The sequence below is a fragment of the Acomys russatus genome, chromosome 6, assembly GCF_903995435.1.
Source record: "Acomys russatus chromosome 6, mAcoRus1.1, whole genome shotgun sequence".
In the NCBI taxonomy this organism is placed as follows: domain Eukaryota; kingdom Metazoa; phylum Chordata; class Mammalia; order Rodentia; family Muridae; genus Acomys; species Acomys russatus.
In genome coordinates this window covers 77,174,277-77,318,455 of record NC_067142.1, presented here as the reverse complement: position 1 = coordinate 77,318,455, position 144,179 = coordinate 77,174,277, and the positions used below count along the sequence as shown (strand labels likewise).

Here is a 144,179-nt window from a genome sequence, read left to right as displayed (position 1 = left end):
CATTGTAGGGAAGTGGCTTCCTTGCCTCCCCCAGTAAGAGCACTTCCCCCAGAAGCCAGCAAAGTCCCAAGAAACTGATTTGTGCTGTGGGCCCTCACCCAGGATGGATGAAGTTTTCTCAAAGTCTTTGTTTTTTATCTAGAGAGGGGTGTGCAACCACACAGCCAGTCTTGGGGGGGGGCTCTGATGGCTCAATGGACCAGAAAAGACTCCCCATCCACCCTGCCTCTGATTGATGGTGGGGTGGCTGGGAGCCGCCAGCCAGGGGAGGAGGCTGGAGGAGAGGGTAAGGTGGCTGGAGATACAGACAGGGCTTTATAAATAACCTGTTCTTCCCTCTGCCTTAGAGCCACAGAGCCGTGACTGGCTGCAAAATTAAACGAGGAGCAGGCAGCACCCCAGAGAAACTAATGTGTCAGGAGGCATGGGCCATGCGGGCAATAAGCTGGACACTCAGGCTTATGATAACCAGGTAAACAGACAGCCCCTGAGGGGAGTCCAGAGTCCTGAGGTTGAGGAGAGGGGGGAGAGACAGAGGCCCATGAATGGCCTATATATCTCACTCTCCCCCTGTTGTCTTACTAACCAAATTGGTATGCGTGTTCTCTCTCTCTCTCTCTCTCTCTCTCTCTCTCTCTCTCTCTCTCTCTCTCTGTGTGTGTAAAAATGTGCAAAGCCTCAAAATACTATCCATGCCAAGCCAGCTTCCTTTCATTTTCAAACAGCTACAAAGCTGTTTTGTGGGAAAGAGGTCAAAGGATGGATGGAGGATGGGAGGAAAACAAGCAGTGGCTACACCAGACCTGGAAGAACAGCATTCCCTCAGGAAAGCCTGGGGGCTTCTCAAAGAGCTACCTTGACAAGTCAAGATGAGCAAACCCACTCACCCAAATGCCCCTGAGTCGGCAAATGCTCCCTGGTGTTGTCCATGGTAAGCAGATTTCTTAGGGGGTGAGCATACCTTTCCAATCAGTCAAAGGGGTCTTGGGACGTGGCTCTGGCTTGCTGCACTAGCATGCGGACATGAATTCAACCCCTAGCACCTACATAAAAAGCTGGTTGCGTGCTTACCATCTCAGGGCTAGGGAGGCAGAGACGGGCTGATCCCTGGTGCTCACCAGGCAGCTGCCTCGCCTGATCCTAGGTCCCAGAGAGAGACCCTGATAGACAGTTCCTGAAGAAAAACACTTAAGGCTGACCTACGACCTCCATAAATATTTGCACACATATGCCATGCAAATGTGTGTGCATGTGCGCACGCATACATGTACCCAGAATGCACGCATGCGCAGGGTTGGGAAGGACTGGTTTCTTTATTAGCTTTATTATAGTCTGTTTCTTTCATTCTGTCTTTCTTTGGCGTCTTCCTCTCTTCTGGGCATTTTAGTTGCGTTTCTAGATTCTCATCCTCTGGCCTCTGTCTTTTCCACTCTACAGTAGTGTCCCCAGCTACAGGAACATTCCCGAGGAAATGCCAAGCCCTTTCGAGTCTCAGTAGCTGTAATGAAGCTCACCTGTGATCTAGCTACCAATGACAGCTGAATTCTGAGGCATGACTCCTGTCTTCAGAAGGCTTTGCCAGCTTGACAACATGAAAATGACCATGAGACACTGGGAGGTCCTTATGTACTGTCCCTCAAGGATACACATGCACTGAGTGTCTCTTACTGGAGGGAGTCTGAACATATCTGTGTATTCTGAGCATATTTGGTTGAAAAGCGTCAAGTATATGTATCCATCACCCGCACCCACACTTCTCTCTCAGTGGCTTTGCTACGTAGCCATAATAGGATGAAACAAAGACCTGCAGTCTGAGTGGACTTCTCTGAGGGGTCTCCACTGACCTTGGCAAAATGGTGTCGTGTGAGCTAACTGATGAAACAAAGCGCCTGTTCTTATCCGGTGGCCACTGCAACACACAGAGGGGACAATGCCCTGATGCCCAGGACATGTCTGTCGATCCGAATCAAATTGAAATCAGCCTTTTTCTTTGGATGAGTTTGAAGGTTAGACATGTTAGCGTCCCATGAAACACTATCTGGCGCGCCCAGCTTGTGAAAGGCTTACTTATTTGGGCTCACAGTTTCAGAGCTTTTAGCCCTCGCTCAGGTTGTTGAATTGATTTGGGATCTGGGGCAGCACAGTATGTTGTGGTGGGGATACATGGCCACTCATCTCATGGCTGAGAAGTGGAAGAGAACAAGGGTCTAGGGTCCTGATACCTGTTCAAAGACGTGACCCCAAAGGCCTCCCACTAAGCCCTACATAAAATTTCCACAGCTCCCAACAGCACCAAGCTGGGATCCTGCCTTTAACACAAGGGCCTCTGGGAAATGCTCCAGTCAAAACTATAGTAGAAAGTGTCTTCTTTCTGGGTCCTCTCTGTTGCTCATTTAAATATTTACCTCTTTTCCCCTCTACCATGAAAACGTTTTGTGACTTAAGGAGAATTCCTTAAGCAACGTGGTCTTTTATTGGTCCAGTCTAGAGATGGGAACTTCTTTCAAATTTCTGAGATCGCAGTTTGCGTCATCTCTTCCAGACCTCTTTGCAGAGAAAGGCAGGGTGCTAAGGTGGGCTTTTCCTTCAGGTCAGGAACTAGTTGTTACAGAATTATGGAAAGCTGCTCCGGAGGATGTGCTGCCCACTTTCGGAAACCTTCCTGAGCCACATGGGTTCAGCCAGAGTCCATTTATACAAGGCTAAATGAGAGCTCCCCACATACAGAGAGCTCTAACATTCCAGGCTAAACAGCTCTGCAAGAAGAAAATGCAAATTGTGGCTTAAAGTCAGCCCCTGTGCCTGTGCCACGAATACCAATGAGGCTTTACCCTGCAGCTAGGACAGGGGAGGGCTAGCTCTTCAAGCAGATCTCTGCCCTGCATAGATTTGTTTCCCAAGACAGTTAGGAAAACAAATAGACTATTAGCTACTTGCTTCAGGGGCTCTGCAGAGACAACAGGGTTAGATACTGATCTCAAGGCACGAGGTCCCCAACGTGACTGTAGCCTTCAGCACACAGCAGTGCCAAAGCAAGCCTGGAGCAGAGCACTGAGCAGTCCGTAGTGCCAGGCTGGGGCTGGAAGGCTTCACAGGCAAGGCTTTTGTGCTCCGTGCTTCTGTTAAGAGACGAATCCACACAGGTAAAGGTGTATCAGAATCAATCTGAACTTCAAAGACTGAAATGTGGGAGGCATGGAGCCCCAGCCTTGTCCTGCGCCGTCACATTGTGCTTGAACCTCTTGGGCTTCTTCTTTCTAACTACCCACCCCTGCCTGCAGTACTGGCTCTTTCCTGGAGAGATGGCTCAGAGGTTAAGAGCACTGACTGCTCTTCCAGAGGTCCTGAGTTCAATTCCCAGCAACCACATGGTGGCTCACAACCATCTATAATGTGATCTGAGGTGTACTGTATACATAATAAACAAATCTTAAAAAAAAAAATACTGGCCCCTTCCATCTCTCCCTTTGCCATCTCCAGATCTTTCTCCCTTTGCTGTTCCCCAGCTCTCTTATGCTCCTCCTTTGCCCGTTGTTGGCTGTTCCCTTGGACTAGAAACCCATTGTGTGGTTACCCTCTGCTGCTGAGCCTTTATCTGGTGACCCGTGGCCAGCCATGCATGACGTGGGAGGACAGACTACAGCTTGGCTCTGTGGTTCTTTCCATGAGAAGGTAGGAAATGACCCTGTTTTTGATTGTTATAAGTTGTCTAAGTAAACAGCACTGATTCAGGCCTCACTTTTACATTTCCGTAGCCAGCTCCCTAGACATCTGGTAGTTCTTACATGCATCTGAAGGCACATGTAGTTCTTTCTCTAAGTTGTGCGTTGCCATGAGTCAACAGAAACCCTTTAAATGGAAACAAAAACCTGGTTACTAAAAATCAACAACCAACATTTTACGAAACAGAAAAAAGCTGAAGTTACTTCTAATAATTCTAGAAAAAGACAGTTGTCACCACTGCTGATTAAGATAGCTCAGAAGAATTTAAATAATACAGTAAGACAGATAAATGAATTGATTGCAAAGATGATAAAAATATATATTTACAGGTGTCTGGACAACCTAAGAGACTTTTAATAAAGTAATATTAAAATTAGCATGAGAATTTAGTAACAGATAAATATATAAATACAGAATTTTGATCTATGGAAGCAATAAACCTTTGGGAAGGAAAGTAGAAATACAGCTCATTCATAATAGCATTAAACAGCATAAACTTTCAAAGGTTGTATTTAACAATAAAATGCATGCTATTTATACCAATAAAATGATAAAAATGTATTAGACGACATAAAAAAATCTTTCAACTAATGGAGATGTACAAGCCATATTTTAATGTGGAAAGACTTAATATCATAAAAATGACAGTCCTTCAAAAACTAATATATAAATTTAAGACATTAGAATAAAATTTTAATGGCACTGTAGATTCCTGCTTTCAACGATGAGATAAAGTAATTTAAAGTTTAATATGGGATGAAATAATTGAAAATCCTAACTTTCCAAAGAAGTGTGGAGGAAAAAAAAAAAGCACAAATGGAGGAGAACTCCAGGAGACGTTAAAATCTGGACCAACCAGCCAGCCTTGCTGCTGGCAGTCAGGATCTAGGCTGGGGTTTCCAGGTTCTTGGTCTCTTATGCAAGGAACAGACAACAAGGCTCACACAGACTTGCAAAGACAATACAGAGTAGAGAGGGATGCATTGTCCAGATTGACAATGGCCTGTGAGTGAGAGTTTTGTTACTAATGGCATAGTGAAGGTGACTTTTTGTCATGTCTCTGACAGATGCACTTTCCTGTAAGAGGTGGTATAAGTAGTTAACTGCTCAAACATAATATAGATTATTCACTTAAGAAAACCACGTTGAGCCCTTTGCAGTGGGGCACACTTGGAATCTCAGCAGGAGGCAGAAGCAGGAAGTTCTCTGTGGGTTCGAGGCCAGACTGGTTTTCAAAGTGAATACAGGACATCCAAGGCTACACAGGGAAATCCTGTCTCCAAAAACTAAACCAACCCAAAGCAAAAAGGGAAAGAAAAACAAGCCTATGTGATACTACACACCTGTAACCCTAGCACTTTGGGTGAGGGGATCAGGAATTCAAGGTCACCCTCAATTACTTATTGAGTTTGAAACCAGCCTGGGGCATATATCAGATGTCCCAACACAATGCAACCAACAAGCAAAGGTCTATATTTACTTCTATTAACTCAAGGAGATAAAGGCTGTTGTTGGTCAACACTGCTTTGGAGGACTTAACTAATACAGTAAGATAAAAATATCTTCCAAAATAAATAAGGCAATTGTGCCTTAAACATGTGTGAAAGCAAATTCTAGTCTCACCAGATATTGTTGAAATAAAACCTTTACCCAGTAGAATAGGATTTAGGGACATAATTTTATGTAACCTTACCTTTCTGGTAAGACTATCAGAAACCACCAAGACAGGGTAGATGCAGGGTTGGGGGGGGGTAGAACACTCGGTGTTTACATAGCTCTGGGTTCATTCCCTGGCACTGAAAAAAAATAGTAACTATATTGACTAAGTGGAAACTAAACATTTCATATATCAGGAAAAAAAAATCTATCAGTGAAATTAATGGCCAAGCAATAGAGGCAGAAATAGATTTTCCAGTATATAATAAATAAGTGGGTGGATATTTCTTAGCACGTTGAGAGAGCTTTATAGATCAATGTATTTTTAAAAGGCAAATTTCAAACACAGTAAGAAAATGATGAAGGGACGTGGATTGGTAATATGCAGACAAGGTGTGCTACACACCTAATGACTGAGCTGCAGGGACAGAGCCCGACCTTCTTAGCTGTTGGAGAACACAGACAAGCCAGCTCGGTGTCAGCTAAGCTTAAGTTTTAGAGCTTTAGGTTTGAGAGAAAGAGGAGAACCCTGGACTGGGAACTTGACCTTTGAGTGGATTGGGTAGGAATTTACCAAATAAATAGTATCAAGTTAACCCCCAATAGTTTCATTTATTTGGTTGGTTTTATTTTATGTAATTCCATATATTTTGAGAAATAGACTCATGTGGTCCAGGCTGACTTTGAACTCGCTATGTAGTTGAGGATCACTTGAACTTCTGTTTTCCTGTCTCCACCTCCCAGGTGCCAAGATTACAGGCCATGTGCCTCCAAGCTCAGTTTATGCAATACTGGGGATCAAGCCCAGGCCTTCATGCACGCTAGGCAGACACTCAAACAACGGAGATGCATTCCAAGTCTCCATAGTAATTTTAAATAGAAAGAGACAGAATTATTCTTATTGATGACTTTGTGTTTTCTTACTTTAATGGACCAAGGGCTCTGAGTCAAGAAAGTAACACTTGTAGGCAGTAAAACATTGTGTGAAATACTAGTAATTTGTGCATAAAATCTGCGGAAGCCTCATGCACTACTGATGCTCAGCTTAGGCCTGCTTGTTCTGCTGAGTGTCCTGGCTTGACGCTGGGCCTCAAGTGCTGGTAACGGGGCCAGTCAAGTGCTTTTACTACGCCCTGTGGTGTTGCATGGACTAGAATGGACCTTGTGGGTAGGAAGCACAGGGGATGTAGGAAGCCCAGGACCACAGCATTGTGACACTCGGGGACATGCTCCTGTGTGGTCTCAGGCACTGTTTCTGAGCAGTACCTCTTCCCTCTTGTCTGTACCGTGAGAACCTACCCTGACTGGCATCAGGGTCCCCTGCTCTCTAGCCAAGACCTCTGGAAGGGATCAGCTCTCAGACACAATGAGGTGGCCCTATAAAATGTCCTATCCACAAACTCATATCTCGCCGCTTAGATTCTACAGCTGACATTTTACTACATTTACCTTGTTACTTTGTCACTCACCTACCCATCTATTTGCTCATCCCTCTAATCCATCCACTAATCCACCTGAGTTTTGAGTAAATTATAAACCAGTACACGCACAGCCCCTCATCTGAGCATGCAATCATTAACTAGGGTTCAATAGCAGAGTAGATTTTTATTTTGAGTGAAATGCATACTGTGTAATGCTCAGATCTTAAGTGAACATTTATTGAGTTTTGAAAAAGCAAACAGTTATGCAACCTAAAGTCCCATCTGGGAAGTTCCCTCATGTCCTTTCTCAGACAGTTCCTGCTCCTACCATCCAGAGGCAACCACTAGTGTCTGTGTTTGTGAGTGCGTGTGAGTGTGTGTGACTATATCAGTATCAGTGTATGAGTGTGAGTGTGTGTGTGTGTGTGTGAGTGTGTCAGTGTGAGTGTGTGTATGTCAGTGTGAGTGTGTGTGTATGTGTGTGGTGTGTTTCTACTCTAGGTTAGATTCACCTGTTTCAGAGCTTCACAGAGACAGTCAGAATGTGTCCTGCGGGTGAAGGCATCCTCTACTGAGTGTGACATCTCAAGGGCCGTCCATGTTGAAGGAAGGAATGCCATTGCCTGCACCAGCAGTTGGAGCCTTCTTACTTCTGCTCTTGCTGAGTGGGGCAGGCTTTCCTCGGTATCTGTATGGTCCCCTGTCTTCTTGCTGCTACAGAAAATCTTTAAAGTATATAGGGAAGGAAAGTGGGATCTGAATGTGAAATGTCTGGTAGGCTTACCTATTTGGACACATAGACCTCATCTGGTAGTGCTGTTTGGGAAAATTGTGGAACATTGGGGCCAGAATTTGATGTTTTACAGCCCAGCCTCACTTCCTGTTCACCTGATTTCTGAGAGGAGGTGCAAAGTGACCAGACAGCTGCCTGCTCTTGTTGTCATACCTGACCTGGACTCTGCCATGTCTTCTCCACCACAGTAAAGTATTCCCTCCAGAACTGTAATCCAGAATAAGACTTTTTCCCCCTTAAAACTCTCTGTCAGCATATCTTTTAATCACACCAATAGGATAAGAAACAAATACAAGAGGGGGTATTTTACCTCCATCATTATGGGATGGTAAGGGAGGCAAGACCCTGAGGCAGCTTGGTCCCATTGCATGTGCATTGAGGAAGCTGAAAGGGGTGACGTGACGGTTGGTGTTTCTATCCATTCTGCCTTTAAAAATATGAATATGGACCCCAGCTCTTGGAATGATCCCACCCATATTCAGAGTGAGTTGTCCCATCTCAATTAGCATATTCTACAAATCCCTCATAGACATACTCAGACAGTTGTTTCCATAGTGACTCTAAATCCCATAGGCTTGAAATACAGGATTCGGCATCACGGTATTCAAGGAGAATTGGCTCCTGGATCCTCTGCAGGCACAAAATCTGTAGATGCTCCATTCTTACTATAAACTTCTGTAGCATTACCAGAAGTACCTATGCAACCCTCTATCCTGTATTCTTCTCTTCCTCCCTGGATAACTGACAGTACCACTCTGGTATAAATGTACTGTAGAGAGTTTTCCCATTGTATTATTTGGGGAGAAATGACAAGAAGAAAAAGTCTGCGTGTCCGGTACATAGCAATTTTTTTTCTGATTATTTTCCGTCTGCAGCTAAATCCCTGAATGCAAAGCCCATGGCTATGGAAGGCAGACTGCATCTCCTTACATGGAAGGATGCATCATCCTCGTCTTGATAAGCTGCCAATGTTTGCCCACTGGGACTAACGTATCAGTTCTGCATTTTGCAAATGAGGAAACTGATGCTCACAGAGTTGAAGTGACCCACTGAAGGTCACACAGCCAGTGAGGGACAGATCAAAGTTTAAATCCAGTCAGATCTAGCTCATGCTAGAGTCTGTTTTAGTGCTCTGTGATGCCTTTGGCTATGCCTGGTATGGGTGGCTTGGGGGAGAATGAACAGGTTTGGGATGTGTGCTCTGTCTTCTTCTGAGCATTTTGTAGGACCGTTGGAAAGTCCATGGCTTTGCCATTCACTAACGAGGCACTTCTGCCTCTGCATTGTTGGCATTAAAATGGAGCAATAGTAAATATTTTTTTTTAATTATTTTTTTAATTTTTTGGAATTACAACATAAATATACCATTCCTTCATTCCTTATACCCCCTCCAAACCTTATATTTCTATCCTTGGTCTTTTTCAAATTCATGGCCTCTTTTTTCATCAAACAACCAAAGGAGCCCTTCATAGGGTTGTTGGGAGGATTGGCTAATTCCCATGACAGTACTGAGCATATGGTAAGATTATGTATTTGTCCTTACTAATGTGACAGTTGTCTATTGAGTATAACCTCTTGGCTGGATCCATGTGCTGGGTATAAAAGGTTGGTTGCCAAACTGTGTCAGGAGCCACTTGGATGGCCCAGCTTTTCTCTAGACAGGCACCACCGTCTGCCTACTTTCTCCCTATCACTGCATGCATCTCTCAAGGGGGTCTCCCTGGCACTCATGCATGGGCAGCCTAAATGACCAAGGATGCTATCAACCCCAGGATGACTCTTGACCAGTGGTGGGAACAGCAGCTAGCGAAGAGTACTACTCTCTGTCACTACAGTAAGGGATTTTGAAATTCTCAATCACGTTTTCTTAAACATCTGAGAGTCCAGGAGGCCTGAGTACCCAGGATCCCAGCAGTGACTAAAATCTGTGTGCTGCCTCCCTCCGTGCCCGCCCCCCCGCCGCCTGTCCCTCTCTCTGCTGGCCCTGCCTAAACTCCCACTTATTCCTACTTCTTGGTCTTTCCCCCAAGTTCAAAATGTCCTTGATTTAGGCGCTGCTGGTCAGAGAGAAGTGAGGTTTGGGAACTCACACTGTCACCAGGCTAGTGGAGGACACAAATGAGGACACCAGGTCTGCATAGTCAGAGCTGGCGTCTGTGAGCTGGCATCTGCTGAGAGGGTCTTGGGAAGTCTTAATACAACTAGTTAACAGCGCGTTCTGTGAGGCACAAAGTTAGCCTCACGTGACTCACCACAGTGGATGCCCAGGGCTGAAGGGCAGGCATTCTTCTGTCTTAGAGTCTGATTAGGAACTTCTAAGGACCAAGAGTTCCCTGTGAGGCCTTGCGCACTCAGTGCCACTACTGTCCCATGTCCTCTCCCAATCTGGACTGGAAACTGCTGGAAGGCAGTGGCAGGTTTTATTTTTTACCATGTTTGTACAAATGACTATATCCTTACATGCTTGTTTCATGTAGCTCAATGCTTTTCAGATTTAACTTGATATCACATTGAACTATACTGTAGCAAGCACCAGGCTCATCTTCCTTTTCAAGGCTACATAGTATTCCATTGCATGTATAGTTTGTCATTCATCCACTGACAAGTACCTGGAGGCTTCGTTTTGGAGCTATTTGAGTTGTACTGTTGTGAGTGTAGTTGTGCAAATGTCTCTGCAAGGTTCAGTTCCTCTGGGCTTGTGCCCAGTAGCAGGATTGCAGCTCCTATGCTGTTTGTTTTAGAGGGACCACAGCCCTCTTTTCCATCATGGCCATGTCATTTTAAACAGATACAAGAAAGCTACTTAATGATGCCTGAACTGAAAAGTGAAGACTGAATAGAGTACCCAAAGGAGAAAGATGGCCACAGGGTCCCAAGCTGCACAAGTGTAATATACAGGAGTTCTAGGGGCGGGGACATCTGAAGACCCCAGAGCTTGGGTAAGGTATGGAGTGCGGAGAAGAAGGAGAATGGGCCTGGTCAAGGAGGCTCCTGCTGTGTGAAGGAGATGGGCACATTGCTTTAAGGCTGAAGGTGACCAAGGCCCTGAGAGGAAAGGGTGGGTGCAGGTCAGTAAGGCTGTCTCTGTAGCCTGGTGGGAGATTTCACTCCTGAGGAGAAGCAGCCATGACAGACTGGTATGGACTGGTCAGGCAGCCTGAGCACTCAGTGTGAGTTAGTGGGCTCTTGTCCAGTTTTACCGGTTTTCAGTGCTGGCCTCTGTCCTGTCCAGTCTGTTTGCATTAGTTCCTCATCCAGAGGCCTCTGAGGCCAGTTAGATCTTGACCAGTCAGCTTGCAATGCTGTGGCCTCAGGCCACAGACAAACACAGTGTGGACTCTCCACTCTTTTCACCTCATACCTGGCCTCCCATTTAAGCTAAGAAGGAGCCTGGGTTTGCTGTGCCCCTGTGTAACCGTTTCTCAAAGTTTACGTCTCATGATGCTGCATGGTCTCCCTTTACCTTCCAGACCTCACAGACTGATCCGGTAACTTGGAGATCTCCCAGGGCTCCAAAAACCTCCTTTATTTCCCTGTATGGCGTCATCCCCTGGGGGATAGACTGAGCACTCTGCAGATACTTTTTAAAGGGACAGGAGAGAATGTGAGAGTCAGAGAGGACTTTAGGGGTTTTCTGTTCATTCTTTACCATGCGGATGGGGAAACTGAGGCTCAGAGAGCTGAGTCTGTGTGGGAGCCGTCCATCTTCATGACTTTCTGGGACATTCTCACCCATAGCTGCTTCTGAAGCAAGTGACCTCACAGGCCTGTGAGGTCAGAGAGAAGGACAATCAGGAAAGACTGGCTGGCTGGACTCTGTGTGACCTTCTCTGGGTACCCTCTGCGAAGGCTAGCTGCTCTTCCCAGCAGCCATCAGCATTCAGAGAAGCAGCTCTTACTTGTCAGTGAGGCAAGGAGAGGCCGAGGGACTTGGCAAGGAACCAAACTCCCTGCCCAGCCCATACATGCATGTGAGTCATACAGCTTAGAGCTTCTCTGTAGATCAGATGGGAATTAAGGGGAAAGGGTGACCAGAATGCAGAGCGAGGGAGGGCAGGGCTGTGCACATCTGTCCACTGAGCAGTCAGTCACTGCAGGCTGCTGGTGAGCCTAGGGTGGGGTGGGCAGGAGAGGTGGGGGTAAGGAGGGCTAGCTTCTGACAGCCCCACTCTCTGTCTCATGTGGCCACCTCTCCTCTGTTTTTCTTTCTCTACTTCCTTCTCCTTCCTCCTCCCCTCCCCAACTCCTGTGCCCTTCCCTAAGCTGAACCTCTGGGGCTTGTTGAATTTTTGCTGTTGTCAGTGGTTTTTCTGAAGAGGAACCCTGCAGGAGTGGCTTGCTCCATATCCTTGGGAGCAGAGCCTTAGCTTCCCTCTTTGCCTGCGGGAGATATTTAGGCATTCTGTGGAGACTGAGAAAGAAACAGAACTGGAAGACATTTGTCTTTCCATCATCTCACCACGAGGCTTCGGCAGGGTGATCTCAGAGCTTTGTGAGGGGATAGGGTGAGGGGTTGGGCAAGGGGGTGAGGATGGAGAGAGGAATTTAAGAAAAAGTATGCAAAATAAGTACAAAGTTAATACAAAAATTAATATTTATACAGGATGTGAAATCATAACAAATTACACATTTCAAAAAGCTCACCACACAGTCGTAAGACCCCAGCAAAACTGACAACACAGTTTTATAAATTATTACGGATCACTGGCTACCTCTCATCCGGAAACTGTATGCTTCTGACGTCTTTATAAGATGGCAATTTTGTGCCATCGTTAATTACAGAGAGGATTGAAAGATAACCCCATCTTTCTGGTATGCACAATGAGCTTCATGGTAACTTGAAAACATACTCCTTCTAGCTTCCCTGCTTGGCGTTGGCAATGCTGTGTCTGTGCCATCTTGTATTCCAGTGTTCACTCTCCTGGGCAGACAGGGTCTCCCTTGGAGTGGCTCACAGGCCAGACCCAAGCTTCTGCTTTGGCTTAGTCATACTTGCAAATACTGAATCAAAAGCAGAAAGTGAGCTGAGTGCCAACATTCCTCTCCTCTGCGACCTGATTATGGACACAGTGTGACTAGCCCCCCTCCTCTTATTATGCCTTCTTTCTCATCATGAACTGTGTCCCATCTTAAATCATGAGGCACACTAAACCCTTCATTAAGGGTATCTTGTCAGGCATTTTGTTATGGTGATAGAAAGAGTAATTAATACATGTGTTAATATACGTTTTGAGACACACAGACACAGAGACACACCATCATATGTGGGAAGTCCCAAATAACCATTACAATTGGATGGTCTGAGAAGTCTTTAGTACAGGAGCCGACACTGGCTTTGTGGACCCCTCCTAAAAATCTAACCTAGGACTCATCTTTCAACCTGCACTTGGAGAAAATGCGAGACAGAGACTTAGAGAAAAGTGAGGGTGTGGGAGGTCCAAGACCTGCAGAAGGGACCCCAAGGCTTGCGACTTCAGGGTTGGCTTCTATACCAGGAATTCAGCTCTGTCTGATCTTTGTCCTTTTCAGTAATGTTGTGTTCACCAGAGGTTAGGACCAGCTGTGCACATACTTGACACAAGCTTGGGTTGGGCTTGATTGCAGGTGACAATCTTGCTGTGTCCACACTGAGAGCTTGAGAACATATGGGTGGAGGGGAAGACGGAGTGTGAAGGTCAGAAGCCCTGTTCAGAGCTTGCTTCTGAAAACACAGAAGACTAAATTGCTCCAGACACAGGGCAATAAGATAGATAGCTTTTGGTTGTCTCAAGACGGTAGGGAAAACATGTTCTGATGGCTGAGAACTGGCCTTGCCTACAAGGAAGCTGTGCTGGTGCATGCAACACACTAGTATGAACCTTGTGGCTTTGGAGGCAAATGACCTCAAAATATTTTACGTGGATAGTTCTATGTGCATTAATTCATGAAAAGCCCCTTGGGAAGACAGGAGAAATGGCCAATGTGACAGACACAGGCCAGCCACTGTATGTCATTGTGGTGTCAACTACTCAGGGTCTTGCTGAAAACATTATTCACCTCTGACCATCCTTAAGGATGATGACAGTGGCCACTTTCTAACATGGCAATGCAACCACCTTGCATCAGGCATCTGGTATTTGCTTGTCTCATTTACCATGCACAACAAACTCACCAAATGGGGAGTAGTGTTTTCTGCATTTTGTGTATGAATACTTGGGCATTCAGAGAGATTGAGCAACAAATAAAAGTCCACATAAGCTACCGATGGTGGGTCTGAGATGTAAATCTGATTTTCGTCATTCCAAAAGAAGACCATGCTTTTTCACTTGACTACAGTTGATTGTCAGAGAGCAGACTGGGACAAGAACAGCTCATGTGACCCTGTAGAGTCTGCTCTGAATCCTGGCCTCACACTGCAGGGAGAGGGAGGAGAAAGGGAGCTACTGGGATGCGGATGGACACCTAGGAAGCGAGGGTTAAGAGCCAAGTGTTCAATCACCCAGAACTTGTGGCACCATCGACTCAGATGAGAGCCACTTGCATGCTGTCACCAACCTCTAGATGAATTTGGCATTTCCATTATTCACCATGTAGCTGTGCCATTGGCTTCAGTCATCAGAACAAACTACAAAAGCTTTTCTATCACAGGGCGGTGCTTGTAGATGGAACATTGCTTCTATGCTTGTCACTCACTGCCTTGCAGTTACGGTGGTTAGACTCACAACAGGCCCTGTCATTTAATATTACAGCAAGCACAATCATGCTATATATTAATTTTTGAAAGCACTGCCATAATAGGACTTCAATAGAGTTCATTGGCTTTGTTTTACCATTCGCATTTAAGAATATTGTTCTGAGCATGACTCTGTCAACCTCATCTGAGCATGACTCTGTCAACCTCACCAAAGAGCCTTAAATACAAAGTGGTCCAGATACCTGACTTAAAGCATGGGTTACAGAGCCAGGTCCCCTGAAATCGTTTCTGTTACAGGATGTGGAGTACGTTTCATGGCCACATGGGAATTCCTATCCATTCACCAGAGACTTTCACCCTTGACAGTACTGGCATGTGGGGTGCCTGCATCTTTGTTGGCATGTCACGATGGTAACAGTCACTGTCCTAGGCTCTGAAGAATGTGCAGCAGTGCTCTTGGTGGCTGCCCTCCAGTTAGCACCCCATCCTCAGCTGTCATGGCACATTCTGACAGGGAGCCCAGGACTCCCAGCCTTGTTGGATTGACACTGAGATGGGGATGTGAAGACCGAAGAAAACACCTGACCTGAAAGATGGGGACCAGGTCCCCAACTCTGGATGTTCAGAAGCTATGGAAAATAACCCAGCCTTAGAGGACCTTTGATTTCCCTAAAAGTCACAAGATCAAAGGCACCAGGGATACTTCTGCCCTGAAGGCTGAGGCCAGTCACCAGGGGACCGTATTTCTTGATTCCTTTAGGTACAAAGAAGAAATATGGCCATGTACTACGTAATGACGTATTAGTCAAGGCTGGATAGCATAGCTCACAGTGCCTCCAATAGAGTATGATAAAGCTGAAGGGTTCCTATTATCTACAGACACGGTGGCTGTTACACTGTCCTTGTGCCATGCAGCACTTATGTTGATGGTAATGTTGACGTCAACAGAGCTACTGGACAACCTATTGTGTAAACATATTACACACAGAGCTGTGTGCACTGCTTGTGCGCTATACTGACAATGCTAACGAACAGCTGTGTTTATGTATTGCCACACTATAGTTTTACTGTTGTTTTGAAGCCGAGTTCTTCTCCTTAGAAAGAGTTGAGTGTGAAATGGTCTGTCATGTTTTGGTCAGCAGCCTCACACATCTCCTGCCTACTCTCCACCACCATCTTATACTTTGAGATGAGATCTCTTACAGCCCAGGCTGGCCTCAAACTCTCTATGTAGCTAAGGATGACCTGGAACTTCTGCCCCTTCTGCCTCCACTTCCCCAGTCTTAGGACTATAGGCATGCACTGCCATGCTTTTTATTTTTCTTCTAATGCCATGATAGGGATAGAAGCCAGGACTCCATGCACGGTAGATGAGTTCTTTATTTACTTAGCTACAGACCCAGCCTTAGTCTCTCAGTGGCATCATGTCTACCTTGACCTAGACCTAGGTTTGTGTAATGGCACTCTGGGAGCGACACAAGGACAAGATTGCCTAACATTGTATTTTTAGCGCCACTCCATCTTTAAGGGACGCAAGGCTGCAACAGAGCTGAGAGCTGAGTGGTTTTGTGACACCAGAAATGACTGTAAGTAGTCTGTGTCATTATGGTTAATCCCTACAGCAAACTCAGGGTGGTGCCATTAGTATCCTCGATTCACAGGACAAAGATAAGAGGTTTAGATGTGAGTTATCATGCCTGACTGTGCTTGTATGAGTGACAGTGCAGAGGCTTAAAGCCAGGACTGATTCAGAACCTGTGAGTTTAACTAGAGGGCAGCCTTGCCCAGGTGCCCAGCCCCGAGCCCCCAGCCCCCAGCCCTAGCCCCCAGCCCCAGCCCTCAGGCCCCAGCCCCAAAGACAGCAGCACTGACTCACTGTTAGGAACTTGCATACTAATCCAATAAGGCGTTTGAGGGAAGTGAAGGAGGTGGATGCTGTGACCTGTGGGCTTGAGAATTCGGTGCTGATGCTAGACATGGCCTGGATCACTGACTAGCCTATGGCCGTGAGCCCCAAGATGTAGAAATGGCTGAAAGAAAGCACCTTAAGTGTGAAACAGGACACTGAATAAGCCAAAGTGGGCAGCTGTGTTCTTCCTGATATCCCCGGCTCTGCTGATGGCTCGAGGGCAGTGCTGGAGGGGAGTCTGGGATGACTTACCATAGATGATCTGTCCACATTTCCCATGATGTCCATCCACAAGTGTGAGGCTTGTGCTCCTTGCTGTCGGGCTAGGTTGCCTTTCTGTAGGTTGAAAACCGTGCCTCAGTAGGCATAATGAGCCACCAGAGGCTTGGAGGAGGTGTTGGTACAGACTGGAGATGTACCATGGCCATGGCCAAGCAGGACATGACCTTGTGAGTATTCAGAGGGCAAAACAAGTGCCACCCAGCAAGTGGATGCTAGCTATGTCTGAGAGCTAGGGGAGGTGCGCCATGTGCCAGACTTGTCTGAGTATAATTATAATAAAGATGATAGCCAACAGTCTTAAACACGAACCTGCGCCAAATGTGGTTCTAATCACGTTACATGAATCAGCTAATTGAGTTTCTCCCAGAGGCTATATGAAATAGGTCCTGTTATCTTTCCATATTTCACACTTGACGACACATTGAGTTGTATCCCTATGACAGTGTGATGGCTAACACATAGCTGACATGGATAGTCTCAACCAGTTCTGAGATTCTACCAGTAAGTATGAGAAGGCGGGGGTGTGGGGTGGGGCTAATGTAGCCATGGTGGTGGTGCACACCTGTAATCCTAGCATTAGAAGCAAAGGAAGGGTTATGAGTTCAAAGGTCAGCCTGGGTCCTGCAATGAGGCCCTGTTTTAAAAGTGTTAAGATGGAAAATGGCTAATGTGCATGCCCAAAGATGCTCTCTGTGTTGAATGGCTCAGGTGCCCCCTTCTTTGGACAGCTCCATGGTGGGAGAAGTGGCCTCTCCAACGTTCTCACAAGACGCCCAGTGCTTAGCACTGTTCCTGCTTCTTGTTGCTCATGCCTACATTTCTCCTGGGCTCGTCACATCCATCATGAAGCCGCAGCATCAAACACAGTGGCAAGGCATGCGTGGGCATTACATACATGCTGACAAGAGGGTTGGAAGGGATTTAGGAAAGTCTAAAGGACGAAGGGGAGAGAGGGCCTGAGGCTATGGAGGGGAGGGATGACAAACATGCATGGGAGCATGCACGAAGAGAGCTAATCAAAGAGCAAATGAGAAGAGGAGGTAAGAAACATGTGTCTTCCACCCAAGCCTGGCTTACTGAAGGACCTTGTGGAGTTTCCTTTCCTGGAACCCTTGGATGGCCTGGGGGAGTCATGTAAGACACCCAGGCTCCCATAATATCTCCAGATCCAAGAAGTCTGTAAGAACAGACTATGGAGTCTAAAAATTGGGCTGTTCTCCTCTTCCTGTGAAAGACACAGAAGAAACTCAAATGTACATGCCCAAGTGAAAGAAGCTAGGCTGGGAAGCTTAAGTACTGATTTTAACTGTATGACCTTATGGAAAGTGAAAAACTAGAGACATTAGAAAGGTAAGTGGCTTCCAAGAGGTGCCAGGGAGGGGACAAACAGGCTGAGCACCAAGGAGGCTTGGGACAGTGAAATGACTGTGTGTTATGATCCCAGTGGACATGTCATTACACATGTGAAAATCTGTAGACTGCAGAACACAAAAAGCCAGCGCCAATGTAAGCTATAGAGTTCAGCCAGCATAGTATCCAACGTGAACTGATTAACTAATGCCTGCACCCCACTAGTGCAGGCTGTTAATAGGGGAAGCCAGGGCCATGGAGCTCTATTTCGGGGGCAATTTTTAGAATAAGTCTAGGACTGTTATATATTTTTAAAAGTCTATTAAAAGCTGGGCATGGTGGTGTACACCTTTAATCCCAGCACTCGGGAGGCAGAGGCAGGCAGATCGCTGTGAGTTCAAGGCCAGCCTGGTCTACAAAGCGAGTCCAGGACAGCCAAGGCTACACAGAGAAACCCTGTCTTGAAAAACAAAAACAAAAACAAAAGTTTATTAAAAAGTTAGCCTTGTGGCTACAGGCTTGTAATCCCAGTGATTCTAGAGCCAAGGTTGGAGAATTTTAAGTTCAAAGACTGCCTGGACCACAGAGCAAGTTCAAGGTCAGCCTAGGAGGATGAGAAATTTAGCTTAGTAGTAGAGTTCTCATTTTGTATATGTGAGGCTTTTGGGTGGCTTCAGCTGCCTATACAACACACACACACACACACAGACACACACACACACATACACACCACACACACACACACACACACAAACACACACACACACACACACACGCACACAAACACACACACACACACACATACACACCACACACACACACACACACACAAACACACACAGACACACACACACACACACGCACACACACACACACACACACAAACACACACACACACACACACACGCACACAAACACACACACACACACACACACACACACACACACACACACACACACACGGAAAGCGGGATACAGGAGTAGAAGTCTTAGCCACACCTATGACATGAACATCAGCAGTCTAGGAACAGGGCTTCATGCACAAGTGCGGTTGTCTTACCCCTTGAGACAGACAGGAAGACAGGCTTGGAACAATGAACACACTCCCTATGGCCAGAAATGCCACACAATTATAAAGAATCTGTGGGCTCCGTCAGGCCAACAGATCTCTTTGGGATTTTATTGTTCCAAGTTCTCACACTAGAACGGACTCTGCAGAGTCACTGTCAGCATCTGCGCCTCTGGCCAGGGTGAACCGCAAAGGGGTCCTACAGAAGTGCCACGGGGAGGCCAGAACTTCAAAAGGCTGTTACTTCTTGACTCCCACCTTTGCCCAAAGGGAAGGCACCTGTTCTTAGACCCTTAGGATGGGTTGTCCTGAGCTGACGTGCTCCAGGCAGGAGCTAAACAGAGTGTCATTTGAAGTCAGTGTGGGGGTGGGGTGGGGTTGAGGACTAACAGGAGTGGGCAGTTACTGAAAGACATTGGAGAACAGAGTTGGGCAATACTTGGTTCTTGACCAGAAACAAAACAAACACACACACACAACAACAACAATAAAAACACCAAGAAGATTGCCACTCTGCTGGAGCTGAAAGATCTTTAAGCCATGCTGAGGTCTCACCATATAGCTGGGAGGCCTGGGGCTTAGAGGGCCTTCCATACCCTGACTCTGAGGCTTGCATTCTAGTAATCTGAATTTGCCTTCAAAATAGCCATCAGCCCAGCTCACTTTGCCCCAGCTCACCCTGGTAGTGCCCTGGCTCCAAAATGGCTTCCCCCTCCACCAAGGCTACCCACTAAGCTCCTTAGCACAGCTCCATGCCTTCATGGAGGGGCTCTCACCAAAAGCAGATGTCCTCAACTGCTAGATGGTGGCTGTTAGTTTCCTAGTCCTTATTGCCCACTGGGTGAGGAAGCCCAGGTGGCCTCTCATAGCAGGTCTATAAATATTTCTCCCAGCCTCCAGCCTCCGGCCTCTAGCCTCCAGCCTCCAGCCTCCAGGTAGATGTTAGTCTGTTCCTTTGGACTCCATTGCATGGCCCTTTCCAAACTTCACCTGCTAGATTTCTTTCTTCACTGGCCTCAGAGGACCATGGGCCAGATCCCTGGGGGCTATCTCAGAACCCAAGCACGAAGCTCTCAGTATGTTCGTGGCTTGCTTTCAGGTAGCCAGCCTACTCTCTCATCGCTCAGAATGATAGATGGCAGGCACTTGGGGACTGGTTTCTCACTCGGTGTGGGGCGGTACACTGCCCAATATGGTGGTTAACCACATGCACAATGACACACGCACTCTACATTAAGTTTTATGGTTTCAGGGCCACCATGCTCAGTGTTCGTCCTCCTTACAAGGGCCTAGCACTCTCTGGGGCCCTGTTTTGCTTGCTAGGCCAGGTGATTTTACCTGCAGACTTTCCCCTTCATCCCCTTGGAAATGTATGGGCATTAACTTTTATGCTTTAAATTCAAAATAGACAATAAAATTAAGGAAGCAGGTTAGTGATAATCTACAGGGCTGCCTGTGAAGATGAGTGAGTCCTCACAGTCTTTGTGGGGGCCAGGCAGGGGGTGTTCCTGAGGTTCTCCTGCCCTTTGTGAGCAGAGATGGGCTGGGCTTGGAACAAGCCCAACGGCCTAATGGCCCATGGGCTGAAACTTCCAACACGAAAGCTTAGTATGCAGGAGCAGGGGGTGGGCTCCTGGGAGGACAAGTCAAGGCACAGACGTGGCTTACTCGGCCTCTCTGCTTTGGATAGCCCCGATTAGCCTCATCTACAAACACCTTGGAGGGCAAAGGGACCAAGGCCGGGCAAAGGTATGTGGGAATGCCTGTGGAAGTCAGTCTGTACAACAGCCATCCCCCTTGCTCAGGATCTGCAGCTGCTGTGTCTCAAATGCCCCCTGTGCTTGATTGTTTGACCTACATCAGCTGCCACCCACAATGTAGCCATGAAAGGCAAGGAAAATCAAATTTCTGCACGAAACAAGGGCCCGGTGAGGCTAGCAACTGATCCAAGCTCACAGCCACATGGCCATGGAGGAGGCAGGTTATGAAGCCCACACTCTCCCATGATGCTCTGAAGGTAACAGCTACGGCCTGAGGCTACGGTCTGAATGGGAGAGGATTTGAATGTCTGTCATGCAGAGGGAGGATGGAATATGAGACGTCACTGGACCCAATAGGCTATGGACCAGAAGTCTCTGAATTTGCTAATCTTGGACCTGCTGGTGGCCAGGGACCATTTCTGTAGTAACAGAAGGCAGCCTTGTCCATGTGCCAGCTGCTAGGCTGGCTGTAATTAGGTAGGAAAGAGCCTGAAGCATCCACACAGGCAAACCACAACCTTGCAATTAAGAAAAGCTACATAGCAATGAAGTGTGAAGATGCCTGTGACTTGTGCTGTGCTCATAATGGGGAGCCAGTCGGCCAGTACTGGCCTGCTGTGTGGCAAGTGGGTGGCACTGAGGTGGGGGCTGCCCAGGCCTGAGGAGAGTACCATTGTTGGCCTGGCTCCCTCTTCCGCAACAAGGCTTGCTTCCACACTGAGGACATCTGTGGAAGGTGACTTGCCCCCTCACACCATAGGGATTTTGAGATATTGAAAAGAATTATGTTGGACCACATCATGCTTGGAATCTCACGAAGCTTCTCTCTTGTCAAAAGTAATGAGGGTAGGAAAATAAACCATAAATAAGATCTTTGGTGAAAAGAATTGACATGAACACAAAGTAGAGTGACAGCAGGCAGGGTGCAGGTGACTTGGTCAGTGTGACAAAGCTCCGTAGGAGATGTCTCCTGCTGTCTGTCTTCCTGGGGCCCAGGTGGCAACTTTGTCCTTGGTCTCCAGGTCAGATAGATGGCGGTCCTGTTGCCGTAGCATTTACTAGAAAGAGAGAGGGATGGCCTCTTCCTATCTGCCTCGTGAGACATGGGATGCTTACCTGGATGTCTCCGGGACATAACCTGCATGAGGAGGTGTGGAAGGGGGGACAGGTGAGTATGAAGGGCCAAGAGCTGGCTCCTGGTAGAGGCTGCCCATGGCGGGCCCAGTTCCTCAGGGCACACACTGATGACATGAGGCTGCACCAGGGACAGTGTGAGGTTGTCACTCATGCAATCTGCAATTACCCACAGCTTTAACCAAGGGCTCAGTGCCACTCTGTCACTGATGGTGGCTGAGCATAAGGCAGGGCAAAGCCCATCCTTTTTATATGGCGTCTCCTTTAGCTGTGTGTTCTTAATCCTATGCTTTATTTCTGTCACCCATGATCAATGTCACCCACTTCCCATCTGCCCCTCTCCACTCTACTATTAAAGTCACGCTTCAAGCTGTCATTTTCTTTTTAATTTTTAATCAGTCTGTGTTGAGAGAAAACAGGATTCGATCAAGCTTTCAGCCCTCACTGCTCTGTCAGCACGGTGATTTTATGGATGAGAGTTTTGTTTATATTTGTCTAAAACCCAGAGAAGGAATAGAATTGACGCCACAGACCAACGTGAATTTGAAGAGACACTTCTGGACTCAGGGTTCTTTAAAAATCAATCAATTTCTTAGGCACAATCCCCAGTGGGTGCCATGAGACTCTCATAGTTGGAATGGAGGACAACAGGCAGGCAGGGCCAAAGGCCTCCTGAAAGCAAGAGCACAGGGTGGCTTGGGGCTGGGAGGCCAGCCTTCAGACTCAGCAGGACGAAACAGAGAGCTGGGGGAGAGGGAAGGGGCACAAAAGATCCAACTTACACTTTCTCCTTTCTTCAGATGCAGAGTGTGTTTACAGAGGCTTTCCATTTTGGAAAATAAAAGAACGGTTAAGTTTTAGGGTGAGGGGCAGCGTGATACAATGACCCACATAGGAAGGTGTGAGCAGGTGATTGCGAGTGGAGTCCGTGGAATGCCGAGATCAAACCCGACCAGGTTACCTGGTCTACCACAGACACATCTGAACGTATTCTCACCATGTGTAAAGTCACAGGGTTTTCCCACACCATGGGTCCATGCCAGACCACCACTACAAACACTGATGCATGTCACCAGAGGTCAGCACAGAGCACAGGGTGGGGGGGCTTGGCACGAGGAAATTTCCAGCAAGCAGAGTCGGCTGCCATGTTTTTCCTTTCCGTTCTCAAACTGCCACCTCCTGCTTAGATCCATTGTCCAGGTGTAGGAGATGGTCCACGTGTTACACAAGAGCCTTTCCTTGGGAGCCTGTCCCTTACTAATAAGGGCAAAGAGAAGAATCCGCTCTTGGGTGGGCAAGTCAACACGGGATTTCTACAGAGGCTGACCTGTCCAATTGTAGAGTCCCAGACAGCTCAAGGCAGATTTAAAAAGCGAATTTACACAATGTGACATGCTTTTTGGAGGGGCAGGGGGTGCTGTTAACAGAAGCAACGGGATACGTGATTCGCCAGGATGTGTGTGGCACTGTCTCATGCTCTGTAGCAAGAGGCACTCAGTGCTGTCATGGGGTGATGCAGAGAGTCCCCTCTGCTCTTTGTTCCCTGCAGGTCGTGACAAACCCTTGTGTCTCATTTAAAAGCACTGCTACTGCTGTCGGTCAGACCCATAGTCCTGCTGGAGATGTGCGCTGTGAGTTGCTGTCCCCATGTAGATAGATTAGAAAATGCCCCCTTCTCCCCCAAGCTCTGTCCTCCTGTGGCCTCACTCCAAGGTTCAAGGCTCTTGTCCCCAAAAGGGACAGTGGAATTAGCAGGACATCACCAGGCTAAGGGTCCTCTTCCATGAGCGGGATCTCTGGAAAGCAAGAGTTACTGACTTAGTAAGGCTGGAAACTACACGGTTTGGAGTTATGCGCCTCATTAAAACAGCGCCGATCCCAGAAATCAGGGAAGAAAGGAAAACGTTAAGCTCCATGCCTCCATTAAAGGTCAAATAAAACAGCATCTCTTCCCACCCCGCCCCCCACCCTGTAAACCATCTATCCGCTAGAGAACAACTTGTGATTTTATATCCAGCTCATAAAAAAGGATAATGCTAAACTTTCACCAGCAGCCCTCATAGTCACTTAGACTAAAACGTTACAATTTCAAGCGCAGAGAGGCTGGGTGGAGCACAGGAAGGGAGCCCTTCCAGCCAGCAGGCCTGTTTGTGCCCTGCTTCTGCGGTGTCCTGGGCCACACTCTGGAACCAGTGTGTTATATTGCAGAGTTGCGCTGGGCTCCATTCTCCGGGGAGGTGGGGCACTGATTACAACGTTTCCATGTTTTCATGGAGTGTTTCATATTTCCATTTTCCCCATGGCAGGTGCACCTTTCACGGTACATTGGGTAAAGAGACTTCTACGTACACACCGTTTCTCTGGGGTCTTGTGGAGATGTGTCACCCCCACGTGTGAGGCTGGCAGCACTCCCCACTGCACTGGCCTTCCTCAGGGCCCACAAGGGGAAGGTAGGGAGGGCCCAGTGTACATGGCGGCATAGAAGAAGCATCCTCCTTTAAGTCGGTTTTGGCAGATGTGTCGGGCCTTGGTGCAAGTGCCTAGATTGTTCCTCTCTGCCTGTGTGTGATGCTGTTCCCAAGTGCCACCATCAGAAGTCCTATTCAATTAAAGGACAAGAAGGCATACGCCCTGTCTAATAGGTGGAATCAAAACAGAAGTGCTCTGTGCTCTCCAGTCTTTTAGGTCCACTGGTACCCTTTGAAGCCTCATGAAATTTCTACTCCTGGGCTCATTACTCACAAAATACTGTTCATTCTTTGCCACAATTGGTCTGTTGACAGCAGTCCTACGAGTAGACAGGATGAGAAGCAATGACAGCTAGCATCCCCGTGGCCCTGACCCTGTGCCGCAGAGCTAGCCATAAGCTTTGGAAATGCTTACCGTCTGCAATGTCGATGCCAGGGCTTGTGGATGCTGCCTCCCCTGCTGTACTGGAAATTGTGTCAGGGGTGTCTGGGGCAGGGCGGCTGCCCGCTTGGCACATGGGGGCTGAATATAGACTCTGGAGCAGCTCAGAGGAGCCCAAGGTGCTGTCACAGGTTTCTGACTCCCCAGGGCCTGTGTCCATGTCCCCGGAGCCAGGATATGCCGGAGGGCTCTGATCATCCACAGGTAAGGGACAGCCCTGGCCCACGGAGGCCAGGTACCCGGGGCCTAAGGCACTCGAGCCCCCATTCACAGCCTCGTCGTAGGTCGGGAGCATGACGGGCACTCCGTCCACCACCACAAAGTCGGGGTCACTGCTGGAACTCCTGGGAGGACCCCTGTGCAGAGGAAACAGTGGGGACATATCCAAGTCGACACCACTCCAGGAATGAGGCAGTATGGAGAAACAGCTTCTCCTCCCACGTCCCTGGCAGATGTGCTATACACCAGGCCAGGTTCTGCAGAGAGGTCTCCCTTTAATCACTCTCCATCCTGAGGAAGGGTGGACACTAAGTGCCTAGAGGGGACCGCCAGTCTATACTTAGGCTTCTTTGTAAAAATAAAACAGACAAAACTGCATTACTCATTTTTTTTTTAAAGAGAGATAGAGCAAGCACAATAGGAAATAAAAGGTAGGCTGTTAGCTGCCCCCGCCCTCACTATGCCATTCCTACTACCCAGGTTCATGGCCGCCTTAGACTCAATGCTGCACCATGGACCACGCCGAACCTGCACAGCTGCTGAGAGGGAAGCCAGGCTGCCATCCCTGCAAATGCTCCCTTCCTTCTTGTTCACAGGCACAGTTCCTGGCTGGCCTCTTGTGCCTGTCGTCACTGTGAGCGTGCAGTGGTGCTGGCTCTGACCCTAGGTGATGTGTGCCACCAACATCTGTACACACATGACCACCAGGCTCCACTCCTGGCCTCAGAAAAGCCCAGAGCAGTGAGTAAAACAGCTCACAGCTTCATTGCTGATTCCTTCTGTTGACTGAAAGTTGAGAGATGAGGGCAGAGGATGACGCGGCGGGAGGAGGAAGTTATCTGGTTGGGTATGGTGATGCGCTGAGCTCTGAGTGCTTTTGGGAGGGCACATGAAATACCTGGACATGGCACTTGTCAGGGAGGGGCAACATCAGCCTGTGCTGTTCACTAACGAGAGAGAGAGAGATAGGCGGGAGCCCATGGCTATTTGAAATGTCTTGCAAAAGCTTTGAGGCTATGCCCATTGTCTTTTTGCTCCACAGTCCTTAAAGGCTACCCAGAGAAGGCAAGAGACTGAGGCCCGCACCCCCTAGAAGGCAGGAAAGGTGGAAGACATGCTTCTGACCTGGAGCTGTTAGCACACTCGGAACCATTGGTGCTCACTCCCCTTGGCCACTCCATGTCTCCCATCAGCCTTTCTGGCTCACTCAGGACTTCTCCTTGCTCCTTGTTTTCATGTTGTCAGGCCAGAGCAGGCAGATGCCTCTGGTTCATTTCTTATCCTAACAGCCCATGCTTGGGTCACATTTCCCTCTGCACAGCTCAAACCATGGCATGTGACTTTCATAACCTAGATCTCAAAGACTTGGGACCTGGAGAGCACAAGCATCTGTCCTTGGCATGCTCTTGAATATTTTGTGTTCCATTTGGACAGATGACACCAATTTTCCCTAAACAACTAGAGGACAGTATAGAGCAGCATGTGAGTCTTGAGAAGATTTCAAAAACATCTTAGTAGTCCATATCTTAGAAAACTCTTCCAAGCATACACACACACACACACACACACACACACACACACACACACACACACACACACACACACACACACACACACACACACACACACACACACACACGCTTTGTGAGCTAGTTGAAGATCTGCTAATACACCATAAATCACAGCTGTGTAGTCTAGCTTTCTCTTGGTGATCCTTTGGCCTTTCTGAGAAACTGTAATTGCTTAGTGATAGAACATGGTCCCTTGATTAATAAATAATAATGTTGAAGACCCAGAGAGATGCTGGAAGGTTTGAGAAGAAAGAAAGAAAGGTTCTGGAGCCTCAGCAGAGGCTTGGTGATGCCACCAAAGAGGTGCTGACACACCTGTGGGCCTGGGGAGAATGTAAGCAAACCCTCACACCCAGCACACGCAGCTGGGGAGAGCGAGGCACCTGCTGAGTCTGACCTGTGGTGCTTCTGCTGCAAGGATCAGGGGTACTGCTGAGTGCAATGAAACTATCTGGGTGGATGGTTTGAGGAAGCTAGCCCTTCTCTCTCCCTTTCCACAAGGAGAGAGAGAGAGGGAAGAGACACAGAGAGATAGAGACAGAGAGAGGACGGGGAGAGAGGGAGAGAGACAGAGACAGAGAGAGGAGGAGGAGGGAGGGGGAGAGAGACAGAGAGAGGAGGGGGAGGGAGGGAGAGAGACACAGAGACAGAGAGAGAGACAGAGAGAGAGAGAGAGAGAGAGAGAGAGAGAGAGAGAGAGGAGAGAGAGAGAGGAGGTGAAGGAAGGCAGAAAAAAAGGGAGGGAGGGAAACAGGGAGGGAGAAAGAGACAGAGAGGAGGGAGAGGGAGGGAAAGAGAGAGACAGAGACAGAGACTGAGAGAGAGGAGGGCAAGGGAGGGAGGGAGAGAGAAGAGCAGAGAGGAGAAGAGAAGAGAAGAGAAGAGAAGAGAAGAGAAGAGAAGAGACTGTTGTGTTGGAAGCAATAGAGTAGTCAATGCCAGGCGCCTCCTTCTCACCCAAGCAATTGTCCTTTTTTCATGAACCTCAGACTCCTTGTTCTCATGATTAGGTGCCATGGTGAGGGCAGCGTAAGGATAAGGATGACTGACTTAGGGGTAAGCACAGCTGTGAGGTGACAAGGCTCAGGTGTAAGCACAGCTCTGGGATGAGGAGGACTCAGGAGTGAGGACACCAACCTGAGCTCTCTGGTGTAGCCAAGGAGGAAAGAGTCGCCCTCTGAAGACCCAGATCCCCTCTCAGGTCCTTTCTGGCTTCTCACTCAGAGGTCTGCTCTCCTTCCTGAAGCTTCCTACCCTATTGGCTGATCTCTGCTATCTCACATCCCTAATCTTGCCACTTCCCCAAGTATGTATAAGTCATCTTAGGGCCACAGCAGGTGGACCACAATGGGAGGTGCTCCTAATGGGGTGTGCACAGCGTGTATCCCTGGCCTGGTGCCTTCCTCCAGTCCCCGACAGTGCCTGCTTCAGAATGGTCTTCCCATGGAGGCAGCGATGGGGCCTGCCCACCATGGTGATCTCTTCCTGACAGTCTACATAGACTCTTAAGCTTTGCCTTCATCTGTGCTCTCTCTGATGCACTGACCTGGTGGGGAAGTGGGCCTTGAACTTGGTCTGGAACATTCTGGCCAGGATGACGAGCAGTAACACCAGCAGCACGCTGGTGGCCGTGAATGCCACAATCTTCCACGTGGTCAGGAGGGTCTCATGGGTGCTAGGCCACGTTTGCTCTGCCATGGGAGATAACAAAGCCAGGCATGAGGTGTCATGTTCCTTTGGTAGTCATCTGGTATATGAGGTACACATGATGTCCCTCCTGGGACTCAACAGACACACCACACCTCCAGGACAGCTGGTAAATCATGTTAGGACCCACACAATGCTAAAACCCATCTCCGGCATGGGTCCTTCTGGGTCGGAGACATATTGGCAGGTGATGGACTTGTAGACATGACTGAGACTCTAGACATGCATCCTCATGTTGCAGACTGAGCAGGAAAACCCAGCCCAGGGCAAGACAACACTGTAACTGCTTCTTAGGAAGAGACAGGAAGATGTCCTTCTGCCCTGAGGGGCCTCTTCTGACCTGTCACAAAGCATTGCTCTAGGGTGAAGGATGGAATGAAGCAAGGATGACGAAATCTAAGGCTACATGGGTACACTCCTTGGCCACCACTCCAGTCTCCGTGGTATCTGCAAGGTCACGGAAGCCACAGTAGACCCTTCCAGAACAGACTGTCATCCTGTTGCTCCCAGCATAGCCCATCCCATTATCCCACACAGTGGCTGTTCTCTTAGACTTGGTGCCTCTCCTCGGTTCACGTGACCTCTGAAGGCCTCCAGATACCCAGTATCACATCTGTGTCCAGAAGAGCAGCATCAACCATCACTGCTGCTTAGGGCAACAGCCATGGCTATGGTTTGGAAAATGCTGGAGACAAGCTGAAAGGACAGGGGAAGGATGTATGCTGGTACCAGGGTTCATCTATGGGGCCACTTCCTGGGTGTGCTGGGACCTGTGGCAAAGATGGCTTGCCATCACACATCGTTTACCAGGAGGCAATGGAGACGGTATACGGTCTCCACTTGTGTGAGATTAGTTCTTAGCCACAATATTATTCCTACTTGAAGGAAAGAGTGGGGTCATGCACTACTCAGGTTCCGAGGCCATGTATATAATTCTGGTAACAACCATGGGCCTGCATCCTTGCCAGTGGGTAGCACCAAGGCTGTGAAAAACTGCAGAAGCTGAATTTCTCCATGGGTGTCAGGGTTATGATTCATTTTATATTCCTGACCCCCTGAAAAAGTCCTGGAATCCCTTGGCAGGGTCCAACACAGCCACCTATATCCATTTCTACAGCCCAGCCCTGAGCTCATGATAGGATGGGAGTGGGTGTCATTGAAGACATAGCCTGGCCACAGACCAGAGTGCGGCCTTGGGTCTCACCTGATTTGATGCAGTAGACTTGGTAGGAAGGGAACCACTCTCCATACTGGCAGGTGATGTACTTATAGTCACTGGTGAGGCCGTAGCCGGGGTCACAGTAGAACTCCACCACAGTTCCATGGTTGTAGCGCTCGCAAGGCCTCGGGTGGCAGATGAAATCTCCGTGACTCACCATAGGAGGTAGCGGACAAACTTGGGCAGTTGGGGAGAATAAAAGTTTCAGAACCAGAGGCTCCTGAGAGGAGCTCTTCAGACATAATACAGGCGTGGCTTATGTGCTTATACGTGAAACACCACACTAAGGCATGGCAACAGAGACAGCCTACATTCCCATGGAAGGTCAGGGGAAGCCTGCTAGGGTATTCTGAGAACAAACGCTGTCGTGTGGTGTTGTAAAGTACACAGTAAAATAGAGGTTCACCTTACAACGTGACAAGTACTCCTATTTAATAGATAGTATTAAGCTACTCTATTAATAATGCATAGTATTATGTGCCAGACAACCCAGTAAATAAAATTAAAGATATTTACAGACAAAATCTTTACCCAATGGCACAGTGGTGACAAGTTTGCTTCTGTTACCAAAGCAATCATTTGAAACTCTCCAAATCGGGGGTGGGGGTTGGGGGTGGGGAGTAGGGGGTGGCAGGGGGAATGTAGCAACTCTCCTGCTTCTGTTTGCAGTCTTAGCCTGGACCCCTCACACACAGGTGTCACCAGGGCAATGTGAGCAAGAACTAGGAGCCTGAAGGCCTAGGCTTTCTCCTGTCAACACACTGTGAGACCTCCAACATGTCACTTAACCCTCTGTAAGCCCTGGTCTTCTTGCTCTGCTCCTGGTGGTGGTTAACGGTTTTCTGACCCATGTTGCAGGATGCAATGGAAGAAGGCTGTCTTCAGTCTCCTGCCGTGGGCTCACACCTGGGCTGCAGAGGTGGATCTGGCTACATCTCTGACACTGGTTTTTAGTGGAGTTTGCTGTTTAGTCATCCCATGCCACAAAGAGATCTATTATCTGTAGAAGGACTCAGAACTAAACATGGTGCCACTTAAACACTCCTCAGGAGGCAGTGAAACTGCAGTCTACCAACGCCTGCGTTCTAACGGCTGCACCTGGAAACACCACTAGCTTTCACTACAGGGAACCTCCATGGGGGTAGTTTAGGGTTCAGGATGTTCCTTCTGACTTGGAAGGAAACAACAAAAGTATTATTAATTATATACTTGCTGGGCTGGGGAGATGGCTCAGTTGGCAAAGTGCTTGTCATGCAAGCCTGAAAACCTGGATTTGGCACTTAGAATCCATTTTTTTTTTTTTTTTTTGTTCCAGGCCAGTGAGAGACCTGATCTCATAAATCAGGGTAAAATGCATCCTGAGGAATAAAATAACACCCCAGGTTGACTCTGGCACCTTCCCCCATGTGCTCGCACATGCACGTGCATGCACACACACCCACAAATATGCACAGACATACACAAATACACCCGAAAAGTTATAAATGTGAATCTTAGTTCAAAATCGTAATATAGGGCTCAAGGTACCCCCCACTGTCACCTAACACTGCCTCACCACTGCGCTCTTTGAACTCTGCCATTCATCTTCCCCCACAGCACCCCTAGGAGACAGACAGACTGATAGACACTCTCGCGCACACAGCACTCTCAGGCCCAGGGCAAACAGCCTACTTTCAGTGCCGTGTGTCAAGCATCCGCAGGGATCCGCGTGTCCCTGGAAACACCACGAGTCAGTGTACCATACTTTCACCACAACATCCTTCCAGGCCCTGACTCAGATCCCCTCGGCTACGAGCCCTCAGCAAACGCTGTGGGTGGCAGGAACAAAGAAAGACTCCACTGCAACTTTAGTTTTTAGAACATTTCTCCCGACTTTAGAGAAGTTCAGCAGCAGATGCTGCTTTTCGGAGGATCGCAGCTTACGTATCCGAGCGTTACAGGAAGAATCCAAGCAGAGCTCTGATGAGGCTCAGCCAGGAATGGATCTTAATTGCTGTCCTCAGGTGTCACTGCTCTGCTCCTTATATGCCATTTGTCCTGCCGTGGGTTAAGTCTCCTTGCAGAACAAAAGGGAAATCCTAGCTGCCAAATGGCTGCACAGTGGCTTTCTATGTCATGCACAGAAATCCACAGAGGTGGGCTAGGTGGGGCAGAGGAGAGGAGATAAGTGGCAGAGGCCAGGACCCACGGTCTGCTCTGTGCTGGATACCAATGGCCCGAGCTGGGGCTGCACAGGCAAGCTGAAGGCCTGCTATCAGACCTCAATGTAGAGACAATTTTGGAATTCGGGTTTCTTTTAAAAAATACAGAATTATTATAAGAATATGTTTTTGTTTTAATCCCAGGTGTGGGGATATAAGGCTGCTTTGGACTGTCTGCAGCAGCTGATTATGATTTGCCTCATAGCAGAGGCATGGTTTTGCCAGCTGCAGACAGTTTCTACAAATATGTGGCATTTGGGATTCTGGGAATTTTTCAGAGCTAGAGCCTTGATTGGTGGGGTGGATGTTTGTTGGTTGCTGTTGGCTGCAGCTGGTCACGATTTGTTGCAATTTGTTAAACAGTTGTGCGCAAAGAACAAACAAGAAGAAAAAAATAGAGACCCTGATGGCAAAGATCTAACTTGCCCCAAGGAACTCAAGGCCCTTAATCTAATCAGCAGGAAGTAGTCCAACAATAATGTTGCTCCTGACCCCGGACTTTGAGATCTCCTTTCTTTTTCTCTATCCTTTTTCCTCCTATCTAGTGTTGGGAGTTGAAAGGTAAGAAGAAAAGGGGTGAAGGGTGGAAGAAAAAAGAACCCACCAAGTAGCATATCTGGCTGCAGAGGACCATGTCTCTCCTCATCCTGCCTCTTGGGAATTTCTCAGGCACTTCCTTTCTCTGCTGCCAATGTCTGTCCCTGCTGCTGTGCAGCCCTGGCTCTCTCCACTGTCTGGATGGAATACAGCAAAAACACCCACAGCCTTCCTGGGCCCTCTGTGCACCCTGAATGACTATACACACGTTTCTCTACTTAGAACGGGGCTAAGTCCTGATAACCCATCAAAAGTCTGGCAAAAATCCTATTTGCTATAGTGATGCTTTTCTATGCATTGCTGGGTTCAATTTGCTAACATTTTGTTGTGGATTCCACGTAGCATCCCTGTATGGTTTGGGTGTTAGGGTCATGCTGTCTCCACAGAAGGCACTATTCCCTTTGTCTCTTTCCCCTTCCTAGTTTCCCACCTATCAAGAAAGAGAAAGGATACACACTGGAATTTCTGTGAGGACGGCATGGGCTGAGGGCTCTGAGCAAGGCGCTTGCCAATGACAAGTTGTCACTAGTGACTTGATTTTATAGTTAGCTTGGGGACCTGCAGCCTGGTGACAAGTGAAGCTGCTGGAATTTGGGGGCCAAGAAAGTACTCTGATGACAGTCTGGGATTTCTCCACCTCTGCTGCCCCTGCTCCCTGAGAGATGCCAGCAATGGCGGTCCCATCCCGAAACACTGGCTGAAGCAAGTTCCAACTAAGAGCAAGTTAGAGTGCTCCCCTGCAGCCCCACTGCATGCTCCACACAAAGGACACAGAAACAACAGGGACTCGCCATTGGCTCCATCTTGACCCACATTGGTTCAACGTTCACTCCTACAGAGGTATGAAGGCCCTTCCCTGGGGTGACAACTACCTCACTCTCAGGAGGCTGACACAGTTCATAAGCCTAACAGATTTGAGGAAGCAGGAAAGGGTTTCCTGGCAGTCTTGGTTAGCTCCTGGGAGGTAACTGGCCCTATTCTTTGGGATTTCCCATGACACACCCAGCCTTGCTATACCAGCACCTACAGTTTAAATCTCATGTGTCCCCTTCAGGCTTGTGTTTTGAGCATCCCATCCTCAGCATGGGATACTATTAAGGTTTGTGGTGCCTCTGGGAGATGGAAGCAGGGCATTGTGGGATAAGCTTCGGTGGTAATAGATGCTCCAAGTTCTGGTCTGCTCTCTGGCTTGTGGTCACACTCTGAACAGCCACTGCTGCCTGCCTCTCCCAATCCCCACCTCACCTTATCCCGCCCCCCATGCTTCCCCAGCACAATAGCCTGATACCTCTATGAACTAGGCCCTCCTCCCTTAAGTTGCTTCTCTCAGATGCTCAGGCCACACTGACGCATAAGGAACTAACACAGCCTCCCTTCCATCTCACCTCTGATTTCTTTCCACAGATGATTTCCTGCTTCCTTCAGAGTGTACACAGCTCGAGGGTCTCCTCAAGGCCAGGGAGCAAATGTCTATGCAGATTATTAGAAGCAGGAGCCTGTCGCTACTATCACTATAGGGTCCAAACAGTTCGTTAGGTTATAGGCAAATGAACCTAAGTCACTTTTCCCTTTGCCGTGCACACTAGGCTTACATCCCCATTGTCTAAGCCCAAGGAAAGTCAACTACTACATTAGACAAAGTGAGGTGGGAGAGAAAGCCAACGCATGATCTAAGCACAGGCTTCCATGTTAGCAGTGGGGTACCTATCCCGTTAGAGCTGTCAGTGGCCTGCTCTGGATTTGCTGGAGCCTTCACATATATTGACTATATTATTTAGCTTGTTTTTAAAAGTCAATTATTGAACACCTGCCCCTCCCCCACCCCGTCCCAGCAAGTTTAATGGTATCACATCCTGTATGCAGATGGTAAGTATGTAAGTGGATGGCAATTTCTGTGGCTAGGAAAGCCTGCTTATCTGTTCAAAGGAACTCCAGTACAGCATGTTCACATACTTGAAGGAGCCAGGATGGAGCTCCAGCCTGCATATCTCTCCAGGGAGCTTGGCAGGCATGACTGATAGGAACCAGAAGTTCTTTTCTGTGCAGTAAGATCTCCAGTGTATGTGGGAACTGGAGATGTAGTCAAGGACAGGAGGAACTGGCTCGGAGACTAAAGGTCAGGCATGGTGCCTCTTCTGTAATGGAAGTGGGATGTGTACATAGGGAAGTGGGGGACTCCGAGGATTCCCCAGAAGACAGGAGGAGGACAGGAAAGAAGAGGCAAAACTTCCAAAACAGCCAGCGGTTTGAATACGAATGACCCGCCTAGGCCCAGATGTTTGAATGCTTAGATATCAGGAGTGGCACTACTTGGGAGGGATTACGGGGTGTGGTCTTGTTGGGGGAAGTGTGTTACTGGGGGTGGGATTTAAGGTTTCAGAAGCCGAAGCCAGGCCTAATGACTTTCTCTCCTCCTACTGCCTGTGGATCTGGGTATAGAATTCTTGGCTCGTTCTCCAGTACCATGTCTGCCTTCATCCACCATGCTCCCCACCGTGACGACAATGAAGTAAACTTCTGAAACGGTAAGTGAGTCCCAATGAAATGTTTTCCATTTTAAGAGTTGCGTGGTCATGGTGTCTCTTCATAGGAATAGGGCATTGACCAAGACAGGAAATATGACTAGTTAAAGGACAGTGGAGCTTCTGTTCCCCTTCCCCACCTAACAGAAACATGGTTTTCCTGTCAGTGGAAGAAACTGCCCATGAGAGAAGCAGCAATGGATTGATCATGAGTTCTCTCCTGGGACATCTGGGAGGCAGTGGAGAGAGTCTAGCTATACCAGGGACCCCAAGGATCTGCTTGTATCTGCTATTCAGGGAAGAACTCAAAGGAGGTGGCCTTTAGGCTGAAATCCAAAACAGCTCTGTCCCTGGTAGGGGGATCTCAGACCAGAACCCGAACACCGGCTGTTTGCTAAGAGTCCACAAAAAAGAGGAAAATCAATTTGACCTTGTTGTAGAATCCACAGGCCATTTTCTCTTCTCTTTACTTGAATGTGATCTAATGTGGGACAGGAGAGAGCAGGATGCATAGCAACCAGTCAAGGAGGCAGATGAGACAGTGCGTGTGAGGTCCATAGCCCCATGGTAAGCTGTTGAGATTTTTGTCAGAAATGTGAAGGGGGTGCTGTGAAGACCAAGGACTGCAACAGCCTTTACAGCCAGACCTGGTTTCTGTGTGTATGGCTGGCAGCTGGGGTATAACACAGACCTGCAGAGTGATTAGGACATGGTTGTCATGACCTGGACAGATGTCGGCGTCATGGATCAGGCCAGCGATAGTCAACATGCTGGGAAGAAGAGTGGTGGAGCATCCTTCCATCAGTCTGGTTCTTTTTCTACAATAGGTTTTTGATAGATGGATTTGGGGGCCCCTGGGAGATGAGCCAAGGGCGATGGCTAGACTTTGGACCTGGGGTTGACAGTGGTGCCATTCCCCCACGACATTAGGAAGTTGCTTTGTCGGAAATAGTGGTGCTCAGTTCAGTTTTGTTCTGGGTAGGCTGGAGCTGCTGCCAGTGATTATGAATCAGGCATCTGGAGAGAGAGGTGTCCAGGATAAATTTAGAGCTCAGCAGTCATGAGCAGGAAGACAGTATTTCTGACCATCAGAATGCATGAACTCACATAGAAGGAAGTAGAGAAAGGGCCCTGAGTCCAAATGCAGAGACTCGGTTAGGACAAAGGGGCAAGCAGAGTGTGCTCTGTTGTTGCACAGATGCTGAGAGAAAAAGCACTGTGAGGAAGAGGAGGTGCTCCCTAGTGAGCTGAGAAGAGGAGAAGCGTGGCCATGGGCTAGGAAGAGAAGCGTGGCCGTGGGTTAGGAAGAGAAGCGTGGCCATGGGCTAGGAAGAGAAGCGTGGCCGTGGGTTAGGAAGAGAAGCGTGGCCGTGGGTTAGGAAGAGAAGCGTGGCCATGGGTTATGAAGAGAAGTGTGGCCATGAGTTAGGAAGAGAAGCGTGGCCATGGGTTAGGAAGAGAAGCGTGGCCATGAGTTAGGAAGAGAAGCGTGGCCATGGGTTAGGAAGAGAAGCGTGGCCATAGGTTAGGAAGAGAAGCATGGCCATGGGTTGGCTACATGGAAAGCACTGGTGACCTTGAGACCTGGTGGTGGATCTAAATCCATTTGTAGAGAGCAGAGTGAATGGGGTGGGAGGAAAAGTCTGCTGCAGGGAAGCAGTTAACAGGGTGGCCGAAGGGTCCCAGAGGACCCCATCGGAGTTCTGGACCTTGTTCATGGCTGGTGCACCTTGGGGGGAGTCTAGCGTGGTGGACACAAGTAGGGATGCAGGCAGAGGGACTGAAGGAGGGCAGCCTTGAAGGAGGCGAGAGGTGATGGGATCATACATGAGCGAGGAGCCTTGCTTTGGAGGAGGAGTTGGATCTGGGCACAGGTCCAAGTCGCTCCAAGGCCAGGGCGGTAGAGAGACTGGCAGACTGCTCTCTAGAGACGCCTATTTTCTCAGTGAACTATGAGGAGCCCACAGCTGAGAATTATGTATTATTTATCATCATCCTTAAACCATTTATATATTTCAATCCATGCAAAAGAGGAAAATGGACCTTAAAAACAGCCTAGCTTCTTGTGAATATTCACACAAATGGGCCAGGTGTAAATGCAGAACAATTGTACCCTATCCTCTCCAGCGGTTTAAAATTCTTCCAAGCCGTTAGCCTAGACGCATTCACAGGACATTTCATTCTCGCTTCTTCCAAAGGCTCCCACGGTCTACACACTTTTCATGAAAGAAAGACATGACCCCTTAGATTACGTATCCACATCCACCCCACACAGTTTGTGGCAAAGGCTGTTTGCTGCTCACACAAGCGAAGCTGAGCTCTCATTTCTGAGTGTTGCCCAGGATCCTGTGTCCATGTAGGTTCTTGTCAATGGACTGTAACTAGAAGCAACACACTGGTACCATGAGTTCAGGCTAGACCTACGAGACTCTTCCATATTTTCTAGACTAGAAGTGATTTTCCAAAGGGATCTTAAGCCACGGCTCAAGGCAGCAGAGCCTGTGGAGACATGGTGATGACAAGAGCCACTAACTGACCAACACGCACAGCACACTGTAACGTAAACATGAGCTTGTGCTTTGTTTGTTCCACTGTCCACCCCTTGGGAACTTTCTCACAGTCCTGGTTTACCTTACACTTGGCATAAGGAGTAAGTAATGGACATGAGTCTGCTATGTGACATAGCACACTGCGCGCTCCTGATGCGTTCACAGCCAGCATGCTCCCTCGATGCCATATTAAAGCTGGATTTGAACAACCTCTTAATGCTTTAAGCCATTGGTTCCTTAGCCCTGACGGCATTCATATTAGAATCATTTGGGTAACTCTGCCTAATTGGTTAGGGCTGGGTCTTGGTCTTGGCTAGCTCTTAAGAGCTCCCTGGGTCATTCTAATGGGCAATCCAAGTTAAGATGCCCTGCTCTGTGCAGTTGTGATAGACAGTTGGGGAAAACCAATCTCCCTCCACCCAGCAACTGCTGGATGTAGGATTACCACATTCAGCAGAGCTGGCATGTGAACCACACTGCCATAGTATCTGGTCTGGTCTTCACCTTTCACCAAGCTCTTACTATTATTGGGAATGGGAGCCCACAGATCACTAGCACTGGGTGAGCTAGGAGCACACTAGACGTGCATAGACTCCAGCCACACCCCAACCTACTTAGTCACAAACTTTGTGTTAGAGAAATGCCCTGGGGAGTCACACTCACCTGGAAGTTTGGAAAGCTCAGGAAACTCTGTGGATGAGCGTAGGGGTAGGAAGCAAAGAAGCTGGTACTCAAGCCATGATCTGGCCTTGAAGAGCAAGGCACAGTGGAGAAGATGCCCAGTTCTGTGTGTTGGCATTACCTCTAGCAGCCTACTATACAGTTCTGCAAGGGGCTATGGTTTCAGGTACAGACTCACCCAACCTCTGTCCCTCAGGAGAGCTGCAGCCCTGCAGTCCTCAAAGCTGTCACTGTGGCTGCTCCCCAATCTGACTCAAGTTTAGGTAATGAATCCAGGAAGCTGTATGGACCCCCCTGCATGCCAAAGTCATAGCTGTTTCCAAGACGACATCTGAAAACTTTGCTTTTAGCTCAGGGAAAAATCAATACATGGTTATACAGCACATTACATTTTCTACTTTTGTTGTAACAACCCAGAAAGCCAATAAATGTGTCCACCCAAGGAAGCAAATGATCACGCGGCTAGGCTCTGCTTGTTTCCAGGTTGGGTAGAGAACGGTGTTCACCTGCTCTGAGATATGCTGACAGATGAAGTTCACGATCAATATTACCCAGTCGCCCTGAGGGAGGGGCCATGATCTGCTCTCTGTCGCAGAGTCACTGCAGTGGGGGTATTCCTGAAGAAAGACAGCATGCACCTAGTGACAACTGTTAGACTTCAGTGTAAAAACAAAACTGAGGCTTCACATAAGCAATGTGCTATGTGCCTGGTGTCACAGGCCTGCAGAAGCCGTGGAAGAGTGCATGGGTGAGGCAGCTGGTGCAAACCTGGTTTACTGACAGTCTGTACAGCAGGGAAGGGTGGGCTGCATGTGTTTCTGTGGCCCAAGGATGCAACCACTCCCTGAAATGACAGGAGCCTCAGCTAAATTGAGAACCGTGTTGGCTACCACCAGGTGAAAATACATCTGTGGTGTCAGAGTGTTCTGAAGCCTGGGTACCCATAACCTGTTAGAGGTGGAACTCTGAATGGCAATCAAGACTTCTTTATTTTTATTTTTTTAAAAAGAGAAATCAGGGGCTCAAGATGAAAAGGAGGAGTGTGTGCCACAAGGTAGACCAGAAAGCTCACATGCAAGAAGAGTGTTTGCCACTTTGTCTTTTCTTCCTCTTTCTGAAGCTCACAAAAGGCTGAAGCACAAGAGACCATGCAAAGTTCAGGGTGGCTAGGGTATCCTGGACCCTAGTGATTGCCAAACTCTCTTTCCATAGGTTAGACCAAGGTGGTGTACAGATAAATCAGTGTGGGATTTTCTGAATCTCAAGATTTTTTTTTTGTTGTTGTTGTTTTTATGAGACAGACTCTCACTGTATAGCCCAGGCTTCCCCCAAGACACACACGCACTCTCCCTCCTTCTTCCTCTCCTCTCCGCCCCCCTCTCCTGTCTGGAGTTTCCTTAATTATAATAGAAATTTTGCTTAAAAGCACAGAATAGTGAACAATTTAATGGCTCAGTGTTACAAGACTACAGACAGGACCCCAATAGTTACATTGTTCCTCACCAGTTATTTCATATTAAGTGCAATTTCTTAAATTAAAAAAAAGAAAGAAAACAGAAACAGTGTTATGCTTGAGGGAAACACAAGACTAAGCATTACAATGTTATAACCAAACCAAATCTAGCATGTTTAAAATAAATACCAATAGCCCCTTCATAAGCATGAATGCATTGATGGGTGAGAGACATATTCTGCTAGTACAGTGCAATTAGCAGTATTTGAACACTAGACATTGAGTCTCCTAAACACACAGCAGCCTGCAGAGTGGACGTGTGTGTGTGTGTGTGTGTGTGTGTGTGTGTGTGTGTGCGCGCGCGCGCACGCGCACCTTGCATGTCTGTTTGTTTTTGAGTCAGGGTTTCTCTGTGTAGCCTTGGCTGTCTTGGAACTCTCTTTGTAGACCAGGCTGGCCTCGAACTCACAAAGATCCACCTGCCTCTGCCTCCCTGAATGCTGGAATTGCAGGCCTGTGCCACCACCTGCCCCAGCTAAGTGGGCATATATTTGATTGAGCCTTTTACACTCAGGGCTGAAGAGAGATCTGGCTAAATCTCTTAGGTTCCCACTCTGAGTCAGACAGAGTTCTTCTCTGTCCAGTGCCGTTTTCCAGCCCAGCCCAGCCCAGAGCATCAGAGGCCCAGGGAACACACGACTGTAGGCTTAGACTGCAACCCTGACTCTACAGCAGCTACCCACATACAGTGCCAGAGGCGGGTAAGAAATGGCTGCCTAGGTTCCCCCGCAGTGGACACTGGCATTGCAACCAGGGTAACCTAGGGCAACGCAGTATAGTGAAAATGTGTTTGTTTTATTTTCACATTTACTTATTTGTGCGTGGAGGGCAGAGCAGTCTGTGAGAGTCAGTTCTTTCCTTCAACCATGTGAGTTCCAGGAATTCAATTCAGATAATCAGGCTTGGCAGCACCTTTACCCACTGCGGCATCTGGTTGCACCGCCCCTCTGCTCCCATGTTCCTCTTAATACACGGTGGCAGAATGGCCAAAAGCAAGTATCTCTTTGTTAAGCATTTCCCTTACTGCTATTTCAAGTATAACATTAGTTCTCAGAGTGCTTCTATGGACACTTGCAGGGTCACTGGGTTTTCTTTTTTGTGAGTGCACCCATCTTTATAATGAACCTTGGAGCCTCGAGCCGTACTTTTAACAAGTACAGCCAAGCAGGCTCGACAGGTGGTAACTGACCTTAAGAAAACAATCACTGCACGCTCACAGTAGCCTTATTCGTGATAGCTAGAATCTGAAAACAACCTAGCTGTCCCTCAACCCAAGAATGGGTAAAGAAACTGTGGTACATTTATACAATGGAATACTACTCAGCTATTTTTAAAAACAAGGAAATCTTGAGATTTGCAGGCAAATGGATGGAACTGGAAATGACCATGCTGAGTGAGGTAACCCAGACCCAGAAAGACACACATGGTATATACTCACTTATAAGTGGATATTAGCCCAACATAAGTGTCCTCTGAGAGACTCCACCCAGTGGAGGATTGAGACAGATGCTGGGACTTGCTGCTGGACTCCAGGTGGAGTGCTGAGAGTGGTATGGAAGAACGGGGGGGGGGGGGGGGGGGGGGGGGGGGGGGGATGGAAGGACCTAGAGGCCTCAGGAGCCTCACAAGGAGACCATCGAGGCTGGTGGATTTGGACACAAGTAGGTCCGCACAAACTATTGCACCAAGCAAGGACAATGCATGCAGTAAACCTAGACCCCTCTTCAGATCTAGCCAATGGACAGCTCGTTCTCCACAGTTGGTGGGAGGAGCAGGGAGTGCCTTTGACATGAACTCTGGTCACCCCAATTTGATCACTTCCCCTTGGTGGGGAGGCTGGGCGGTACACAGAGGAAATAGTCAGTTGATAACAAGGGGCAGTCATGGGTCCTGTGTGAGTGTATGTACATGTGTGCTATTCTGTGAAGAGGACTATTGTGACATGTGACCAAATCTTGGGAAGCATTGAGGAATAGAGAAGAAGAACAGAAAAGTTCCCTGTCCACAAACAAACAAGCAAGCAAACAAACAAACAGAGGCTGGGCAGGAGAGATAGCCCCAGTGGAGTGCGCAGAGCCCACACATCTGAGGAGGTAGATTTTTAGGCTAGTCAGTGTAACCTTCTCTGTGACCTCTAGGCTGACAAAGGATACTGTTAAAAAGCAAGGGCGCAGGGACCATCACCCACCCACCACCTATCTGTAGTGGCTCTGGAAGAAAAGAAAGCAACTGTGGCAGTGGTTCCTGAAGGGCAGTGGGGCTGGGGGGTGGGGGGAGGTGGGGAGCAGGGGGTGAGGGAGCCAGGGGAGAGGGGGAAAAGAAAACAACAAGGAAGAATGACCCAAACCTCTCCGCCAGCCTGGCACGGCCCCAGAGTGATGGAGGGGATTTATTGCTTTCTGTGTTGTACCTGATTGCAGGAGCTTTTATTACTATGAAATACAAGTCATCCTACTTCCTAGAAAGGAAAGGAGGAAATAAATCCTGGCGGGGAGCAGGGCTGGGGGCAATCCTAGGGCTTATGGACAAACACAGGGAGTTTCTCATTTGTAGTGGCCATCTATATATCCCCGAGCACAATGGAGTCGCCCCTCTTGTGAGGGCTCAAAGCACGCGTCACAGCCCATGATTCTCTCTGTTTCTCCTAGGAAGCTGACACTCAAGCCTTGCAAACAAAGGGTTGCTCATCCGAGAAGTGGTGTGAACAATGGGCAGGACCCCAGGGCTATAGTGGGGATATAATTTGGTCAGGATCCTGAACGTGGTGAAGGGGGCATTTCCTGCATCTGGCCCAAACAGGTGCCTCAGGACAAACAGCCTGCCAGGTGAGTGGCAGGATGGGGCCAGCGTAGAATAGACTCTGTCTGGAAAGGGGTGACTTTCCATTGGAGTCCTCTCTGTGGAAGACGAATCTCCTGTCCTGTCCCTTCTTTGACCTCAAGTGAAAGTTTTCCCCTAAATGAAATTTAAAAGAAGAATTATTTCATTATCAGAGTCCAGGAGAGATGAATGCTGATGGTTACATGGAAATATAGGAGGCAAGTCAGGCCCCGATGATGGCCAAGTCCATGCAAAGAGCGGGAAGGAGAGTGTGGGTCTCTCTGTGAGGAGTACTGCTAATGGGAGATGAGCCTAGAAATGAACAGCAACAAAGCCTCAGGTCTACCTGAAAAACAGGAACACAATCTTCTGGGATTCTTCTTTGTTTTTGTTTTTGTTCCTGTGTGTGTGTGTGTGTGTGTGTGTGTGTGTGTGTGTGTGTGCGTGCGCACGTGTGCGCACACGCACACATGTATTTAAGAGAAACAGGTCAGTGTTTCTTAATTCAATATGGACAGAAAAATTAAAGGAAAAGGTGGAGGAGGAAGAGAAGGAGGGGAAGAGGAAGAGGTAGTAGTGGTGGTGATGGAGGAGAAGGAAGAGAAAGAGGAGGTGGTCAAGGAGGAGGGGAAGGAGACAGGGGAGGTGGTAATGGAAGACTGGGAGGAGGAAGGGGAGGGGAGGAAGGGGAGGGGAGGAAGGGGAGGGGAGGGAGAGGGAAAGAGGAGGTGGAAGAGAAGAAGGAGGAGAAAGAGGAGGAGAAACAGGTGACAGTGGTGGTGGGGGAGGCGTCAGAATAGTCAAGAGGCAGGGAAGACTGTTCTTGATGTCAGGACAAAGTTTCTTTGAGGCATAAGCATCTGTGACTTAGAAGGTGGAAGACATCACTGGCAATCACTCATCATAGAAAGAAAATATTAGGTGCAGCAATTGTGTAGAAATCCGGTTGTGTGGTGCAAGCAGCTATTTCCTCGTCATCACTCTGCTGTCGTGTAGAGCAGTACATGGAAACAGCATTAGGATAATGTACTATGGCTCATGAACAGTAAATTAACAGGATTGCCTGCTATTTTGCATTTCCTGCTAATACAATACCTCCTCAGGGTCACTGGCAAGGTGGCTGTCAGGCAGACATTACCAGCCACAGGCATTTCACTGTGAGGGCGCAAAGTAGCAAAAGGGGATGACACCACTAGTCTATGTGTCCAGACCAGCTCACCGCGTGTGCACTCACAAATGACTTCCGAGGATTTCAGACGAGACTTCAAGAGCTGATCCCTGCGGTGGAGCAAGCCCAGGATTTCCTCTCTCCCAGGCCCAGCAAACCCACACTTGTCTTCAAAGCAAGTGAAAATTCCTTTGTTTTTGAGGATAAGATCCCCAAGCCCCTTACAACCTTGACTGGCATAAGCCAGGCTCCTGCCTGGGGTTATAAATTAGCCATCCCTACAGCTGCAGGCTAAGAGTCTGAGAAGATGCCGGGGTTTTATGATCCCAGCAAATCATCCCTCCACTCTCAGAAAAGCACAACCAAGGGTGCCTTTTCCAGATATTTACGGCTAAGTGTAGTGGCACACAGCTGTGATCTCAGCACTTTGGAGGCAGAGGCAGGAAGGTTGCTGGGAGTTTGGGGCCAGCTTCAGCTACCTGAACAGCCTCTAGACTAATCAGGGCTACACAAAAGACAAAAACAAACAAACCAACACATAAGGAAACCCGACCCAAACCCATCTTTCAAAAAATCCTGACAAGGAACACACCATGTGAAAATGTCACACAGTGCCGGCTGGAAACAGGGGCAGCCTGGGACAAAGCTAAATGGGACTATCTTATGCTAAGGGGCTCTAATGGGTCTCAGAGCATGGGGGAGCAGTAATCTCAAATCACCTGACCATGCTTTACCTGACCCCTCTGTCAAGTAATGTGGTGGAGAAGGAGAGGGCTTGGAACAAACAGACAGATCAAGAGGCCTCAGTCCATTTCCTGTGAATAGAGAGGCCCCACTGCTATGTCGGGGAAAGAGGAGAGAAAAAAGGCATCCACTGCTCTTTTCTTCACTTTCTGCTGATTCTATTTTATATTGCATCCAGCTGCTGCAGGGACACCGGGTGAGTCTGCAGGGAGCCTCCAGGGCCAGCAGAGGCTAATGGAGAGTGTGCCCCGGGCCAGCTGGTCTACTCAGAGGGTGGGAAGCGCAGAGGGAGGGGCTGGGTGACCGATAGGTCACTTCTATTATCACTACAGCTGAGGTGAGCAGGACTTGAATTCTAATAAGTAGAGCCCCATGAATTCAACACAGCTCTGGCCGGTAGGTACCCGAGCTTTACCTGAGGAAAGAGGGAGGGAAGAAAGGAAAGTAAGTCCCATAGTGCCCTCCACTGTGTGCGGGAATGCAGGGCATCTTGGGGGCAATCATGTGCCACACCCTTCCCTCCCTACACACACACACACACACACACACACACACACACACACACAAGCACGCAAAAGTTCTTGCATACTACAACTCTACACTACAGTGAGCAGTGACGGTAAGGAAGGTGTCTGTGGGTGACAGAGCAGGTCATCCACTTGGCTGGGTAGTCCCTCCAAGGAGGACAACAGGAAGTTCAGAGAAAGAGCGCCATCTTGGGGCAGGGCTGCTTCTGAATCTGTCTTCCTTGTAGGTGGCAGCAGAAGCCAAGGGGAGTCACCCACCCCTGTTTCCTTTCTGTCAAAAAGACTTATTACTTGGAATTGGCTCAAGGATGAAGAAAGATGACAAAGGGTGTGTCTGTCTCACAGATGACACTCCACAAACACAGGATGGATAGCTACCCTTAGCAGGGCAAGGCCGACTGACTGTGCGACTTGTGAGTTGGTTGGCATCCCCAAGGGGAACCACATGCCCAGAATCAAAGACCCCACCCCCACCCCCAACACCTCTCAGAGCCAGCCCTCCTGAGGTAGCCTCCCTCAGCAGAGTAGGCTCTGGTAAAAACCTGGCAGAGAATGGGGCTGTCAGGAAGGAGCCTCTGGGTCCTAGAGGGCTCCAGGTGTGCTGCTGGAAGGCCTGGCTTCTGGAACGTGATTTGTCTTATGTCACTTTCTCTGTTCTACTTGAAGTCCAGACAGAGTGGTTTCCAGTGAACTTGGGGATCTGATCCAAGGCTTGGGGAAGGATGGGGGCCCTCTGCAGCTGGCATCACACCTGCTTCTGACAGTGACTAGGAAGTGATCATAGAATAAAGGCACCCTGAGTGGGTTGGAGGAAGCACCCAAAAATGGCAAGAGATCTAAGGCATATGGGGGTGTGAGGATACACCCAGAGCTAGGCTAGGAAGAGGGGGGCGGGCAACTAGCTTCCAGCAAGGAGATGCTCAAAGAACAGTGCTGTTAGGGACCTTAGGAATACTGCTTCCTCCTGCTCCAAAATACTGGTGCAGAAGGGAGAGGTGATGGAGGCCATGGGCCCAGCCCCTATGCAAAGCAGCTTGGTAGTGTCAGAGCCTGGGCTATGTACAGGGACCTCAGTGAGCACTGCACCTCCCGACTTCAAGACCATAGCCAAACCAGCTCCCAGGCTCCCATTCATCTCCATAGAGGAGGTGTTTGGGTGTGTCAGGGTAGGGTGGGTGAGCGATACAGTGGTCAGATCAACGGGCTTTGTCTTTTGTGACCTGTAATTCAAAACGAGCTATGGTGGTGCAGGCCTGTAAGCTAGCTCAGCCCTCCAAAGGTTGAAGGCTAGCAAGTTTAAAACCAGCCTGGGCTACCTGGAGAGACTCTGCCTTTAAAAACCAGGTGCCATGGATGTAGCTCAAAACCAGGGCACCTACAGGAAAAAAATAACTGTCAGATCCACGACAGTCCTGAGGTGATTGATTTTTCTCCTGCCGTTTCCTTGCTTTCAGAGCAGAATACTTCATAGAGAAGTAAGCTGCTTATCTAACCCAGGCCTTTCTCATTTGGACAACCAGGTAGGAAGGGGAGATTCCGAGTCTCTCAGAGTCCCCTGCCTCTGGCTTGAGGGAGTGACCTGATAACAGTGGATTTCGTCATGGGCCATGACTGGCAGCTACCTTCTTGGGAAGAGGGCTGGACACCTAGGCTCTCAGGTGAGGCAGCCTGTCTCCTGGAAGCTCTCTGCTGCAGGCAAGGAGGCCTCCTACCTGAGGATGCTCAGATTCCTGCAGCCTGTGCTTCTGAAGTCCCTAGGGGCTTCCTGGTGAAGGCAGGAATTCCAGAGGGAGAAATCATGACAGGCACCTCTCAGGCCACTTGCCTCTTGTACCTGAATGCGTTTGACTTGGGAACAAAGTATAACACACACACACACACACACACACACACACACACACACACACACACACACACACACACACACACCTTCTCCACATCCAAGTTGGCTTTGAGCTCTGATCTCAAATTTGGAACCTTTCAAGCTATTTCACATTTGGCCAAACAGGGTTCTTCTGTTTCTAACCTTTCCTCCATTTCTTATGAAAGAATGATGGTCTGAAAGGCCCCGGGCACTAGTGGGTTCTGAGGAAACCCACACCACGGCGGCCTGCTCTGAGACTGAAGCTACCATGGATTACACCCCATCTCACCCTGTGAGCTGGTCATGAACAGGCACTGGGGGGCTCCCCAGGCATTAGTGATTCTGAGGACCAGTTGGTTTTGTCTTGCTCCTGGCATGAACACCAGGCATGAGGCCGAGACAACCTTAACCACTGGGCAGCTACTGCCCAAATAATCACAGACAGAGCATCTAGAGGAGCAGTTCTCAACCTGTGGGGGTGACCCCTCCCCAAGACTGTCGGAAAACACATATAGTTACATCATGTGTCATCAAATCAGTAAAACTACAGTTATGAAGCAGCAATGAAAATAATGTTATGGCTGGGTGTCACCACAACACGAGGTGCTGCAGTAAAGGGATGCAGTGCTAGGAAGGTTGAGAGCCACTGCTCTAGAACTACAGGTTGCTTCTTGGGGAAAATCAAGTGGACAAGCACAGCAGACTCTCTGGAGATGGCCACCCAGCAGCGAACAGCTCACCAGCACTCCCCTCTCAACGCTCGAACCAGGAAGGCCTCACTTTAGAGGCCCTCTGTCTGGCCTCAGAGCAGGCAGCAGGCAGGCACCCTGGACAACTGGCAGGAAGGGTGTTCTGGGTTGGCCTCTACCTGCAGGCAGAGTGGGTCTCACCAGGAGCAGCGGGAGCTACTAGCTATGGGAGCCCTACAGGAGGCCCAGAGCAGCAGCCGTCTTCAGTAACTAACTGGTCTCTAGGTCTTGCAGACTCCTGAGCAGCTAAGCATAAAACCCTTTGCTGAATGGATACATGACTCTCACAGGCATTTAATTAAAATAGCCAACGGCACTGATCTGAGTGTCTTTCTCTTCAAAGTCTAATCTCACTGAATGTTTGGTCCTTTTTAGAAGGACTCACGCGTAGCAGTTAGGGACTGACTGCAGGTATAATGTGATCAGCCACTTCGCCCATTTGCCACCAGACTGCGGTGATATCCTCTTAAAATGTGCTCACAGCTAAGAGTGTTGAGTCTTAAAAGGGACTGAGGGCATTTGAACAGCGTTGGGACAGTTAAAGACTATGGCGACTTAAGTTAGATGATGTAGCTTGCACTAGGAGATAGCTACGAGCTTAGCGGGACCAGAGAAAGAAAACCGTAGTTTAGATGTAATTTCCCACACAGGCTGGTGTGTCTTAACCGCTGGTCTCCAGCCGGAGGTGCACGAAGCATCTCTAGTGAGGCGGGGAGGCTGCAGAACCTTAAGAAGTGGGTTACTGGGGGTGAGCCTTGTGGTCCCATAGCCTCACTTCCTGCCTCACCTCTGCTTCCCGAATGTGGACACAGTGTGACCAGCCACCTCACCTCCTGCCATCACGCTTCTCCCATCACAAAGCACTGTGTCCCCTCAAAGTGTAAGCCCAAACCAAACCCTTCCTCCCCCAAGAGAAAGAGAGGTGTGTATGGGGGGGCAGAATGAGTATCAATGGAGAATTTTCAGGTGCAGAGGGGACTGTAAACCACAACTGAGTTCCAAGGCTGTATTTTGGTCATCTGTTCTCTTGACTCTGGCTCTTACCTGGTATACACATGGGCTGATAAGCACTGCCATTCCTAACGCACCATTTGGGAACATGGTTGTCAGGAATTTCTCTTAACTAGACATGAGAAGCACACGTGCTACTTCCAGGCCATTTGAAAGCCTAGATGTTAAGAGAATGTTCTAGACACTTCTGAGGGTTCATCCTCCTGAAGAAAGGAAAGGGGCCCTTTTCTGCAACCACACATAGCCAGCATCTCACTACTAGTTAGAGGGAACTAACTATCTGCAGTTAACTATGAATAGTTAGTTTAACTACTACCTGGGTAGTTCACTGTCTCCCAACCTTGGGCCAGCATCCTCCATACACACTAAGGCATTCGCACAGCCTGATGACTCTGGAGCTTCAGAGGGGAACCCTTTCATAAAGGAAAGGCCCGCATTTCCTGAAACTTAAGAGCAGACAGAAAACACACCACTGCTCAAACGCCGGGGAGAATAAAGAGCCATAAATCTCTGGGTAGAAATTCCACTTTGCCATTGCGGTGTCTCCCACCCTTCCCAGAACGGACACTCTGATGTGCCCTTTGGTAAAAGTAGCTGCCTGTGGACATGTGGACAGCGGTTATGATGCGGGTCTCTAGATGATGAGGTCTGTCCTATTCTCCCCATTAGACCGTCAACTCTGCAAATAACCGAATTATGTTCTTTTTTTTCCCCTGGAGCCACAGAGATCAAAGGGCCTGAGAAGGGCAAGAATTAAGATGCATCCACAGGAGGACAAGCACACAGACCTACAAAAGACAGGCCAGTGTATAAGGACCATGGAGTACCTTCGATAGAGCAATCATTTGCTGTAGCAGCGTTTCAGGCTTTAGCAGCCTTCAGTGCTTGGAGTTCTTGATGGCAAGGAGAAGGCTGTTGAGGCCTCATACTATCCTGCTCATCTTACTGACAGTGGGAACATTCTGGAAGGTGCATGTGTTCCATGTTCACATCACGTAATAAGACTTCTGAGAGCGTAAAGCCATTAACTGCTGGCATAACTCTAGGGGAACAACTACTCCAGAAAGACAAATCCCTTCCTATGCAACAGTTATTTTATTTACTTCAAAAATGACTATGAAAGGATCGGATCATCTTCCTGTTAGACTGTAAGGCAATCCATACAAGTTAATTAGGCAGGACCAATGGCTTTAAAGTGACAGAGGCCCAGGCCTGAGTCCCAGCTCCATCATGTACTTCACTGCACCTGTCGCTGAGTCTTAGAAGCCTGTGCTTGCTCATCAGTAAGATGATGCTGAGAGCAGAGAGTGATGTGATGAGGACCATACGATTGGTGCTGAGAGCCTGGCACACAGCTTGTCAGCTCTCAAAACTAATTGATTACTATGGTTATTGTGTTGTTTGTTGTTTTCCGAGACAAGGTTTCTCTGTGTAGCCTTTGCTGTCCTGGAACTCACTCTGTAAATCAGGCTGGCCTCAAACTCATAGAGACTGAACTGCCTCTGCTCCTGAGTGCTGAACATTAAAGAGGTGTGCCCCCAACGCCCAGTTTTAAGTGATCATTGCCATCATGAGGTATTTCCAAATACAGTTAAGAACATGCAGATAGCAGAACTGCACCCGGCCAACAAGAGTCACAACACGACTCTTAAAGCCTGAGCATTTTATTCATAGTCGTACTTAATTTAGGGTGATATTAACCCTAAGTCTAAGAGTGACGGTGTAGCCTTGTCTAGCACTAGATGCCAGGCACATCCTTAAAAATATTAAATTTATTATCATACTGAACCTTTACAGTCTCATGAAGTGAATATGATCAAAACCACTTTCTATCCTATTCTATTATTTTAATTCTTTTAAAGTCTGTGTGTGTCTGTGTGTCTGTGTAGGTGTCTGTGTATGGCATGTGCACATAAGAGCAGGTAGGTAGAGGCCAGAGTTGAAGGATGGCCCTGGAGATGGAGTGACAGGTGGTTGTGAGCCACCCGACCTAAGTGTAGGAACCAAACTCAGTCAAGAGTAGTTAATATGTGATCGCAACCACCGAGCCAGCTCTCCAGTCCTATTTTTATTATTTTTGAGGTGTAGCTCATGTAGCCAAGGTGGTCCTTGACTCACCATATAGCTTAAGATGGCCTTGAACTCTCATTCTCTTGTTTTAACCTTCTGAGTGCTGGGTTGCAGGTGTAGGCCTCCATGCCTGGCTTATGCCTGAACCCACGGTGCTACAAGTGCTGAGAAGGTGACTGACTGATCAGGTTGAGTTTGGTGACAGCTGCAGTGACATGCATGAGTGACAGGTGGGAGTTTGGAGGTAAGAGTTATAGAGTGAACAGCACTCTCGTCCACACCTACTCGCTGCTGGGGTCAGAACGCTAATGGACCTTAAAAGCCTCCGAGAGTACAGGATACATAGCGTAGTTAGTAGTTGCACTGTAAAGTAAAATAAAATTATGTGAAGTGTGTGCTTCATAAGACAGGAAGAAGGGGAAATGTGGGTGACATGTGGAGGGGTACATTGTCAGGGAGTGCTGACCTATGTTGTTTGCCCTGCCATGATATGTCAACGATGCACCAATGTTTTAAAATGAAAGGAAGAAATGACAAAATTCCACTGTCACAGCCCCCCTCTCTCTAGGATTTTGTTTTCTTGTTCAGGTTGGTCTTGAACTTATCAAGCTATTCCCCTATTTCTGCATGCAGTGACTACGGTGTGTACCACCGCGTCCACTCATCGCTTACTTGAGCTTTTATGTGGTCCTGAGTACCAAGCAACCCTTTGGTTTACTCTGCCTGTGGGTTTAGACTTGTAGCTTTTATTCTCTTGGCCTCTGTTGCTTTGAAGGGGCTCACAGACTATTTCATTTGGGTAGCTGGAAGGGGTGTGTGTTAAAAAGAAAGATGCAAGTGTTATTTTTTTAATGGTGTGAATGGGGTGGGAGAAGGCACCGGGCGGCCTTCCTGGCATAGGCAGCTGTCAGCAGGCTCTCCAGATCACTCCTTGGCCAGAGCGGAGCCTGGCAACAGAGACTCGCATGTGTTCAGCAGCGAGGCCCACAGCTCCCTGTCTATAACCTCTGGCCATTGCCTCTTGAAGTTGGATCTTGTTTTATGTCTAACCATATTGCATTCTCCAGACTCCATAAAGAGCCGCTTCCCAAGCCCCCAAATGAAGCTTATAGAATCTGACCACTTGAAATGCAGTTAAGGCAATTTTGAAAAGATCCTACAGCAGGCATTTCAAATGGATGAAATCGTAACAATGATATCTTCAAACTACCCTTGATTTCTGGTTATGTGACTATGAAGAATCCTCCAGGGACTAGGAAAGTGGGCCCTTTGGTAACAGCCCACACTCACCATAGCCCAGCACAGACAATGGAGGGGTAGCTACACTGGGGATGGGGTGGGGGGGTTCTGGAGACTGGACTAGCCAGCTTTAGCAAAGAGTGGTTCAAAAGAGTCAATTCTATTTGAATTTCAGATAAAGAACACACACACACACACACACACACACACACACACACATTCTAACTTCTTACTGAGTGTTCCTATTGAAAACTTATTTGTTAAAAGCATTTCAAACGTACTAGGGTGTCTCAAGTGTAACGCTCTCTCTTGGCCTCTGTCCCCTATACCATCGGAGCTATGCGGGAGACAGGACGTATGTGTAGGGACTTTACGGGATAGGCTAGGACTGCAGCAAGGTGAATGGCATGGGGTGGCCAGCCCTCCCCCCACCGCCTTCTCCTCAATTCTTCTCTGAGGAGGCTCCATGCCAGTCCTTCCCTTCAGAAATAAAGGCCTTTCTTCTTTTTCTCACTGCTCTGAGAACCTTCTGCTGGGCTTCCTCTTCCCACAGTACACCGCCCACCCCGCTCCTCCTGGGGGAAGCAGGTAACCTATGCTGCTGTAAACCTGTGTGTGTGTGTGTGTGTGTGTGTGTGTGTGTGTGTGTGTGGTGTATGTGTAGGTGTGGTGTGTGTGTGTGGTGTGTGTGTGGTATGTGTGTGTGTGGTGTGTGTGTGTGGTGTGTGTGTATGGTGTGTGTGTGGTGTGTGTGTGTGGTGTGTGTGTGGTGTGTGTGTGTGGTGTGTGTGTGGTGTGTGTGTGTGGTGTGTGTGTGGTGTGTGTGTGTGGTGTGTGGTGTGGTGGTGTGTGGTGGTGTGTGTGTGTGTTTGTGGGTGTTGTGTGTTGTGTGGTGTGTGTGGTGTGTGTGGGTGTGTGTGTGTGGTGTGTTTTGTGGTGTGTGTGTGGTGTGTTGTGTGTGTGTGGTGGTGTGGGTGTGGTGGGTGTGTGTGGTATGTGTGTGTGTGGTGTGTTGTGTGTGGTGTGTGTGTGGTGGTGTGTGGGTGTGGTGGGTGGTGTGTGTGTGGTGTGTGTGTGTGTGTGTGTGTGTGGTTGTGGTGTGTGTGTGTGTGTGGTGTGTGTGTGGTGTGTGTGTGGTGTGTGTGTGGTGTGTGTGTGTGGTGTGTGTGGTGTGTGTGTGTGGTGTGTGTGGTGTGTGTGTGTGGTGTGTGTGTGTGGTGTGTGTGTGTGGTGTGTGTGTGTGGTGTGTGTGTGGTGTGTGTGTGGTGTGTGTGTGGTGTGTGTGTGGTGTGTGTGTGTGGTGTGTGTGTGTGTGGTATGTGTGTGTGGTGTGTGTGTGGTGTGTGTGTGGTGTGTGTGTGGTGTGTGTGTGGTGTGTGTGTGGTGTGTGTGTGTGTGTGTGTGTGTGTGTGTGTGTTGGGCGGGGGCTGATTTGATTTGGTATGTTATCGGTTTGGGAGGGTTGGATTTTGGACAGGTTTGGAGAGGGCTCCATTACGGATGTTTTCTCCCCTGCCATTTCTTCCCAGAGACCCCTCTTCCTCCCGTTTACTCAGATGTTAAGATGCACATAAGGTGAAACCAGGACTGAAGCTGGTGCTGGATTTCAGTGATGGAGGGTGTTAGGGACCATGGGACACTTCCCTGATTCTGCCACCCCCACTCCCAACCCCAGCCAGCACAGACCCCTGACTAGTGGTCTTTAGCAACACACATTTTATAAGCACACAGATTTCACAAAGACAGGGAAGGGCTGCTTTCAGGCTTCCAAGAGCGCCTTACAGCCAAACATTTATGGCTTAGCTGTAAACGCATGGGAAAATGAAGGAAACATTGACACAACAATGAGACGAGGGGTGAGACGGATGGTGCCACAATGCCATCTGTTATCGTTCGGTGCAGGGAAAATTAATTTTTGAAGGCATTTCATTTAACTTTGCAATATTTTGCAGCCTGACATTTGATTCTTTCAGCTTTTTTTCTTTTATTTGCCTTCTTCCTCTAAAATCCAAGAATGGTGGCAGGTGGGTGGGTGGGTGAGGAGGAACAGGGACAAGTTTAATGCAAGTATAACTCCATGTCAGGTGGGTGATATGGACCTAGGCAAGCGAAAGTCACTCTACTGGCCACAATGAGACACCTCCCACCAAAACAACCGTGTCCAAAAGACTTATATGTGTTACCTTCCAGAGCAAGGCACCGGGGTGGGCTGGATGACCAGATAAGGTTGTGCAAGCACTCGAGGTTCTCAGAACCCTCAAGCTTAAATCCAGGGAAGCAGCGATAGGCGATCACAGTTCCCACGGGGAAGGAGGTCTGGAACTCGGAGATGTTCACATAGCCGTTGGAAGAGGCTAGAGGCCTCAGGCAGCCTGTGATACGCGAAAGCAAAATGGACGGGCTTTACTGTCCTGCCTTTGCACACATGTATGGCCAATGTCTTTGGGATTGCCCCTTCGCAAGAAAAGGACACTGTAGACTTGAGTTACACATGGACAGATGTTTGGAATGGTACCACAAGGGGCAGAAAAGGAGTCAGGAGGGAAGAAGAGATGTAAGTGGGGCATGGATCAGTGCATCCCTAGCCAGGTGAATCTGTCCCAAATAGACCATTAGAATCACCTGAGGAGCTTTTTACAAACCAGTGGTGCCCAGGCCCCATGCCTAGGAGGAGAACCTGGGGTCACTATATGTTTATGAAGCTTCCCCATGTGATTTGAGGTGACATCGGGGCTGAGGACCACTGAGGCACCCTAGGAAGAAGCCGACATCCCAAATGGCTAGGGATTTTGTGACTTGGGCAGCTAAGGTTCCAAACTCAGTGACAGGACAGAATCTTGTCTGTGCTGTCCCTACTGGGTCCCTGGGAATCTGGTTTGAAGTCAAACAGGTTATGAGTCTTAAAATGTGCTGGTTTTCAAACTTGAGAATTCCCCAGAGGGCTTGGTGGGCACAGACTCCTGGCCAATTGCAGGGCTTCTGTCTCAACTGGTCTCAGTGGAGCCCATGGAAATGCTTTGCTAACAGCCAGGTGGAGGAGGACCCTCTGGAAAGCACAAACTTAAGTGGTTCTGTGCTTCATCAGAGAGCAAATGGGAAACCAGACCCTGGATCGCTATTTCTAAACCCCCGGCTGCCTTTGGTCTTGAAGCCTGTGCCACTCCAAATGTGACTGCCATCCCTAACGACACAGGCGTCTGCTCTGTGTGTGTGTGCCATTCCTGCTGCCGTGAAACTGTAGTGAATCTATCACGTCACTGGAGTGCACAAGGACATCACAGGGTGCTATTCTTCTAGGGAGCAAGCATGTGTGTGAAGCAAAGAGCGTGTAATGAAAATAGCTACTTTCCCTGCTAGTTGCCGAACACAGGGTTTATATTCTATACCCAATGGCAGATGACCAAGCCCTCCTCCAGAGCTGGCTTTGGTAGACAGTCTTGAGGGGCTCTCTCAGTGAGTTGGGGTAGGACCTGTGCATCAGAGTAAGGACACAAATGCTGCACCCAGGCTGCAGAACTCAGGGACTGTCAGTCACTCATACTTGTGGTCACCTACCACACTGCTGTGTCTTGGGCACCAAGGTCCACAATCTGAGCAGTCCCTGACTGAAAACCAGTCAGGATGTTTCTAGATGTCCCTAAAGGCAGGAGAACTCAGCATCTTTTCACTCCATCTGATTGTCTTAGACTGGTTTTCTTAATCCCTGCCCACTCGGGGCGGGTGTGTGTGTGCATGCACGCATGTGGGGAGTATAGTGTATGTCTGTGTTTGTTATGGTATGTACATGTGTGGAGGCCACAGATTAATGTCCAGTGTCTTCTTTTATTGTTCTCTCTCTTTTGTGAGACAGAATCTCCCACTGTATTAGGGGATCTCTGTCTTGGCTCAGCTGGCTGGCCTAGAGGTCACTCTGTCTCTGCACCCCAACCACTGTGATGCAGACGCGTGCCACCAGGCCATGTCCAGCTTTTGTGGCACTGGAGACCCCAACACAGATCCCCCCACACTTGCAAGTGCTTTACCAATTGGACCATCTCCTGAGTTCCCGCCCCTAGACGGCATTTAGTTTTCCAGAGCTAAAAACTAGCAACATTCACAGCAAAGGTGAAGCGTGAGGGGTCGGAGCAGGGAGTGGAAACTGGGAAGAAATGGAATCAGCAGTTGAGAAACAGCAGGTAAGTCCATTTACAGGGACAAAGGAAGGCACGGGATACTTACACAGACCAGGTGGCTGATGTGTGTGGCCAGACACTCCTTCCCATGACGGGGTGCCAGCTGTAAGCTACTTGTGTGGAGATGCTGGTCTTTCCCAAATCACAAATGATTCTGCCTTACAGCAAGCAGCGCATGCAGACACTCTCCCCAAAATCTAATGTTCCCGCCCACCCCCAGCCCCCCAAAATGGTCTCTGAGCAGCCTGTCCTCCAGTCCTCCTGAGGAGATGGCAGGAGCCATAATTCATGCAGTTAATCAGCGCTGAGAAGGAAAGATATGCTTGCTCTTGGTTGGAGGCAGCCCATCCTAAATATAACAGTGGGAAACAGGCTTCGACTCGATAGTTCAATGGGATTTCCATTTGCACTTCTAGATAATAGAGAAACGTCTACTGGAGCCTTAGCCCCTGGATCTATAGGTGCAAATAAAAGTTCTAGAATGAAATGTCACTCTAAGAGCCAATTACAATCCACCAGGGGGCTCGAGGAGGTGCCAGGCTGTCTGCAGCAACTCTGAACACTCCTCTCCTGTGTTGTGCCAGCTGGGCAGCCAGAAGAGAGCTGGTGGAGTGGTAGCCGGCAGCAATGAAGCCCAGGGTGGGCTGGGGCCACAACACAGGCAGGGCACCTACTCTTTGGTATAGGAGATTCTGAGGAGAAGTGACAGCGGGGGTAGGGTATGTGGCACTGTTTGGAGCGGCACATCTCTTAAGAGGAACCAGGTGCAGGCCTGGTGGTCTAGGCCGATAATCTCAGCTACTTGGGAGACTGAGGCAAAAGGGTCACAAGTTCAAGGCCTGTCTGGGCTATGGGGTGAGTTCAGGGCTAGCTTGGGCAATTTGGTGAGACCTTCTTTCAAAGGTCAGGAGTAAAAAGGGCAGCAAGAGTGTGACTCAGAAGCAGGGCACTGATGTGGCATGTGTGAAACCCTGGCTTCAAATCCCAAATAAAAATAAAAATAAAAATAAAAATAAGTATAAATAAAAGAACAGCCAGTCAGTCCTCTTGTTGCTGACCTAGACAAGCGTGTCTTAAACAGAATTTGAGAATGGGGGAGGGGCCCAGACCGGCCAGACAAAGCGACAACAAGACACGTATCTGAACTCTTTAAAATAACATCATCAGAGGTCACAGAGAGGAAAAAAAAATCCCTAAGGAAACTCACTGTATTTAAGCAGTAAAGGGGGAGCTAGCTAGAACAAGAGGCCACAGAGAGAAGATGTGGAGAAAACAGGATTTCAAGGCACGGCTGGTCTGAGGTGATTCTCTTCAGCCATGACTGTGGCCCTGGAGTGGATGGGTCCTGGAATAAGTCTGCGGCTCATGATGTTTATTTGCACGAGGAGCCCAACCCAGGTGCCAGTTGCTTGCCTTGTAGGCAGTCTCGGAACAGATAAATAAAAGCCCCGTGTATTTTAGGACAGGCTAGTGACAGGGCACAGGGTAGGGAGCGTGATGGCCAGGCTCCTCCATCCTCCCAATTCTGAAGACTTTGCTACTTCACAGGGGTGCAGCTCTTAAGCTCTCATGTAGGAAAACAATTTATTTTGATGGCGGGCACACAAAGCAACATCAGGGCCTGCCAGTTGTGATTTCCAAGTACAGAGTTAGCATTCATCTCAACTTGAACATGCCAGAGCTTTTGGAGGAAATTCGAATGCCTTCCTTCTCCCTCAAATTATGAATTATGCATTGGGTTTTTTTTTTTTTTTTGGTCCTTTAGACCAAACCACAAGTCAAAAATAAAATCATAATTAATGTGAACCCAGGGGCTTATTTTCAAAATCAGGTCCCTCTGTATATGGTGGCTGGGGCAGATTTTAAAAGTGTGAAAGGATAAGCATTCACTGTGCGGTTTAGAAGAATTTGAATGTGTTTGTTCTTCTGCTTTTCATGCATTACAAAAAGGATAACGTTATGAAGAGAAAATGGTCCCTGTAAGACGGCTTGCCACAGTCTCGCCACTACGGAGGTCTCACACCCTGCCATTTCCATGAAGTGTTTAAGGATTCGTCCCTACATGCACAGCCCAGTTACAAAGCCAAGCCTCCTGATTAATTTTAATTTATTATTATTAGCATATTCATGTGATATGTGTGTGGTGTGTGTATGTGTGTGTACGTGCATGCGTGTGTGTGTGTGTGTGTGCGCGCGCGCGTGCACGCGTGCATAGGCGTGGGTACACATATGCAAGCCAGAGTGCCTATGGTGGTCTGTTCTCTCCTACCAGTATTAGTGCGTCCTAGAGAGCAAACTCAGGCTGTGAGGCTTGCGAGCAAGCCCATTTCTCTGCTGGGCCCCTTCACTAGCCTACCTCTCCTAATTCTTAAACTACTTTTCTGATTTCCTAAGGTGCCTGACATACTATAGAGTAAGGTGTCCTCTGTCTATCCTGGGAAATGTGGGAGTACAGTGATGAGATTCTAAGAGAAGCCACAGGAAGACAGGGCAGGACCTAGGTAAGGTGCCTTTGTATTCCTCTACCATAATCTCTGTTGCTCGGTTACAGGATCATGCATGTTCACCTGCTACAGTGAAGTCACACATGCAGCCCACGACAGTGGCTCCCATCTCATACCTTGACAGATGGGCAGGTTATCCCACGTCCCATCATCACGGCATAACGAAACCATGTTGTACAGGTCAGGGTACCGGATCTTGAATCCCTCATGACAGGTGATGATTAACTTATCTCCGTGTCTATATGTCTTGTTATGAATCTCAGCATCTTCAATTTGGGGAATGCGGCAGTCTGGAATAAAAGATGAACGTTACTTTTGCAATTTAATACCTTGGGCTTTTGTTTTGTTTTGTTCTGCTGTTTTTCGAGACAGGGTTTCTCTGTGTAACAGCTCTGGCTGTCCTGGAACTTGCTCTGTAGTCCAGGCTGGCCCTGAACTCACAGAGACCCACCTGCCTCTGCCTCCCAAGTGCTGGGATTAAAGGTGTGAGCCACCACCACCCAGCTCTACTTTTGCAATTTAAAATGGTTAACAGTGTTACAAGGGAGCTCATATTTTCAGCCCTACTCTCAACCAACATAACAAACAGGTGACGTGGTACCTGACCTGTCACCGCACTAAGGTAACAGTGACAAGCTCACAGCATCCATCACAGAACAAACGGGAAGAGGGACCCAGTGTGCAGGGACCATATCACAAAAAAAAAAGAACTTTATTTTCTGCCTCTGACACTTTCCATCTGAAAGTTGATCCTTCTGAATAATTCTGGGAATAAATGAAGAGTTGGCTATATTTAGGAGTTAATATTGTTTAGCCTGGCTGGCTGGCCACTGTAGCCACCCGGCATGGCACAGGGCCTAGCCTCGGCTTGATGAGCAAACATGCTCTACAGAACAGTGTGGAGGCTGAACTGCCTCTGCCTGCTTTCCAAAGGAGACTAGACCAGCACACACTCTTGCCAGCCTCCTTGGGGTCGGGACAGCTGGTCATACTATGTCCTTACATAGAGTGGCTGACCCCAAGCAAAAGGGACAGTGAGGAGGAGAAACAGGAGACGGCTAGAGGGGCAGTAAGGATATAGAGCAAAATGAGAAACACACACCAGAGAATGCAAGATGAGCGTCTGCCTCTGCCATATCTACTTAGAGTTTACTGCAGAAACCACTGTGCTCCTCACTGCCAAATTGGGACTCTGTGCATCCTATAACGGATACCCTCTGGTTTAAGTCACATCAATGACTCTCAGTGTGTGTGTGTGTGTGTGTGTGTGTGTGTGTGTGTGTGTGTGTGTGTGTTTCATGCCTCATGGGCACATCTCTGTTAAATGATTATGGTTTTGTGCATTTCAGTTTAGTGCTCGGGATAGAACCAGGACACTGAGTCAGCCTGCTGGGAAAATGTTCTCTCTCTCTGGGCTTTACCACCAGCCTTGCTAAATGTTCCTGATTTTAGATGCACATAAGTTTCTAAATATGACCTAGAGAGGGCTTGTACCCCCAAAATTATGAATTCTTAACTTTTTGGAAACCAGACAAAAGTCTAAGGTTAGTGGGTTTTTTTTAAATCAGAACCTTTTCTCAGAATGTTCTCAATGTGATAAAGGCTCTTGGCCTTCTTAGCTACTCCACAGAGTCTACAATGTGGGTGGAACAGCATTACTAAGAGCCCTGTTCATCCAGATGTTTAAACTGGGAATGGTTGGCTCCGAGAAGGTGCCAAGCCCTGAAAGCCCTGATACAGGTAGAAAGAAAGGACTTAACAGTAGCTGGTGGCTGGTGGCTGGTGGTCGCTCTACAAAGGGCCCATCCAAGGGCACAATTGGGCTGGGGCTAGATTCTCTAGAAGAAACATGAGATGGGACACACAGCAGACTCCATAAATCAGGCCATGGACAATGAGAAAGACTCAGGCAAGAGGCCTCCTTGAAAGAGGAGGGACTGGAAGGGTGGGCTGAGGGGAGGGGCTTTTGCTGTAGGTCATTTGCAAGGCCAGCAGTGTTATTATCTTTGTCACCACTTGCTTGACAGCAAGACCTGTGTCACTTTGACACTTTGACGCAGGGGTTCCCCATGGCTTCCCCATTTCCAGCCCCACTCATGGCCCTGACAAAGAAGAGCTGCAGGAAGGGGGTGCTGCTTGAAGTTCCACCAGGAGCCCTGGGAGTGCAAAGCCCTCTGTGCTGGGCTGGATGGCTTTGAGCACAACCTGTGTGTCCCCATACAGGCTCAGCTGGAGGGGCAGTCCCCTCTCGTTCATTCTGTAGCAGGCTGCGGGAGGGAGTGTTCTAACTATTCCAGTTTAAGCAAATTAAAATAGCTGGATTTCAAAATCCACACCCCAGGATAGTCCTGAGTGGAGTCACAAGGTAACTGACAACTCTTTGCACACTGGAGCTGCCTTCTTCTTAATGGAAAATGTGAATTATGCTTTTCTCAATGGGACTCTGCAGAAATTATTCACAGCAAGTAAAAACACATTTATCAAGGAGTCTGTCTATAAAACCTTGGCATAAATAGCTGTTGAAGTGGTAATGTATGTGCCTAAGCAATCATTCCATGATAAATGCTAACTGCCTTCAAGAATTAACTAGCACAGTCAGGAGGTGTCCAGTTTGGGGGGTAAAGTCGATGGACATCACAGACAAGTTGACATTGGCTAGTGACGGGGAGAAGCTTCTGGGCTGTGGTTTTCCAACCTGTGGCTAAGATGAATATGTGATGCTTCACACAGGTTGGGTCTGCTTCAGGGTGTGTGTGTGTGTGTGTGTGTGTGTGTGTGTGTGTGTGTGTGTGTGTGTGTAGGGGGTGTACATAAACACTCTGGTCAGAAAGGAGTGTGATGGGCAGACACAGCACCGGTTCACTACATGGGAGAGCCACACAGGCAATGGACAGGAAGGCTTTGTAGTTCAAGTTCCTACAAAGTGGAGAAGACAAGCTGGGGTGTGGTTAGGACCAAGAGGAAAGCTAGCTGAGCCCAGCTCTAACAAACAAATTCTGAACTTCAACAGAAGAAAAAGCCATCCATATCCTTCTACTTTCATGTACACTGTGTGGCATCCACTTCTCCAGAAAGGACGTGTAAGGTCAGAATAACATAGTGTCTAGAATAAGCATCGGGCCCAATGGCCTTTTCCAGGAAAAGAATGGACCTTTAGCATCTGAAAATATATGTGTGATCTTCATTAATGCTGAAGCTAGTGTCACATAGAATATGGATGCTCCTTGGCTTACAAAAGGAGCCACACTCATGAAAAGCTCACTGCAGACTGAAAACATTAAAAGCTGAAAACAGTGATGGGGGATGACTTCATCAGCAAAATGCTTGCAAGCCTACGGACCTGTGTTCAATTCCTACAACCCAGAATAGAAAAGGCTAGGCTTGGTGGCACATACTCATAATCCTAGAGAGGCAGAGACAAGTGGATTCCTAGGGATGGATGGCCAGGCAGCCCAGCCTAATGGGTGAGCTCTAGACCAGTAAGAGGCTGTCTCAGAAAGCAAAGTGGATGATGACATGCGTAAAGATGACACCAAAGGTTGTGCTCTAACTCCACATGCCTGTGCACTCATGTGTATGTACATCCCTCCCCCAATCTGTGTGTGTGTGTGTGTGTGTGTGTGTGTGTGTGTGTGTGTGAGGGGGGGGAAGAGCTGAAAAAGTTTTCAATATACAACCTCTGAAGCTCCAAACTCAGCTACCCAGTACAGCGTAGAGTGCAGGTCACTTCCTTTCACTATCCTGCAGCTGATGAGAAGCTGCCATTGACCAGTACTGAAATGGAATTCCGTGCCACATGTCACTAACCCAGGAAAACACAGAACTCAAAATGTGAAGGTAGGTTTCTACTGAATGTGCGCTGCCTTTCACATTACGGTAAAGATGAAACATTATTAAGTTGAACCACTGTTAAGTCAGAGACTGTTTATAACACAGTTTCTTACATCATAGATTCATCCATTCAGAAAAAAAATATATAAAGGGCTTCAAATGAATCAATCAATAGCAAAGACCAGAAGCATCTGTCAATATTTGGTTCTGTCACACAGAATCTGGTAACAGTTAGAACTTAGGTTGGCAAGGGATAAATGGGCACTTCCAGGATGTAGCCCGATGGGTAGAAAAGGCTTCCATTCTGGAAAACCATCCTTCACTAGCCCACCACAGCCATGCCTGTACACTGAACCTATTAAAATGGAGAAACAGTGTAGTGAGGATGTAAAAGAAAGAGAGAAAGATCCTAAGGCAGCACTGAACAGTCACACCTGACTACAGACCGATTTCTGAGACCAGTCAGCAGAGAGTACAGTCTCCAGGGATGTGAAAAGAGCAGGAAGAGTTAAAAATTTTTTTTCAAGGTGCTGGTTATATGTAAAAATGCAAAACTGTTTCCAGGAACATGAATATATGATGTATAGATACATATGAGCCTTGTAATCCACATTATTATATTAAGGCTCTAAATGTCTTGCTGTAAAGAATTTGACTTAACTTTCGATGAAGCTGGCACTTGTAAGTCTTATTCACCGCCGTTTGCTCATCCATTCAGTTACTACTGAGCCCACACAGGAGGTTCAGCGTAGCCTAGGTGGGGGGCCAAGGGGGCAGAGAAGAAGTCACCATTTCCACTCTTACAGCACTCACATGGAGGAGGCGTCTAACGGCAAAATTAAGAGACAAATGAGCTGGAAAATGACGGGCAAATCTCACTACTGCGATGAGCTCATAATGTGGTGATAAGATAGGGAGTGACTTGGGGACTCATTTAATTTGAGCAGACAGGCACAGAGCCTCTGAGGAAATGACATTTATTAAGCTGAGACCCGAATGACAGCACGGATCCAATTACATGTGGATCTGGGAGATTTCAGGCAGAGTGGCTAGGCTAGCACAAAGGCCAGGAAAGAAACTCCGGGCCCTAAAACACACCGGGGAAGACCGGTGGGTTTGCAGGGGGGAAGGAAGGGCCAGACCACACGGGGCCTGATTCATTAGGACAAGGAGTGGGGTTTTTATTTAAGTGCATGGGGAGCTACTACAGCATAGATATGTAGAAGGGTCTGGGTTATAATCTCAAAAGGTTTGTCACATGTACAGTGAAGAATGAGCTTTGGCCAAAAGTGTGATCTTGGCCTCGGGTCCTCGCAGGTAACCTCTAAGCACTTGAGTTTCCTGCCTGAGATAAGTACCTTTGCTCACTTGATAGCTTTAGGCATGCTATATAGTCTGTATGGTTTGGGACACTAAATATGAGCTTAGCTTCTGGGGGCACTGGAGACCAATATCAGCCCACACTGGTCAACTGTGTTTGCATGAAAGAACCCTGATAAAACTTTGAACACTGATCAGTGTTGATGCCCTGCCATACACCTCTGCTTGAGGGACAGGTACTGTGTGCCCAGCTCCACTGAGTGCTTGTGCTGTGACTCCTAGACTCTGCCCTACACACCTCTTCCCTTGGGTGACTTTAAGCCCTGTGTCCTTACTGCAATACACTTATCCATGAGGATCACAGTTTTTCTAAGTTATGTGAGTCTGACTGAATTATTGAGCTTGAAAGTGGCCTTGGAGATCCCCAGATTTGCAGACAGTGTGAGAGTAAGGGTGGCTGGAGGGCCCTGAACTTTGTACCATTGGATGGTATTTTAGTTTGCTGTCTACTGGCATCTGCTATCATCACTCCTCAATTGCAGCACAACTCAGAGACTGTCCTGACCGCTGCTTTACTCAGTAACAGGTTGGTTATAATGTTGAATGGGATCATCCTAGGCAAATGATGTCATTATAGGCAATCAATGTGGAGCAAGGAAAAGGAGAGGTGACAACCATTGCTGTCCAGAAAGAAGCCAACAGAAGAAAGGGGGTGCTGTTAGAAAAAGAGGCGCCACTCTGAGTGACTGTACCTCACAAGCAGGGATGATTCTGGCTGTTTCTTTCCTTTTTCAAGGATGCTGACTTTGATGGAACCTGATGTAGCGTTTAAAAAAGCACACTTGATAACTTGTGGCTCTATGTGAATGCTACTGTGGAACTATTAGTTCCTTGCTTGACAGCACAGAGAAAAATATACACACATACACATGGACAGACACACACACATAAACACAGACACACACACAGAGAGAAAGGGAGAGAGGGGGAGAAAGGGACGGAGGGGTGGAGAGAGGGAGGAGGGAGGGAGGAGAGAGAGGGAGAGGAGAAGGAAGGGGGAAGTAGAGAGGGAGGGGGAAGTGTTGATTACAACTATGGTAAGCACACTTCTTTATGTCTTGCTACTTTAAAGTACCCTTTTTAAAAAGCCTTTCTTTTCTCTTTTTGAGATAGGGTCTTTCCGCATAGCCCAGGATAACGTATGCCACCATGCTGAGCTTAAAGTACTTATTTTTGTATTAGATAGTGAATTTCTGTGGCATTAGTTGTCCATTCTTCAGGGTGAGACTGTGACACGTTACATACAACACTGGAGATTACGTGCAACATTCACAAAGACGGACTGCACTTGAGAACTACAGTTTCAGTAAGTAGCAAATGGCTGGCACTATTGAGCATGTGTTTGAGCCTCAATGAAAATAAGACAGAAATGAATTGTGACAAGATTCCCATGTTAGAAACTGAGTGGTATCTTCCTAAATAAACCATGGGCCCAATAAGACAACAACATGAGAAATGAGAAAATGTTTTGGAAGCAGTAACAATGAAAATTTGCATATTATAATGTACACTATGCTGATAATCTATGGCTAGCCCCCCCCCCCTTTCTCTCTCTCTCTCTCTTTTTAGATAGGGTCTTTCTGTGTAGCCTTGGCTACCCTGGACTTGCTTTGTAGACCAGGCTGACCTTGAACTCAGAGATCTGTCTGCCTCTGCCTCCCAAGTGCTGGGATTAAAGACATGCACCGCCACTGCCTGGTATTTCTCTTTACATCCAAACACACACAGAAAGTCCAGCATTGTTGCTCGCACATGCCAGTAATCCCGGCACTCAGGAGGCAGAGGCAGGTTGGCCTGTGGGTTCCAGGCCAGCTATGGCTACACAGTAAAACCCTGCCCCAAGAAACAAACACCATATTTAAGTACACATAGATAAAGATAAACACTTGAAAAAGCCAAGAACACACATCTTAGTGTTGATTAAGTCAAATTTGCTGATCGATTGTTCAAGTTTTCTATGTCTTATGTCATTATGTTCTTACTGTGATGGTGGGTTTGTCCCCAAGTTCTACAGAATTTTGCTTTGTAAATATTGAGGTATGTTACTAGGTATATACAAATTCAGGGTTATCATTTATAACTGAAATGAAGAATTCTTTACTGGCCAGAAAACGGAAAGTATGGGGAAACAAACAATAAAGAGCAAATGATGAGAGAACTTTAATGAGGGAAGAAAAGACCAAGGTAAGAAGGACCAGCAAGACCAAGCAGTGGTTCTTTGAAGTAAAAAATCAATAACCTCTGACGGTTTCATCAAGCCCTTCAAAGTGCAGTGCACCTCACCATAGAAGCATAAAAAGATACAGTATGGCATAGCTTACATTAAAAAAATTTTTTAAAGACAGAAAAAAGGTTGAAGTCAAAAAATTGAAAACTTAGATAAAGTCAAATTATTCAAGCAAGGTGCAAAGTACCACCTTTTCCCAAAATTGCCAACTTACGCTTATACAAAAACATTAAGTAGATTTCATTAAAGTCATAAAGACTTCCCACAGAGCACACACTGGACCCACGACACAACACTTCCCCACCAATGCTGCTGGATATTTGCAGACAATGTAGCAACAATCTCTCACACACTCTGTTTGAGACGTTCCCTTCTGAAGCACACTAGCATGTTTATGGGGGCGGCCTCCCTTGATTATTACACGTGTGGAGAGAATACCACACAGAAGGGAGAAACACGCAGGCCGGCTCATCTCAGCAACACAGATGCAAACCTTAAAATGAGCACATTAGTGACTATCATTCAAATGCATTGCAAGTAAGCTGACGCTACACTTCACGATCAACCACTGTAACTTAAACATTTATAGAATAAAGGAGAGAATTACTGTCTTATTAGATGCGAAAAGGCATTTGATAAAATCCCACATCTATTCACATAGAAAAGAAAAAAACTCTTAATGAGCTAGTAATTAAATAAAATACTGCAACTTAATAAGGGTATTATTAGAAAACTATGTCATTGCAAAAATACAGAGAGATTGGGACCCTGACTGCAGTGCTCACTCTTTACACTTACGTCCAGCACTGACTGACGCAGGACCCAAACAAGAGGTAAGTGGAAGGAATCATCTAGAAAGAAAGAAAAGTTTTACTATTCAAACATGACATGACGATGCATATGGTTAAGTCCCAAAAGAATTTACAAAGATCAGGTCTAGAGAGCTGGCTCAGGAGTTAAAGGCACTTGCTGCGCTTGCAGAGTTCCCAGCATCAACATGGTGACTCACAGTCATCTGGAACTCCAGTTCTAGGGGATCTGATACCCTATTCTGATCTTCAAGGGCACCTAGCATGCACACGATACATGCAGATGCATGCTTGCAAACTCTCATACACAGAAAATAAAAGAAGTAAACATAAAAACTTTTTCAAGAATTCACAAATATAAATAGTAAAATTAATAATGAGTTGAATATGTACAAATTTCTAACAGACCAATTTAAACAAACTTAAAACTTTTATCAAACAAGCAAAAAATTGAATTGCTAAGAAAAAAAAAAAAAAAGACAAGACCTCCATACAGAAAACATTACTGAAAAGAATTGGTAAGTACCTTAAAAAGTAGGGAGAACCAAAATTGGCTAGGTCTTATTTTCCTTAGAATTTTAACTCTAGATCTGTCCTATTTTTCCTTTCTAGTTGCTGTGATCAAATATCCTGACAAAAACTTTGGGGAGAAAAGCCTTATTTTCACTCACAATATCAGTTTATAGTCATATAAAAGACTCACAGAGGGGGCTGGAGAGATGGCTCAGTGGTTAAGAGCACTGACTGTGCTTCCAGAGGTCCTGAGTTCAATTCCCAGCAACCACATGATGGCTCACAACCATCTATAATGTGATTTGATGCATACTGTATACATAATAAATAAATCTTAAAAAAAAAAAAAGACTCACAGAGATTACAAATCTGGCAGCTAGTCACATCTACAGTTGAGAGCAGATGAGAGTGAATGCATCCATGTTACTGCTCAGTTGCCTTGTCCGGGACCTAAGCCTAGGGAATTCTGCTGCCCACAGTGGACCGGGTCTTCCCAGACCATCATCCATAGACACAGCCACAGGCCAGCCTAACCTAGACAACTCCTCATTGAGAATCTCTTCCCAGGTGATTCTAGACTGTGTCAAGTTGACAAAACTAGACATCACAAAGCCCAACATAAGAAGGTTCAGAATTCAAATGGTTTTGACAGCTGCTATGCTTATTCTGAAATATATATGGAAACATGGAAGACTAAAAGGAGCCAAGACAGTTCTGAAGACACAGATAAATGGGGTGACACTGAGGTTACACTCATCTAAGAGTGATTATAGGGCTGCAGTAATGAAAACAGAATCACATCCAGCACACGACAGACAGACCAACAGAACAGAACAGAGGACTGAGCCTGGACTTCCTTCCCCCTGACAAAGATGGCCACAGGAAGCAGTGGGAACAGTCATTCCAATGAGCAGTGTGACGTGTGTTATTTACAAGCCCAAGAGGAATGGCTAGAGGGATAAATATGAAGGCAAGACAGCAAGGTTCTGAGATTACACAAGAAAATGCCTTTGCAACATCCTAATACAAAAACATTTTTATTTTCATTTTTAAAGTGTGTGTGTGTGTGTGTGTGTGTGTGTCTGTGTGTGTCTGTGTGTATGCCCATGTGAGTGCAGGTGCCTGTGAAGGCCAGAAGAGGATATCAGATTGCCCAGGAACTGGAGTTACAGGCAGTTGTGAGACATTCAACGTGGATGGTGGGAATCAAACTCTGGTCTTCTGGAAGAGCCATCTCTCCATTCCTGTGAAAACATTTTTTAACACAACAAAGAAAACCCCCCACAACTCACGCATAAAGAAAAAGATGGACAAACTTGACTACATTCAAGTTAAAATATTCTGTGCATCACACTGATAATAAGAGAATAAAACCTTAAGCCACAGAACAGCTTTGTAGCACCTACAACCAACAAATGACTCGAATGTAGTGTACATAAAATCCCCTAAAAATCAATATGGAAAAGACAACTAATCGATAACTGGTTAAGCGAATTAAGCAGGCACTTCACAGGAGAGAATCACAAGCTAGCCGATAAACACAGAAAGCCTCTCAACTTTATTATTCACCAGGGAAATGAGTATTAAAGGTGGAGGGGCTCAGGGGGTGGTGGCACATGCCTGTGAAAGAAGTGCTCAGGTGGCTGAGCCAGGTGTACCCTGCACAGTATGACACTGTCTCAAGACAAACCCAACCAACCAACCAAAATCAAAGAGACAAACTCCTGAACAATCAGCCCACCACAAACTCAGAGAGAACACTACATACCTGCTAGATGGCTGAAATATTGCAAACACTAAGGGGCATATTCTGTTTGTTGGAGTATAAAGTGGTACAACCACTGGAGAAAACTAGTAGTGCCTATTAACACTGGACGTGTGCCTAGCACACACCTTACAGTAGCTCTGCTCTCTGGTACAGCATCAATATAAATAGAGGTTATCATTCATCAATGGACACATTCAACCATGCTTACTGCAGCACTATTTACAGCAGAAGTCCATTGGAAACGCCTAAAAGGCGCCCCCAGAATGAAGACCCAAATGCTGGACCATCCGTATATCAGAACATCATGAAATAATGAGAATAATCAGACTGCAGCTGTGAGCACTATTACACATAGATTTCACATAAACATAAAATTATTCAGATCTATAGTAATTTTTACCCCATGAACGCATGTACCTAAACCCCAAAACATGGCAAAAGGAACTTAAACTTGAAATAGCATCACGTTTAGGATGCACAGGCTTTGAGGTTAGGGGAGACCATTGTGAGATGTGATTGGTACCTCTCAGAGGGAGGAGGAGGAGATGGAGGAGGAGGGGGAGGAGGAAGAGGAGAGTGGGAGTGAGTTTCTTGGGACAGCAGCGGTGTTCTATTTCTTCCCCAATGATGGTGATGTTGGTGTCACCTTGTGAGTGTTCCCTGGGCTGTTCCATTTCCTAAGCTTTCCTATATGCATTATATTTTGCAAACATAAACAAAGTCATGATGAGGACAGCAATATGATCCCAACATGGAGAACAAGGAGACTCACTGAGGATGCTGCCCACTTCCCACCTCACCCAGAGCTGCCAGGTCTGGGGGAGAAGCCACTTAGAATGTCCAGGGTTGAATGACTGTGTGGAGGGCAAAGCCCTGAAATTCCTCAAAGCATGATGCCTTAGTTATTTGACAGAAAATTTCAAGAAGGCAAAGCTGACCTCTTGATGTACAGAAGTTAGTACCGTTTCACCATACAGGTAAACCATGACTTTTTGCTGTGTGTGTGTGTGTGTGCGCGCGCGTGCAAGCGCATGCGCGTGCACATATATGTGAGTATGATTACACACATGCATGTGCATTGAGAATAGATATTAATTTAAAGTATTTCCTTCTATTGCTCTACTCATCGTTATCATCGTCATCATCAATTTTGAGACATAGTCTCCCATAGAACCTGAAGCTTATCGATTCATGACTGGCCAGCAAGCCTTAAGATCCTTTTGTCTCTATCTCCCTAGTGCTGGGATTGTAAGTACAAGCCACTGTGCCTGGTTTTTTTTTTACATGGTTTCTGGGAACCCCAACTCAGGTCTCCAAGCTTATGCAGCAGGCATTATGTCAACAGAGTCACCTCCCCAGCCCTTCCTGCTTTTCTTGATAAACAAGAGCTTAATTATTTTATCTTTAAAGAAACATTGAAGTCAACTCTCACTTTCTGGAAAAGTTGCCCTGATATGTGAAAAGGAAGAGAAGGGAAGTACCGTGCGGCCTGAAGTGAACCCAGAAGGAGCAGACAAACCGATTTCATGCCAGGCAGCTGCTCTGTTTTGGTGGTACTGGGTACCAAGCTCTCGGCCTTGCACATGCTAGGTGGGCAATTAGCCTCTTGAGTTATATATTTCCCAACCAAGAATGGGTTTCAAGGCAGTTCTTCCCAATGATGACTGCAGAGCCTCTGCCCTGCCCCCTATGCTTTATTTATAGACAGAAGACCCCCGGGGCAAGCCTCTCAAGAAGTACCTGAGGCCCAGCAGGAGAATCACCTATGTGTTTGATAAATTTAGATGCCAGCCTGAGGAAATGCTTGGGGCGTGATGCCTGGAAAAGTGCATTTTTCATGCCTCTGGGGCAATCAAAGGCGACAATGAACTATTTGAGATACCCAAGGCCAGTGTCGGTAACCAGGAGGATGGAGACATCGGTCAAAACAAACAAAAATGACGCCTGGGAATTTAATGATCCCGGTAGCTGTGTGAGCCGAGTGAGATTAGGCTCTAAAACAAACGGGTCTGTACTATGAGGCCTTTGCTCTGAGGACCCAGGAGGTGCTCCGAGGAGGCCTCTATTGGTACCAATAAGACCCAGAAAATGGGGCCTGGGGAGCCCAGCTTCAGAGCACTTTATATTGAAATGAGAGGACTTGGTAAACAGATGAGTTTGAAAGGACATCCCTGGGGGTGGGGTAAGCCCTACATTTCTCACAGGTAAACAACCAAACTCTGGCAACCAAAAGCTGCCTTCTGAGGATCCACAGTCAACTAGGGGTTCCAGGTCGCCACCTGTCATCATGTGGCCTTTCCACATGAGTGACCTGATAGGGACCCTGAACACCTGCTGATGTTGCCACTCTCAATTGAATTAATTATTCTATGATTTAAAACCAGCCGCCACTCCACCTCACCCCCCTCCACTTGCAGGGCTCTTGTTCAGACAGGGTGGGAATGCAGCACACACAGAGGAAAAAATACAGGAGTATGAGTGCAGCTGGTTCCAGAGCCATGCTGCGCTGATGGCGACTTCCGCTGGGCGCTTGCAGGGCTTGATAGTGAGACTAGTGAACTCCGCCTGTGGCTATCTGGCTGTCACCTTGCCACAGGGAAAAGTGGTTGTTTCCGCCACCCATCTTTACTGCATTGGCCTCAGCCTGACCTGACCTTATTTCTCTGGGTTTTCTTTTCTTTTCTTTCTTTCTTTTTCTTTTTTCAACTCATGTTCACATCTAAGACAAGAAATTCTTCAAGAATAAAAGCAAAGTCACAGGGACGCACCAAAGGGAGAGTGCATGAGCAAATAGTAACTCTGTCAACATCAGGGAAAGTGATATTGACAGTGGCCCTGGGGACAGGTAGGGGTGTCCTTCTGTGCTCCCCTACCTTAGATGATGGAAACACGGACGCATCTTAGGGGGAGATGTGGAAACGCTTACTCGTGTGGGCAGAGGCTGTCGCTTTTGATAATGCATGTCTAAAGCTACAAGGAAGAAATTTTAGGTGATAGAAAATGCACCTGAGAAGAAAAGAACGCTAAATAAAACATTTTTAGGGCTTCCATCTGTTTTCGGGTAAGCTCCGGAAGGTGGAAGACAGCTCAACTTAATATATGAGTAGCCATAAAAGGGAATAAGACTCCCCTGCTTTTGAAAAATGCCTGTGCCCCACACTTTCGATGAATAAAGGGGCTGGCTGCCAATTCTACTGCCAGCTTTAGCTTGTGCGTCAAGTTGGATCTTTTAATTAAAAATTTATAATGTAATAATAATACTTAAACTCACATCGCACCCTTCCCCCAGGAAGCTCAAAGAATATTCTTAATGTCACATTATTCATCTTTTATAGCAATCCTGGTCAGGCCTATGGGAGCCGAAATATTTTAACAAGTACCTAAAAACGTGCTTCATGAATGGATTATTATTTTTTCTATCTTTTTGGCATGCTGCAAGGAACTTGGACAAAGAAGGGTTAAATGTACAGGCAGAAAAAGCTGGGGTCATCCTGGGAAGGCTCTCCTGGGTTTATTTTAATCAACCTTAGGGCTATGAGCAGGCAGCTGGGTGGGTATCAGGAACCTAGAGATAGAAAGCAAGGATAGAAGGGACACCCGGGTGCACCCTGGACCTGCCTGGGGGGCTTTTAGAGATACCCCTGTGCTGAAGGAATACCTCCTTTAAATGAAAACACTCAAGTGAATGAAGCTTAAAGGGCTCAATTTTTTGTTTGTTTTGGTTTTTTTAACAGTCCCCAGGTAATCTGAGGGGCATTCTGGGGCTGCACAGTTCTATAGAGAGCGTGGGGCTGGAAGTCAGTGGGACACTGGCCCATCCACTCCCAGCTGGTTTGCTGGGCACAGTGTATAACTCACTTATGCTCACACAGGCCTCTGCCTGACAAACTGATGCTCTGATTCTAAGAATGGTCTCCAAGGAGCTATGCCAAACACTACAGGAAATGGGTTCTCTTCCCTCGCACAAAGCCGAAGGACACTACATCCCTGAGTAAGGGGTTCCCAAGGCTTCCCTAAAGGATAAAGTTACCTGGGAGGTTTCCGGGTTTCTTTTTAAAGAATGCAGTTTCCTTAGTCCTGTCCCTAGTGCTTTGGTGAGAGAGGTCTGAATAGGTATTTACACCAGGTTCTGAGGCAGGGGATCCTTGGCGACACTTTAAAAGTCAGTGCCCTGTAAGAACTGGTCCCTACCGAGGATGCTGACAGGATGAGACCTACCTAAGGGGATGTGGGCCTGGGGCTATTACCATGTACGTCACCTCCTTACCTCCCTCCAGTGGGAGGAAATGAGGCCTGGCCATGTGAGCTGAGTGAGCTGCCTGTCCTGGAAAGCACAGAGCTTGATCCCACGCCTGCCACTGCCCAGAGTTCCATCGAGGAGCGAGCCCCTCTAAGCCTCCGCTGTGTCATCCAGAAAACCAATGCCCAAACCATCATGTTGTACTCACTGGCAAACACACGCATCCAACTTAGCACCCAGCTACTGATAAACAAACTGTGCATCCAGCACCCATCGAAGAACACATTGCGTTCAGCACCCATGAAGGAGACACAGTGAATCAAGGACAACACCTGGCCACTCAAGAACATACTACGCATCTAAGACCACACCCAGTCCACAAAGCACACAGCGCCTCAGAACAGTGCAGTCTGCTAGCGGGGAAGGCGAATGGGGCTATTACCCAAGAGCAGGCCTGTGAGCCACAGATGGGCAGAGTACAGGAGTATGTGGGGATGCTGCTTGTGTCTAGTGACTTGGGGGTGGAGGTAGGTCCTGGAATCATGTCTGGCTGTCACTGTTTATCTTTGTCAACGTCCCCAAAGTGTATGATCAGAAACAGGCAACTCCTTTCACAGCCCTTACAGATAACTCAGACAGCACTCACATTGTTAATTGTGTCAAAGCAACAATAAGCTGAATACTAAGATAACCAGAAGCACAGAGGGAAGGCAGGCATGCTCGGTGTGAAAGGCTACAAGCAGCTGAAGCCACCTTGCACGTGAAAGGCAAACATTATTTTTAAAGGTCCAGACAAAGCCAGCACTCCTAAAAGAGCACTGTGTGACTATGGAAGCGATGCCTAGGGGGACAGCAATTACCCCTAGGCCACTGCAGAAGACCACTAGCCCAGTGTCTGTCAGAGCAGGGAGGAAGCGGGAGTTCCTGTGAACACTGGGTCCTCCTTTCGCGCCTCAAGGACAAGAGCTGCCAAGTCAGATATGCAGACAAGGAACGTACAGCAGGGTCTCCACACACCTGCGGGTGCAGCACCATGCCACCTGCAGTGGCATCTTCTATTGTGAAGGCGCTGAAACAGGAATAAGGTTGCTCTCTGGAGGAGCTCTTGCAAAGGACCCCATTCGCAGAACCCACACAGTGGCTCACAACCAATCATCTATAACTCAAGTTCCAGGTGTCAAGCCTGTCACCTTCTTCCTACCTCAGAGGGCACTGCACACACATGATGCACAGACATACATGTAGCCCAAACACCCGTACCCATACAGTAATTTTTAAAAGCTCCCCGGAGTCACACATTTCACTCCATGCTATGGCCCAAAGTGCAACCTTTAATTAAGCCTTGCTCTTGAGAGAGCATTGAAGGCTGTAGCTAAGGTTTGGGCCAGGGCGCTATGGTGATGCTGGAGGAAGAGGGTTCTGGGTAGGCAGTGCATTGGGGTTGCATTTCCTGTGTAGTTTAAACAATGTGGCTGTTGTTGTTGTTGTTTTGTTTTTGTTTTTGTTTTACTCCTCTTCAGCTGAGAGGAACAGACTGGCCAACTGGAGAGGAGTCACTGCCTGAAAAAGTTTTCCTCTCAGACAGTTTGTCTGAAACAAGGCATGCTCTGCGGAGGTGCTTGTAAGGTCTCTTAACAGCACTGTGCTGGGATTAGGATTGCCACTGACCTCATAACCCATCTGGGCACTTGCTGGGGAAAACATGCAGGAGCAAGCTGTCTGCTAGAGCCAGGGGGCCAGTGACACAGCATACTCCCCACCCCCCTTCATATGTATTTATCAGAAACTGACATGCAATGTCAAGGAGGCCAGCAGCTGTTCCCCAAGCTGCTCCAAGGAGGGCTGGCTGGGAGAACGTGGACAGCTCCCCTCCCCTCACCAAAGAGAACTTCCCATAGAGGCGCTCAAATATTAATTTCATAAAAACTTAAGTTTTCACTGCTCCAGGTCTCCACTTCTCCAGGCAGCCATTCCAGATGGGGACATTTAAAGGAGAAGAGAAAGCTGTGTGTCCCCTCACCTGTGTTGACTGCACCTAAAGACGCTCTGGGGCACCCTGAACCCACCGGGATGACCACATCCCTGCACCATAGATGTGACTTTAAAAGCTCCATAAACACCCTCCTGGTGGGGAGACTTCTAGTGAGGGACTTTGGTGCTGTGCAATGCTGGCTCAAGAGTCTAAAGGAGGCTCTTCCCAGTGCAGAAACGGGCTGAAATGGATTATTTGGTTCTCGGCTTAAAAAGCAAAAGCAAAATCTTCTGTCTAGCTGGTATAACCAACCCATAAGGGTGAAGAGTGTTCCACAGCCTAGAAGCAAAAGACACTTAGTTAAGGAAACGTTTCCAATAATACTGTCAATCAGCAGGCTTGGCAAGGCAGAGCTTAGCCCTGTCCACTTGTCCATTTGTTTACAACATAGGTAGGAACTGAAGTGATGTCTGTCTGTCTCTGTCTCTGTCTGTCTGTCCGTCTGTCTGTCTGTCTCTCCCTCCCTCTCTCTCTCTCTCTGAATGGGGCTTACCCCACATCTCAGTCTAGTCGAAACCTTCAATCCTCCTGCCTCAGCCTAAGGCATTCACAACTTGGGCAGGGCACAAGTTGGAAAGGTTCTCTTCTTCTTCTTCTTCTTCTTCTTCTTCTTCTTCTTCTTCTTCTTCTTCTTCTTCTTCTTCTTCTTCTTCTTCTTCTTCTTCTTCAAAGATGGGGTCTTATGTAGCCAAGGCTAGCCTCAGACTGGCTAGGAGGTAGGAATGACTTTTGAGTTTTTTTTATCTCTCTGTATCTCCCTCCTAAGTGCTGGGGCTGCAGGTATATGCCACTAGGACTGGATTATGTGGTACAAGGATCAAACCCCAGCACTTGTTTAGACAAGCACTCTATCCACTGGTCTCTCTTTCCCAGTGATGCTGTCTGAAGCCTTCACCTCTCTGCATGGGCATATGGACTGGCAGACCTAAAAGAAAATACAGATGCTGTCCCAGAAGTCCACACCCAGATGGAGTTTCAGGAAGAGAGCCCCCACAGAGCTGAGAGGTTCTCACTCCTGTCTCACTGTACCCTCCTGTGCCCCAGAAAAGCTTTCCACACCCCCAAGCCCTGGACCGTGTAGATGCTGCCTTTGTTGCTATCTACACTGGCCACTTCTGCCTTCTTGGCTTTTAGTGGAGCTGAGACAGGCCCTATGATTTCCATAACATTAGGATTACCTCATCTCACAGGGTAGTTGTAGTAAGTCTGACAAATCATCACCATCTCCATTACTAAGCCTTCTCATCCCTTGGCAAGGGCAGAAAATTAATTCAACAGCTCTTACAATCCACCCAGCATAAATTTGAAGCACTCAGCTAGGGTTATTTACAAAGTGGGGTGGGGAAGATCTGTGGTCCAATTATCTTCCTTATGAGCTGTACCAAATGAAGGACCAGGGACTCGGCAGTTAGAAAGCGCACCTAGCATGCCTGAGGCCCCTGGGTTCAATCCCCAAGACCAAACAAACAAACAAACAAACAAACAAACAAAACAACAACAACAAGAAACACCAAAGACATGAACAATGATGTTTTCCACTATGGAGGTGCAACAGCCACCTCTGCACACAAACTTCCCAAAGGCCAGTGGTACCACCACTAAGCTGTTGGTCTGCTCATCCAAGCTTTCCCAAACATCGCTTACCACTCAATCCCGTGACCAGAATGCAGACCTGGACCCTCATTTGGACAGTCACAGTCTGGTTTTGGGTGGCAGGATGGGAGTGCTGGAACTTGACACTGGGCTGGCACTATGGGCTGTGCCTTCTCCACGGGTTGCAGCACAGGAGAAGCCCCCAAACAAGGAGATTGCTAAATAACTGGGAATTACAACCGAAGCACACATAGCTAGAGGGAAGCTCATTTTAAAGAGGCTAAACTGCTTTTGTTTTCCCCCCAAGAAGATGCAATAAGAAAAGGCCTTCATTTCTGGGAGTCCTTGCTCTCCTTTTCTTTGTCACCTCATGCTCCTGAGAACGGGGCATCTCAGGCCACAGGCTTCGGTGGGGTGTGCAGACATGAGCCAAGTAAATTTCTAGTTTCGAATTTTGTAGAGAACGCAGCTCGAATGGGATCCATGCAAGAGGGAGTGCTGAATTTATTAGTGAGCACTTTACGCATAAGACGCCATTCCTGCTCATCCTTTGCCATTTTCATAGGAGAAAACATAATAAAAGTGCTTTTCAGGTTAAATCAGTTTAGAAGTGTCACAAAGCAGGGCTGTAGAGATGGCTCAGTGGGTAAGAGTAGATACTGCTCTTGCAGAGGACCTGAGTTCAGTTCCCAGCACCCACGTGGGCAGGTTGGTCTGTGACTCGGGCCCCAGGTTATCCCACATCTCTTTGCTCACATGCGCATAGCCGCTCACGGACACACATGCATACATGCGATTTTTGAAGTTTCATGGAGAAAGTACACATTATTAACACACAAGGGTCCTTTACATCTTATCATAAAGCCTTCCTTCCAAAATAACCTTCATGGCAAAGAGAAATGGAAGCAGACTCTCAGCATGCACCTCCTGAAGGTTAGGAGTTGAGCACATTCCTGACCCATGCCTTATTCCAACGTCAGCTCCGTTGATGCCATGAGACTCATAATCAATCTCTTAACATTCCAATTCATTAGGCAGTGCATGTCAAAACTCTAAACACCGTCTACAGAGTAAAAAAAATAAAGCAAAGTAAAGCAGAGCAAAAAGGCAGGTGAGATCGTTTCAGCCTGCAGCTTCAGGCTGGCTGCCAGGAGCCGGTGAGTATTCAGAGTCAGCAACAGACTCAGGGTCATGGCTAGAAAGGGCCACCTGCCGTGTCAGCCGGTGCACTCTCCCTGGCATGGTTTTCTCACATAAGTCACACCAAACGCTGGGCTGAAAAGTCCTAGTCGGTTTGATTCCAAGTCCCATCCCCCTTCTGCACAAAAATATTTACTACGCTCTCACTGAATAACAGGGGGGTGAGCACTGAACTGGAGGTCTGATAATAAACTGCCCTGTATAACCTGAATGCTCTCTTGAACCCGCCAAAATGGTGATAGATCAGGTGGTAATTAACTCAAAGCGGATGATTCAAACTCTTCGAGCAGCCCAGCCCTGCCCGACCCTGGGACTGACCCCTCCAGAGTGTCCACAGCCCTCATCCCTGAGAGCCAACTCACTGGCTTCCACAGAGGGGCCGACCTTTTACCTTCTTGTATGCAGACGGGTCTGTCGCTTGGGATCCAGCCCAGGGTCCCGTTAAGATGTTTCATACACAGTCTCTTTGTGGAGCCCTTCAGTTTGAATCCGTCCTGGCAGTGAAATCGGGTTACAGAGCTTTCGAAAAAAACTCCTCCGCTGGGGGTCCTGAAGCCATTCTCTGGGACGCCTGGGTCAGCGCACACGTTAAGGTCATCGAACCCTACATTGAGAAAGAGAAAGAGAGAGAGAAAGAGGGTACCTTGAATACTTCTCCAGCAACGATATTCCTGTGCCTTGGGCCACTCCAACTTATGGACAAAACTAAAAGCCTATCTGTGTCAGCTTGCATTCTATTATCTAGGAGAGGCCAAGGATGAGAAAGGCACAGCTTTCTAAAAGCACCCTCAAAGGCAAGGCGTGGAGACATCCAAGCCCTGCACAGACATCTGCTGTTTCCTATAAAGTAAGAATGGCAAACCCACAAATCCTCACTGAGCAGGAATCAGGAACCGCTAAGCACAGCTCCATACAGGTGGGGTTGGTGTGCCCATTTTCTATTGCCAGCACAGCCTGCAGGCACCAGCTCTGCTCTCAGATCCAGAAGGCACCGCACAGCACTGGGGCTTCTCGAAATTCACCGGCTTCTACCTGCTGTCTGGATGCTGGACTCGCGAGGTAACTACTCCTCTTTAACACCCTGGATTGCTAAAGGTCCTCAGTTGTCAGTGACCCCCCTCACCTCATACGCCTGTGAGAGACTCACACTCCCTCTCCGCTGGCCTTCAGGGTCACTGCTCTGAAAGCCTCTCAGCACGGGAGGCACAGCGGTGGCAGCGTGTCCAAACCTCACTGTCAGAGCTCCCTCTGTGTAGAGATGATGAGGGACGGTGGAGGGAGGGAAGAGCTAAAAAGCACGCCATGTGTAGGAGGACAGCACCTGCACTTCTACTCCTTAACTACGGGCAAGTCTGATATTACTTCAAAGCAACAAGGTGCCATCCAGGAAAGTTGTCACATGATCGCTTCAAGTTTCCAAGTTTAGGCAAAGACCCTTAGATCATTGGTGCTTCCCAGATAAAAGAGTCTCATGACTTCCTTCTGTCTGGAAGAATGCACATTCTCTCGGTGGGTCCGTAAGTCAGACGGAGCCAGTCTCTCTAATTTTATCAGAATGGGGTATATGCGTGTGTGTGTGGGGGGGGGTGGGGGGCCACAGAAGGGCAAGAGGAAGATACTAGCCCAGAAGGTTGGGAAGCCTCTGAAAGGCCTGCACTTGAGTCCTTAGGAGAGTGGACATACTGGCCAGAAAAGAAGATGGGCGTCGTGGGCACAGATCAAGGGCATCCGTGGCTGAAGACAGAGGACACTGGGACCACTGCCCAGATATCGGAAAGGACACAATAAAACTTGTCTGCTGATGTTTAAAGAACGTAGTGAGCATGGACTTTACTCTCGGGAGTCCAGTGTGAAGAGAACACGGGAGGTAGATACCCTTGAAAGAAAGAAGGTGAAGGCAGAGTTTTTACTGTTGTTGCATTAAAATGCTAAGAGAAAGCCAGTCTCAGTGGCTCATACCTGGGATGCCAGCACTCCAGAAGCTAAGGGGGGGGGGTTGGGGGGGTGTTATTGTAAGTTTGAGCCCAGCCTGAGTTACATGGGGGAATTCCAGGTCAGCCTGGGATACACAAGAAGAGGCTGACCTTCCTAAAATATTTTTTAAATGACAAAGATTTAAGAATATCATGCAGCAAGGGGAACACCTCGGGGTGCAGAGGGTAGTTATCTTCTGCTAACATGGAAGGGAGGTCTTGCCACACACTTGAATGAGGGAAGGATGCTTCATACAATGCAGGCCTCTCTAGAGTATACCCAAGAGGGCATCAGGGTAGTCTGGGCTCACCCCTCAGGGTTTTCCTCACTGTGAGCAGGAGTACCGGTTTACTTATCTGTATCCTTGACTGGCCTGTGAAAGCCTAAGCAGGAGACTTGGCTTTCCTCATCTCCTCAGCATCCAGCATTGTGCACTGTATGTGGTGACCATTTCCATAAGCACCATTAGTGAAAGATGATTGGCTGGGTGGAGGTATAGATGGATGGTTAGATGTGTGTGGGCAAATGGATGGGTGGGTACATGAATAAGTAGGTGGATGGGTAGATCAATAGATGGGTAGATAGGTTAATGTGTGCATGGGTGGACAGATGAATATATGTATGTATGTATGTATGTGTGTATGTATGTATTTGTGTATGTATGTATGTGTGTATGTATGTATGTGTGTATGTATGTATGTATGTGTGTATGTGTGTATGTATGTATGTATGTAGTGTGTGTGTATGTATGTATGTGTGTATGTATGTATGTGTGTGTGTATGTATGTGTGTATGTATGTATGTATGTGTGTATGTGTGTATGTGTGTATGTATGTATGTATGTATGTGTGTGTATGTGTGTATGTATGTGTGTATGTATGTATGTGTGTATGTATGTGTGTATGTATGTGTGTATGTATGTGTGTATGTGTGTATGTATGTATGTGTGTATGTATGTATGTAGTGTGTGTATGTGTGTATGTATGTGTGTATGTATGTATGTGTGTATGTATGTGTGTATGTATGTGTGTATGTGTGTGTATGTATGTATGTATGTGTGTATGTATGTATGTATGTGTGTATGTATGTATGTGTGTATGTATGCGTGTATGTGTGTATGTATGTATGTATGTGTGTGTGTATGTGTGTATGTGTGTATGTATGTATGAGTAGATGGAGAGTCAAGAAGATTTGTGAACAGAATGGCTGAAAGATAAGTGTGTAAATGGATAAACATGAGTAGATGGATAGATGGGTAGATGGATGAATGGATGGATGGGTAAAGGGGGAGTGGTGTGTGGTTATATTAATGGATGGATGGAACTGCTGCCAACTACTCTGCTAGATCCATTAGACAACCATCCCTTCCCACCACGGAGCAGTACTGCAGAGGCCAGAATCCGTACATGCCACAGACAAGGCGATGTGAGATGCTTTCTTTCCCTCAGCACTCTCACGTTCTCTCTTACATTCCTATGGACTATGAATCTTAACCTTCTTTATTCCTTTTTTTTTTCTTCATGTCTTCCCTTGTTTTTCTTTTTTAGAAACAAGGTCTCATCAGGTAGCCTTGGCTGGCCTTGAATTTGCTAAATAGACCAGGCTGACCGCAAATAGACCAGAGATTTGCCTGCCTCTGCCTCCTGAACCCTGGGATTAAAGGCATATGTTATCACACCTAGTCCTTTGATTTTCTACAACCCCTAAATGTCTTAGCCAGTCATTACAGGGCCTTGCCTTGGGCATCTGTGCTCCCATAGTGCATGGCTTTTAGCCACTCACCCGTCCTACCACACATTAGCACTGCTGCTGATTTGGGAGTCCCTCAGCTGGCCACACCCTGTCCTCGGCCACAAAGATGTTCTCTTTCAGAGAAAGAGAGACTATTTCCCATCAGGAAAAAAATGACCTAATCCATCAGGAAAATCACTGTCCTAATAAAAAAAATGATGAGAGCTTCATGAAAATTACAATGGGAAAGTGAGAAGTTCCTCAGATTTTTTCCTTCACTTTTTTCATGTCTGTAAAGCACAGGCCCCGCTAGCTAGCTCTCCACTTCCATTTGACCACAACTACCACGGCTGTGTTCCTTGTCCTGGTGAACGGCTGAAGATCTGCAACGCCGCTGGCACAGAAGAGACGAGCAGGGAAAAGAGCCATCAGAAGACGGGATGGTGCAAAGAGAAAATATTCTTTATTTGGACAACTAATCCCATTGAGGAAGACAGTAATTTTCCAGGCCCGCTAGATCTCGGAGTCTTTATTTCAAATTATCCCTTGGTGCCTCAATTCCCAGCCCAGGCCATTTTTCTGCAGAGCCCTCTCTTAGTGTCCTTCGGTAATGATGATGATCGGCCATGTCTGATGACAGACCCATTAAGGAGTGGGCTGATGTAGGTATTCAGAGGCGTGGGAAATAACTTGTGTGCGGCTCCACTCAAATCATCTCTCAAGAATCTGCTTTCTTAAAGCCCCAACATACTTCCTCCCCATCCTTCAAATTCTGCTTACACTTTGGAACTCAATGGTCACAGCCTGGAGGGCAGAATGATTCCTGACTTGTTTGCTGTTGGGAGGAGGATGAGGATGGGGAGGAGGATGAAGAGGAGAGAGTGCTTCATTTCAAACAATCCTCTGCATCCTCCCTGGCCAATCCTACTACAGCCACTCTAGAGTATAGGGTGTGTATGCAAGACACACTCAGGTGTGACCTAGACTGGGGTATAGGGTGAACCCAGATGTTAGTCCCATTGTACAGGGACTGTTGTGTCATTTCTTCTGGGTGGGATCAACCTGAGACTCTGGAGACCAAACAGAATGGCCTGTCTTCTCAGTGTAAGGTGGCCTCGTCCAGTGTTTACAGGCCTGGGGGGAGAGAGAGAGAGAGAGAGAGAGAGAGAGAGAGAGAGAGAGAGAGAGAGAGAGAGAGAGAGAGAGAGAGAGAGAGAGAGAGAAGAGGAATGGGAAAGTATTTGTTCTCCCTAGCTGTCAGTCTTCAAGCTGGAATATCAGTCCTCTGCTGTGGGATCAGGACCCAACTCAGGACATGCACCACCAGCTCTCCTGGATCTCTGGGAGATACAGATGATGGATGGGGCGGGGGACAGGTGGGTGAATAGATGTATAGATTGCTGCTTCCTATTAGTTCTGTTTTGCTGCAGAACCCAGACTCATACAGGGTTCTGTGTGCTTAGACATGCAACTTCCAACATGCAAATAACATGGACCATGCCTGCTTTGAAAGACCGCTTCCCTCAGTGTCCTTGGGATCACATATACAGTTGATTCACTGAATGGGGTTAATGCCTGAACCCTAGGGTCTGGATCACCCAGATGGACAGCCCCAGCCTGCAGTCTCCGCCAATGCCCACAGGAGTGGCTGTTCTGAGCGCCCCCTTTGGGTGTCAACATAATCTCTGGTGCTGGTTTTTCCTGTTGTCACCAGCTCGGATCAAGCCAAAGACACAGTTGTAATTTGGACTCTGGTTCCAATGGCTCCCAGAATTCTTTATTTTTCTTTTTCTCTGAACCCAAATCCACACGAGTAACAGGGATCAGGGGCCCCCTTATCTTTTCACACAAAGGAATGCATCAGGCCTTCTGTCTGATGATGAGGTCTTGACACTTCTGGCTTGGTTACTTCTGAGACTGCAGAAACCTAGTCGACATTTCTACTGTGAACAACATAAGAAGTCTTTGAAAAGGATCATAAAGATGAAAGAGGTATGAAAAGCAATCTTTTAGGCTATTATAGCTGAAAAGTCATATTCTAGAAAGGAAGAGTGTATCAAATGTAGCCAAATCAATTTAGAGCCAGGGCTGGGTTTCCATTTCTTTGTAAACTGCTGTATGGCTCTATAGGGGAAGAAACAGGATATAGACACAAAAATTGATTTTGTATGCATTTCTTTAGTGAGAGGGTATTGGGCAAGCAAGGAGGAGCCATCCCTGCAAAATTAAACAGATATCTTTGCAGGTATTGAATAAAACTAAGAGCAATATCCAAGCCTTACCCCCACTCGACTTACTGTAGACCCAGTTATCCTTCAAATCACCTGCAAGGTCACTGAGTGACTCTGTGGTTAAGAATGTGACGCTAAAGGATTGGTGCAGTCACCCTCGTGGCTAACAGCCAGACCCAAGCTTCTGACTCAGTCCAGTACTCCTGGCACTAATGGTGTTGTCTCTGCTTGTTTGTTTGTTTGTTTTCTCATCAAACTTTAGTTTGCAAATGACTCAAGGTGTTGTGACAACCTCAATTCTTAACCGCTTGGGAATCTTGCACATTAAAACAGGGCTGAGCCAACAATATTGCTGGGCTATTTGATGACTGTGTATCACACAATCTTCACGGTTTCCCCAAAGCTGATCCTTTATCACAGCATCTCAGTGGGAGGAGGCCAAGGAAGCTGGCTTGTCACCCAAGACATCTAAGACTTGAGAAAGTGTGCCATCGAACACATCCTGGCCACAGCAGGGGTCCATGGTCTACTTCTGATAATGAGGATGTCTTTAGGGAGAGCACAGCCTAATCCTGAATGGTCGCTGCCCAAGACGGACAAAGCCCCATAGGGTGACTACCATCACACATCAGAAAGCAAAGATCCCTGGGTTTGCAGGGATTTCCTGAGTACTCAGGTTCTCCCCGCCCCCCACATCTTCCCATAGGTGAAAGCTTGCCTTTTCCCCAGCACAATGGCTTTTGGCATCAGTACCAACACATGGACAAAGCTGCTTGAAAACAACCTGAACAGGAAACTGCCTCTGCACTTCAAGAAAGAACTGCACTGGGATGGTCACCCTGCGAACCACAGAGAAAAAAATCTTCAGAAGGCCTTCCGGTATTTTAAAGCTCTGCAAGCTTATTCATGCACTAAGATGACTCACAGTGTCCCGGGACCTGCACACGAGGGTGGCACACTCCTTCCTCCCCTGTTACCATCCTCACTTTCCCCTACCTCAAAGCTCCCGCATTCTCAGAACAACCTGGGCTTATTTCTCTAAATGAACACATGTATTGACATCCTGTCTTTTCCAGGATTAGATCAATGTCCGTAAACCACTCGAGCTGGTATATGTCTATGCCGCAGAATCCACAATGAGAGCAGAGAGGGAGGCAACATCAAAGAGATAACCCTGAGTTACAGCACATGAAGCTCAGTCTTTCCCACCAATATTAAAACAAAACAAAACAAAACAAATGCTCCTGGACATGGGCAGTCCACTAACACAGGAGCAGCTGGCATGACCAATTTCTAGCCACCTTGCAAGGGATGACACATTGAGGCTATCCCTGGCCTGCCCTCCCCACCGGCCCTTTACAGTTCCTGGCTGCACCTGAAGGCAGGAATGTACACACACACACACACACACACACACACACACACACACACACACACACACACACGAGTGTCGGAGGTTTTCCCTAAGTCAGACTCCAGAGAGGCTCTCCACAATCAGGAAGTCTGTCCTGAGCCAAGACCAGATTCTAACATCCAGGGGGACTAGCTTCCATAGCGTGAGGTTTTCCAACGAAAAGGAGCTGGGGCTAAACCAGTCTACCTGCAGAGACCTGGGGAGACCTCGCCAAGAAGAGGTGGCATCTCCAGGAGCAGCTCCTGAGAGACAGGGTGGGAGACAGAGGCGTGTGCTTAGATGCCAAAGGCAATCACTGGGAATATGTGACTTGTTTTATAAAACGTCTCTTGGACAAATTTCCATGATAAGATTATTAAGTGCTTCTTGGCCTCCCGTGTTCCGGGACAAACAATCTCCATGTCTGGCAGAATTTCAGCTTCGGTTTTAAAAAAAAAAAAAAAAAAAAAAAAAAGGGAGAAAAGTGTTTTTAAATAAGAGAGATAAGGAAGGAAAATTGTGTTCCGTTTATATTATTTATTCTGTCAACAAATGGTGCTTGGTGGAGGAGAGGTGGGTGCTGAGAGGCAGTCACTCAACCAACAGCAGGGAGCGAGACCTCTATCCACAAGCTCACTGAGTTTTGCTGTGGGTTGTCTCCCCTCCACCTCATCTCCCCCCTCCTGTTTTTGCTTTGTTTTTCTTCTTGTTCTTTTTGGGGGGCATGGGGGTCGACAGATCTACCTATAAAATGCTGCCAATCCTTACTAGGCAAGAGTTCTACATACCCCCAGTACCCCCCAGGCCTATTTTTAACTTTCATGTGAGACAAGATACCACTGGCTCATCCAGGTTGGCCGTAAACTCACTTTGCAGCCCAAGGAGGCCTTGAACATGAGATCCTCCTGCCTTGGCCTCCCCAGAGGGTTCAGAGACTTTCATCCCAGGCTTGGCTACAAGCAACACTCCTCAGAAATAAAGTGAAACAGACAATGAGAGGTCAGAGTTCTTCCTACGGGCAAGGAGAGCGGGTGGGGGTGTGTGTGAAGATGGCTCTATGTGGTTTTTTGTTGCTCTGTGCAATCGTGGCCTGCTTGCAGTCTATATTGCTTTCAGAGACCGCAACCAGAAAGGTTAGACAAACCGCGGCATTTGACACCACAGCCACAGCAGGAGAAGGCAGCATATTTACTTGAAGTGATGTAAGCTTGCGTGTAGGGCTAACGGTTATGGAGTGAGAGTACATGCTTTGAAGCCAGCTCTGTGGTTTTCTAGCTGTGTAAGTTTGGGTAAGTTTCTTAACCCTTCTGTGCCTTTAGTTTCTTCTCTATAATGGAAGGATTATAAGAAAGGTCTCTACTATTCCCACTCCCGTGAGATGTAAATGTATACAAAGTAGCGAGTGGTAGATGACAAGCTGCTACGTTGCTCATAGCCAACAAGTTTCTAAATTGAAGAACACTCCTCTTCCTCGAGCCACCTCAACACACTCAAGCCTATCCTCAACTCTGAACTGACCTCATGAACATGAGTGTTGCACTTGAACAGCGAAACTTACAGCATCCTTCCCTTGGCCAAAGTGCTGAGCTATGGCGATGTTCATAGCAACACACAGACCTGTGGGGAATTGAGCTCAAGGTTCTTTCAGAGCACAGCTGGGACAGGGACCACCAGGGGCAGCAGCATTCGGTGCACCGAGGGCCGTGGCCTATTTTGCAGAGACAGTAGCCACGTCCTGTGGAAGATGACCAGTGTGCCCCTCTCAGGGTGAGCAGTCACCTTCTGAAACAACTCCTGATTTGGGCACAAGGTGAACAGAATCCCAAACCAAACCAAGCACGTAAACACCAAGATCCCGGGACATACTAGGAAGAGCTTGGAGCGGAAGAAGAGAGGGGCTTGGGACAGTTTCCAGTGGGACATAACACAGCAACCAAACCTCAACGACAAAGAAACCCAAGCTATTTCAAAGGAAACATAAGGCTCCCACACTCCTTGTCCTGCCCGTGAACCTGGTTCAGTCACCCCCTACTTCAGCGTGCTCCTAGTTACATACTTAAAGAGTATCTGGGACAAAGGACAGCACCTGCTGCCATTTGTTGGTCTAAACAGATTTTTCTTTTCTTTTCTGAAAAATCAGTAGCCCTCGGGAGATACTGCAAAGGGACAGGAGAAACCTGGCTAGTTACTGTAGGGATATTTCTGCCACCCTGCAGCAGCAGCACGATTTGGCCATTTATTTTAGTGGACTCTCACTAAGGAGACACCACTTAAACTTGGTTTTCTCAAGGCAACCACCAGTGTTGGGATGGAGGATTCATCAGCAAGGGCTGAAAGCACAACATCTGGATTGCATTTCCCAGAAACTTCTTGCAACGCCCCACAAGTGAGCACGTGGGCAGAATATCTGGATGCTAAGCAAGTTAGGTAGCATCTCCCCGAGAAACAGTGGGGAGGTTTTAACGTTTCAAGAAACACCCAGAGATGAACAGAAAGTCTGCTATGTCTGAGCAAGTGTAAACATCGCAAAAATAAGTCTTAATGGCATAATTTAGACTTGATTAAAATGGATAAAGACCACAGATGTGGATGTCAGTGCTGTCCCCGTTTGATGCCAGAACTGATATTTTCCCCCTCTTGATTTAATTCGCTTTGATTACCCAATTATTCCTAAGTCCTTTCATTCAGTTTCGGATCCAATAAAACTGATCACAAAGCTAACTCATAATGTGATTTTCCGCTGCAGTCTCCTGATACTGCCCCGTGAGAGCTCAGCCAGCAACGCAACACAGTTGCGCCAGACTGTGCCATCCCAGCACGGAACAGAGCATCCACCCGCATCCAGGTGACACAAAGCGAGCACTGAACTCCGGCTAGCAGGAGAGGCACACTTTGTAGTTGACATCCACTGTAGAATCAGTTGTGCGAGCATCGGAGTGAGGGGTGATGGAATTTTAGAGAATGGGTTATATTACTGAGAATAATGCAGGTTGCATGTCTAGCTAACTCTTGACCTTGGATACATAACTTGGTAATTTCTAGTTTCAATATTGTTGAAAATGGTTTCTGGGGCCCATTCCATTTCTAAAAACCTCTTTCTTCCACTGTGAGGTAAAGTCTCATGTAGTCCAGATTGGCCTTAAGCCTCCTACAAAGCTCAGGGTGACCTTGACCTTCTGACCCTCTTGTCGCTGTATCCCAAGTGCTCGGATGATATGTCCACTACCAAAGCTGACTTGAGATGCCATGCGGGGGTGGGGGGATGGGGGGGCCGGCATGCTAAGCAAGCTCTCTACCAGAGAGGCCACAGCCTTCTAGTCTTCTTGGTAACTACAGGTAACAATCTCCCAGAATATAAGTGGTTGGACCAGTGTCTCAGGATCCCTTTTGGGGGGATCAAACCCGACCCTTTCATAGGGGTCACCTAAGACCACCAGAAAAAAACAAGATATTTATATTAAGATCATAAATGTAAGAAAGTTACAGTTAGAAAGTAGTATGGTTGAAGGTCACCACAACATGGGGACTATACTGAAGGGTCACAGCACTAGGATGGTTGAAAATCACCGGCTTGGAACGACACAGCCCAGAAGACAATTCATTAGAAGTACAGCAGGCAGGAGGGTGTGATGACAGCAGAAGTAATCTTAGGATGCCTGCGGTCATTTTATGTTGTTTGTAAAATTAAAATTTTCCTTCCTTCTTTTTTTTTTCTTTTTTTTTTTTTGCGAGCAACAGCTTTCAGACACTACCAAAACACATTTCCCACATGTACACAGCCTCACAGTTTACAGAGCATTTTACACACACGGTCTTGTTTCATCCCAAGGCATCCCCAGGAGATCTCTCCAACAGTTTGATACCATTAGCTCTCACAGTCACTGTAGAAAACCCAGCTGTTACCAGCAACAACTTTCAAGCCATCCTTAAAAAAAAAAAAAAAAAAAAAAAAAACAGGGCTGCACTCCTCTGGCCTCAATCGTCCATTCACAAAGTGCAGTGGAAGTCAGTATGTGAGCTTTTTAATCTCTCTACTCTCTCAAGTGCCCTTGGGTGGTGTGTATGTGTGTGTGTGTGTGTGTGTGTGTGTGTGTGTGTGTGTGTGTGTGTAAGGGGTCATTAGTAAGCTCACCCTTACTGTGATAAAATAGCTAAGATAATCAGATTATAAACAGGAATGGTTTATGTTTCCTTAAACTCTCAGAAGTTCCAGTCTGTGATTGGCAGGTCTTTATAGTGTGTGTGTATTGGGGGCTGCGAGGGGGCGGGACAGTGGAAAAGTTGGTCATCTCATGACAATGAGAATTGAAATGAGGTGTAGGGACCAGGAGCTCAATATCCCCTTCAAGGGCACAGTCCATTGACCTAACTGCATCCAGCCAGGTCCCACTTCTTCAAGATTCCAGTGTGTCATGCCAGTAGTGCCAAGAGCTGGACACTGAATACAGATGCCCTTGAGAGACAGCCAACATCCAAACTGCAGTAGCTTGTGAAAGATGGAGAAGTATGAGACACCCGTCCTCTCTAAGCCCAGGCCGCCCCCTGGCAGCGAACCTCATCACATGGTTCTCAAGTACGAGGAAGAGGAATCTGATGTTGTTTTTGAACTTTCTTTCCTTTTAAAATTTTATGTGCATGGGTATTCTGCCTGCCTGTGTATCTGTGTACTGTGTACATTCTGCCTGCATGTGTATCTGTGTACTGTGTGTATTCTGCCTGCCTGTGTATCTGTGTACTGTGTGTATTCTGCCTGCCTGTGTATCTGTGTACTGTGTGTATTCTGCCTGCCTGTGTATCTGTGTACTGTGTGTATTCTGCCTGCCTGTGTATCTGTGTACTGTGTGCATTCTGCCTGCCTGTGTATCTGTGTACTGTGTGCATTCTGCCTGCATGTGTATCTGTGTACCATGTGCACGCCTGGTCTCTAAGGAGACCAGAAGAGGGTGACTGTGTTATATCACCCAAAAGTCAAGTTACAGACAGACGTATGAGGCCACATTGGTGCTGGGTACTGGACCCAGGGCCACTAGGAGAGCAAAAAGTGCTCTTAACTGCTGAGCCATCTCTCCCCTTGCTTTGTTTTCTTTCAGGATGATAAGTCAAAACTCCCCATTACCACCTTCCCCTTTGATTTGGGGGTTGTTCTGCACTGAAGCAGCAACCATTACGTCATTGTTTCTTAACCAGCTACTGGGATGCATGGTGGCAGAGCTTTTATTGGAACATGGAGGGGTAGTTTATTTAAATAATGTACACTAAGTAACAGGTTTTTATCACCTACCTCCCTTTTAGGCGATTTAAGTCTTTACGAAAAGTATTCTGAAAATTACACAATAGGCATGCAGATATAGATAGAAATTATTCAGGAAGTCATCTTGGACCTCATCTTAAGGACTGTCCTTGTTAAACAAGACAACACACAAGCAAGACATATAGCTGGCCATGTAAGCTCGTACAGCTCCAAGGAACAAAGGACTACAACACGGGGGCAGATCCTGCATCCGCAACCCTTCTCCAGGGACAGCAGAGCAGGTCCCCACGAGACAGCAACACTGCCCGATGCAGCTGTGGGTGTCCTGACCTGAAGGCACCGCACCCGCAACCATTGCCAAATGTCCAGGAAGATAGCAGCCATGAACGAGAAACATGGGAATAAGAGAAAGGCAGAAGGATGTCCAAGTGAAGACAGCTAGAAGGATTCACTCGAAGACACTTGCTGAGAACGCAGCTCTCTTTTATGTGGCTATAAAAAAAAAAAAACAAAAAACAAAAAAAAAACTACGGAGAATACTATTATTCTGATGCATAAAAGGAATTGTGCGTCTTCCTCTTGTGAGGAATTATGCCAAAATACCACAAGGTAAAAACATTAAAAAATGAAATGAAGAGAAATGAAACAGACCTCGCTGCAGCCGACCAACAGGGGTTCAAGTAAAAAACCAACATAAAGAGAGACGCCACACACAGGCCATGCCCAGCCACTCTGAAGATGCCTGCACCACCCCTACGGCGCTTTGTCGGCAGAAGAAAGCTGGGTCTCGGGGAGCAGCAAGTGGCCACCACAGTGGCAGCTGGGGAAATTGGAGACACAGGGCTTGCGTGGGGTCAACTCAGGGGCTAGAAGCATGCTCAAAAACGGGGAAGGGAGTATAAATAAGGTGAGTAACATACGGATGGCCTGAAACCTCCCAAAAGAGCACTGTGCAACTTGCTGGCTGAATTATGTGAGAAATATAATAATATCAAGTTTTTCATGGTTTCTGCCTTAAGCCTCATTCTTGACATGGGTGTTCACTGTTAATAGGGAGAAGCAAATCCAGATTAACAAATCTAGAGTGCTTGGGGTCCGAATTGGAGGCTTTAAGGGGCTAGTCGTTTGGGACAAGCTTTCTCATATCCAGTGCAGAGCCTTATTCTGTCTTCCACAGGACTTGGGTAACCTGGTTCCTGGCATGTGACCTCTGAGGCTTACAAAGTACCACATGAACTGCTACATAAGAGCTCTGCCCCTGGGTCTGGCTCCTGGGATGGTTCTGGGGCATGCCTAGGTCTAGCAAGTATGCCTTACTTGTGACCTACAGGTGACCAACTGGAGGTCATTCTCCAGTGTCACCTACTTTATTTTTTCACCAAGTCCTGTGGCCTGCAAGGCCATACCATTTTTTTAGGCTAGACAGCCCTGGGCAGTGCTTTTAACCACACTGGCCGGTGAGCACAGATCCCGTGTAAGAGCCATGCCGGGAGCTGGTGCTCTACTCCTTACACAAGAACAGCCGTGGCATGGGACTGAGCTGTAGCCTAGAGTGGACTCCCTGCTTATTGTTTTCAGAACTGGAATTCCTTGTATAAAACAACCTTCTCACAGAAGTTCCCCAGGAGCACCTGTACAGGAAGCGCTGAGCTAAGGAGCTGTGCACAAAGCAGGGACACAAAGTCCTGAAACCATTAAAAATATGCTTTTGAAGAGCTTCTGGTTGCTAAATGTTACCTGGCTATGGGCAATTTTCCATATTTGTATTGACTACCCCAAACGATACATAGCAGGAGTTTTAAATTTTATGTTTGTTCATTATTTTATATGTATGGGCACACACGCGCGCCATGGCATGCAAGTGGAGGACGTGTAGGAGTCAGTTCTTTCCTTCCACCATGTGGGGCCTGAGGACTGAACTCAGCTTGACAGAAAGCCTTTACCCATCCAGCCATCTTGCGGGCCTAGGGTCTTTTTTTTTTAATATAGAAAAAAGATGCAGCATATATGAAAAATAAATTTAAGGCTCATTGGTGATTTTTCTATTTTTTTTAATACATCTCTGAGTTATTCACACTGTCTACAATAAACAGTTATAATCAAGAGGTAAATGCTATTTTTCAATGAACTCCACAGCACGAGACTGTTAAATTGGGGGGGGGGTTGGGTAAGAAATGTGGAAGTCTACAGACACACACAGTCCTCAGGACCCCAAACATGAAGAAGCAGCCAGTTTCTCCAGACGTGTACAGCAGAGGCCCAGCGCCACTCTGCAGGGTATTAAATTCTACAGAGGCTCCAGAAAATAACATAATGTCCCTTTAGTGGCTCCCCTAAATCATCTCCCCGCCTGAGAGAAGCACCGTCTCGCTCAGGATGCTGAAGGGCCGCAGCTATGGGAGAAGAGCTGCGGCATTTAGAAGGCAGCTGGGTGCTTTATGGCCCTCCTCCCCACAAGGGTCACCTGCATACTGAGGATAAACAGTGCTGGGTGGGGACCAGGAGACTCGGACAGGAACAGCACAGATGGATTTGAGGAAAGAGCAGCTGCCTGGTGGGGGGGGGACATTGATAATGAACCGCTACACGCTATCTGAAGCCACTTAATTTCCTAAACACTGTGTCATAAATATGCTGTCGGCGGAGTTTCCTAAGAATGGAGATAAATCAGAAATGGGGAGGTGAAATACCTCTAGTTCCCCCCCCCCCGCCCACCTCCCCTTCCCTTCCCCGAGCAAATAGCCTTTGCTGTGGTTTTAGCTGAAATAATACCTGGAGTTCTGATAATGGGAGAGGAGGCTACAAACAATGCCACATGCTCTTTGGGTAGCCTGTGCTGCCGAGAAGCAGCTTCTTCTCAAATATGTGAATAAAGAAACAAATAAGTAAAAGCCACTAAAGGGTACTGAAGCATCAGTCCTCTTTGCTTGCAAATTTTGGTCCAGATTCATGGTTGAAATGGTATGCGTTAGCTGTGATGGACGCATGGACGCAGAGTGCCTGAGAAGCCATATGCCAGAATAAATGAAGATGAACGCTAGGGGGGCACTGCAGGTTCTTGTTTGCTCAGAAATGTGCTCAACATTTTCTTCTGTTATGTTGTTCTTGCAAAATAGTAAGAGAGGAAAAAAAAAAATCTCCCAAACCTCTGACACAGAACCAGATAAGTCCTTTTTTTTTTTTTTTTTTTTTTTTTCCTGGTGTCAAAATGTAGGCTCTGCTAACGTTATAGGCCAGAAAAGGAAACAGAAGGGTGTGCAGGAAGAACGCGGGTGGAAAGAAGACGTGCAGTGGGTTTCTGTCTGTGCTATCCTCCTGCCTCACACCCTCACACTCAGCAGTACGCCAATTTGCTCGCAGAGTTCCATTCATTCCCTTATTTCATCTTGGATATTAGTCCTGGCACCTCTACCTGTGCAGAATTATTAATTAGCAGCCAACGGGATGATAAGCAATCACGCGCTCTACTTGCGCAGCTAATGGTTCAGTTCATGAATGGTCGCTCAAAACGTTTTAAGCCAGCCAATCTGAGAGAGCATACAGTTTTGGTTAAAGTGGAGGATCCCTGGACTCTGCAGGCCCCCACATCCATACCTTGAGCTGCTGTGCAAATGAGATTGCTGTAATTTCAAAGTTCGATAGGAAGAAAATGAAGCAGATGCTATTTAATTTTTTTATGGGGCCCAATTTTGTCTCATTAGCTGGCAGATAGGATAGACTGGGAGCTGAATGCAGGCCTCCATCCTTCAGGGCACACACAAAAGGTTGCACTGAACCACTCACTAGGGCTCTCTGGGGGATAAGGACTGGCTGGCTGGTGCTGCGGAAGGAGTGCCTGGCTTCTAATCCCAGCCTCTAGGCTGGTCCCATGCCCTTGGAGACACATCAACTTCAGCCAATTATAGAAGCTTTCAGAGATTTGTTATCTAATCTACACAGCCCGGAAACTTGGAATGGCTATTCCATGGGGCTAGAAGCATGGCAAGGGCCCCTAGAGCTGCTTAGAAAATTCAGAAAGGCCACTCAAATAAAACTGAAACCATGTTTGTCTGGGCTCAAAGACACAACCATGAGGCTGGCCGCCCTTGTTCAGAGCATCAAGGAAAATCACTCCATTTGCTCTGTCTCTACTTACAAAGTTATTCAGGAGCCAGTGAACTGACAGCTGAGAAAAGGAAGGAAAATAAATAAATTAATTAAAAAATTATTTCCAGATCGTTTTCACCTTAGGATCATGATAATGTCACCTGGTGACACAACACAGGACCTCCTAAAGTGAACAGACTACCTTATAGAGTAAGAGGAGCTGGGGAGGACCAAGGAGCAAATGCCTACACCCCTGGGCTGCATTGTATAGAGAGGCTGGAAGCCTGGAACCCCAGAGCTTTGCAGCTAGTGCCTCAAGTCTGGGGCCTTGGCCTGTAGAATCTGCATTCACTGTGGGGGTCACAACTGCACTGTAAGCCCTGGGGACCAACGTTGCCAGAAGAGGATGACAGATGGGACCAGTGATCCTGATCAGGATTTGGACGAGCACCCCAGCTTGGAGGCGGGCTCCACGATCACTCAGCTTTGCCACACCAAGCTATCAACTGAGCCTTTTCATATTTCCCTTAACCCAGTCTCCCAGCTGGCACAATGGAGAACACAGGGCAATGAGAATTGAATGAAATATTCTCAGTCCTAAACAATCTGGGTTAAAAATCTCGATGTTGGCAAAGCTGGAAGCTGGCGAATCTACCCCTTGCTTTAATCACCTGGAAGTGTCGACGTTGCTATGGTCCTCGGACCAGGGAGACAGGAGAACGGTAAATGATGTAGACAGATCTCAAAGGCAGATAGTTCACAGATGTTCCAGAAATCTCTCTGAACAGGGATTCTGGCAGGTTCTCTACCAGCTGAGGACTATCTCCCAGAACACAGGATGGTTCGTGTTCTCTATTCAAACGGAAAAGGAGATGAGGGAGTGGGGCCCTGGGACCACGTTATATATTTTATTTACTTTTTTTTTTTTTTTTTTGCAATTCCAGGTAAACATTCATTTGGCACTTTTATTTATTTATTTATTTATTTATTTATTTATTTATTTATTTTGGTGTGGCTATTAAAAACATCAACGAAAAGTCTTGAGGGAACAGATCTGACCACAAGGGAGGCTGAGCCGTAGGAAGAGAGGCTGAATTTTGAGAACTAGACACCAATTGAAAGTGACCCACCCCAGGCTTAGAAGTCCTGGCTGTGTAGGAATGGGGTGCAGGAGTCACACAGCCTGGCTTGAAAGCCTGCGTGTGTGTGATCCTTGGCAGGTTTTCCCAAAGGTCTCACGAAATGATGGGAACCATCTCAGGGAAGACTCTGCAGCAAGAAGAGGAGGTGGGGACTCAGAAGGGCTGAGAGGCTCCTTCTTACCCCGCAGCCTGGGTGAAGAGGCTCAAGGTGGTAGGTCCTGTGACCAAAGCCTGCACGGAAGGGCACCGAGGCGGGCGGGGACGGACATGATACAGTGACAGCATGGAAGAGCGAGACAAACCCAACATGCAAAATGCTTTGCGAGTATCTAAGCACCAAGAAACAGTAAGGGAGGCAGGAAAGGAGAGAGATTCTTCTTTGTATTTATAGCAGGATCCTGACACCAGCACAGGCTAGGTGCTTTGGAGAAAAAGGAGGAGTGGACAAGGCTCCTTCATGACGTTCTAGCTACTACCTTGAATATGGCTTAAAGGGTCTCTCTTCCTGTGCTAGTTTTATCATTGTTGTGGCAAAAAAAAAAAAAAAAAAAAAAAAAAAAAAAAAAAAAGTGCCTGCGAAAAGCAACTTTAAAAAGTAAGGGTTTATTTTGGCTCACAGCTCAAGGGTACAGACCACTACAGCTGTCTGTAAATCATGGTAGCCGGAACCCAGGCAGCTAGTCAGTCATACCAGGAAGCAGAGCTGAGAGGAAGGCTAGAGTTTGGTTCACTTCCTCCTTTTTATGCTGCCCAGCGCCACGCCTCTGACCCCCCTCCTGCCCCCCCCATCCCACCCCCCTCGGGCCGTTTTCAACAGTGGCATAAGGTTCCATGAACTCACTTCAGGTCACAGGGCCAGGATGGGAATGCTGGTCCTCCTGACAACACACCTCCATCTCTTAAGGTCTTAAAGCACAAAGAAGGGTGGGGGAGAAGTGTCTAAAAGACAGGGGCGCATCCAGGGGCAGGTGGGGGCTTGGTGAAGATAGAGGACCACCAGTAAGATCTTGTAGAAGGCGTCATTAGCCAGGCGTGGGAAGAGAGAGGAAGGCCTCCCAGTGAGCAGTGTGCTCTGCAAGTCTCAGACTTCAGCCCCAGTCTGGAGAAACCTTATTTTGAATTTTCACTTAGCTTTTCAGAAAGTTCCCGAGGAAGCCCTGAGAAGTGGCCTTCGCTAGTAGCTCCTATGGTCTCTATTCCCAGAAGGCTTTGGTGATTGCTGTTATTCTCACATCAGTGTTGCTCACAAAGGCTGGAAGGCTGAGTGGTCCAGATCAACACCGCTGTGGCTGCAGAGAGGTTCAAGTGTCACCAGACCTCTTTCCACCTGGCCTGGTGCACAGATCAGAGTGTGCGTCCTGACACCCCCATCAGGCTCGGGCAGCAGCCCCTCCACACACTCTCTGTAGCTCCTTGTGCACCCGTGCAGAGCACACTGACAATGCTGGCTGCCAGCATCGGCTGCCAGCAGAAACCCAAGAGTGCCCTTTCAACCAACCTCTTTCTAAGCTGCATTTTAACCCATCATTTTCTGTTTGTCAACAGAACAGGGAGTTTGATGCTGGCATTTCCAGCTTGCAAAGAAAACAAGGTTGCCACACGCTCAGAATCCTCAGACCTTTGTCTCTACTGAAGTGTTTCTGGGAGCGGGGACAGTGGGGGTAGGCAGGGACCTGAAGACAGCTGGGTCTGGGCTGGAATCCAGCCCTGCCACTTCTGAGCAATGAAGCTTTGGGCCGACATTTTCCTCTTATACCTGTTTTCACTTCAGCAAAGCCAGGTGAGGACAGACTCGCGGAGCCCGCCCCGGAGCTAGCGTGGCGCCTCTGTACGGCTGTCTCTCTTGGGCATCCAGCCTCCTGCTTCCCTTTGTCCCTCCTCAGCCAGGAGAGATTTTTCCTTTTATGATTTATTCTAGGAACTCCATTTCTTTTCCTAAATGTAATATCGCATGTCTAAAGGAGTCAGCGGGTCCCAGGTGGCATCTGCATTGTCCTTTTGCAATGTCATCATCAGAGGGGGGAAAGGTGGAAACTAGATGGCTTTTAAGCAGTCCGGTGCCTGCGAGCCAGACTGGGCTCTTCCCAGAATCAAGCCGGGATGTGAAAGATGCGCTTATTACCAATGCTGCGTCCTTTGCTTCCTGGGTCTGCACAGGCATCTGGCTGGACACAGGTAGTGGAGACATATGATCTCTTGTGGGCTGTGGAGATGGCTCTGTTAGGAAAGTGTTTGCCCGGAAAGCACCATGACCTGAGTTACACTCCCAGAACCCACATTAAAAATGCCAGGAGCAGCAGTATGTGACTGTAATCCAGTGCCTGGGGAGGCCAGGAGAAGCAAGTCCCCTGGGCTAACAAGACAGTCAGTCCGTCTGGCTACTTGGGAGAGTTCCAGGCAGAAAAGAGACCTTGTCTCAAAAGACAAAAGGTGGGGGGAATTATGCCCGAGAAACAACACCCAAAACCTTCCCCTGACCTCCACATGCACACACACACAGGGATACTGACACCTACACAGACACACATGCTTACACACACACAGACACACATGCATGTGCACTCGCTCATGCACACACACAATCTTCTGTGAGTCGTGTAAACCATTAGAACATGGCACACACGCAGGGAGAGTCTTAACAGACAAAAAAAGAAAGTTGATAAACCTGGCTGCTTGCTCCTTGCAGTTTGAGAGGGAAGAACTCTCCCGCTGTTTGTGGGGCTGGAGCACACCCTAGGCTTAGCAACAGCTGTCCTGGGGTGGGGCATCACCTCCACAGGTAACTGCCCTAAGCCCTGGACTTAGCTCCATAGAACAGCGATGTTCACAAATCCCTAGTCCTCTGAAACCATAAACAGAGGGGCTTCTGTGTACAGTAGGATTTTAAATGCCAATTTTAAGATTTTCCTAAACCCATTTCTTTCAGGTTTTCAAAAGGATGACTGTCACTCTCCATGCGACATGAGGCTGTGGACTGTACCTGCTGGAATTCCTGTACCCCAACTTTCTGGAAAAAAGGAACCTAATGTTCACAAGTACATTTTGGAAGCAGCCTCTACAGTCACAAGACAGTCACAGACAGTCACAGACACAAGCTCTGTCAGGTCCAGGTACCACCCAGCCCTGAGTGTCCTTTCCTACTTTGCCTCCATCCTTGGGGAGGCAGAGAAAAACAACCCCCACTATGTGCAATCCTGAGTCAGCCAGGGTCTATCTGCATGACTTTCAGCAGAACAATTTAGCTCTCCAGGCCTAAGGCTCCTCATGTGTAAGACCTGAGAGCTTACCTCCTGGGTCCAATGCTACCTCTTGAGGCTGGTAGGAGCTGCAAGAAGTCAAACTTAAAGCATTCAGATCCCTGGCAGGGACACAGGTGTCAGGACACACTGACTGTTGTCACTGTGGTTACTGAGGGCGCTGGATCTCTTCTGTAGAGGCCTGGTTGAGCTTAGTGGACATCAGATGCATTTGCCTCCCTAAAGTCCTGTTTCTATTACAAGGTCCAGGGCCTGAATCTTGCCACATTCATGGGATTGCTCAAGCATGGCCCTTTTCATCTGGCAAGAATGTTCTAGACCTTTTGGGTAATGGGTCCCTCTGGTAGTATGTGAACCCTCATGCAAAACAATGTCTTCCAGTGCACAGATAGCATTATAGCAGAGACTCCTCATGCTGAAATAGTTACCGAAATACTGAACCAAACCTGTGATGTGGGACACAAGTGTCTCTTTATTAACACATCAAGTAAGACCTACTGTCGCATCCAAGAATTCCCCTAACTGAAAAGCACTGATTAATAGAGCGATGTTTGGAATTACTGACAACTGCAGGACACAGGAAGGCAGCTTGCTTTCCATTGGTGGCAAGGCCACAGATACTGCTAAGATGACTTTAGTCAGCTCCCCCAAGTAAAGGGAATGCTGGATTTCATTAGAGATCCGCTGTCATAAAAAGGTGACTCTTCGTCTCGGCTCAGCTCGCAGACCTTCCTTCTGCTGGAGTGCAGCTGGAGAGTTCACAGGCAATTCATCCCAGGAACGCCAGGGTCGGGAAAGACTAAGCACCTTGGTGTGGTCTTGTTTTCAATTAATGGATTTAGAACCTTGGGCCCCATGCTACAAACTTGACGAGGCTCTTGTGTTCTAGAGGCTAACAATCTTTGTACAAGTAAGTGTGACACGAGACAGGGGCCACACATGCCATCACACAGGAGACTAGAAGACTAGGTGGCCCGAGAGCGTGACTGCATATGTAAGCATGCGCAGGCAGAGCCAGAAGTGGGGGACTGCAGTTCTGCATTTTTTGTGTCATTCGGGAAGTACTGGTCGTGAATCCATCTCCTTGACAAAAGGAAGTTTCTCATGGGCAGAGTCCATGTTTTATTTATGCTTATGTGACTGGAATGATATTTTGAGACTATTAAACCGACGCCCTCTCATCACGTCCCCTGCAGCCTTCACATCATTACAGCTGGGCCCTTCTCCTGGGAGAAGGGAGGCCACAGAGAGAGGAAGGGTGACAGAGGAAGGTTGTCATCTGTCCCTGAAGAGGCAGAGAAGGAACAGCCCGGTCACCCTCAGCTTTGGGAGCTGTGGGCAACATCTGTTCCTCCTCTCCTAGGGACCAATCCTCAAAATGAAGTGGGCAAGAAGGAAGGGAGGGAAGGAAGGAGGGGTGCAGGGTGAACAAAGGGAAGAGGAAAGAAGGGGGGAAGGGTGACGGGAGGGAGGAAGCGGGAGGAAAGAAAGCAGGAGAGAGGGAGGAAGGCACCTGGGAGATGGCTCAGTGTGGGGAAAGTGCTGGGTCAGGGATGCAAGGCTGACTGAGCCCTGTGCCTGGAAGCCGCTAAGAAGCCTGATGCAGTGGCATGTACTTGCAATGCCAGCCTTCCATTGAAGAGATGGGCAGCAGAGACAGGGGCGTCCACTGGGAGTTTGACGGCCAGCCAGCTTGAGTGTGCTGAGCAATAGCAGGAACGAGATACACAGCCTCATTCAAGGTGGAGGGTAGACCACATCCCAAAGACTTGTCCTCTGACTTGCAAACATGTGCTCTGGTACACACCCAAAATAAAATGAAAAAACAAAACAAAAAACCCCAAAGGTCTGAACCTGCAATTAATTCCCCAAATGTTTACTAGAAAAGCCGAGCTTAAGTGCATCCGTAGATTGACCCAAGTGTCACGCGAGGGTGACAGCTAACAGATGGTAAGGAAAACAGGATCAAAGGTGAGTCAATGTGTGGGCCAGGGCTGCTGGGCTGTCACCGGCTCCTAGGAGCACCGGAACAGTGACTGTTCACAGAAAAGACCCAAGTCAATAAGATTTTTCTAAAGAAAGCAGGAGTTGGGGCCGGGGAGGCAAAGTGCTTACTATGAAAGCATGAGACCAGAGTTTGGATTCCAGTAACCATATAAAAACCACATAGCCCCCACGACCCTAGCACTGGAGGGACAGAGACAGGGGGATCCCTGGAGCCCACTGGCCAGTCTGGCCAAAATGCTAAGTTCCAGGTTCAGTGAGAGATCCTGTCTTTTAAAAGGTACAATGGAGAGTGACAGAGAAGACGTCTGACGTTGACCTCTGACCTCTGCATGTATATGCACAAGGGTGTGCACCCTTTATAAAAGTGTACACATGGCACACACATGAGTACAGACAAGGGAGCAGAAGCTGCATGTGGCGGGACATGCCTCCAATCCCAGCACATGCAACTCTGAAGCAGGAGGTTCATGAGTCCAGGTTATAGCTGGTTACACGATGCGACCCCATCTTAAACCACAAAGCAAACAACCACACAAGAATCTACGGACAATAAAGAACGCCTTCAGCATACCCGAGTGCAGTGTGCCCTTCCATCCTTCCATGCCTGCCCTATGTCTGGGCGTGGAAGAAAGGGAGGCAGGGAAGAGAAATGCAGACTTTTAAAGGGCTCTCATCCAAAATGACTATTTTCAAAATGTACCTTTAAGATACATTAAAGCTCAGCTAATGATGAAGTGACTTCCAGGGAAGCTGTCACTTCTCCAGATCTGCAGGATCAATACGGCACAGCTGTAATTTGTCTTTCTCCAATGCAGGACCCGCCTATGTATAGATCTCCCTCGCCCCCTTTCTCTCCAAGGTCCACCTCAAATGACCTACTAGGACATCCGGCAAGGACTTCCTCTGCAGGGTCAAATGTCACCCGCACCAGCACTTTGATAAGAGGGCTGAGACCCCCATGGGACATCCAGCAGGTATGACCCCAGTGAGGTCCCTGATGGCAAACACTTCCTGCCACCAGTAGTCCAGAACTAATGCTTTGAGCTCCAATGTGGCACTTTTCCTGTGTGTCTGTGACACCTTCTCCACCATGCAGCTGGCACCAGCCAGTGGTTATTCAACCTTCAGCTAGCCAAGAGCAAAAGGAACCCAGGCATCCAAACTATGAATGACTTCTGCAGCCACGCAGGCCTAGAGCAGCCCTTATGTGACCTGGCTTTAGCATCCCTTTTTTCTTGTTTTCCCCTAAAGGGAAAAAAAAGAAAGAAAGAAAGAAAGAAAGAAAGAAAGAAAGAAAGAAAACCCTCTTATGTGTCAAGGTCTTTACTTAATTGAGTAAGTGAACAGATGAATTCAAAACAAAAGAATTCCCAAATAGCATTATCATTTAATTGAATTTTGTTATGAGGAAAAAAAGTTAGAAAAACCATGACTCTTGGGTTGGAGGTGTAGCTGGGGTGGGGGTAGAATGCTTTAGCATGTGCAGTATTTGGCTTCCATCCCCAGCACAGGGAGAGGGGGAGGGGAGGGGGAGGGGGAGAGGGAGAGGGGGAGAGGGAGAGAGAGAGAGAGAGAGAGAGAGAGAGAGAGAGAGAGAGAGAGAGAGAGAGAGAGAGAAAGAGAGAGAGAGAGAACATAATTCTACAACAAGGGTGAGTGATTACTTTTGAAGTTACGGTTAATCTACAAAGTTCTAGGGCAAGACCACTAAATCACAGCAGGCTTTGTTAACACGTCAACACATGCTTCCTCTAGACCAGAGTCCCCCAACCCACCCCAGGAGACCAAGAGAAAGTGACTTTGTGACCTCACCACTTGAGCCAAGGGGCTGTCGGAGCTTGTGGAGAGAGGCCCCAGATTCTTCTTTCCTATGGTACCCTACTCACGGTTCCGGTAACTCAGCCAGGGGACAAGGCCGCAGTGGACCCACTGCCAGCCCACAGACAGCCTTGTGCATTTGAAAACAGGTATGCCCATATCCAGCCAAGCATAAGAAGCAGAGTTTTCAGATGCCTGGTTGTCTTGGGTGGGGTTCCATCTGCATAGAGTCAGTAAGGTGCTGCATTCATATGTTAAGGTGCTGCTGTGCCCCTGTTAAAAGTCCTCATCGTTTGAAAAGCACCACTTGGATGAAATAGGTATCTTCATATTTTTAATTTCTGGAGATACTAGGAATTTCTAGAGAACCTAGATCCTCAAAGATAGTAGGCAAAGTCTCTTCCCTAAGCTATACCTCTAGCTTGTTTTTACTTTTTATTTTGTGATACAGTCTTACTAAAGTTGCCCAGGCTGACCTTGAACTCACTCTGTATCCCAGATAGGGCTTGAACTTGCTATCTTTCCATCTCGGCCTTCTGAGCAGCTAAGAGTGCAGGCCTGTGTCACCAGGGTTACCTAAACTAAACCTGCTTGAGGGGACTGTACTGCCTGTGGTGCCCAAGGACCCCTTGAATCTCTCTGGGTAGAAACAACAACAAAACCAACCAAACAGAAGCTAGTGCCTCTGTATTCACTGATCTTCCCTTAACCCTCACTATGTCCCAGGATTCTGACCTCAGGGACTTAGGGAGGGCTCAACGGCCACAAGCAGATGCAGCTGACTGCCAGGACCAGATGCTGGCAGCTGCACTTGGGCTGTTTCTCTCGCCCTGGCCATTGGCTAGCTGGCTCCTTGGGATCATCTGAGTGTCAACCATTCAGGGCCAGATTTGACTCTGTGATGGAGGCAAACCATGACTCTCGAGACAGCGCACTTACTGCTGCTGGTCCACACAAAGTAATTTTTGACTCTGGCGTTAGCTAACCCATCTTGTCCAGGGCAGCTTGGTGGCTAGAAAGCAGTCATCAAGCACTGTGTTCCATCTTGCCACCAACTCTCAGCCACCCAAAGTTTATTATCTTTTTTTTTTTTTTTCTGAGACAGGATTTCTCTGTGTAGACTTGCTTGGTAGACCGGGCTGGCCTCGAACTCACATCAATCCACCTGCCTCTGCCTCCCAGGGTACTGGGATTACAGGCTTACACCACTGCGCCTGGCTAGCTTATTATCCTTTGCTAGTGTACAGTATGCCTCCCTTTTCTAGTACTTTCCTTGGCATCCAGCCAACTGTTCTCCGAGGTGAACACCTTGATTCCACAGCCTTATCAGTGGATATACCAAAAAAGTGCTTGGTTATAACTCAGGCTAGCCTCGAACTCATAACCCTCCAGCTTCAGCCTCCCAGATGCTGCAGTTGCAGGTGTGTGTTACCGTGTCTGGCTCAGAAGGGGTGTCGCATTTCATCCAATTCCGTATTCAGACTCAGAGAGGAGGAGCTGGAAACTCACACACAGGCAAACACTTCAGAGTATCAGTGACCATCAATCATCCTTTACCCGTATGATCCTAGTCTAGATCAATAATGCAGAAGGATATAACCTTAAGCTGTTTGCTCTGACTTTTACACCTATGATCTCATTAAAAAAGAAGTAGCCCTGCCAGACACTGACTGCCCTGACTTTACCCACTCACACTCCAGGGCCAGGCTCGCCGTCCTCCGCCTTAAAGTTGTAAGTTTCTCTGGTCCTTCATCTATGTATTATTTTGTTTCTGCTGATCAGCCACCATGCTTTGTGCTCATCTTTACTTAGGACTCTGGAAGGGGACGACCGCTGATTTAGAGTCACGTCCCTAACGTCCTCACTGCCAAGCCTTTCACCTGGGCGAAGCTCTGAAATCTGATTTCCTGGACAGATGCATGCAAGCATGGAGAGATGGCTAGCTGGCTAGCTGGCAGGCAGGATAAATGAACAAAGGACCCAGAGGAGGGCACGGGAAGGGGCTCTCTTCCTTTGTGTGTGCTACTACAACTTCCTCTCGTTTCTTCCGGAACAGCCGCTCACATTCATCCTCATTATTACACGCATTTGATCCCTAAGCACGCGCTCGATGGGAGGCTTCACAATTTCTCTGATGCCACCACTACATTAAAAGCTCAGCGGCACCCAGCAGCAAGGGAGCGGCACGAAGGGCCACCACCTGAAGGGTTACAGCTCTGATGGAAGCACGGTCCACACATCACTGCTCTCACCTCATATTTAGGAGACAGAAGGTTTCTGTTGGGAAAAACCGGGTCCTGCCTCACTCTCACCTGCTGATGCACCTCCTACATGCCACAGAAACGCCTCTCATCTTCCCCGGGACCCTCCTTGCCTGTTCTTATCAAACTGTAATTCTTAACCGAGGAGGTTCAGAAAGCAACAGACGAGGAAATAAAGGCCACGCCAAGGAACATAAAACAGGTGAGGCGACAGCGAAAGGAGTACCTGCCAATAAGAGCACCATTTGTCCTAGTTACTGCTTTTAACTTCCTCGCTCTCCGGGCGTTAATAGAAATAAAACGGCTCGTCTCCAGCCTCATGCTGCTAATGCACAGTTAGCACCCCAGGCAACGGGAGCCACGGAGTTCAAGTACGGTGGAGACAAATTCAAGTAAACAGATTGTAGACACGACTGATTGCAGCACGCGGCCTCACGGAACCACTCACCACAGCTGTTGGCTTTCATGTAAAGACGGGGAGTCCTGCAATGGGATAGCCCCATGGAGCCATCAAGGCCCTGCTGTGTCACAGAAGTACCTCTCTGCCATATATAAAGGATGGGAATGAGAAACCTGCCCAGTGGGGGAGTAGGGATTGTTGTCCCCATACAGAGATGCTGGCTGCGAAGATCCCGGACCCTTTCCCGCCTCCTACCTGCTCCTGCCTGCTCCCTTTCCCAGCTCCTAGTGCCATGACTCTGCCAGAAGCGGTGGCAGCTGTCCCACCAGATGACTGACCGCCTTCCAGGGAGGAGGACAAGGACATTTCTCTACGCTGGCCTGTCTAAGCACTTTGATGAACCCACCCCAAGGTCACCTCACTTGTTTGTTTACACCTCCACAGCAGATTTGCAGTACTGCCCTTGGTGGTGTCAGAGCTGCTAACTGCTCAGAACAGTGACAAATGCCATTGATCCAAAGAGTCAAGAATAAGTGACTTCAGATCTGACCCAGTGGGCCCTGGAGTTCCACTTTCCGGCATCACGGAGACTGGCTCATCACCACATGATAACTTCCCTTTGCCACAGAGGTCTCCAACGCAAGCATTTCATTTTCTCTTTATTCTTTCTGTTCCAAGCCAACTGGAGGGCCTCGTGTGCCAACAAAGCTTCATCAATTCCAGCAAAAACTTAGATGAACCTGTGTCCTTGTGTGTTTGGAGCTGAGCACGGGTAAGGGCCTCTAAAAAGCAAGCATAAGCCTCACCTGGAGATGCCAGTCACGCCACGCTGCCTTTTCAACAGCCTTCCATCACTCGCAGTGCCCCCCCCCCCCGACTCTACCCTGTGACACCACGTGCCAAACGTGGTTCTTGGAGCCTGAGATTCAACCTGCAATTCTCCTGAGGAGCTTATATATTGAATGAGGCCTCACCTTGCCCAACAGCATGATCCTCTCTAAGCAGCCTGGAAAGTTTCTGCCTGACAAAGCCATCTGCTCCCACGAGAGGCTTTACGCTGAGGGGTCTCAGGAGCCTTGTGCCTCACCTAGCAGGGACCAACCCAGACGCTAAAGAAGTGGTGAGATTTTTTTATGTCTTACCCCTCCCCCCACCCAAGAAATAAATCACCCTGTTATGCACCGAAGGGCAGCAACAAAATGCCCAGGTCTGTTGAAGCCATACTGAGAAACACGAGACAACTGCTGAGCGGTGAGATTTCAAGCGAGGCTTTCTTTCGTTACTCTTAAAGGGTCATTTTGACTTTTTGACTTTTCTGCTTCCCAGCCCTGATCGCCTGACCTTCCTTCCACCTGTGTTCTGCTTCATGGAACTGCAACATGGCTGTTGATCAGGGCTTCCTGTGTGCAGACAGCTAAGTGGCAGGGGAAAGCAGTCACCAGGGCAGCACTGCTTACAAGACATCCCTTCCCCAATTCTGAAGCGTCTGCATTCTAGCCCTCTTGGGGAAATGCCAATTGGCAGTCAGGGTGGTGCGTCAGGAGCACTCTATATGGGCATAAAATACATAGATGTGGTTCATAAAATATTTGCAGGGTGCTATTAGGAAGCACGGCGAGGCCACCTCAAAGCAACTTGTTTTATATGTGCTTGTATACATACATATCTACAGAAAATATTACAATATATGTAAAAATGCTGTCTCTGTATTCAGGCATGGTACCTAAATTCCAACAAGCATCAATGTGATTAAATTACTTCGGTGAGCTCCCTTGCAAAATAAATAAATAAATAAATAAATAAATAATAAAAAAATCAGGCATTTATTGCTGCTGCTGGTGTCTGCAACAATTTCTAGGCATGAGCATTACCTAACACCAGCCTTGCTAGTTCATTGCCCAGACACAGATAAAGTCCTTAGCTCTGACGACTTAAACTCAAGGTCATTGGTTAGCTTTAACGCTGTAATTTGCATTCCAGCGTTTTAAAAACACACAGAGCCTGGTGACTGCACTTACTCTGCCATCCTCAGTGATAGAAATCAGTTAGGGAGGACAGGTGCCTCTACAGAAGCCCTTTCCCTCACAGTCGTAACAGAAAACTAGAACCCAAGATGAAAATGGGCCTCCTGAGCCTAGAGCCCATCTCCTGCTGTGAATGTTGACTGTCTCTCTCGGTATACAGGTGCTAGGGAGGACAGAACCATTGTAAGAGAGCCTCAGAGAGGCCATGAAACATTCTGACATGTTTCCAGGCCAATGTCCATCTGTGACCACGAGCCATCGGCACATGGGATGGACACTACCAACTGCCTACCATAGCTGTCTGGGGATAGACGTAACCTCATTATCACATACAAGACACTCAGCCAAATGGCTTTCCTTGGCCTCCCCTTCCACAGCCTTGCGTAGCCTTCATTCCCTGTCCCAGGCCCGCCCGCCCGCCCGTCCTCCCTCCCTCCCTCCCTCTCTCCCTCCTTTCCTCCTTGTCCTGGGTCATCCTTCCTAGGTCCTGACTATAACCTCAAATATTAGCTGGGCTTAGTGGTGAACACTTTTAATCCCAGCACTCAGGGAGGCAGAGGCAGACAGCTTGCTGTGAGTTCGAGACCAGCCTGGTCTACAGATGGAGTCCAGGACAGCCAAAGCTTCATAGAAAAAGCCTGTCTTTAAAAAAAAAAAAAAGCTCAAATGTTACAGTAAACACACTGGCTTGCACACACACAGGCACACAGGGCTCATCCCTGAAAGGCAAGGCTGCTTGAGATAAGGACTCAAGTTTAGACCAGTCCAGCTTCATCCTGGGCACTACCACACCATCCATTCTAAGTCAGTCAACCTCTCTCTGTCTGTTTTCACCTCCTGTAAACTGGGGGTGGGGGTGGGGCAGTGAACACTCCTTTCAAGGACCCAATCAGATCGGGCTCAGGCAGCACACAGAACAGTGTCTGAGATCCTAATCATGTTTTAAAAAAGCATTCCAAAAACACATTATAGTGGAATTAGCACTTCTGTTGAAGGTGATAAATTGAACATCTGATCATTTCTCCCTCCCCGAGACATTCCAGAAACAAGAAGAAACTCTGAAGAAATGTGAACAGAGGACCCAGCTGAACCGGAAAGGCGTAGTAAGGTCACAAGAATACCACAGAAGTCCCGGAGCAGGTTCTACAGAAGTGGGGAGGTGGAGAGTGGGGCTGGAAATTGTGTAAGGGACAATTAGTCCTCTGGCTGTGGCCGCCTGGTGACTCCTCTCCCCATTACGACATGGGAGGACAGCCTCAGAGAAAACATCTCTAGCTGTAGAAAGTCAGGGACTGTGCCTAACACCACCTACCCTGTGATATGTCTAAACTCCAGCTCAGCCCATTTCAGTGGTGAATAAGAACACACAAGCCTCCCTTCTTATCTCAGTCTTACCTATAGCCACGGAAGTTCCCAATTTGAAATTCAAAGTGTGAGGGCTCCATGGATAAAGCCCATGATGGCTCAAGCATGAGAACAAAAATTTGGGTACCCAGAACCCACATAAAAGCCAGATGGGCTCTGCCAGATGTCTATAATCCCAGACCCAGAGGAGAAGACAAAGATGCCTGGAAAGGCTGATTCGCTAGACTAGCAGAATTGGGGTGAGAGACCTTGCTTTAAGGTGGCTAAGGAAGATGCCCAGTGTCAACCATGGGTCTCCACACATGTGTGTGCACATGTGTATGTACACTTACTTACACATGTATGTCCATACACATACGCCCACTCACACAAATAAATAAATACATCAACAATGAGGAAGGAGACGGAGAACAGAGCCTGGATGAAGCAGCAAGCACAAGGCCTACGTGGGTCCGTGCCAGGTCCTCTGAGTATATATTATAGCTTTCAGTTTAGTATTTTTATGGGACTCCTGAATGTGTGAACGAGTGGGTGTCTGATTCATGTGCCTTCTCTTGGTTTGCCTTGTATAATTTCAATGTGTTTGTTTTGTTTTATTTTATTTTATTCTGTTTTGCTATATTTTGTTGTTATCTCTTAGATGCCTGTTCTTTTTTAATGAGAGACAGAAAGGGCGTGGATCTAGATGGGAGGGGAAGGGAGGTGGGGAAGAGGTGAGGGGGTTAGCGAGAGTAGAAATTATTATCAGGATATATTGAATGAGAAAAGAAACTATTTGTAATAAAAGAGGAAAAAAGAAAGCAAGAAATATGAGACAATCCAGAAAGAAAATACTACAACAAACTCGGAGACATATAAGAAAATATTGCACCCATCACTGTCACTTTAAAAAGAGGCAGAGAAAGTATCCTGTGTAATAGCTGGAAAAGGCCAACAAAAAGCCTGGAGGAAAAGTTTTAGGAATCTCTCTGATTGGAGAATAATAAAGATATTCAGACAAACAAAATGGAGAGAAAAAATAAGAGCATCTAAAGATCAACCTAGGAGTTTTAGTACCTAGGTTGAAAAACAATTAAAGAAGCAATACAAGAAAATCTCCATGAAATCAAAGGCATGGGCTTTCAAACTGACAAGGTCACAGTTATAGAAATGAACCTCTTGTGTACTGTATGGATGTAACACCTGTCTATTAAAAAAACCTATGGCCTATGGCTGAGTCAGGAAATAGGTAGCAAGTAGAAGGGATTCTGGCACGGAGCCAGGCATGTGAGACTCCAGCCAGCAAGAGGTGAGGTGAACGGACACATGGTACCTGAGCTCAAGTAACCAGCCACAAAGCAGAATTTAAATTAGTATAAATGGGTTGTTTTAAGTTGTGAGCTAATCAGAGAAGAGCCTAGCTATATGGCCAATGGATTTGTAAATAATAATTGAGTCTGACAAGTCATTTATTGTGGGAGCTTGGGGACAGGAGGGCCCCACCCACCTACCCTGGCCCTCAGCAACACAAGATAAATGAATAGTCCTCCTCAATGCACACAATAGTGGGACAATTCAGAGAACTAGAATATAGAAAAGATTTTGAGCTCTGTAGAGAGGTAGAGGAAGGAATAATGACGGGGTGTAGGTAAGACTGCAAATCACATATAATAACAGAAATCAGAATGGCATTACACTTAAGAGAGATACTAGAACTAAGAAGATTCTAGACTGATATCTTCAAAATTCTGAGGGCAATTAATTTTAACTTACACTTTACCAGGTGAATGTGAAGATGGAGAGGAAACTATATTTGGACAGTCAATTCTCAGATTATTCACCCCTTTGCTCACAAGACTGTTTAAAAAAAAAAGGTACTCAACTAAAATCTGGGTTCAGCCCAAGAAATGGGCAGACAACGGTTCAGATACAAAGAACGCAACACAGGAGAACAGGCAGGTGTTAGGGAAGCAACTACAGAGATGAGGCAGAGAGAATCAGGACACGGCCGGAGGAGAGGGCCTGGAGGGCCACTCTGGGGAGTCAGGGAGGTGAAAGGTTGCTGTCTGATTTTCCATATGAAAAGTGGGACCAAAAAAAAAAAAAAAACTTAGGGGCTGAGATGTAGGGCGGTGATAAGACTCTATGCCTAGCACATGTGTCCAATCCCAGAAACAAACAAATAAATAAAGATACAGAGTTTGCAGCTTTAGGTAAGAACTATAACATAAATTGCTGCAAAACAACAATAGCTATGGTTAATTCCTGAACATGAAAGGTTATAAGCAAAAGAAAAAAGAAAAGAAAAAGAAATGCCATCTTTATACTTCCTGTCTTAGCAGGCACTTACTACTAATTTAACAACTGCTAATTTAAACAAAAGGCAGAAAAGAGCTACCTTGAAAGGAAGACTGGGAATCGAAAGAGGAAACTATCGTGGCATTCTGCATTTTAAAAAAAAATTTTTTAATTAATTTATTCTTGGTACATCTCAATGGTTATCCCATCCCTTGTGTCCTCCCATTCTTCCCTCCCTCCCATTTTCCCATTATTCCCCTCCCCTATGACTGTTCCTGAGGGGGATTACCTCCCCCTGTATATGCTCATAGGGTATCAAGTCTCTTCTTGGTAACCTGCTGTCCTTCCTCTGAGTGCCACCATGTCTCCCCCTCCAGAAATATAGTACCTAATATTTAAAAATCTCTGGTCTTATGAAGCAAGTGCCAATATAGGCAACACAGCTAGATATGCGGAGGCAGATACAAGAACAGTGTGAGCATGGAAGGGGTGACCTCCAAGGTGCAGGTCGGAGCCAGGCCTGCGAGAAGCAGTGTAGTCAACTGCCTTTTCCCATATTAAACTCCACCCAGAGGCCACAGTTCTGTGCTGGGAGTCTTGCTTGTGTCTTATTTACCAGTAAGGATCTACAAGTGGGCCCACAGGTGTCAATGTATCTGCTTCGTTCACACAACCGGCATCTTGGTGATGGGCACAGAGAGCTTTAGCTTGCCTGTTTGTAGAGACTTGTCAAATTCCACCCAGAGAATGCTCTGTCTGCACTTAAACCAAGACATTCTGGTTCCAAATTTAATGCCAATTCTGTCTCATCAATGGCTACCACAGGATATGACACATTAGATAAGTTCAAAGGTTACCATGCCAATGGCTTGGGGCTCTAGCCCAATCTGCACAGGTAGAAGCACCTTTTGCAGAGCTTGCAGCCTGGTAAGGGCTGGCCGCCATGGTGGCAGCAAAGGATGCTGCTCCCAGCCTTCCACGGGGGGGGGGGGTGGGTGGGTGGGGGACTTGCTCCTCACCACCCTGTTCTCCAGGTGGACATCAGCTCTTCTAAGTACTCTTTACACTGTGCTGTCCTCGGAGGTGTGCTTTCCAGCCCTGCAGGAGGACATGGCTGGGTTCCCCAGTTACCTGGCTCTCTCAGCACTCACGTGCGCGAATAAATAAATGACACTTCACAGAGCCCTACCCACAGACGGTGTTAAGTGGATGAAACCTCCAACACCTAAATTTAGCTCAAGGTGTGAGGGAGAATATAAGGATCCAAGTACTGAACTCCTGGAAGTGGGAGGTGGGTAGGTAATGGAAGCTCTGGCTGCAACCCGGTGTTAATGGCAGAACCTCTCAAGCAGCCTTAGCACCGCGGGAGTGAGCCATCTGCTCAGAAGACAGCAATTAGGCCACCGCAGCCTGGGAGCCCAGAGCCACGTGCCTGCAGCTGTGAGCTGCATGTAAATTCACCGGGACACTCTATTCCTCCCAGACTCACTTGCATAGTCACCTGCTACATGGTCAGTTGCCAGTGTCATCGCTCAGGGTGCTTTTTGTCCCCAAGAGGAAAAGCTGTTTTTGTTTTTTTTTTTTTTGTTTTTTTTTTTCTTTTTAGCATAAACAGAAGCAACAACACAGGCAGCCTGGAGTAAGAAAACGAGGCCAATGCATACCAAATGTCTTAAGAGAGCCCTTGAGAGGCCATGTGCAGAGGCCTTCCAGCCTCTGGCTGAGCCTCCCTCTCAGGCCGGGCCGGACCTGCTCCACTTGAGGTCTCTGCACTCACAGGGAATGCTTGAACTATTTTTCATTTCACTAAAAAGGTGAATGGAAATAGTACATTTATCCAGGACAGATAGTCCCATGTAGGCCAATGTAAAAATTCAGATTTGACTGGGCTGGAAACACATACTGGTGCCAAAGAATGACATTTGTGTATGCACATACCTTGCAGGAGAAATGGAGGAATGGGTTGACTGGGGCTTCATAAAGCCATCAGATCTCTGTCAAGATAGGTTAGTGTTCTGAAAACAATAAAAAGGGGGCATCCTGAGGTGTGAGCCCATGAGCCGCTGTGCTCAGAGAATTATCAGGGGCCTGTGCTGAAATAAGATCCACAATGCTGCACAAACAGCTGGGGAGGCAGGAGAGCAACAGGAGGAGCAGAAACGCGGAGGCTGGAGAGACCCAGTGGATACTGCAGAGGGCTGTTTAGGTTACAATCAGGAGTTTACTTCCACCTAGACTGCAACAGTAAAGGACACAGGCAAATGTGTGCTGGAGCCACAGATGTCTTAGTCCACTTTTGTGTTAACAGACTACTATAGATGGAATTTATAAAAAGCTTGCTTGCTTGCCTTTTTGGGGGGGTGGTTTTGGGGAGGCTGTTTGTTTGTTTGTTTGTTTTGAGACAAGGTTTCTCCGTGTAACCGCTCTGGCTGTCCTGGAACTCGCTCTGTAGACCAGGCTGGTCTCGAACTCATGGAGATCTGCCTGCCTCTGCCTCCCAAGTGCTGGGATTAAAGGCGTGCGCCACCACTACCCGGCTAGAGCTTTGTTTTTTACATCTCTGGTGGGGGGGAAGTTGGAAGTCCAGGAAGCTAGCCTGGTGATAGCATCCTTGCTGCACCACCCCATGGCAGAAAGGCAGACAAGAGAGCAAGATAGAGGGGGTCAGCCTGTATTCGCACACAAGACTCACAAGACCACGCCAAGGGAAGGAACCTCACAATGTAATAACCTCATATTAAGTCCCAGCTTTCAATGCTGTTACTTCCGGGGTTAAGTTTCAAAGACAGGGAGTTGGGGTGAGGGGGTCATATACAAACAATACCAACAATTCCATTTGCAGGAAGGAGAATGAGTTGGGTAGATGCTACCGACAGGTAAAAGCTAAGAGGCATGCCCAGTGGTCCAGGAGCAACTCTATCGAGAGCCTGGATGAGGTCAGTAGAGATGCAGGCAAAGGAAGTCAATGGCCACAACACTGGTGGAGAGCTGGCAGGGTAGACTAGGTATGGAGACATGAGATGACTCCCACAACAACTGAGGTGGAGGATGAGGTAGACCGTAGTACACCATGGAGATGAGGAAAACGCAGGAAGAAGCAACTGGAAGGGAGGGTGTAATTTCATCTATTTGGGCTAAGATTTGGTGGGGGTAGGGGCTGGGGGGTGGACAACACAGTGAACATGTCCACAGGCAGCTTGTCAGAGCATGCAGCTCTAGGGGTGATTAAAAATGGTAGATGAGGTCGCCCAGCACACTGGGTGGACTGAGACAGAAGAGAGCTTAGGTCTCCAGGAGGAGATGGTCAGAGGAAGAAAGGGCAGAAGGGAGTAATACCCAACCTTCGTGCCAGAGAGAGGGCTGAGAAGTCAAGTCCTGCAAAGCCTGAGGAAGAAAGGAACTCACAAGACCTGCTGTTCGCACGTCGTCGGAGGTGACATTTACCAGGATAATTTCAGTGGTGTGGTGGGGGTGGAACCAGATTGCTGTGGGTTGAGCAGTTAAGTTGGGGGGGGGGGAAGAAACTAAATGTGAACTGTATCTCCAGGGATCCCTGGAGAGGGGGAAATGGGGAGGAAGGCAGCATCAGAAGGGGCTTTGATGAGGAGAGGGGTTGGGTCTGAGTGAGGTGGGATGGAGGCCATCCTTGTGCCTGCCATATCCTGGAAGCCCTGTGGTCTTTCCATGGCTTGATCCCTTCCAGAGCTGGAATGAGATCCCAGCCAGCAGACCACCACACCAGCCACTCACTAGAACCTCAGAACGCTCAAATCTGTAACTCCTCACTCCGCAGCCTCCCCTTAGAATCAATGGTGGCCCAGCCAAGGCATCTGCAGAAAGCCTCCCGAGGTTGCTGGGGAGTCAGGCAGCATTAATTGAACAAGATCTGTGATTGGTGCATCACAGAGTCTGGTACCACTGTGTTCCAAAAACAGGACAGCCCCAAGGCCTGCCCATTATAAGTGTCCTCACTCATCATAAGGACATTTCCAGCCGTCCTGAGGGAAGCAGATGGCAATCTGTTCAGTCAACAGAACTGAGATTTTTATTCCACCAGCCCCCCTCTGACAGCTGCCCTTGAAGCTGTCTTTTTTCACTCTCCCCCATAAGAGATCGCAGAAAAGAGAGGCCCACCATCAGTTTCCTCAAACTGCCTTCTCTATAGTTGACTACACATGGCCAAATCCTAGAAGAGTATCGGCTTGTGCTGCAAGCCTGTAGGCTGGTCCATACCCTACGAAAAGACCTAATGCTGTCAAGGAGCAAGACACCCCTTTGGCCTGTGAAGGAATCACAGCTTATTGTCACGTCCTTCCTCAGCATAGCTCAGCTTTTGTGTCCTGTCTCCCAGAACAGACAGAAATCCAGGATCCAGCTTCTCTGATCCTCTGATGGGTCAAAAGGACCAGCTCTGGTAATGCCTGAGCAGGTGAGGTCTCTGCTTGAGGGGCAGACCCAAAGGAGCCCTCACACGGCAGCTGTTGTTAAAAAACCAGCCACCTGGTGTTTTAAAAAAAAGATGAGAAACTGTCTCACAAGAGCAATGTCATTGTCAAAGGTAAGGAAGGGCTGTCAACACTCACTCCTTTGTGTTCCTGGTAGTGTGGAGGTGGCTTCTGTCCGCATGTCACGGCATCAGGCCTGATGCAACCACCGGAAGCTGACTCTAAGAGAGTCCAAGAAGAAGACAAGGCATGGAGGTTAAGCCCTCACAGGAGGGGCATGTCGCCTTTCTTAGTCCTGTCGCCTCTTAGGTAGGGAACATTAAGGACAGAACACACTAACAGGCAGCTCGTTGAGAAAGAACACCCGGCTGCCAGCACTCTGGAGGAACAATTCTTCATTCCCCATTGTTTTAGAAATATATAACAACAGCCCTGGCAAAACTGGCTTCTAAGTAAGAAAGGACACAGTTGACATCATACCTCATATCCTTTTAAATACGGCTTGCATGTGGGTGCTTCCTGCTCTGAGAGAAGGAAAAAAAGCGACCTTGATGGCTGAAATGTGTATGTTTGATTCACAAAGTCCTTAGTCCCTCATTTTAATGTGTGCGTGGCAGTAATCTGGTGTTGCCTCTATACCTTTCTTGATGGAGTCCAAAGGTAAGGAGCTCCAGGGAAGTACTTCCTGGGCCTGCCTGCTGTCCCTGCCTCTGGAAATGTCTGCCATCCTGCCTGTCCTATTGCGGGAACCCAAAATGCAGAACCACATGCCCGTCTGGGTACTTGGCAGGCCACAGGCGCTGCTGCAATTAGCAGACTGGATCATGATTCAGCAGGAGGTGCAGGCAGCCTCCATCAGAGCAGAGCGGACAGTTTAAAAATAGCAAAGCTGAGCCGATCTTGCCAGCCCAGGCTATAGGAGAAGCAAGGCAGCTGCCACAGCCACCGACAGAACCCGGAGCATCCCACCGCCCCTCTCGTCCCTCTTCCAGATGTGCCTCCCAGCTGGGTGGCAAGTAGCGGAGAGTCAGTTCCCATCAAACTCTCCATGCAGAACAGATGAGGCAAACAAGTCAGGAGGCCCTGGTTGACAGACAAGGCACTGGAACACTCACAGGTCCAGGCTGACTTTAAACCAAGAACAAGAATGGAATCTCTCCTTTGCCCAGGGCAAAAGAAGGATTAGATGTGCAGCTTTGCCTGCAGGTGGCGCTCTCAATTCAACAGGCGCAAGACCTCAGAGAATTTTCAACTACCTGCCCCTGCACATCATCTGCCTCTCCCTCCCACCCTGCCCCACTACCCCCACCCCCCCGCCCCACTACCCCCACCCCTGCTCTAGTCATCGCTTGACTCCTCTTAGCAAAGTTAAATTACTTCCTAGTGCCTTGGAGTCAGATAGAAAACAGCCCATGATCATGTTGGGAGTGAATGCGACCCACACCAAGACCAGAGGAGGGCACCGAGCACGGATGAGCTCTGTGCATCAACCTCCTTAAGTGCCACAGCTCTTCAGAGTCCTGGCTGAGGTCTGGCGAGTAGACCAAAGCCTCAGGGAGACCATGACCAGACCACACAGGAGCCTCAGTGTCCTAATATCGGCCTGGTTTTCACTCTGGCCATATTCTCTGAGTTGTGGCATTTTCTAGGTGAAACTGCAATGCCTTCAATGACGCCACTTTCTTTAAAAAAAAATGCCCTTTCTACCCAGTAACCCAGGAGGAGATTTAAAATAATGGAGAGTTCTGCCATTTTTTCTGAAGATACTGGTATCGAATAGATGTCACTTGTCCCCAAATTAATCTGCAAAATTAACTAAATGATTCTAACATTTATCCAGAAGAATAATTTCCTGGGACTGAAAACATTTTGGGAAAAAAAAAAAAAAAAAGAAAAGAAAAGAAAGAGTAATGAACTGGGATTTGCTCTATCAGATTCTAAAGGCTATGGGAGTAAAGTAAGAAGGTGCCAGCAAAGGAGGAGACATCAAATCAATGGTGGATAATGGAAGGTTCAGAAGTGGACCCAAATATCTACACAATGTCAGCCTGCTATGAAGGTAGTATTTAAAAACAGTGGAGAAAGGATAGCCTATTCAATAAATACTATTTCTTCAACTAGCCAATCATTTAGGTAACAATAAACAATGCCCTCAGCTCTCCCAGTACACACACACACACACACACACACACACACACACACACACACACACACACGAACTCCCAGATTGACTATACAACAGTAGAGACTGCAGGTGGATATTTAGTTACCTTTGGGTGGGGAACGAACTTCCAAGGCATGCCACCAAACGGCAGGAGCGACACAGGGATGGTGCTGGCAGAGCTTGCATTAACATGACCACAGACAGGTGAAAACCCCAAGAACAAGTAGGATAGCACTTGAGGGACTGCGTGTCTGGAACAGCTCTTGTTAAGTAGTGAGAAAAGGTATCAGTAGGATAATTGACAAAGGGGTGAGAGAGATGGTTCAGCAGTTATAAGAGCGCTGGCTGAGCGATCACAAGGACCGGCCCCCACAGAACAAGCTGGATATGTCGCCATGAATGCTTATTGCTCTAGCTCTGGGGGATCTGATGGCCTCTTCTGGAGCAATCACACACCCATACATGAACACATACACACACGCACGCACGCACGCACGCACGCACGCACGCGCACACACACACACACACCACTCTTGCTTTTTCACGGGAGCCAATAAACACACACAAGCACTCTGTGCTCCAGTTACGCCAGCCTTCCTTCAGGTTTATGAACATTCTAGGCTACCTCTGAATACAGGATTTTTGTACAAGCTATTCTCTCTAACCAGGAACACCTCTCCTTGATCATGCCCAACTTAAATCCATCAACTCTATGTGAAGCCAATGTTCCCAGGAAAGCCCCCGAACATGCAGAGACTCATTCTCTCTCTCTGTCTCTCTCTCTCTCTCTCTGTCTCTCTCTCTCTCTGTCTCTCTCTCTGTCTCTCTCTCTGTCTCTCTGTCTCTGTCTCTGTCTCTCTCTGTCTCTGTCTCTGTCTCTCCCTCTCTCTCTCTCTGTCTCTCTCTCTCTCTCTCTCTCTCTCTCTCTCTCTCTCTCTCTCTCTCTCTCTCTCTCTCTCTCTCTCTCTCTCCCTCTCCTCCATATATTCAACACCAGGTAGTCTTCTTCCTTGGCACTTAAGAGTTTGTAAGTACACATTTAATTCTGGGTTTAGCAGCCGCCTGTCTCCCTACTGGATAAACTATCTCTGGTTTTGCTACCTACTACACATATAGTGCAGTGGTTAAATAGAGTATGTAAAATTGAATATGTTCTCTGTAAGTTTAAATGCTGTTACAATAGATAAATTATTACATGGCAACCAAAACATAATATATCATTAAGTAGCAAAAGTGGATTTCAACGCAATACGTATGCACAACTTGCGGAGAAAATAAGTAATAAAAGATATAAATCACATTTTAACAGAATTAGAGTGAAATTTATTTTCTTAATTTTGTTTTTATCAAATATCTTCTAAAACATTCCAACAATAAATACACAGGCCAGACTCGGGGTGGGGCTGGGGTTAAATTTCTGTAGGGACCTCAGTGGCTTTCCTTCCCCGTCCTTCCTGACCCTTCTCCACACCGCTGGTTTGATGCTCACCATAAGAAGGGAGCACAGCCCACTCCACAGGAGAACCTCTGTCCAACATCTCCAGGCTCCAAGTGCCCCACTTTCAAAAAAATCCAAACCAAATGTATGAGCTAGACTCCTCAAAACAACCAAGATGGAATGTGAGTTATGGTTTTCCTCACATCTGCTTAGCATTCAGAGCTATCCTCTCAAAGAATGTATGTGGGCAGCTGGACCGCCTAGGAAGACGGAGGAGGAACATGAACAGGCTAAGGCCTCAACAGCAAAGGTCATTCTTATGCTACTTCAAAGAGACGGGTGTGTTTTATGCATGGAGCATAAACACTGTGGGAGATGAGCGAGAGCTGGCGGGGGGGGGGGGGGGGGGGGAGAAGAGAGGACCACTGTGGAGGGCTGGAAATGGGAGCCCTTATCTCAAGAGAGGCTCTCATACAAATCTGTACACGCACTCAAAGAGTTGCTCACAGACCATTCGTCTCAAGGAAGGCCACCCCTTGAAAGGCTGCCAAGGCCAAAGCTTAGGATGGGCTGGGTCAGTTCAGTCTGCCCCTTTGAAAATCAAGATTATCACCTGTGCCTTCCCTTTTTCAGATGTGTGCCCCAACTTTAACCAAGATCCAGAACATCAAAGGCTGGTGTGCTTTCCCTAAGGCTATCCTGGCCAACCAGAAGGCTGCACAAACAAGGAGGCCAGCAGACTACTTCCTTGAATCCATGTGGACAGTTCCCAAGTTCAGAACATTTGCCCTCTTTCTAATGTCCAAAACAGGAGTTCCTGTTGGCTGTTTCCCCCCCCCCCCCCCCCCCCCCCTTCCTTTATAACTCATCTCCTTTCTCTTCCTCTACAATGCGTTCCTCTTACTTAAGGAAAACATAAAGTTAATATGAGTAATTGGTTATTAAATCTACACGGACACAACTCTGTAAGAAAAACATAATTGGATGCTGTGGTAATGCCAAGCAGGCTAACTCATGTTGAAGCAGCACTCATGAAATAATAATGAAATTGCTGTCCCCAGAGTCACCAAGGAGCTCTAACACAAGGCTGTCTACTCCTCTGCAGACTGCTACCAGCCAGTCCTCCACGGCTCGCTTGTCCCCAGTTTAGGTTATACTGTGCTAGCCTGGCCCCTCACGAAGCTCCAAACATCCCACAGAACGTTCAAGAACACGTTCAAATTCACATGCTTGCTCAAAGAACAAACTGGGACTGGCCATAGTGGCGCATGCCTGTTATCCCAGCACTCACGGAGACAGATCTCTGTGAGCTTGAGGCCAGCCTGGTCTAGACAATGAGTCCAGGCAGCCAAGGTACACACAAAACAAACAAACAAACACTCTTGCCTTGAAAAATAAAAACAAACAAACAAACAAGAACAAGGGCCTCGACTCTCCCACAGTACCTTGAGGTTATCCTCCAAGTCCAAACAAAATGCTTTTGGTCCAATTCCCCTTCTAACATAAGCTTCCTGCCCCACTTCCTAATTAGTTAATGGCCATGCTCTTGACCGATCCTATACAAGACTCTTCGGCCTGTGGCTGCTGACTTGGTTTTCACCTCAGTCCTCTTCTTCTAATCCTTCTTCATGTGTACCCTGCAGCGCCCTCAGGGCTTCTCCCCTGAAAGACCTCCTCCAGGGTACCAGCCTCAGTCCCTGCTCCAGTCTTCCCTGCTCAAGGTCAATCCAGACTGGCCACCCAAGCAAGGCTGTTCACCTTCCCTCTGAACATTCTAGGTTGGCTAATTCTTTGTCAGTGGAGCCATTGTGGTAGGGAGCATCTCTGGTCTCTACTCTGTAAACACCAGTATGTACTTGCGCCCACGTCACCTTCCTCACTCCCCTCATAACCCCCTCTGCGAGGCGTAAACCCACCCCCATTGAGAACCACAGTCCAACAGCATCACACCAACACCCTCATTCTGAGGCCCCTAGTAACTCACCAACCAGCCCTAGAGGAGTTTGTAAGAAGGAAAAGGTTTTTTGGAGATTGGAAGATAAGAATTCCTATTGATGGTATTAGACAGATGGCTCAGCGGTTAAGAGCACTGGATTTTCTTTCAGTTGACCTGAGTTCAATTCCCAAGACCCATAAAGCAGCTTTCAACCATCTATGACTCCAGTTCTAGGAGGTGTGATGCCAATGTCCTCTGCTGGCCTTGGTGGACACTGCACAGGCATGCAAGTAGGTAAAACATCCATAGGCATAATAATAACATTAAAGAATTTAAAAGAGGATTGCTACTTATATTTCTTTTCTCTTGAGATTTGGGCTTTACACCTTTGGGCTAGGTTTAAAGTGCAATGGGAAAATGAGGTCTATGAAGGAAAAGCAAAGCCACTCCTGGTGACACTAAGGCTCCCATAGCTGGGGGGCCCTCGAGGTAGTGATGCAGAAGATGTGAGCATCCATACATCCTGGGGAAAACGGTCTGCACTGGGCCCCTAGCATCGCCATCTCCTGACTCTAAGGAAGTACATCTTTCTTTTAACTTCACTTCATCCCAGTTTCTCCACCTGGAAATGGGAATGAACACTGATTCTCAAGTTCTGGTGAGTTTAAATGAATATATATATATATATATATATATATATATATATATATATATATATATATATATATATATATATATATATATATAGAGAGAGAGAGAGAGAGAGAGAGAGAGAGAGAGAGAGAGAACGCAATGGGGCAAACAAATGAAAAACAAACAACAGCCAGCATTTTCACCATGTACTATTATTATATTCCTAGCATGTCCCCAAACACACTCACAAATCAAGACTGTTACTGTTTTGTCATTATTGTGACCGAACACTTGAGGTCACCAACTTAAAAAGGAAGAAAGGTTTATTTTGGTTCATGGTTTCAGAAGGTTTGGGCCCTGTGCCCCAGAGCTTGTGAACTCCACTAAGGTCTGGAGTCAACAGAGTGCAAACTCCTTACAGCACAGCACTCACACTGTTTTCTCTAAAGGCCTCCAGAATCCACCACGAATCGCTTAGAACCAAGTTCTCAAAAGCGGACCTTGACTCAGAAAATATCTTAAGACTTATTAGTGGCAATAATATTAAAATAATGTTACCTCCCATCATAATGGGGAAAATGTGTTCTTTCCATCTAAACATCTGGGGATGTAGGACACTATATAGGTTATCTCTCAATGAGATCAATGGGTCAATGAAAAGTCATTAATCAATGGAATTGGAAGTTACAGGGCAGATACTAAGGGTTAAAGAGAGGGAACTCTTGTTCATATAATGTTGCATGTAATAAAATGATTAAATAAACAGTTGCCACAAAGATTTAAAAAAAAAAAAAGCGGGCCTGCGCACAAGCAGCCAGTTTGTCCAGCCAATGGTCTTGGAACACCATGAGCATAAAAGCCTCCACTGCAGAAAATAACTAGCCAGGAAAAAGGAAGAACAGCCACCATCCACAAGGAGACACGACAGCTGTCAACATGGGTACAAAAGACCCCTGAAATCTCTCACCAGCCACGGGACAAGCAGCTCTCCTCTACACACACTTGCTGCCAATCCCCCTACGACTGACCAATGGCTTGAGCTTTTTCTTTGCACAAGCTCCTGACATCCCTGTCAGTCATCACAAGGTAACCTTCTCTCTCTTCACAAAAGCGGAGGCCACACAGCATTGCCTTCTGGGCATATCTGAGAGCAAAGCCTGGTTCAGAATCACTACCATCACCCAGTCTGTGGCTGGAGACGGAGTCAGCAGTGGTGCTCTGGGCAATGCCCAAAAGGGCCTGCCACACTAACAAGCCTTGAGCCTGCCAACTGACTACTCGTGCTCCTTAGCCAAGCCTCAGGAGCATTAAAGAACACCACCAAGGGAGACCAGGGAAGACAGAGAGATGAGGAGACAGAGGAGCAAACTGAGAGTGAACTCCCAAAGGAGCTGGCCTGTGAAAGGCAAAGGGCTACTGACACTATTCTGCAAGGCAAGGTCCAAGTATCCTCTAGAAACAGGAGACACCTTCCAAAGCCAGAGAAGGGCCTGCATATTTGAGGGACACTGAAGGTAGCACCTGGACGCTCACATGCATGGAGAATGCACTACCAGGGGATTGAGGGTTGGAGGTGGGGCGCCATATAGACAAGCTGGCTAGCATGCATGGCACTCAGGTAGTAGGCCCTGACAGGAAGCTTCTCCTCTCTTGTTCCCAGTTGTCTGAAGGAAAAGGAACGATGCTATAACGAGGCCCTACTTGAGAGAGTTCATGAAAGTCCTCTTGGCAGCTCTGCTACTCACTAAGCAGCTATGATACCCCACCCCACCCCCAGCTCTTGGGGTTCACCAGCACTAAGCCATCTATGGAGGCACAATGCTTTAATACTTCAAACACAAAAGACCTGGACCTACCACCGATCTACATGGCAGAGACTCTCATTAGGTTCCTAATATTCATTACAGCCCCCAGGGGGGGAAAAAAAAAAGAGGCAAGCCCAACTTTCTTTATAGTCAATGAAACCATCAGTTTATATCGCTGGAAATGGCAGCATAATCATAGTAATGTTTCAATATGTCACCACAGCATGCTGAGTTACGGAGATAGTGGAGACAAAAGCGTTGCTTTTCCTTGTTTATTGGAATATTTCTCATACTGTCCACAGTTTCAAAGAAAAAAAATGAAGATGAATGTTTTCCACTTGTTATTTTCTATGAAGTCAGGATTCTGGAACGTGCCCGTTACTCATCTCCCACTCTCCCACCCTGACTCCAAAGTGCCTTGCACATAACAGGCTCCACGAAGGTTTGGAGATGCTCTACCTGTTCTAGACCTATCTACAGCCTTGATACTCATAATGGCAGAGGAGGCTTCTGAACTGCATCTCTACCACTGCCAGGGTGGGCAAGTGCAGCTCTCTCTGAAATGGTTTCTCAGCCAATACTGTTTGCTATCTTGCTGGACTTTCTTCTTCCAGGTACCCCAAATCCTATGTCAAAGGTAGTTAAGTATAAAACCTCAAGAGAAAGGCAATCACTAGGCGAAATCACTTCCCGGTGTCTTAAAAACTGTTCCCTTCTCTGCACGCTCTCTCTCTCTCTGCAGCTTGGCCACAGCCTCACTTTAAACGGTTTGTTCTGAGCTATAGATTTTTAAAGCTCCCCCCTTTTTTTTTTCATTAATGAACCCACAGGAGGGCCTGTTGAAAGCTCCAAGCCAACCCTCTTTCAGAGACGTGCATACACAGATGCTCACGGTAGTCATGAGCGGCCGTGGGGATGGTTTAGAGACTGCAAGGGTGAGGCTATGAATGTGTGGGGTGTGTGAGCAGAGAGGCAGGCAGAAGAGCTAGACCACACCAGATTCAGCCACCATCCCCTCCAACAGTCTTCATGAAGCCCTTTGCTAACAAAAGGGCCCTGAGTCTTGGTTAGCACCTGTTTTAGTTACTTTTCTATGGCTGTGATAAGACACCATGACCAAGGCAACTTACAGAAGAAAGAGTTTATTGGTGGCTTATGGTTTCATAGGGTTATAGTCCATGGCCATCACGGCAGAGAACATGGCCGGCAGGTGCCTTACAGTGTACCACAACCCATCTGGCTACAAAAATCATTCAGATGCCCCATTTTATCTTAAGCTGTAGATATCACAAGAGGCTGGGGTGAGGAGGAAGAGTGGAGAAAGAGGAAGAGGAAGAGGAGAAGGAGGTAGTGGAAGAAAAGGAGTAGGAAGAGCAAGAGGAAATGAGGAAGCAGGAGAAGAAAACACAAAGGGAGTTTTTTTTTCTAGAGACAAGAAAATGCCCCACAGAAGACAAATTCAAAACGACTTAAAAATGCATTTGGAGGTGGCCTCCTATTACTCCAGCTATTAACCCATCACTCCTCCTCAGGCTAAGTCCTCATAATAATTCAATATTTACCCAACCTGAACCAGGGATGGGCCCCCCGCATGGCCTGGGGAGCCACTTGCACTTGACTTTCAGTGGCCAGCAGCTGCAATCAAATAATGTGAGTGTCTAGCAGTAGGTTGATTAGGTTAGAGCAAATGCTGTGGCCCTCTAATTTAGGAAGCTGCAAGTCTGAGCTTCCATGTCTTCTCTGGACCCCACAGTCAGTGTTTGACGAACGACGTGGTGAGATGCACGAATAGGTCAGTGAATGTCCCTGTAACTTCCACCCATCAACCCACATACAAACACACACAGCTCCAGGTGACTGCACCCTTGTTCATACTGAGTCTCTTTCTCCACGTAACTACTGCATTCTGTCAGAACAAAGTTGGCTCCATCTGTCTCCCATAAGCCATCCCAGACCCCTGGTCCTCATAGCAGCTTTCCATCAGAATTAATATTTTCATTCCTCGGGAATCTGCCCAGAAGTGAACTGCGTCCCTCTGAATTTACAGCGAGTGTCTCAGCCCTCATTTCAGACTATATTTGGAGATAGAACCCTTACAAAACAATTAAGGTTAAATGAAGCCTTAAAAGTGGAGCCCAAACCTGACAGGACTAAGTCCTTGTTAGAAGAGGCACTCAGTTCAATTCCCAGAACCCACATAAAGTAGAAAAAGAGAACCAACTCCAAACATGTGCCCTCCACCTTCCTATGTGTGCTGTGGCATGCCTGCTCCCTGACACATACCATGCACATACACACACACACACACACACACACACACCATGCACACACACACACACCATGCACACACACATACACCACACACACACACACACCATGCACACACACACACACCATGCACACACATACACCACACACACACACACCATGCACACATATACCCCCCACACACACATACACACACACACACACACACACACACACACACACACACACACACACTTTTTAAGTCCTTTTTTCTGTTCAATTCAGTGACATCTTTATCCACATGGCAGTAAGCTTTGCAGACTCCTTTCACCCTCTGGTCAAGCTACTGGAATTGCAGTGTTGCACCTGGAGAGATAAATCAGAGCAGAGCCGAGCGCCTGCCCCCCGGGAACATACAGTCACTCTGCATAGCCTGCCAGCAGAGCTCGCTCTCTCCACCATTTCTGCCTGCATCGGTCTCTGTCTCCTGTGACCCACCTCCTCCAGCAAGGCCATACCTTCTAATCCTTCCTAAACAGTTCCACCAAGTGGGAGACAAATATTCACACAGAAGAGCCTATAGTGGCCATTCCCATACCACAACACTGCCCAAAGGGGATGGAGACCCTGTTTTGATCTCATTGTTGGGACCCCCCATTGTGGTGGCCGGCCATCTCACTTCCAGAAAGCTTATTTCATGTGACCCACAAACTGTACTTGGGGGACAGTCATTTCACTGTAGATTCAAGAAACTATAGAAATGGGAATGGTAAGACCTTGTGCATTTCCATGGAAGTTAGCTCATGCTGTATCGCTGAGAACATGACCCAGTTTAGCAGCATCGACACAGCAGGTGCAGGAGAAAATGCCAAGCATTAGAAGGCCAAGGCATGCAGGAGGCGAGAGGCCTACAAGCCACGCAGCACGGTGAAGGCAGAACCCAGTAACTGGCTCAGCTTTTGATTAGAGTCCCTGGGACCCACACTGCATGGAGGGACCTGAGAAAGGCCAATTTTAACAGCGGCAGCAACAACAGGCTCAGTGTGGCTGAGTGTGGCTACAGCCACGGGGCAAAGACAGCTAGGGCAGAGATGGGGGAATTTCTGGAGCTACTGAGTACCAAGGTCTTCTTTCAGCAGAGCATGCTGAGGGCAGGATGTCTGGGCACTCATTTCCATGAAAAATGACAGCAGCAGATCTCCAGCAAAGCTACTCTCAAGGGATGGATAACCGCTGCTACCTCATAAAACCACACAAGACCCTCTGCTATCAATTCAAAGCCTAAGGATCAGGGTATACGTGAAAGAAGCCTTTCTCAAGCCAGACTGAGGCATTCCAAGAGCCCTCTCATGGTCAAGGTCTGGGGGGAAGGGGGTGTGTGTGGCAGAACAGACGCTGCAGCCAGGTACCCTTAGACCGGACTGCCCTCCTGAAGGGCTCAGAGATTAAAACAGAGGCTCTCCTGTCAATCATGAGGGACTAGGAATCCTACGATCAATCAACAGCCTACAGTTGTCTGGCAGCTGCATCCTACTCTCCAAGCTACAAGGAAGAATCCCAACACGCAGAGAAGGCATGTATCTGGCAACGAGAGGAGGCATTGTTCGACAAATAAAAGTACTGAGAGATTCTCAGGTGTGTCCAACCTGTGCCCCACAGGCTGCAGTCAACTGAGGATGGCCATGGACTCAGCCCAACACAAAACCACAGACTTACTGTTATGAGACTTTTTTACAACTTTTTTTCACAACACAACCTGGTCCTTGAGTCTGGACTTTGCCGATGACATCACACCACCCTCCTAAACAGTTCGACCCATTTGTGTGAGATCCAAAGGCAGGGTCTCAGTCCATCCCTCCACTAGGCTAAGCATGCAGAGGCCAAGCCCTGTCCCCCGATGCTTCCGTAACAGGACAGACTATGATGGCAAACAGGGAAGCAGAGCAAGAGACACAGAGTTAAGTCCTTCATCCGTGAGCCTTCACAGCAACAGCACCTGCAATGACTTGCTTGCTTGCCTCACTTGTTTAATTTCTCTTTTCCAGGGGCTTCTGTCAGCACACAGGGAACTGGGCTTGGGCCAACAGCTATTGAGACGTTCCTTTCAGCAGTGCAAGGACCTTCTTCTCCAACTCAGATGTGGCTATCCGCTGAACGTGTCAGCAGTGGAGACCCAGTACAGATCGGCTCGTCCCATTTTCTAGTAAAGCAGCTCCTCCAGCTGCCTCACCTCATGTCCCCACAAAATGAGCTTCCTTAGGGACAGGATTCACAGAGGGGTGCCTTCAGGTAGTAATCGCTGGTTCATGTTCATCAAAAGCTTTCCCTATGAACTCTCATGTCCCACTAAGAACTCACCACTGGCCTCGGTTTGCGGAGAAAGCAACAGAAGCATGGAAAGGTTATGTGACTTGCTTCAGAGGCGACAGGATGGTGACAGGGTGTGAGGGTGATAGAGGGCTCACTCAGGTGACAACCCTCTGCTGCAGATTAGCAGACACCCAGCTGGGGGAGGGGGTGGCAAGGAGATGTACAGGTAAGGCTGTCATACATAGCATGGAGCCCACGAAAAAAAACCTCAGCACCCCAGGAGAAAGAGGTGGCTGCAAGGATGGGGTGCCCTGCCGTCATCACTACACTCAGGTACGCAGGAAGGGAAAGCATCCTCGGCTGCTCACAGGCTCTGGAGGCCCTGCTCAACCCTTACCATCTTAGCCTTCTCCTCCCACGCTAGGCTGGGACGATTCCAAGTGTTCCTCAGTTGGGCTCAAGCATGTCCACGTGGATTCCCCAGCCCTTGCAGTATTTCTACATTGTAACTGAAGCCTCACAAGAAGCAACATAAAGGAGGAATGATGTATTCTGACTTGAAGTTTAGGGAGCCGGAGCCCTCCCGGTTGGGCAGCCATGACAACAGACAACTCCATGGTGGGGGGTGGTGCTGAGGGGGCTGTGGCTGGGATTCCTTACCTCCTCGCATCTCTAGGGAACTGGATATGAACAAGAGTGAAAGTGGGTCTGTGTGCTATAACCTTCACCCCACCTTCACTCCGGTGTCTCACTTCCTCAGCTAGAACTCCACTTCCCAAAGGCTCCACAACCTTGCAAAAGAGCAGCACCAAGCCAGAAGCGAAGGGTTCAAATACAGGTGTATGGGATAGCTTCCTATCAGCCCGACACAAGCTAGAGTTCTCTGAAAGGAGGGAACTTCACGTGAGAAGATGCCTCCATAAGTTCCAGCTGTGGGGCATTTTCTTAAGCAGTGATTGCTGTGGGAGGGCCCAGCCATTGTGGGCAGTGCCATTCCAGGGCTGGTGGTCCTGGGCTCTGTAAGAAAGCAGGCTGAGCAAGCCAGTAAAGTGGCACTCCTCCATGGCCTCTGCATCAGCTCCTGCCTCCTGGTCCCTGCCCTCACTGCTTTTGATGATGAACTGTTAAATGGAACGGTGAGTAAAATAAACGCCCCACCTTACTTCATAATGTTTTCATCACAGTAAAGCAACCCTAACTAAGACAACAGGAAACCTGTAGGGTACATTTTACATCCAAACCATAACAGATTCCCAAACATGGCCTTTCTCCCCCTGCCTGGCTCGGCTTTCTGCCTGGTTGGCACAGGCACCCAGAATTGGGATCGCTAAAACATTATCCTAATAATAACATAAAAGTATCCTAATAATAACATAAAAATAACATAAAAGCTCCCCAGCAGGAGGGAGTATTCAATAACCTGGATCAAGTGTATTTGGCTTTGCTTTAAAATTCTTATTGGTATCAATATTGATGAGCTGCTCGGCTCCTCAGCCTCCAGGCTGGCTTTTCCTCCCAACACAGCATCCTCAGTCTCTCCTCCCACACTCCCTTCCTGGGAAAGCCCAGCCCTTCCCGCAACCCTCTCGCAGCAGATAACACACACATCTTCATCTCCTGCTCTAACTGTCTCTCCTGAGCATCGAACTGAGTTCTCAACTGTCGGAAGGCCAGATGGCGACCAAACGCATGTGCAAGGGGGCCTCCTCCTCCTCCTCACTGGCAGGACAAGGCTATGGGAGTAAAGGTGCAACTGGGTTTCATCCTGTCAGTGGGCAGCTCTGGATGTGTCCTTTCCTGTGTACCTGAGTGACGGTGGCAGGGTATGCCCTATTTGCTGCCACCCCTCACCAGTGACTCCTCCAAAGGAGCACTGCAGGCTGTCACTGGCTCTTCCTCTTCTACCATCCCCACTCCTCAGGTAATTCGGCCTTTCTGCATTTCCCCCTCTGCTTAGTCCTCGCTAGTTGAAGCCCTCAGCATGTCCCTCTTGAGTCAATACAATTGTTTCCTAACTGCCCTCCAGAGAATATAAATTTTCAGAGGGCAGGGCTTTGTTTCCAACCTTATCTGCCCTCTCGTCTTGAATAGATGCATGATAAATATTTAATGGACAAAGGTTTCTCTACATCTATATCTTCCACATGGCTAAAAAAAAATTTTTTTTTTCTAAAACAAAATGAAATAGATCCTGCCATGCCCTGAAGACCTAGCCTTGTAGGTTCTCATCCAAGCCCCTAAGTGTATGGTTCGCCGAGCATGTGGGTCCAACCTACCCTCTGCATGTGCGCCTTACCAAGAGGACCCCTGAGCTATTTCTTGCCTGAGGTGCATATTCCCCCTTGAGCTTCTCTGTTCATTCACACCATTGCTTCATCTCAAAAAAACCATCATCTTCCAACACCTTCTCCAGCTGGAAAATTATTTTATTGATCAAACCTTGGCTCCAAAGCCTTTGTGTTTTGTGAGCCTCCATCTCTTCTCCCCGGCCCAGAATCTCAGAGATAAATTTCCACTAAGAACCTACTGTACTAAATTATGGAGGTTAGTTCCATAGGACCACTGAGACCAAGAATCAGGCGCTATGCAGTGAATGCGCACACTGGCATCTGCTCTGGCCTGTGCTCCTGGACGAGTATTTGGTATTCCATGTCCCTTCTAGGCAAAGAAGACTCTGAGTCGGGCTCACTCCCAGCACAGAAAATGTATCGAGTGTTCATCCTCAGTTTGTTCTCAATGATGCTGTCACCTTGGGGAGCTATGGCACACACACACACACACACACACACACACACACACACACACACACACACCGCAGCTGATTTTCACAGCACCTAAGGAAGTTCCTCTTTTTTCATGGACAATAAAACCAAGGCAGCAAGTAGGGTACCATCCATTCCTCTACCCACTGGTAACAGCAGCAACACAAACTGGCCATTCTCTGTGTCTCCCAAGCGCTCGCCCGGACAATCTATAGTATACCCACCAAATCAATATTAAAAGTAAGTAAGTGCCTTCCATCTACAAGGTAGGGGTATAAATAAGATGACAGAGGGAAAAATAGCCATCTGCTTCTAATCTAATGCAAATAGGGAGGTGGGCGGGACCTGGGCAACACTTTTAAAAGACCATAAAATAAGCTGGACATGGTAGCTAGCACACACCTGTAATCCCAGCACTCAGAGAGGCAGCCGGGCGGATCTCTGTGAGTACAAGGCCAGTCTGGTCTACAAAGTGAGTCCAGGACAGCTAAGGCTACACAGAGAAATCCTGTCTCAAGAAAACAAAACAAACAAACAAAAAAGGCCACAAAGTAATTCATAATTCCCCTATTTAAATATAATTTGATACAATGTAAATTGATAGGGAAGCCAAATCAGGCCCTGAGTATGTGATGTTATACAATACCAAATTTGCAGGAGCATCCTACCACACCCAAATTTGCAGGAGCATCCTACCACACCCAAATTTGCAGGAGCATCCTACCACACCCAAATTTGCAGGAGCATCCTACCACACCCAAATTTGCAGGAGCATCCTACCACACCCAAATTTGCAGGAGCATCCTACCACGCCCAAATTTGCAGGAGCATCCTACCACACCCAAATTTGCAGGAGCATCCTACCACACCCAAATTTGCAGGAGCATCCTACCACACCCAAATTTGCAGGAGCATCCTACCACGCCCAAATTTGCAGGAGCATCCTACCACACCCAAATTTGCAGGAGCATCCTACCACGCCCAAATTTGCAGGAGCATCCTACCACGCCCAAATTTGCAGGAGCATCCTACCACACCCAAATTTGCAGGAGCATCCTACCACACCCCAAAATGGTGTGTGCACGCGCGCGTGTGCTGTATACATACGTATGTGTTTATGGGGAGTGCACATGCCTGTAAGTGTGCATACAGGGACCAGGAGTTGGTCAAGGATCTTCCTTTGTATCTCGTTACCACATTTTTAAAAGGTTTATTCTTTTATTTTGTGTGTATGAGCATTTTGCTTGCAGATATGTACATGTACCACATGCATCAGATCCCCCTGGAGCAAGAGCTGCAGACAGTTGTGAGCTGTGAACTAGGTGCTGGGAACTGATCCTGCATCCTCTGTAGCATCAAGTGCTCTCCATTCCATCGCACACAACTTTCTTCTGCAACAGGATCCCTTACTGCACTCAGAGCTTGCTGATGGCCACACCAGCTTGGCCAACAAGCCCCAGGGGTCCTCTTGTCTCCACCTCCCTCTCACTGGGGTACGGGTGTGTGCAGCCAAGCCTGGCTTTTTATGTCACTGCTGGTGCTCTGAATGCAGGTCCTTGGGCCTGTACAGCAAACACTGCAGCAACTGAGCCACCTTTCCAGCCCCCAACTCTTATCTATCTTTGGGTTGGATTAAGTAATTAAGATTCCATGTTAGTTAACAGAAACTCTCAGAAAGAATAAACTGAAAATCTTCCACAAGATTAAGCCTATCAGGTTTCAAAAAAAAACCAAATAAAAACAAAAAACAAAAAACAACAACAACAAACACAGTAGACCCTGTTATCTATCTCATGGGATAGATAGATAGATAGATAGATAGATAGATAGATAGATAGATAGATAGAAAGAATAAATATCAGAATCTGCCAAGTGTAAGAGCTCAAAGTCCAGAAACAACTTCTACATTCTTCGCCGGAAACCTGAATCTGACAACTAGCTAAATCAGTTACAGTGTTGTGGGAACACCAACATTAAATCCACTCTAAGAATATATTTTATATCTTTCTTTAAAAAAAAAAAAAGCCTTCCCCTTCCTGGCTCACTCAATCCAACCACACATCCAATACAACTAGACCAAAGATATAAGGTCATTTTGTATTTTGTTACTGTCAGAAAAAAAAGAAAAAAAATGCAGTGTGTGAGTGGCTTTGTCTGTCCAGCTCTTCTTCCACACTGGTGACTCCAGGAGATAAAAGTCAAACGTTTCAGATAAAAGCAAGAGATGACCAAGTATAGCCTCCTTTCCAAAGTACCTTGTCCTTACTTAATCTCCTTTAAAAAGCTCGGTTTATTGGGACAATGCTGAAATGAGCACTGACCAAGCTTATGACTTCTTAGCAGCCAAGTCCATTCCTGGAGACTCAGAGCATGTTCATATACACAGGCAGGGTCACAAAAGTGCCTGGCCTGTGGGGGTTGCACAAACCCCTAGCCTCTCCATGGTGGGGTAAGTGGAGGCTCATTCACTGCTGGGTCCCCAGGTTTAATGGCACTTCTAAGTAATGTCAAGAATTTGTTTTCATTTGACTTCTCTGATGTTCCCCAATTTACCTTGTTTAAGATTAATAAAGCAATTACAATATGTCCAATTAAGAAGCTATTTTAAAATGCACTTTCAATTCCAGTTGGTGAGCAACTCACTTAATTATTTCTATTTGTTTTTCTTCTTAAGTGGGTAACTTCTTTTACAGCAGTTCAGGCATTTTTTTTTAAAGATAAAGGAAAACTGGGCTAAATTCCTCCTAAAATTCAGCCTCAAGTTCATCTACCCAACATGTCTTCCTGGACAGAAAAGCAAGCACAAGTGACTCAGATCTTGTAATCCATCACATCTCCTTCCTCCTCTAAATTTAACATTTCACAGGGCAAATGTTCATGGAGGTGCAAAGGTCCTAGCTGTCACTGTCTCTTTACCCCTCGGTGTTCAGATTAAAGGTGTGCGTTTCTGTATCTTGCTCCCTAATCTGGCTTCATGTGGCCATTTGTAGACTGTAGGAGAGCAACTCATTGAGGCTGTCTCTTAAATAAAGATGTAAACGTCAAAAATCTCCTCTCGGTGCATTTAGAAACTACAGGTGGTGATACAAAACCTGTTTGCACCACTTTTGACGGTCTACGTGCATGTGGGTCATTACAAACATCATCAACACTGGCCCAAAGCACATGGAAACTACAAGGAAGATGCTCACAACATTCATAAGGGTATAGTGACCATGCAGATCACAGGCAGGGGTCCCAAGGACCAGGCATCTCTTTGCTCTGAGCAGATGAGAGTCAGGAAATATCCCATTCTGATGAGGGAGGGGTTCCTGGGTTTCTGGTCTCTTACTATCATCTACCCGGTCCAAGGTTCAGCACCCTGGCCTCTAATTCTCCTGGGACTGTGGACTTTTCTGTGCACTCACCAGTATGTTTATGGCCACAATATCAGAGTTCCCTTATGTCATGGTAGGGAAGGCCAGTTTTCAAACCACTTGATATCTTCAGCTTAAAAGGATACTTTTGAGTTAACAATCATAAAATAGGGTTAGGACAGGTGTGTTGGATAATGAAATCATCGTGTCCTCACTACTAAAAGAAAGGCCATAATGAAAATGACAAGTGGCCTAACCTCGCCATTAGCATAAGGAATTAAATGAGGTAACTTAATTCTAAGGTATGGAAATAGGTGTTGGCACGTACAAAGCACGCTCTAGGCATCTGGAGTATGACTGACAACTCGGAAATGTTTATCAATCACTCCGATTTCGGCCAGTTTAACATTCCGTCCCATTTTTTCTCAATTGTCCTTAGTTAGTGATGGTTGAACAGTGTGTTCCTGTGGAAATGGACCAGTAAGTAGATGAGCGTTGCATCAGATACACGAGACTACACATTTTATGTATCCGCATGGATGTTGCTGTGTGTCTTAGTGAAAGGTGACTGTGTTGTAAATAAGCTTAAAAAAAAAAAAAAAAGCCAAGTGGTTTTGCTCTTTCTTTCCTTCAGTTCAGAAGCAGTGATCCTGGTGACCTACTCAGCCATACCATTACCCTATGTGACTATTTCAATTATCAAGCACTGAATGAACTTCCAAAATCAGGCAAGGATAAAAAGAGACAATTGGAAAAACCACTTTTCTCATCAGTATCAATAAATAACACTAGATTTTCAATTAAACTAAAAATCTATATTAAGAAATTCTTGTGCAAAGCATTTGCATTTAAACTTTTGAGAAATTTTATTTGTGTATTTCCCTGGGAGCAAAAACCGAATGCCCTTACATATGTATTTCTGGGGCATGTAACAGAGTCAAACGATGGAACAGAGACATGAAGAAAGAGCTTGGAACTCAGCAGTTCTTAAAAGTCTGCTTTATTGTGAGTGCACATTCCAAGAGTCCCACTGGATGCTTAAAATCACGGACAGTAGCAAACCCCATACACTGTACTTTGTTTTATCCTATATACACTTACCTATGATAAAATTAAATGTATATGTTAGGCATAGCAAGGACTTAACAATACCAAAGCAGGACATTTATAACAATATGCTATAATACACGTCTTCAGGATATTATGTCACAGTATCCTACTGTATTATATACTGGACAAAAGGATAACTTATATTCCATGCAGGAGCAACTGGGCAGGTTGGTGAAAGACCTCCTCATGCTACTGAAAATGGCACTCGCCTTTCGTTGCTTCATCTAGACTTAATATTTTCAGGACACAGTGATGACTGAGAACTGAGGTAGACAAGGGCTGACTGCTGCAATAGAGATCTGTGTAACAAATGACCGTGACGGCGTCCATGACATAGAAGTAATGGAGGCGACAGAAGGTATGCAACCTGCCCAAAGCCATGCCGCTGTGCAAGGGCAGGAAGCGGAGCTTGAACTCTGTTCATCCTGGGAAGAAGGCAGAGCCCTTGTTTCCCTCTGAAGGACTTTTGTAAGCACTGAAAACGCATCTCAGACACCAAGATCAGGACAGCGCAGCTGCTTTTCTTCACCTCCAATCAGTGTCCACTGGGTCACAATCCTCATCCACACTTGCCACTACTCTCGAGAATTAAAGAAAGCCCGACTCTCTCTGCTTTGCCTCTTCTCTTTCTGCCTCGTGAGATGTGAGACTCGCTACTGGCTACAGAAAACCCTTCTTCTGCACCCCCAAAGCTTTCAGATTTCACCCTGTCAGTAAGCTGAGCTTCCAGCCTGCTTAAATTACCACAGGCTTTGTTGAAGAAATATGTGCTGGAGTTCTGGGAGTTGGGACTTTGTTGACTAGGTTCAGCTTGAAATTATGGATTTTAGATATAGCGCTGCAGGAAAAGCTTCTACTGAAAAAAAATAATTTTTTTTTCTCAATAAAACCCCAAGACACTCACTCACGTCTACAAACCAGTTGAACCCTCAGAAAGTAGTTGTTGCTATCTGCCAGCACACAGATATGGCATCATGACCCAAATGAGACCTCACAGGGCTAAACTCTGAGAGAGCAGTAACTCGGAAGCAGGAAAGTAGGAGGTGTAGCCTGCCTGACATTACACTCCTGCTCCAAACTCCAAACTGGGCCCCACTGCCTGATGGGAAATTCAGGATGCTCCCAAGACCCTTGAGAAAAGACTCCAAGTTATCTGCTGGCCACACTGGCTTGCTATAGTTGTGTTCTGCATCCTTCAGACTATGCTCTCTAATGGATCCAGTCATGTGACCATCTCCATATCCCTCCCACCTTAAGCATCACCCTGTCGCTGAAGTCCTTCCTGTTTTTATCCTCCCTGGACCCCCTCCAACTTTTCAGAACTCACCGCCTGCCTGCAGCGATTGTTCTCTAAGTGGTGAAGCAGGAATTGAGGAATCTTTTTTCCTGCTTTCAGGCAACATGAGGTGAGCAGTTTGCCACGAATGAGATGCTGCACAGGTGCCTTGCAGTGTATGATAACGGGTTGCCTCTGGGAACAATGGGAGCCCAGGGGAGGGAAGAGCTTGCTGGTCAGAGAAGCATGAGCTAAGGACACTTAGGCTATACCTTAATATCATTAGCTGGGAGAATATGGTTCTAGTAGTTTAAAAGGACAACGTACGCAGCAGGCCTCGGTTTGAGGTGAGTACAAGTACTCTGTGATTACTAAATAAATACAGCAAAGATATCCAAGACGATAGCATTGTCTTAGCTACTAATTCTCCATGATCTTCTGCAATTACTGGAGCATCTCTGCCAGTTCCAGTTCCATCCCTGATACCAACTTCCTAAGATTGAGAAAATCCTCCTATCTTATAGATAGGGAAGCTGAGACCACAGGCGCGCGCGCGCGCGCACGCACACACACACACACACACACACACACACACACACACACACACACACACACAACCTGGAAGCTATCAAGTGTCAGAGCCCACCCTGAGTTCTGAACAATAGAAGGAGCTCATCTTTGAGGAGTAATTTGTAGAGCAAAGTCTAGGCCCTCTTCCTGTACATCTGAGTGGACCACTCTAGTCATCCTTCAAAAGCCAGGAGGCTTATGGGAAAGCAGACTGAGTCAAAAGAAGAAAAGCAACTGAAGCTACGGTCCATAAGGTTTTTGGGCACGGCAAGGCCCCATATCCCACCACGAGCCCGGAGGAGTCCACTCAGGATAACCATTTTCAGAGGCTCCAAATGAGAAGGACCCTTCTTCCCAGATGACAAAAGACAGCCTGGAGAGAGCCACCCAAAGTCACTGCAACCTAAGCCAGGCTTATAAAAAGCTCTCCTAGGGCTCAAAGAGTTGAATTGGATCTCTAGCTTGCCAGGACAAAGCATTTCGGTTTTGATGGAGTTCTTTTCTCTCTCCTCTTTTGTCTGGTCATTTTCTCAATTTCTCCCTTTCTAGTTGAGGCTTTTTCTGTAATACTTTTATTGGGCACACGCTTTCTTCCTCCTCCTAGCTCAGACTATTATACCTCACTATTGTGGTGTTCTTTTTCCTCTGAAAGCAATCAAAAATGAAAATCCGCATTTCAGAACAGTGTCTATTAAAATATGCACCTTTTTGTGGGTTAAAAAAAGGAAAGCCCTCTCAAGGGCTGCTTTCAGCTGTGTTTCACCTACAGATTAGATACTGGGTGAGACTTCTGCTCCTTAGCAGGCCATTTGCATCTGGTAATTGAGAAGAAGGTCAGGATGTCTGGAGTTAGAAGCAACTTAGCCTAAGGAATACCATAGTCTAAAGCATTGCTAATCAAGCTGTGGTCTTTACACCAGTAGCAAAGGCTTCCCCTGAGAGCTCATTGAATACAGACCCTTGAGGTTGCAAAGATGACTCCAAAGTTTAAGAGCATCTGCTACTCTTCTAGAGGAGTTCAAATCCCAGCACCCATGTTGTGCAGCTCATGACTGCCTGGACCTCACGTTTCAGGGAATCCTGTGCTCTCTTCTGGTCTCCAGGGGCACTGGCACACACACACACACGGCAGATAGTCACACATGCACGTAAATAAAACTAATCAGTCAAAGAGCACGGAATGCAGACCCCTGAGGACACCCAAAGCCAGTGGAATCTGACCTATCTTTAACCAAGATCCGAAGTAGTTGTGCACACATGGGAGTTTTCAGAGTAGAGGTCTGGGGTAACCGTAAATGTGCCTTTATTGTCAACCTGGATACTCCACAGATTTCTAAAATAGTAAACCTATTTAGTGGGTGGCTTAGGATGAAGCCCACTGTCCTTTCCCGCCCAAACTGCATCCATGGAGGAATCCTAAACATCATCATCAGCCAAAAGAGAGTTGAAGGTGCGATCAGGCTGGTGACCAGCCGTTCTGCAGCGGATGATCCCTGAAAAGGAGGGGTTCTAGCACTGAAGGGTCACAGGGAGCCCTCATCCCCTCTGTTTTCAAGGCTCTGGGAAGGGAGAGAGAAAGACGCCACTGTACAAACTGCAAGGGTAACTGGTGAGGGCAACGGGTCTTAGTAAACTGAGCCGAGAATGCTCCGGAAAAGAGGAGCAGAGCCTCCAAAATGTAGCCTATGTTCAGACCTCACACAGCCCACCACAACCGCGGAGACACATGCAGATGGACTCCGTTCAGCACATGTGTCATCTACATGGGAGGCACGGGGCTGGGAAGGTGGGAAATTATGTGGCCCTGGCTGGGAGGCCTGGGAGCTAGAACTGAAAGGCAAGGCAAGAGGGAAAGACCCAGGCCTGTTCAGTGGTGGCCTGCATCCTGACTCTCTCCCATCTACCCACGAGCTACACAGTTAGTATTGAGAGAGGGCAGAGCCCTGGCAGGCCACAAACACACAGTCTGGACTCGCATTTGACCTTGTCCTCCATGAAGACATCTGCCTCTGAGACACTTCTAGTAGAAACTGAAATAACAGCACAAAGAGTTACTCTTTGAAAAACAAAATAAAATACAATTAAAAAAAAAAAAAAAACCACCCACCCACCCACTCATTCCAAAGCAAAAGTCGGAGTTTTCGCCACAATTCTGACTCCTTGCACACCGCAATAAATAATTTGATGTCCTAGGCATCGTGTAGCTGCCCGTGTGGAATGCCCAAGTTACTGACTGCTCTATGTTAAGGCCTACGCTGTCATTCCCCTCCCCCAGTTTTGCTAAATTTCTACTCACTTATTCACCTCATCTTCACCTTCAAAGTCTCTGAAACAGCACTATTTTTCCAACACGGAAATGCTTCGTTTATGCCAAGCAATATTTGTGTTTCCTCTAATGACAATCTACCTAGGGATCCACAGTATTTCGGCTATACGAATGCAAATCTGTCCCTCACATGCCCACATCAGCAAGCTCTCAAGGAATACTTGGAACAGACAGAAACGATGGACAGTGGTGCAAAGGAAGAAAGAGGGATACTTAAGAGGGGAAATTCAGACAGGAACTCCTTCTCTCTTCTACCACAACCAAAAGATAGTCCTTTCTCTTGGAATCAAGTATGTTATAGATTAGCCGCCTACAGAGACTGGGGCTATCAATTTTATTTCAGAACTTCTACTTCATAGAAGACTCCTTGAGCTGATCCCCCTGTAAATCCAACCCCGCTAGGCAACCTTACAGAAACACACTGGAAATAAATCTCTACAACCCTTCCCCACCCCAACAGCCACCGACAGGCCTCAACACTCCGCCTCCAAGAAAGAGAAAGTTAACTTTCAAATAAACCTGTCCTTCAGCTAGTCTGACCATATTTTCAGACCTCTCACATTCTTAAAGGCGGTTATTCTAAGGTTGTTCAAAATCAGGAGCCAAAACCTGACCTGTCTGCAGAGGGCCAAGATCGAGGGTCAAAAGTCCACACACATGCAGCCTTTTTTTCTTTCTCTCCTTTTTACTTCTTTTATCCCTCTTTTCTTAGTCAAAATGGGAATAATGGCCCAGGTTTTTTTTTTTTTTTTTTTTTTTCCCCTTTCCTTCAAAAGAGCCCAACTGGGCTGCTGGTGGGTGTGTGAACCTGCACTGGTTCCACACAATTTTCTGTGAACACCAGGGGGGTTGCGGAAGGCTGGGACACAGCGATTCTGTTTCTCGGGTACCTCTAAAGTCTGCATGTATGCAGGAGGCGCAGTGCTGTCCTGTCAACACAGGCTCCCCTCCCTACTGGGCAGTCCAAGGCTCCCCCCCCCCCGTCACAGCAGGGTCACTCACCACCCGTTAGCTGTGCAGGGCCAAAGCACAGCGCCAGTTGAAACCACAGGATCACGGCCAAGAGTCTCTGGGGGGACTGAGGCTGCTGTTGCTGAAGCTGCTGCTCTAGAAATCCATCTCCATTGCTCGGGTTCATTCCATGATACATCTTTCATCCACAGAGGGCATCCAGCTTGCAAGAGTCTGCAACCGGGAGCGGAACACGACAATACCCTGGGGTTGCCAGGGCTCTAGGGCCACGCTCTCCCTCCTCCTCCCTGGGGACCCGGCTCCGGGGCTTTGCGGGCTCCATCCCGGCTCGCCTCTGTGCAGCCCCCGCCCCCTTTCCCACTGTGAGATCCTTCCTGCAACACCCCCCCCCCCCATGCAGGGTCCAGAGAGTAGCAGCCACGATGGGATACTGCGCGTGCTGGAGGGATGGAGGAGGGGAGAGAGGACAGGGGTTAGTGCACACTAGCTCTGCGCTGGTCCCCGGGATTCAGCGGTTGTGATCATGACGGGAAAGTCTAAAGCCTTCTAGCATGAAGCGGCTGAGAAAACACTTTTCCCCGGGCCTGTACATTTCACTCTCAGGAATCTCACAATGTGCCCCCTGCTACCCCCCCCCCCCCGGCTACTTCTCTGCTTTTCCAGGGATTGGGAGGATCCTATTGCCCCAGTCCTCTATGAGATCTGAACTGTGATTTTTATTTTTAAAATTCCTCCCTTAGGGGTGCTGAGCCAGGAGCCAACTCGCCCAGCCCGGCCTGCGCGCGCCTCCCCAGGGCAGGCAAGCCCCTTCCGGGCTCCGGCTCTTACCTGTGGGTCTCATGCATGCAGCTTCCTTCCCTCCTCCGCCTCCTCCCCCCGCCAGTCTAACCCGCATCTGTGCGCGACCTCTGCTGCTGCCGCCGCTGCGCGAGCGAGCGAGCAGGAGAGAGAGCAAGGGAGCGAGACGGAAGCCTCGGCGGCAGCAGGGCTTCACCACCCCCCGCCCGTCCCGCCGCGCGCTCCCTCCCCGGGCTCCCCCGAGCGGCCAAGGGCGGGGGTGACGAGTGCCACGGCTACCGGGATGCGCGCCCCCGGGGAGGCGCCCGCGCGCCCGCTACCTGAGCTCGGGAGCGCGCGGCGGCGGCGCGGAGAGGGGGAGGAAGGGTTAAGGCCCGGGCGCGCGCGGCAAGGGATGGGGAGGGGGGGGGGGGTGATGGCAGGGCCGCGCAGGCCTGCGCGCGCCTCAGCGGATCCCAGCCAGCGACAGTAGTCGGGTAGGGGGATTGCGAGGGCGGAGGAGGATGCCGCGGCCAATGGGAAGCCGGCGCGCCTGCACCTGCCGGGCACGAGTCGCCAGGCGGCGGCACACAGGCACACAGACACTCAGACACACGCGTATGCACGCACACATACACAGGCATACACGCGCGCGCACACGCGCAGGTCTCCACCGCGTTCCTTCACTGGTGGCCTCTGGCACCCTTAGCTCTGTGCGCACCACTGTAGGCTGCAACCGCGCAGGTGGCGCTAGACAGGATGATTCCACTTAGGGTCATCACCTATGACAGGGTAAACTTGAATGGGGCGGAGTAAGCACTATCCTTGCGAAAACCTCAAGTTCTTAGTGACTCCGAGCACCTCCACAGGGTCTGCGCTTCTCCTTGAGCCCAGTGGACCGCCAGAGGACGCTGGGTCTCTCTAACCAGTCCCTTGCACCCGAGGCATTTTCCCTTTTGGCTGCCTTGGAGATGCGTGCACTACTCAGCTTTCTCTTAGGAGGCTTCTCCCCCAGGGGGGCGAGTCACCCAAGGTAAGGTGATGGGTGCCAATGCGGAACGCTGGGTATCACACGAAAGAGAGGCTTATTTCCTGTGGGTAAGAACCCACAAGGATCAGGGGTTCCAAGAATGAAAGTTCTCCTGGTCAGGGATCCCTTTCTGGTGTCTAAGTTCAGCCTGCTGCAAGCTCTGCTTTCCTAACCTTTGCTACCCACCTACTCCTGCCCCGCCTCCAGCAAGCCAGGCCTCCCTCTGCAAGCTGGCCTCCCGGGGCCCAGGATCCAGGCACAGTGGTTAAGGGGTTTGCCCTAATGAGGTGGTGCCGGCAGGCAGTATTTTCGAACCACTGGCACTCCATTATTCTGTAGGAATTTGTGGATATGAAAAACCATGTTTCTGATACAGCCACCAAATCATCCCGTCCTTCTATTGACTTTCCCAAAATCTCACATATTGAAGGTAGTTGGGGAAATTACAGCTTTTACTGTGTCGGCTCTTACTTCGAGTAATTTTAACAAACTCTTGCAGGAGAAATTAACTTTTAGTAGATAAATCTAGTTCAATTTTTTTTTCAATTTGTAAAATTGAGATGTCAGCTTTACACAGATTTAATTTTAACGTTTTTTTTGACTATCACAAATGCATTCCTGCAAAACTGTGTACTTTGAGGGCCCAACGCATTACTTGGGCATTTTTCTGTGTTCTCAGGGTCCTGGGATTGTTCACTGCAAATTGAATATTTATTCCAGTTTATTCTCAGTAAAATGTCTACCCTTTTTAAATAACCATCAAATCCACGGGGAACAAAACTGTTTGTTGATCATGCGTATCTGAACAAGCGTATCTGAAATCTGTCCTAGAGCCACAACAGCCAGTTTATACAGGATGCCAGGGCCAGCAGGAACATCCAGATTAATCTGGCCCAAACAGGGGGGTCTGTGCTTAAGTCTCCTTTCTGACATAGCGGTATCCAGCTGAAGCTACGACTCAGTTATAGACCACTTGCCTAAGTCTTATGCGAGGGCCAGATTTCCTCTCCCAGTAACACAAAAATTAAATTATTTGTGAACAAGGTCACATAGCCTCACGCAGAACTTGAGGAAGCCTGTCAGCATTTGTCAGTAGCACCCAGAAAAGCCTCAATTGTGTAGGGCTGCTCTACTTTGGGTTTCTATTGTGCTGATAAAACACTGATTGAAAGCAACTTGGGAGGTGAAAGGTGTACTTGGCTTTGTAAGTTCCAGTATGCCACTGAGGAAAGCCAAGGCAGGAACTGAAGCAGAGACCATGGGGGACTGCTGCTTGCTTAACAGCTTTGCTTCCTGTGGCTTGCTCAGCAGGCTTACTTATTACATGGCTGGGCCCTCCTGAATCAATCAGCATTTAAGAAACTGTCCCTATGGACATGCCCACGTGAAGGCAACTACGCAGCTGAGATTCCCTCTCCTCAGGTATGTCTAGGTTTGTGTCAAGTTGACAAAAGCTATGACAGAGCTGAAACTTCTGGAAACTTTGCTCATGGTTGTGCCTCTCTTTTCTGAGCCCGCACAGCTAAGTCACATCCTCCTGCTTTAAGACAGCCTTTCAAGGGCTGAAGAAAGAACTTGGGTCAAAATTGCTTGCTGTTCTTTAGAAATGACTCCAGTTAAAACTGCTTGCTGTTCTTCAGATGATGCTGGTCTGATTCCCAGCAGCAACATGGTGGCTCACAACTACCTGTAACTCCAGCCCCAGAGGACCCAATGCCCTTGTCCTCTTCTGATCTCCACAGGTACCAGGCATGAAGGTAGTATTTACACATACATGCAGGCAAAACTCTTACAAAAATATAAATAAAAAAAGGAAGAAAGACAGCACACAAAAGAGGCTACAAAAACATGAAATATTCAACATGTTTATAGTCTATGGGGGGGG

At 47.7% G+C, this 144,179-nt stretch overlaps 1 protein-coding gene across 2 annotated transcripts; it reads right to left on the bottom strand.

Moving 5' to 3' along the window:
• Positions 1 to 22,940: 22,940 nt before the first annotated feature.
• Positions 22,941 to 141,627, bottom strand: Susd4 (sushi domain containing 4). Of its 2 annotated transcripts, none has more exons than XM_051148059.1 (9): positions 141,606 to 141,627; positions 140,518 to 140,700; positions 78,312 to 78,524; positions 58,444 to 58,617; positions 53,835 to 54,023; positions 29,382 to 29,573; positions 28,017 to 28,161; positions 24,654 to 25,036; positions 22,941 to 23,566 (listed from the first exon to the last, which is right to left on the bottom strand). In XM_051148059.1, the coding sequence occupies exons 2-9, from the start codon at positions 140,663 to 140,665 to the stop codon at positions 23,538 to 23,540; spliced, it is 1,473 nt and encodes a 490-aa protein (XP_051004016.1). In that variant the 5' UTR covers positions 140,666 to 140,700; positions 141,606 to 141,627; the 3' UTR covers positions 22,941 to 23,537. The 2 variants fall into 2 exon arrangements, with proteins under 2 accessions (XP_051004016.1, XP_051004015.1); XM_051148058.1 differs by lacking the exon at positions 141,606 to 141,627 and adding an exon at positions 141,316 to 141,495.
• Positions 141,628 to 144,179: the final 2,552 nt, after the last annotated feature.

What these genes read in the sequence shown, in the direction of transcription:
- Susd4 (XM_051148059.1), bottom strand. Translation starts at nt 140,665, where the DNA reads ATGTATCATGGAATGAACCCGAGCAATGGAGATGGATTTCTAGAGCAG. An exon ending in TAACCTGCCCATCTGTCAAG is followed by an intron (nt 54,024 to 58,443) that starts GTATGAGATGGG and finishes CGCGTATCACAG; the next exon opens with GCTGCCTGAGGCCTCTAGCC. An exon ending in CCGGTGCCTTGCTCTGGAAG is followed by an intron (nt 29,574 to 53,834) that starts GTAACACATATA and finishes CAACTGCCCAAG; the next exon opens with TTTGTCCGCTACCTCCTATG.